The sequence below is a fragment of the Gossypium arboreum genome, chromosome 8 (assembly GCF_025698485.1).
Source record: "Gossypium arboreum isolate Shixiya-1 chromosome 8, ASM2569848v2, whole genome shotgun sequence".
NCBI classification, from domain to species: Eukaryota; Viridiplantae; Streptophyta; class Magnoliopsida; order Malvales; family Malvaceae; genus Gossypium; species Gossypium arboreum.
This window is the reverse complement of record NC_069077.1, coordinates 11,841,117-11,985,295: the sequence shown is the minus strand read 5'-3', so window position 1 is coordinate 11,985,295 and position 144,179 is coordinate 11,841,117. Positions and strand designations below refer to the sequence as shown.

Here is a 144,179-nt window from a genome sequence, read left to right as displayed (position 1 = left end):
CATCAATACGATCAATATGATTTATTTTGCAGTAAGTTAAAATGATGAACTAGAAAGATTACTACTGCATTCTATAGCTTCCCACTTAAGTTGGGACTTGGGAGTACATTTATCCCAAGGAAAAGGTGACAAAACCTATTGATATAATCAATGCCTTTGGTTTGCTAGTCAGTCTATACTAATGATTGTTGAACTGGTTAAACCATTAATTTTTTTAATTATTTTTAGCTAATTTATCTAGTTTGATTAAATAAATTATTAAAGCTCTATAAAAGTTAAGAAAAAACATTAAAAAAATTTGGTTTTTTAAAAACTGTTTAAGGGGCAACTGATCTGTTAGACTGAACATTCTGGTCCGCATGAAAACTCAAACTGTTGAAAAACTTGCAAATAATTAGGACTAAGAAAAACAAAACAACTAAGCAGCTAGTAACCAATAGCTAGCTAGTCAATGCATGTCTGTCAAACAAACGGGCAATTGTGAACATACAACCAGAGTCAAAATAAAAGGGAGTATTTTAAGGTCGCACAACTAAATTATATGTTGATATAAGATTTTTTTTTTTTTTGGTGCTTAGCTATTTTCTTTCTAACTAACGGCAGCAATTGCCTTAAATTTCAATTTTTCTGTCCAAACTTTTGGTTGAAATGTCGTCTTTTATTTTGCCTTCACTGTTCATTCCCAATAAATTATCTGGGTTTTTTTTTTAATGAAATAATAGGGAGAGTGACATTTAAGATTGTTAACTTGTGTTAATAAATTAATGAAAGCCAATTAAACCTAGCATCACATCCATTAATCTAATCACTATACTTAGAAAGCAACAATAATGACGTAAGGCCCACCGTTCTTATCAAAACCAAAGTGCCCATCACTATCAAATCCATGTCAAATATGAAAGCAGCCAAACAGCTCAAAACACCACAAATCATGATTAGATTATTAATTATGCTAAATATCAACCATCCATATTATTTTACAGGTATATACGGCAGATATTTTTTCTTATTTAAGCAAAAAAAAAATCTATCTGCCCCTTGGATTCCCTTATTTTCTTTATACAAGAATTTCCGCTTGTAAACATCAAATGCTTGAGTCAAAAAAATTCCAGACCATTTCTAACCCAAGTATTTAAAACCTGGATGCCTAAATAATCCTTACTAAAACAAGTACTTTGATGAAGCTAATAACTTAGAAATTAGGTTGGTATGATGGAGATCGATGAGTATGCTCACTTTCCATGATGAGTGAAAGAAATGTGAAATTTTACCTTAGGCACGCCAGCATAAACATCATCCCCTTGAGGATGGTTGATGATAACTCCTGGTCTGGGATTCAGCTCATTCATGGCTATGTCATCGTACATAAACACCACTATGTTCTCTTCCTTCAATCCTCCTTTCCTTAACAGCTGATAGGCATGGCATACATCTGCCTGCACTTATATAGGTGTTGTCCCATGTTAAACAAACTATATAACCACTGTTATAGTTTTTAGTAAAGGCTTAATTACCTGATGCCTGTAATTACCGTAGCCAGATGAACCAGCAACAAGAACGGCCCATCTTGTTCCAACTTGCTGCTCATCTAGTTCCTCCGGTTCATTATTTTTGTCTGTTGGCAGCCGGATTCCAGACTCCCACTGGTTCAACCGACCGGCTCCTTCAATATGATTTGCCTCAAAAAGCAGTAATATCAAGAAAAACAAAGATGGGTTCTTGATGAAAACAGAATCGTGTTTTGCCATAGGTTTTAATTAAACATAAAAAGTGAACCGGTTAAAGAAAAGCCAGCAACAGGGTAAGAAGGAGAAATGAAGAAAACAGAAAGAAAATACAAGGAAGGGTATAAGAAATGAGTACAGGTAGAAGGGGAAGTGGGAAAGAGGTTTTTAAAGTGGAGGTATGAGATGCCATGCAAAAGAAGAGGTTGACATCTGTGAAAATAGTTTCAGTTGTGGGTCCAAAATTCCTGTTTTTTAAGCAAATGGCTTTTCATTTATTCATTTATTTATTATGCTCCATGGTTTTGGAGAAACATATGTTTACTACTTTTTTTGGTGCAAGTAGTTCGATTTTTCAGAATTTTTGTTTACAACATGCTTCTACATCTTTCCATGGGACTACTAAAGTATAAAATTAAAAGTTGATTTTTCTTTAATGATGAAGATTTCGGTAAGAATTAAATAAAGGCGGAACTGACATCATTGACAGAAGATTTGTGCAGATTAAATTGTTGAATAGTTTTAATAGTTAAAATTTTATAATAATGAAAAACCTTTAAATCATAATTACAGTATGAATAAAAATAATAAATTCATTTTTTATAAAAATTAGTTAAAAAACCTTAATTTGAATGCAAATGTATTTATTTCATAGTGATAAGTGTTAATTTTCTATCGTTGAAATACTACTAAAATTATAACTTAAAAATTGAATAATTTGATCATGATTCTATATTTTATGGATTTGTTCTGATTTGGCAGTGTTTCTGTCTTTTTAATTTTAATAAAATAATTATATTATCAAGAAAAAATATATATAAAATTGTTGATACCACAAATAGTGTAGAGGTCAGAGATAGTACTAGTCTCGAGATTGATGGCGACTCATTCTATACGAGAGGAAAGTTGTGTGATTCAAAAGGGGTAAAAGGATGGGGTAACACTTTTCATCTGTTTCAATGTACGAAAGGAATAGTGTTATCGGAGCACTTTCTTACTTTGTACAAAAATTTTCTTTTATAAAGACATATGGGTGCATATCCAAGTCTAAATCAATTGTTTGTAGTTCATTGGTTTAAAATGAAGCCATCTGGGTTGAGAAAAATAGAAAATTTACCATAATTGAAATTTTAAACAATTTTAATAAAATCATAAAAATAATATAAAAACATTTGAGGGCTTTAAAATAATCTTAAAAGCATTTAGAAATATTTTCCAAATGATCGGAGGTGCCTAGGGTCAAGTACGAGCACTGAAGGACTCAAATATTAGTACACTATCTAATTTGTTCGTCTTTCGATTAATATTATTTTACGAAGCAATTAACTCAATAATAATTTTCACTATCATAATCCGCAATGGCGCCAACAATTTGTCCGCCTCCAAAAGTGCAAACGTTTAGAGTTAAAATTGTACAAATAAATAAATATAAATTAAGTGCGATATCTATAAGTGAACATGTAAAATTGTAAATACAGTTTTGTGTTATAACGGAACATCAAGAAGTATTCCGAGGATCGTACCCAAGAGATTGCAGATTGGAGAAATTTATTATTAAATTAATTACAGAAAATAATTACTAATCTAATTGATAACAAGTTAGTAGTATAAATCAAAAATTAAAATACTAATTAAACTAATTATCCTAAAATAACCTAATTAAATTGATTAATCTAAAATACCTTAATGGAATTTCCAATACCTTAATGGAATTTCCTATTCCTAGTGTCAACAATGCGAGCTTTAGCCTAATTTCGATTAACCAATAGAAGATTAATTTGATTCAATGGTTGTAATTAACAGAATAACTCAGGTTTTAATGATGAATTGATTATTATTTAGACAGTATTACCACTCGGCCTCTACTACTTAACTAATCGACTAGTACACATTTACCTCTAAGCCTCACTTTCTTGATCGAGTGAAATCTACGATTTACTCAATAACCTCGTCTCTTAATTTGTTTTCCTATATTACTTCCTAGGGTTTAAGCACACATGAATTTATACCACTTAATTCGTAAGAAAATCCCTCGTTAATTTTCTAATTACTCACACATCCACTTGTTAAACTACTTAATCAATTAACAATTCCATAACTGAAACATTCTAGATATGAAATAAACACAAAATTTATTCTAATATTCATACAAATGTTAATTGGCAAGAGAAACGAAATATAATAAAAGAATAAACACTACAGGAAAATAGGGCTTTAGCGGCGTTTTTAGTGGCGTTTGAACAAAAAACGCCGCAAATATTTTACATTAGCGGCGTTTTCATAAACCGCAAAAAACTGGGCAATAGCGGCGTTTTGCTAAAAACTGGGCAATAGCGGCATTTTTGTCCCAAACGCCGCTAAAAACTGAACAATAGCGACGCTTTTGGAAAAATGCCGCTATAGGTCGAGGTTTTAGCGGCACTTCTGGAAAAACGCTGCTATAGGTAGAGGTTTTAGCGGTGCTTTTGCAAAAACGCTGCTATAGGTCAAGGTTTTAGCGGCGCTTCTGGAAAAACGCCGCTATAGGTAGAGGTTTTTAGCGGCGCTTTTGTGAAAATGCTGCTATAGGCTGATGTTTTAGCGGCGCTTTTGGGAAAACGCCGCTATAGGTAGAGGTTTTTAGCGGCGCTTTTGTGAAAACGCCGCTATAGGCCGATGTTTTAGCGGCGTTTTTGGAAAAACACCGCAAAAAAGTAATTTAGTTTATGGGTTATGGTTTAGTGTTTAGGGCCTAGAGTTTAGGATTTGAGATTTGGAGTTTGGAATTTAGAGGTAAATATGGTAAACTACTTAACTTGTGTATTTTGAAATTTTTTTATAATATAAATCTAAATAAGATAAATATAAATTATTATTTTAAATAATAGGTACATATATATGTTTTAGGGGTTATGCTATTAGGGATTAGAGGTTATGATTAATGATAAAAAAATTAATTTATTTTAGAGTTTTGGTAAGCATTAAGATTCTATTTGAATTACTTTTGTCCCTTGTTATATATATATATTAAACTTCTAATATATATTAAGTTTATAATATATATTTAGGTGTAAGTTTAGGAACGTTAAGGGTTTAAGGAAATGATACTATTAGCTAGCTAGAAATTAACTCAAGAACATTTGGATTTTACTAAGATTCAAGCTATTTTGTATATACTCATATTATTTAATATAAGAATATAAACATATATACATGTGTGTTTTAATTTGTACTACACTAACATTGGCCACACGAATTCCAAAAAATATGTCTCTGAATATTATGGTTTAGGGTTACAGCTTTTTAAAGTACACTTTATAGTTTGGGCTTTATGGTCTAGGAGTTATGGTTGGTTTAGGGGTTACCGAATGGTTTTGGGGTTTAACGTTTGGGGTTAGGGTTTTGTGTTTGTGGTCCAAGGTTTAGGGTTTAGAGTCCAAGTTTAGGGTTTTAAATTTAGAGTATAATTTTGGATTTTAATGTATAAGATAAATGTATATAAGATAAATATATATAAATTATTATTTTAAAATATATAAATATATATATGAAAAGTGGTTTAGTGTGCAATTGTGTACATGAACGTAATTTGATCTAGCTCTTGTAAAATATTTAATTAATTTTGATATAATAAATAGCATCATGTTTTTATTTAATTAATTTATATGCATACATAATATGTATTTTAAAATGTGTATTAAATCAAAAATAAAATTTTAACTATAGTTAGGGTTTAATTAGAGTGTAAGTTTATATTTTGAGGTGTAAAGTTTAAGGTATATTATTATTGAAGACTGAACCAATATTTAGAATTTTATGATATTCTTGCGAATTTGTACTAAACCTAATATATTGAAGATTGAAATATATATTTTGTACATCACAAGTAACATTATTTAGATATAATTTAAAAGAAACTCTAAATATATATAGTTTTAAATTTTGATCAATTTTTATAAAATATTCACGTATTAGCGGCGTTTATACATAAAACGCCGCAATATATAGGAAATAGCGGCGTTTTTTTAGAAAACGCCATAAAACTTCAATATACATTAGAGTAAAACGGCATCGTTTCCTATGAATAGGCTTTAGCGGCGTTTGAAATATAAACGCCACAACTCGTATTAGAACGGCGTATTTTTGTAGTGTAGATAAAAGAGGCGTTAGTGGCGCCATTGAAAACGCATACAAAAGGGCTCATTAGCGGCGTTTCAAAACGCCACAAAATTTCCTTATTTGAAGCAGCGTCGTTTTTTCTCTCCTGTGGTTTAAGCCCTTTACCCGAAATCAGTTTCGATTTTTGCTAAGTAATTTTCCCCCATTTCATCTCTTCCTTCCCTAAATCCCTAAAACATAAAACCCCTCTTTCTTTTTCCCCAAATCATCCCCTAATTCCCCAAACCCAAAATCCCTAACATTTTTCCCAAGTCCCCTTTTTTTCCCTTAATCTGTTCCCCCATCCCCGAAATCCCTAATTATTTTCCACTTTGCGTGTTAGATAAATTCATGTAAATTCATGTAAATTCATGTTTGCTCAGAAATGGGAAAGTCGTAACTTAGCTTTTCCCCCATGGTCGTGGCTTCCTTGTCCTAAACACCCTTGGCTTGCTCCTCCTAAGGTAACCACTCTTCTCACCCTTTTTTGACCAATTCTTGTTGCAAAATCATTTACTGCTTTTAAAGGAATCGACTTGTTTTTAACTTTTGCAGGAGGAAGGCTACTTGTCCTTGGAAAAGATATGTATTTCAGGCCAAATGAGGTCCATCTCGAGTCATTTAATGGATCATATTTGATTATTTAACAAAAGATGATTTTCCCTTATTTTTCTTCTTTCTTTTGGGTGCGGAAGAAGATATTGATCAAATTAGTCAAATTGAAACCGGGAAGAAGAGACACATTGTTCAGAAACGAAGATGTTCTTGATGATGCCACATTGGTACATATTTTTTATTGGTTTTTCCAGTTAATTTGATTGCATTAAATGTAAAATTTCATGTGTAACTTGGGAGTAAAACATGAGATTTACTAGTTTTGTTGCTCTGGTTTATTGTTGGTGACTTTGATCATGCTCTTGTTGGGTGTCTAGGTTCAAAGCAATCATCATGAATTACATTCTGTGACTTTCAAATAGTTTACATGAGTACATTTAGGGTTAGGTGCTATATTTTCGTGCTACTTCAGCAAATAAGTTCTCTCGATCTTGTCACTTCCTACCTCAAGATAGCCATTATTTTCCATGTCAACTTGCGACGGAACATCTTGGTTGACATAGTTTAGCTTGTTTGTATGACTTAAATGCATGATATATCTTATATTTGAGAAACCTAACTTGGAATAAACTGATGATATGTGCTCTTTCAAACTAATGATTTCTATTTATTTTTATATTACCATTTTCATCAATAACTTTTTTTGTTGCTATGCACCTGAGCATTTGGGATTATAGTAGGTTCATGTATCCTCTTCTCAAATTACTATTTTTTATATTAATAATGTTTTATTTTAATATTTAATATTTTTAAATTTCTTTAAAAGTTATAACTACTTTTTATCAAAATTACAACAATAGCTGACCTTCTCTCCAACCTTATTTTAAATATTTTAAAGATTCAAAGTATATAGGCTGGAAACCTGACGGGTTGCCTTATATCGAGCTGCAAGATATAATGGATCCTCCCTAGGTGTAACAACGCCACGTATGATGAATCTTCAAAAATTCAAATGTTTCAATTTAATATGTCCCATATAATATACAAATATATTATTTTAACTGTGTGGACTATTTTAACTGTACATGTGATTTGTCAAATAAAAACGAACGACATGTATATTATTTAATTAAAATAATTTTTATAAATATTATTTAATTAAATATTATTTAATCCGCTTACTTACCTGTAGATACTTGATATTTGATATGTATTATCCATGTGATTTTCCACATCGTGAAATAAAAACTTACATAATACATAAATATATTTGATATCATAATTTACATAACTTATATAACATATATAACTTACATAACTTATATAACATACATAACTTATATAACTTATATAACTTAGATAAATATATAACTTACATAACTTACATAATACTTAAATATATTTTATATCATAATTTACATAACTTACATAACTTATATAACTTAGATAAATATATAATTTACATAAATATATATCATATCATAAATTACATAACTTACATAATACTTAAATATATATCATATCATACATAACTAGTTTATTGAAATTTACTTAACTTACATAATACATAAATCTATAGTCGAAAATCACGCAACTTGCCTAAACTAGTTTATACCCATTAGAGACTTGATATTTAGTATCATGATATGATTTAAATCAATTGAGAACATTTAAGTAACGTAATATGTTGTCAACATTAGATTTCAAGAACTACAAAATGGATAGGAGTTGGATGAAATTGTCAAGGGTAAGCAATGCCTATCAAAATGGAGTACAAAATTTTCTAAATTTTGCATTTCAAAATGCAAGCCAAGAGAATATGATTCTTTGCCCGTGTAAGAAGTGTGGCAACATCTATTGGCATTTTCGTGAAGTTGTCTCACTGAACATCTAATTGTTGATGGCTTTATTCGGGGTATAAAAATGGATTTTCCATGGAGAGTGTACATCTAGTGGAACTTCTTCAACGATTAATCGACTTATCCCGATCATCGATTACCATCAAGTATGTTAGACAAGATGACATGGAAGATATGTTGCGGGATGCATTTAATATGCGTAGTCATGGTGAGCAATCGTTTCCACCTGACTTTATTATATCTGAGGATTGTAATATTGGTGGAAATGTTTTTTGCGAAACGGGAACAAGTGCACCTAATGAGGAGCCAAATGAAGAAGCGGCTAAGTTCTACAATTTACTTAATGAAATGAATGAAGAACTTTACGAGGGATCAAAATATTCGAAATTGTCCTTCTGCATTCGTCTATTTCATTTAAAATGTTTGGGAGGGTGGACCGGAAACTCTTTTACAATCTTTGCTAGAGTTTTAAGAGATGTTTCGTTTGCAAAATTCCCGATCTTGTCAAGACATGAAGAGACTAATAAAAGATTTGGGCCTTGGGTACGATAAAATTCATAGTTGCCCAAATGATCGCATGTTGTCTTGGGGTGATAAAAAACCAACAATATTGTCATGTTTGCGGTAAGTCTCGTTGGATGAATAGTAATACAGAAGATGTGAATACGGATGAAGGTGGGGCACAGTTAAGAAAGAAGCCAGTCAAGGTCTTGCGATATTTTCCCCTGATACCAAGACTTCAAAGGCTTTTCATGTCCTCAAAGACAGCCGAATCTATGACGTGGCATAATGATCAACGGACCGATGATGGATTATTAAGACATCCTGCGGATTCTTTAGCTTGGAAATCATTTGACATTAAATTTCCAAGCTTTGCAAGCGATCCTCGAATGTGAGGCTTAGGCTAGCAGTGAAGGCTTTAATCCATTTAAAATCATGAGTACTTCAGACGATGCTTGGCTTTGTAGTGCTTGTTCCTTACAATTTGCCTCCATGGATTTGCATGAAGCAATCTTCATTTATTTTATCAATGATTATCCACGAGAGAAAGGTCCCGAAATGATATTGACATCTATTTGCAGCCACTTATTGAAGAGTTAAAACAATTATGGTCGGTGTTGAGACATATGATGTATTGAGAAAGGAGAACTTTAATTTACGTGCGACTTTATTGTGGACAATTAATGATTTCCGGCTTATGCTAATTTATCGGGTTAGAGTACTAAAGGACGTTATGCTGTCCTTGTTGTCTTCGCATAAACTTGTTCAAGTGGTTGTATAATGGGAAGAAGTTCTCTTACATGGGCCATCGTCGGTGGTTAGATGAAAATCATAAATTTAGATTTCAGAGGACTCTATTTGACGGTACTGAAGAGTACAGAGGAACTCCTGAGCAGACCGTTGGATCTGAAATCTTGTTTATGTTAAAAGATATCAACTTTAGTTACGGGAAGATAAATCAACCACCTATCACGCAAACAAGGAGAAGATCGAGAGATGAATCTGATGATGAATCTGACGAAGATGATGATCCTAATGAGGCAGAGTTGTGGAAGAAAATGAGTATTTTTTTTGAGTTGCCTTATTGGGAGCACAACATTTTACGCCACAATCTTGATGTCATGCATATTGAGAAGAATGTCTGCGAGAACATAATTGGGACAATTTTAAATGTCGATGGAAAATCAAAAGACAATCTTCAGAGCCGACTTGATTTAGTTGACATGAGAATCTGGCGTGATCTTCATCCTCAAGTACTTCCGAATGGGAAATATCGGTTGCCGCCTTCTATTTTTTCAATGTCAAAGAAAGAGAAAGAAGTTTTCTGCATGGTGTTGAAGGATATAAAGGTCCCGGATCGTATCGTCAAATATATCTCGATGTGTGAGTTTCAAAGATAGAAGATTATATTCATTAAAATCACATGATTACCACATCTTGATGCAAGATTTACTCCCAATTTCTTTACGGTGCTGTATGTCAAAAAATGTAACGTCCTGTATAATTGAACTATCCAATATAATGAAAGCTATCTGTGGCAAATTTTTGAATGTCGAAGAACTTGAGAAAGTACAGGATCGAGTGGCTTTGACTTTATGCAATTTAGAGAAGATCTTTCCACTTTCCTTCTTCACTATTATGGTGCACTTGGTAATCCATCTCCCTCACGAAGCAATCCTTGGTGGACCGGTTTTTTATCGATGGATGTATCCTATAGAAAGGTGCTAATTTATTTCTCAAGTATTCAACCCTAAACCTCTATACATTTAGTTACAGCTTTTGATAAATATTGTATATCGTGTTTAGGTTCCTAAGCAAATTGAAGTCATATTGTCGCAATAAGCGTTATCCGAAGGATCAATTCTTTGAAGGCTACTTGGCGAAGAGTGCATGACCTTCCGTTCTAGATATTTAGAAGATTTGAAACACGATTGAATAGACCAAGTAGAAATCTTTGGGCTCAATGATAATGACTTGGCCGAAACTTATTTATTTCAAAGTTATGGAGAACCAATCGGCAAAGTTGAAATTGTAGAATTAGATGATATATCATGGATATAGGCACATCGATATGTACTTTTTAACCACGATTCAATTGAACCGTTGCGCAAGTAAGTTATAAAATTGTCTTACATATTCGTCGTTTTGATTTGTTTATCTTCTAACCAATTAAACAAACTTGTTTTTAATATAGTGAGGACAAACAAATTTTGAGATCTCGTGCACGCTCTCGAAGATTACAACATCGAGAGATTAATAAGTTATTCACAGAATCTTTTCATGAATGGTTAAGTCAAACGGTATGTAACTAAAGTTAATAAGTTACATATAATCGCAAAATTTAGTTAATCAAATAAGAATGTTTTTACATAATACATTTTTAATTATTTAATTTACTTTCGATTCAATAGGTTTGGAGTGGGAAGGACGTCAATGACGAAGTTAAATGGCTTTCCCAAGGTCTGAACAGAGTAATAAAAAGATATAGTGCCTTCCTCATCAATGGATGCAGATTTCATACAAAGTATCACGAGAGAATGAGGAGAACTCAAAATTGTGGAGTTGTTGTTAATTCTTCAATTACAAGTTATGCTAGTGCTAGGGATAGTAATCCGGTTGAGGGTAATGTGGAGTATTACGGACTTTTTACCGACATTATTGAGTTGGATTACTATGGCAGATGGAAAGTTATCTTATTTCGGTGTGATTGAGCAGATGTTAATACTGGTCGAGGAATTAAAAAAGATCAATTTGGTTTTACAATGGTGAATTTCTCTCGCTTGATTCACATTGGACAACAATTGATGGACGAGCTATATGTATTTTCCTCTCAAGTGAAACAAGTTTTTTATTCGAAAGATCCAAGCGATGAGGGTTGGTATGTTGTACTCGGAACACCCCTAGAGACTTGTTTGACATGGGTAATGGAAGTAGAGATGACATAGTCGAAAGATCGAAACATTACCTTTTCCGAACAAAACTTAGATGAAAATATCCTAGTACTAATACACAACATCAATGGGTTCGACATGATGTGGATGAAGATATTACTGAATAATGATGTAGTAAGATTTTACAATTTTTAATTATATGTAATATTATAATTTTAATCTTTGTCATGTTATATAATTTAACTATTTTATATGTACTACTATTGTTGTAATTTGTTACTAAAATTTTAATTATTTTATGTGTATTGCAGGAAAATGCGTAGAAGAAGAGTACGAGATTTAAGTATTGTCCGAATACTCCAAATTCGGAAGAAAGAAATAGTGAACAATGATGCTTGTTGGATCTTGAATGTGCGGAGACACTTGATGAGCTGAAGAATTTCAAAGTAATATTATGTTCATTTTACATGTGTTGACTTTTATTATTGAATTATTTGTCAATTTTACTATAATAATAGTATATCATTTTTCATTGAAAGTGGTGGGACGCGCAGAGTTCGAGGACGACGCTACTTAGAGATTTATCGACTTAGATCCCGTCGAGCGTGTTAAAGTAAGTAGAAATACTCATGGTCACTGTTGGATCTGAAGCTCGACTTTTAGCAGGCTATTTGGGCATTTTAGCACGAAATGCAAATATGTTACCCATCAACTACGAATCATGGCATCACATGCCTGATAGCAACAAAAACCAGGCTCTCGCTAATATTAAGGTAACAAAATGTGAATGCAATTTATAATACTTTGGTTTAAGTTTCATTTATATTTACATTCTAAACTTATGTTTTTTTAGGAGAGACTTGCTTTAGAAGTCTTCGATGATTATATCAAGAAGACATTAGGTAAAAGATGGAGAGACAATAAAAGCACTTTAAAGAAACAATATTTTAAGAAAGACATAAGCCTCGAGGAAAAACTGAGAAATGTTCCGCCAGGAATGCTGAGGTATCAATAGGAAGATGCGGTTAGATTTTGGAATTCAAAGAAAGGAAAGGGATTGCGTATTTCCAAACTCTTATATATAGTGTTTACTATATACGTAATAATAATTTTATTATGTAGGACCGTAAGCGAGTTGGAACAAGCAGCAGGCAAAAACAAAAATTCACGCACACGGCAGGGTCGAGAAGTTTTGCTTCAGAATGAGGCCGAGGTATTATGAATTTATTAATTCTTTCAAATATTAATAACTTTCTATTATTAAATAATATTCTTACTATTATATTGTAGGAAGTCAAATCCGGACAAAAGTTGGACGTATACGCTTTTGAGATTACGATAGGAAGAAAGATGGATCTCCTATGACATCCAAGTGGAGAAATTATAGTATATTCACTTAATAATATTTGATTTATTCTAAATATTTATAATCTTTAATTATAATTGTTTAATTCAATTCATCATTAGTAGTTTTAAAAATGTTAAGTTATGTTGCATTTCTTTTTATTATATATTTCGTTTCTAACTCTTTAATTGATTTTTAGGAGAAACTAAAGGAGAAAAAGGCGAATATGAAGCGATTGCTTGAGTGATAGTTCTGTTAATCTTGAGAACATTGATAATGAATTATCACTTTGAAGTTTTGGGTCTGAAAGGTACGGTCGGGTTCGATTTCAAGGATCCGTGTTACCCGACCCAATATTTTGGATCCGGCTCCAAGAATACATGCCTTCCTAAGTCAAGCTCAAGTGAAGTTCAGAGGTTAAGAGACCAGATAGCTCGGATGCAAGCGAACACGGTTGAGCAAATTGCCGAGGTTCAACGAAAATATGAAGAACTCCAGCAACAACTTAGAGCAGAGGCAAGAGAGAGGGAGGCAGCGGCTGCGCGAGAGAGGCGAGGCACGAGCGATGGTAGCGAACGAGCAAAAAGTACGATGACCTCCACTCTGACTTCAAAGAGATGATGCATATGTTTCAACAATCGCAAAAGCCGCCGTCTTAGACATTAGTTTTCTTATTGTAAGAATGTTTTAAGTTTTGTCACGTTTAACATTATTGTAAAAATATTTTAAATTATACTTTATTATTAATTATATCATATATCTTTAGTTAAATTTGAAGTATCATTTAGAATTAATATTTTTGTTGTATTTTTATGTTAAATTTTTGTTTTTGGTGCATTTTATATTATATTTGTTGTATTTGGTTGGATTTTAATGCGGAAGGGCTGGATATTGGTGAAAAAATACTACAAATTTGCCAAATTTAGCGGCGTTTGTAAAAAAAGCCGCTAAAAGCCTTGACCTTTAGCGGGCTTCTCCCACAAACGCCGCTAAAAGCCTTGACCTTTAGCGGCATTTGTGGGAAAAGCGCCGCTAAAAGCCTTAACCTTTAGTGGCGCTTTTCCCACAAACGCCCCTAAAAGCCTTGACCTTTAGCGGCATTTTTTTCCAATAAACGCCACAAATTTTTGTGGCGTTACATATAGCAGCGTTTTTTGCGGCGTTTTAGAAAACGCCGCTAAAAGGTTTAGTGGCGCCTAAAAGCGCCGCTAAAGGCTAAAAAAAGCGCTGCTAAAAGTCTGTTTTCCTGTAGTGAAATTATAAATAAAGAAAATGCTCATTGATAATTAATTGAGGTGCAGTCCCAGAGCAATTACTGCTCGCAATCTCCTTCACATTGGAATAGGAAGAATCCTTACTAAGCGAACATAAATAAATTACAAAGAAAAATAAAACTATTTAATTGCCTAGCTATTAACAACCAACTAATGAGATTATAGGGATGTATATATAGACAAAACTTAAGGAATCATTAAGCTAATTTATTCTTAAAATATCCTTGATTTAATAAATAAATTGCAACTTTTAAAATTTTGTTCACACAATCGCTGGCGTTAGCAATTTGTCATGATGAAGTCACAACGTCGCAATGTTAACCCTGTTTTCAACCTTTGATGATTTAAAGTTCAGTGTTGCAACGTCGGATGTTGATGTCATGACACACCCATTGTTCTTTCTATACTTAATCCCAAATTGATGCCCTACATACTAAAAGAACCCATTAGTCATACTCGAGGCCCGAGTTGGCCTTACGGGTCGTCAAAACACTAAAAAATGAGTAAAATACTTATTTTACCAAAATTATACCTATGTAGATAAAAACAAAAAAATAAAATAAAAACATATAAAAACATTAGAAAACAAACTTGTTAAGTGCCGAAAAGACCTTAATTTACCATAACGAAATGTGGCAGATCAATCTCGAAGTCGTGACATCAACCAAATGTTTTGAAAACATTGCAATTTGGTCCTAATTCAACATTAGGTTAACAATAGAGCTTTCGTAAGTTCATATAAGACTTGAAAATGATTGTGCATCATATCATATGCTTATACTACTCGTAATTAATTGTTAATGGTATGTATTTGAATGTAATTGACCATAGTTACTTCGGAAACATATGTGACATCTTATAGCTCGGATTCGATGATCAGGTCAAGTATAGGGTGTTACAGACCCCCTATTTCAATTTAGTCCAAATTTTTTTTTACTATTAGTACATCAATTTAAATTTTTAATGCCTTTCCCTGTGACAGCCCTAATGTGACCCTAGTCGGGAAGTGGTTTCGGGACCACAAAACTGAGTCATAAAAATAATTAATCGTCATATTTGATGCTTATTATATGTATATATGCATGTGTGAAAATTTCATATTTGAATTTTGTTAATTGTAAGTGAATTTTAGTAAATAGGACTTATGTGAGAAAATTTAGAAATGTGCTAGAAAGTGGCCTATTCATGCATGTTATAAAAATGATGGGTTTGCATGTCAAATTACCCAAAATTTGAGCTAGTGGCCGGCCATGCTATGGGTCATAACATATTATAAACATGTTGTGTTAATGTTTTATGTTACAAATAATAAAATAAAAGGGTTAGTAATAAAATAAGGAGATGAAGGGTGATGAAAACAAAGAAAAGAAAAAAAAGTGTTCATCCTTTAACATCTTTGGCCGAAAATTCTAAGGAGAAAGGAAGAAGAAAGGAGTTCTCTTGCTTCATGTTCGGTTTGGATGAGGATTAGGAAGAGGTAAGTACCTTGAAATTCTTGGAAAATTATGTATAAAGAAGGTGGTTAGTTCAAGTTCTATTCATTCCATGGATTAAATTTTGATTGATTGGAGGTTTGATATTCGGCCAAGTAGTTTGAAGCTCTTAGTACATATATTTTTCTTCCTTCTTGAAGGTTGAAATTGGGTTGTTCCTAAGGGGTGCCGAATGTGGTCATTGAAGGGCCTTGAGGAACAATATGTGTGGCTTGGGTTATAACATTCGGCCATGGTAGTAAATATAAGAGATAAATGGTAGTTAGGTGAAGTAGAGTCTAGCAAATGAGCACATATGTGCATTAGTTCTAAATGGAGAAAAATCGGCTAACAAGTGTGTACTAAGGCCGAATATGATTTTGGGTATTATTGGGCAATGTATGTGTTTTAAATTAATGGAATGGAGAGGATGCTTTAATTGTGTTATGAACAATTATAGGTTAAATTAAGGTTTGCTAAGCTAGCTATTAAGGTGAAGTGCAAATGTTAGTATTTGATTGCTAGTGTATATATGTGTACTAGCCGAGTTTTAAATTTGAATAATGGTTTGAGCACCATGTGTTATATTGAGATTGTTTGAGTGAATTCATAGATATTTATATGATGAATTCGGTTGTAGATATACATGCTTAAATAAGATGCACACATGAATGAATAGATAGATTGGTGTTGCATGTATTCGGTTATAGGCAAGCATAATGATGATTCTATCTTGACTTAGATAATCGGCTTAAGGAGAATATTAGCCAATATGTTGAATTTGGATCATGATTTCATAAATATGACTCTAATGTCTAATATATATATATATGGACTAAGTACCTTGAATTTCTCTTTATGTTCAAGATGATTAAATCAATTTATTTGTTAAATTAAGCTCAAGAGCAAAGGGGAACTAAATCCGATAAGGGGAAGGAAAAAGTAATTGAATAGCCGTTGAAGACGTTTGACAACATCCGAGGTAAGTTTTCGAGTGATGGAACTTAGATTATGAATCGATTAGATCATGTTATAAGCAAATCAAAATCATGCTCTTTGTATGTAGCTATTGAGCCGAAAATGATAATGCTTGATAAGTGACTTGTGTTTGAATTCTAGTTATGAAAATGAAATATAGATGTGTCATGATTTATTGATATGTGCATGAATATTCAGATGATAACCGGGCTAAGTCCCGAAGGCATTTGTGCGAGTTACTATAACCGGGCTAAGTCCCGAAGGCATTTGTGCGAGTTACTATATCCGGGCTAAGTCCCGAAGGCATTTGTGCGAGTTACTATATCCGGGCTAAGTCCCGAAGGCATTTGTGCGAGTTACTATAACCGGGCTAAATTCCGAAGGCATTTGAGCGAGTAGCTATATCCGGTTAAATCCCGAAGGTACTTGGTTTGGGAATGAGCAATCTTGCTGTAATAATTTCAATTAATACGCTCGTAAAACCCCAACGATGAGGTATGTTTTGTATATGCACTGGAATAATTGATTCCTTTTAAATAGTATTCGCTCAATCGATTAACAAGCTTCCGGCCTTTAGTCAAGTTGATTCCTTATGTATGAATAGAAGGGTTGGAAATGTGAAGTAGGCATGATTGTGAGAATATGTGTATATGAAATTATTCGTTTAGTCATATGAATGCTATACTTCAGTTGTGCATGATTTCATTACTCAAAACTTACTAAGCATTAAATGCTTATTCCGTTTCTTTGATTCTTTGTTTTATAGATTTTGGTTTGTCAGCTATCGGATTCGGGAGTGTCAAAGTCGAAGTCATCCACACTATCAAAGCCCTTTTGGTACTCTTTTAGTTGAACTCTGAAAATGGCATGTATAGGACTACCCTTTGGTGTTGGTCATGTACCTTTCGGTAATGTATATATTTGGTTAGCCATGCGAAAATGGCTTATATATATTTTGAGCATAGCGTTATAATCATTTTGTATGTTGATCATGGAGTGTTATGGAAATGTTGGTAACTATTAGCCATTAGAATGGTTAATCACGATCATTTTGGTGGTATGTATGACAAAATTTTAGTTGATCCATGGAAAACCATGAAATAGGTAAAGTTTACCTTAAAAATAGATGCTGACAGCAGCAGTGATGTGGATTTGAAAAATCGCTAAAAATAGTAGGAATGGAATTAACTAGTGAATAAATTATGTAATCGAACCTTGATGAATCTATTTTCATATGAAAGTAACGAAACGATCATATGAGCCGTATTTTATGAGATGTTTAAGTTTTCGTGAAACAGGGCCAGAGCGATTTCTGGATCCCCTATTCCGACTTTGGAAATTCACTATAAATTAACCAGAGATAATTATAAGTCATGCACTATATGTACAGATTCCTTTTCGAGTCTAGTTTCTTTAGAAACAATCGGCATAAGTATTGAGGCCCTGTACAGGGAGATATCTAAGTCGTAATGCATGAAGGTCAGAGTAGTCGAACCCTGAAACAGGGGAGACTTTAACTAATAAACTGTACTAATTGGCTTGACAAAAACTTCTAGAAAAAAATTTTTAGATGGAAATATAAGTCTAGTTTCAGGAAAAATTTACGGAACTGGTTTTCGAGTTTTGGAACTTGAGATATGATTTTTAAGGTGACAGTGACGCAGTTAGCCAGCTTGTCTGGAAATTTTTAAAATGGACTGTGCAAATAAATGAATTAAGTCTGTTAGCACCTCGTGTTCGACTCCGGCAACGGTCTCGGGTACGGGGTGTTACATTCCCAATGTTATATTTAATTAATGAATAATTCCAATTTAACCAACACTTGTACTAGAAATTTTATTTACTCGTTCACCAATATGATATGAATTACGACACTAAAAATTTTGGGATGTTACACATAGTATAACAACCCCATTTTTGTATCTAAAGGCCTAGACCACTCACCTTTAAGTTCTCATTTGAGAACTTAGATTTTAAACACAACTTTTTTTACTCTCAAATGCATTCACAAAATATATCCTTCAAATAATATATTAGTGCTTTTAATACTTAGTAAAACCTAATAACCTATAAGTCTTTCAAATATATAGAATTTTATCTCCAAATCAACTTAAGGTTGGTGATAAAATCTTATTAGATGCCGTAGATCCCCACATTGTCACTACCACACCGAATAAGGAAATCACTCTAACGGTACTCAGTATTTTTCCATTCGGTACGGTAGAGGTGAGTCATCCCAAGTTCGGCACTTTTAAGGTAAACAACACCCGCTTAAAACCTTATGTTGATTAGATTGATAGCAGGAATGAGGAGAATAAACTCCTCAAACCACCATGACCATTCACTGAAGAGGTAAGTCGAGCTTAGACTATAAATAAGTGCTTTTCGGGAGGTAACTCGAGCACTAACAATATTAATTTCTTTAAATTTTGGTATTACTTACTAATAGAAATCTTGAACACAAGTGTTTCCATAGAGACACGGCCAAGCACACGGGCATGCGTAAGGCCGTGTGAAAACAGGGCAAAAGATTTCCCCAACATGGGCTACGATTAAACGCCACGACCGTGCGATATGGCCATGGTCAAACCTACCAAAACAACACGGGCGTGCGATATGCCTGTGTGGAATACTCGTGGCTGAAACAGAAAAACTAGCACGGGCGTGAGACACGCCCGTGTCTAACACCCGTGGTCGAACCTGTTAAATTAACACGGGCGTGGGGCTTGCACACACGGGCGTGGGAGAAACGAACGAAGCTAGACACGGTCGTGCGACACGGCCGTGTGAACCCACATGCCCAAGGAACACGGGCGTGTACTAAATGTCAGACGCACCCAAATTTGAAATTCGCAAATCACACAGGCTAAAATTGGGGGACACGGGCGTGTGACATGGCCGTGTGCCTCAAAATCTATAAACATCTTGCAATATTCACTTTTTTTTCCATTCAAAAACCCCCTACCCGCTACAACTCCACACGGCCCCCCTGCCATGCCCGTGCGCCGCCTTCAACTTTGTTTTTTACGCTCAATCTCTCTCCCTTAGCGTTTGTTTACTCCCTTCACTTCTATTTTAGTCATTACTAATGCTTATTATTACCATAATCTTCATTGCTTTTGAACTAGTTTTCATTTTGCTCATTATTTTATCCTTTAGTTTGCATTCTTATGTTAGTATTATACAATGCATGTTAAAATCAAGTGATTAGGGAAACTTCATACCCATGACTTTACCATGCCCATCCTCATGACATTTCCATGCCAATGTCTCTCATGTAATTTACATTTTTCAATTATTTATCATACATTTCATATTGTTAGGAAAGCTTCATTCTTTTGTCTTACACATGCCATTACTACATACAATGATAAAGTCACGAAATTATTATATTAGTTATGTTTGGTTGTGGCTAAAATTTGGCTTTTTAATTGAAAATTGTATTTCTTCTACTTTGACCACTCATCAAGATGACTTGATGATTCTAATGGCAGGTACCATGTCGTTTTTAAAAGGAAAGAAAACCGACGTACCAGCCTCGAAGAAAAGGAAGGGAGCGTCATCTTCCGTGGGTCCAACCGCGAAAATTCGTCACCCTCTCCTGTAGTTCCATCGAGGGCCTCAGGAAGAACTGTTCCAAATACTTTGGGCCCAACCCTTAATTACGGGCCGCTGTATCGACTGGGCTGCCATAGAACAAGTTCAGATGGCTGACGTGATTCGGGCTCTCCTAACCACAGACCCTTGGGAGCTATTCTTCGGGATTATCGAGCTGACATACCTCGAGCTCACAATGGAACTCTACTCATCTTCAGACCGTAATGACAAGGTACGATGATCCCGGCATGGTTCAATTTCGCCTAGGCAGATTAATTTGCCAGCTAAGCGTCCCAGAGTTTGGTGCGGCACTAGGCTTATATACGGAGGAGTTCAGGGAGGAGAATGAACTACATGCTCTTAGTCGCCACATACATTTCTCTCCCTCGAAGTGCTAGCACACTTTGGCCCTTAACACTGCCTCGTACAATCCTAGCCGCTCCCACCATCCCTGAGGTACTTAAACGCTATTTTAGCTCACATGATTACAAGGAGGTGAGAGAGCACTGGCGTCGTCAACACCCACGACGTCTTCATTGCCCTTGCGATTTAGCACCAGACAGAGCGGCATCGGAAAAGGGTCATCTCCATTGGCCCTTACGTGACTAGGTTGGCTCGACACTTCGAGCTCCTCGACACCGCAACCCAAGAATTATCCCTCACCCTCATCGGTCAGATGTCTCCACAAGGCATCTCGAGCATGCTTAGCATAAGGATGATCGAGAGTCACCGAGGAACCTACCCTTCCCAGTATCGTCTCACCCAATCTACCGAGGAGAAGGCCTACGAGGACATTCCTGATGATGTCCCACCACAGCACGAGGACCCACCAACTCAGCCACCACCACCCTCTCGTCCAGTTCATACGGCGGCTTCATATGCTGACATCACTGGGCGCCTCACCCGACTCGAGCAGCAGTGTTTTCAACGATTTGACAACATTGATGCTACTCTTCAACAGATTTGTCAACACCTCCACATCTCATCGCTAGTCCCACCTCGCGAACCATCCAGTGATGAAGATGTTTAAAAATATTTATTTATTTTATGTTTTTTATTTTTATTGAAACTACTTTTTATTTTATTAGATTTTAGAAATTTTTATTTTTAATTATTAAATTCGATTATTTTTTTCGAGTAATTATTCTTCCTAATATCCCCTAAAAAGTTCCTGATTTTATCACAGTTATATAGAGCTCTTAAAGCTCATCATCACATAGGAACCAAAACTCCACCGGGAAAGGTTCTCCACGACTGTCATGTCCTACTCGACCACGACCATAGCTACCACTAGGTATAATATTCTATTGGCACAGGACTTATGGACTAATTGTAACGACCCAATTTTCAGGAATTCTGTGAATGTTGGCATAGGTTTAATTATGTTAGTGGGCCTCTAGAAGGCCCAAGCTTAAGATAGAACCCGGCAATTTTAGTTAATTTTTGTTCCATAAGAAAAAAGGGGGTGAAATTATGAATAGGACCTATGTGAAAATGTTTGAAAATGCTATAGGCTAAATTGAACTAGCCAAATAAATAGGAGTGCAAAATAGGAGGATTTGCATGACAAACCTCCCATTTTACATGAAATGGCTAGCCATCATGTTGTTGTAGACAATATGAGCACTTGATATCCATAATTCATGGTACAAATTGATAATGGATTAGGTAAATATTCCATGATAATGGGTTAGGTAAATGTTCCATGATAATGGTTTAGGTAAATGTTCCATGATGGGCATTTCATGTCTTTTGTATTAAAGAATTAAATGGATGAAATATGAAATTTTATTAAAAGAAAAAGGGGTGAAAAGAACAAAGTTTTGTCCATCTTTGTTCATCATAGCCGAAAGTTAGAGAAGAGAAAGGAGAGGAGAAAGCTCTTGAATGTTCGGTCACTTGGGGAAGAAAATTGAAGGTAAGTTCATGGTAGTTTGCTTCTATCTTGATGTTCATGAGTTCTTCTTGATTCTACCTTAACTCTTAAAGCATATTTTGGTTTTAGTTGTGTTGTGAGCATTTAGTCATGAATTAAAATGAAGGAAATGGTTGTTGTTTCATGTTCTTTTGATGAAAAATGGAAGATAGGTGAAGTTGAGCCAAACAAATGAGCATGCATGTGCCTTAGATGCTAAAGGAAAAATCGGCTAACATGTTGTGCTTTAAAATGATGAAATGGAGATTATACTTAAGTAAAATCATAGATATGTGATGATTGATTGGTGATATACATGTTTAAATAACATACATGCAAGGTATGTGTGAAAGAGTGATTTGGTAATAAATCTGCTTGGGACAGCAGCAGTAACGTGACTTTGGAAAATCACCATAAATTGTGGGAGATGAATTAGAAGCTGAATAAATTATGTAATTAAATCTTATTGAGTCTAGTTTCAAATGAAATAAACAAGAACATATTTTGAATTCTGTACAATGAGAAATTTGATTCGTAATGAAGAGTGGTTAGATTAGTCAAATAGTGAAACATGGGAAACTTTGAGAAAAATCTGGTATTGATTGGCTAAACCAAAAATTCTAAAAATTTTATGGATAGAAGATATATGAGTCTATTTTCAGGGAAAATTAACGTCACTTGATTTGGAGTTTCGTAGCTCCAGTTATAAATGATTTAGTGATTGTTGCTTAGGAAGATAGCTTGCAGTGAAATTATGATTATGTGGTAAACATTGACAAATTTGTTAATGAGTTGCTTATTGATTTCTTATAAGCTTACTCTGATCTGTAGGTGTGATTGGCCGAATATTGTAAGGGGTTAATACATAGTTCGTATTTGAATAGTTAGATTAACGTGTTAGTAATCCAATTGTAGGCAGTTCGTGTGTGGATCTCGTCACCATATCGTCGCAAACAGGTGTGTAACTAACACCCTCTTATAGACTAGATCGGCACAAGCCGAAAAGTCGAAATGCCGAAATGCCGAAAAGCCGTTATTTTGAGATCTTACGAGTGTGTGAATGCTCATGAGATTAATAGTTTGATGTATATGATAAATTAAAGTGATAAGACTGCAGAGTGCGCGATTCTGTGCATTTCGATATTTTTGGGCTTAATGGGCCAAAAACGGGATAATGGGCCAACGGGCCCAAATTGGTAAGAAAACGCGGTAAGTGTTTCTGATCGTACATAAATGGCTATGTTATGTATGAAAACCTTAAGAATAGTTAAATTACTTGAATACCCCTATGTATGCAAAATTATCATTATACCCCTAGGGTTACTTTTGACTGAAAAGCATAACGATCTGATTCTGTATGATGTATGCCATGATTATATATTTGTTGCATGGGGACTTGGGTTATACTATGGAGGAAGCGTCTTGGTGGCTATGCCACAATTATCTGATCTGGTGGCTCTGCCACAATATCTGTATCTGGTGACTCCGTCACAATATCTGGCAGCCTCGCTGCGATTTCTGTGGTGTGTAGCGGTTGGGTGGATCGAGTTGTCTCCCTACACGGTGTAAGGTTGGTACGGGGGTGTATACGGTTGGATATGGTTGGGTTTCTACATAAACATGTAATACCTGTTCTGTTCTGTTATGGGCCTATGGGCTTTATTCTAAATTCTATTCTGGGCTAAGGCCAACTTATTCTATTTCTGTGGTTTGAGCTAATATAGGCTATGGTTAGGTTAATTTACACACTGAGTTTCCCCAAACTCACCCCTTTTATTTTCATCCACGCAGGTAATCCCCAACCATAGTGGGCTTGGAGCTGTGAGGGAATTCGAAGTGGCCACCCGTTCTGAAAGTTTGATTTTCTTCTGGTGAACTGGACATCCTTTTATTTACGTTTGAAGTTTTGGGTTTTTAAATTTAATAAGGCCGCTTAATTATTTTTTATGGTTTTAATATGTATTACTAAGATAGGTATTACTTATTTTAACTGTTGAAATTGGATAGCTTTAGGGTGTGTTTTCAAAAACAACAATTGATTTCAAAATAACACGACAACAAGCAAAGCTTCCGCAATGAAAGTATTTTCCGAAATTAATCAATTTTTCTAAAAATGACTTAATCAAATTGGTTTCCTAGAAATATCCATGACTTTAAGGTGTGGCAATGGTGGTATGCATGTCTAGGATTGGATCCGAAGGGAGCTTGGTACTTAAGCAGTCCGATGGACTCACCACCTCTTTTCCGGTTTCCTACCTGGTGCACAGCTTCCATTCACTTTAACCTATAATGAAATTATCTTTTAAAACACTAAGTAAGTTTTTCTGGATCAACAATATAAAACGTTTTAAACGCTTCGATATGGCATGTCGGATCCGGTCATAACGTCTGGGCCGGGTTTGGGGTGCTACACTAATGAACCTCTACGACCTCCAGAGTATCCTCCTCCACTCTCGAACCGATTACTGTCCAAAACTATAGTTCGAGGAATTCATCATACAGGAAGTTTCACTTCTCTCTCTATCTTATTTTTATTTTATAATACCTATCTTTGTACATTGAGGGTAATGTACATCTTAAGTGTGGGGGGAGGTATTTATTTCATTATCAGAAAAATCCCTGAATAATCACCTTGTTCTCTTGAAAAGCTCTCATATCATACTTAGGATAAATTTTAATTAATTTATGATTTTGATTGGTATATCTTGAATTAAAACATAGGGATTTATGCATTGATTATTTAAACTTTAAGACATTAGAGAATCAAGCATGATAAGTTGATTTTTAAGAATTTAAAATTATAGGTTGTTTCCCCAAGTCTAGGTATTACTTTGAGTTGGAATTCACGAGTCTAAACATCAAAAAGCCATAATTTTTTGTGAGATTGTTGAGCCTTTTGAGCATCTATTAATTCTTTCATTGTCACTTTTATTATTGCTTTGAGTGCGTCAGTATTGAACTGTTATTCTAGAACTTGCTTGATTATGCATGACGAGACCACACCATTTGATTTGATATATCAAAATGATTAAGGCACTTAGGATTAACCCACTCATGCCATGAAAAGCCTACCTCCATGATTAACCCCTAGTAAACCCCCTTGAGCCTAACAAGCCATTTCTTGTATTACCCTTAATATTAACCTTTAACGCATTATTGTTGAAATCCCCTAAATTAATTTAATCCCTATTTTTGTCGAGATTTGAGTTGAAGAAATTGCTTAGCTATGTCTTGTTTGTAATAAGTTAGTCTATGAATATTTAACTTGTTCTTAATTAAAAAAACTATGTATATATATATATATATATTAGTAATCACACCCGTTAGTAAAATAAACAATAATGTAAATATTTATTTAAATCACAAGATCGAATGAGAACAATATAAATATCCATATATATATAATCAGAAAATTTAAAAATAAAGATTGAATTAATATACTATACTCATTGATAGGTAGGAAAAACGGACTAGTAGTTGAGGACTGTTTTCATAGTTTCCTTAAGACAGATTCGGCTGCTCCTTTAGTTCTAGAGAAAACAGAAAACAATTTCTCCTCGGTGTCTTATTCGTCTCGAATTAGAAAGTATTAAAGAAAATCTATCTTAAGATTGTTGCACACACGTTTGTAAAATAAACAGTAATGTAAATATTTATTTAAATCACAAGATCGAATGAGAACAATTTAAATATACATATATACATATATATATAATCATAAAATTTAGAAATAAAGACTGAATTAAAATACTATACTTATAGGTAGGTAGGAAAAACGGACTGGTAGTTGAGGACTGTTTTCACAGTTTCCTTAAGATAGATTCACCCGTTCATTTCGTGCTGGAGGTACGTTGGTTGACTGTCTCCCAGGATACAACAATAAGATGAGCACAGCAGTAGCATAGCTGCAGTGATCAACGAATAGTAGCCTTGCCTTCATCTATCACCGAAAACAGTTTGAAAAGTATGTAGGGAAAATATCTCTCGAAATTTTAGAAAGTTCAATGTATATCTTTTCTTACAAATTATTTGGTTTTAAATAATATTCAAATGAAAAAATTTTAGAAATTTTTTTACAAATGGAGCCAATAATGTGTCCATGAATTAAGGAGCCATTAAACCCAAATTAACTTTTGAATTAAAAGAGCCATTTAATTTCAAACAGATAAGCTCTACTTAGGAAAAAAATAAGATTATGTATTGGGCTAAAATATCTGCAAGCCTAGAAGGTCCGATTGGTCCAAACATTTCATGTCGCCCACGTTGTGCGAGTGTGCCCCCAACCCTGGCTAGTTTGGATTTGCACCCCCTACGCGCGACGGAAAGCATTCCATCAAGTTGATTCACATATATAAACATATTTCACACTTGATATCTAACCAATGTGGGACTAAGCTTTCCATTTTCCTCAACATAATTCACAACTTACTTTGAGCATCAATTTCTTATTCATCACTAAACCATTTTGAGTATATGATATACCATTGTAAATTTTTCATGGGATAGAACATAAAATTACAATTTTATGATTCAACTATCCACCTTTACTAATCGAAAAAATGCCTCAAAGCTTCCAAGAATCTATTTTTTTCCAACACAAAGTTTGTCTCAAAATGATTTAAACATGCATAATACCATTTAATGACATCCCTAAACAATTCAAGGTATTTACTAACTTAAAACATAATTCATAATTCATTCATTGCCATAAGGAAATACACAGGCGTAACACTTATAAACACTAGTCACCACGTCCGAGTCCTAAATACATGCCAAATTATCATCAAATATACATACACAGTCATAATAACTCAAGATATGGATATAGACTAATATGAATGTGACTCGAGTCAATGCAAAGCTCCACTATGGTATTCTCGAATCTAATTTTCGACCTCTGAGTGGAAAATAGTTTAACATGCTAAGCATACCATTGTTCTTAGTGGTGCTCTATCTAAATCCCCATAAACTTACCTTTAACTAAACATTTAAGTAGATAATAATATAATGAAAATTAGACATATGCAAAGTGTATATATACATAAGACAATTACCAAATTTACCTAATAGTAACAAGTTTGTCCTATGCCAGCAGCTGCGTCTACCATTTGCCGAGTCAAAGGATTCAGACCATTGTGAAATATTTGTACTTGGAGCCAAAGCGGTAACCCATGGTGAGGGAACCTTCTCAGAAGGTCTTTCTATCTCTCCCATGCATCGTAGAGTGTTTCTAAATCCATCTACACAAAAGAAGTGATATCATTATGTAATTTAGTCGTTTTAGCCGGCGGAAAATATTTTAGTAAAAATTTTTCGGTCATTTATTCCCAAGTAGTAATTGATCCTCGTGGTAACGAGTTCAACCACTATTTAGCTTTGTTCCTCAATGAAAAGGGAAATAACCGAAGACGAATGGCATCATCAGAAATGCCATTGATTTTAAATGTATCACAAAATTCCAAAAAGTTTGCTAAATGAGCGTTGGGATCTTCATCTTGCAAACCATCAAATTGAACAAATTGCTGTATCATCTGAATAGTGTTAGGTTTTAATTCAAAAGTATTTTCAGCTACAGTAGGTCTAACTATGCTAGATTCAGTTCCTGATAAATAAGGTTTAGCATAATCATACATAGTGCGTGGAGTAGGATTTTGATTAACCGCAATTGCAGAAGGTAGCTGATCGCCTTGGTTTTCAGCCATCCCTTCGGTTGGGGGTTGAGTATCGTCTTCTTACTCGTTCTCTGTGTATCTTAAGCTTCACCTTATTTCTCTTTGGTTTCTACGAACTATGCGATCGGTTTTGTAACACGCCTCACCCTTATCCGGCGCTAGGATAGGGTTCGTGGTGCTACCTGACTTAAACTCAAACCAACTGTATAAAACTGGGCCGTGAAATTTCAAACAATTTAAAAACTTCTCCTTTCACAAGCAACTATCTCGTATATGGGCTTACGAGGCCCAATCATAAATCCAGGGTTGTTTGCAACCCAACCAAGACCTCATGAAAACTTAGAAAATTTTTATGCATCAAGACTCCACACGCCCGTGTGGGTATAGAACACACGACCATGTGCCAGGGACATGCCCGTGTTTGAAATCATAAGCATTCTACCAAAACCACATGGCCCTCGAACACACCCGTGCCCTATAATCGTGTCCTTCACACGGCCGATACACACGGCCGTGTCTCTTGTCTGTGTGCTACAAACATACATACTGACTTTATGACACAGCCTGAGTACACGCCCGCGTGGCCTACCCATGTGCTAAAATGACTTTAAAAATTTAAGTGCAAGGGACGCATGGCCATAACACACGCCCATGGGTGTGAGCCGTGTGTCACACACGGCTTAAACACATGCCCGTGTATCTTACTCGTGTGGACAAACTAGGCTATTTCCCAAGCCCTTTTGTCACCCATTTTGCACAACCTACACAGGATCATTTCAATATATAAATCTCATCACAATGGGCACTAATTCATTCATAGAAAGAACATTATATGCATTCATCAAAATGAATGATAGCCATTATTCTAGGCTTGATTACAAAATGAAGGGCCTTTGACTTAAGCCAAAATACATGAACCATTCTCTTAATACAACATCCTAGTCTAGCCCAATACATGCCACCATAAAAAATATAAATCCAACTATACTGGGTATTGCGGTCGATAGTGTGATTGATATCTCTGACTTTAAGGGATCCTTAAGTTAGTTTGATAACACTGAAAGAAGAGGGAAAGGAAAGAGGGTAAGCGTAGAGCTTAGTAAGTTGCATATAAATAAATATACAACAACAATCTCACCATTAGTATAGTTCAAAGGTAAACATAATTTAACTTACTCATTATCATCTACTCAAGTCACATTCTCTAAATTAAGCTCGTTACTCATGCTTACCATATAGGTACCTGTACCACTCACAACATGATTATTCTTTCTTTATCAAAATTGATCTATAACTTTCATCATTGAAACGTTTGGAATACTACTGGATATTCTATGAACCTTCAACATGGGATATATTGCCGATGCCATGTCCCAGACATGGTCTTACACTGGCTCTCATATACATGTGCTGATGCATGTCCCAGACATGTCTTACACTAGCACATCTCTTAGTCGATGCGTGTCCCAGACATGTTTTACACTGGCTATCTCTGTCGAGGCTGATGCATGTCCCAGACATATCTTACACTGTCACTCATCTCTGTGCCGATGCCATGTCCCAGACATGGTCTTACACTGGCTATCATAGTATGGCTGTTGCATGTCCCAAACATGTCTTACACTAGCCCTCGTCTGGATCCGATGCCATGTCCCAGACATGGTTTTACACTAGCTATCATAATGTGGCCGATGCTTGTCCCAGACATGTTTTACATTGGCGCACAAATCGCCCAAATGTCTTGGTATGAATATCCAGTTCATATCCTAATGTTTCAACGGGATATTTCTATTATCTCAAATATTACTAGGCATTCTCAATTCATAACTTGACAACTCATACAATATCAATTCAATGGTGATATGAATATAAGTATTAACAGTGTAGTTGTATCATTTACATACAACTTACCTCGGTTCACAAAAAGTACTTGACTATTCAGTTTAGTCAGTTTACTTGGCCTTCCCCCGATCTAGGTTCAAATTTGGTAATTCTTAATCTATAATGACAATATGCACTTGTTTAGTCACTAATTAGGATTAAGCAATCATAAATTTACATCTTTGGTAAAATGACCATTTTGCCCCTATGCCCGAAAATCGATTTTCATCAAATTTCATTGTATCTTAGGCCTAACTGAACTATTTTTACTATTATAGCAACTTCAAATTATCACTATTCTACATACTTATTAACTATTTTACAACTTATGTAAAATAGCCCCTTTAGGTGTTTTCATGCTAACACCTTTTACAAAAGTTGTTTATAACACAACTAGGACTCATATTCCTCCATAAAAAATCAATAGACATTACAAATCCTTTCATGGAAACACTCTAAACTCTTGTCCATTTTGCAAGATATCACCCTTATTTGAAAACTCATGCTTCGAGGGTCTCAAAAATGCAAAAATCATCAACAAAAGGTGTGGGAATCACTTACTTGTGAGGGCTTTTACTTGCTGAAAATTTTCAGCCTTAAGAACTCCATTTTTGCTGATATTTTCGGTGGAGAAGAGAGATGGAGAAGAAAGAAATGATATCTACGCTTTTAGGCATTATTTTATCACTAAATCATGACATCATCCACCTAACCCTTTGACTATTTGCTTAAAACCCATCACATGGCCAGCCAACACTAATAAAAAGGGTGTAATTTCCCTTTAAAAGCCCTCAATTTAAGTTTTTTAGCTATATAACTCATTTGGGTACTAAAATGTAACTGTAACACCCCCTAACCCGATTCTGCCGCTAGAGGGGTTATGAGGTATTACCTAACGATCACAACAACCTTTGAACATTCATATAGTAAATTATAACTGTATAATAATATGTTGCCAAGCCAAATTTAAATATAAACTTAACAACTCATTTGTTTATACTTACTAACAAGGTCAATTCACCATTTTACGAATTCAAAAAAAAAAAATAATAATAGGTTAAACCAAATGCCATCAATGCTTGATATTTACTCAACAAAATAAGGTATATATATAAGTACTTAACAAAAATTTATGCGCATGAAATAAGATTATAACAAGACCAAATGTGCATCATTTGTCATCAATGTTTAAGTAAAATAACCATGTCCATTTCAATCATTTTGAACATCTATATAAAACCATATATATATATATTCAATATACATAGCAAAATCATGTAGGTAATAATCCAAATATAAATACCAATCACTAAGCTTAAAACATATTCATGCTTGCCATTAACACCGAATATCAATATCCAACCCACAATTGACCAAATTATAAGTAAAATTTTCGATTATAAACCAATAACATATAAAACAACTCACTTACCACAACATATACATACCATATTGATCATTACTATAAACAAATGCACATAATTTATACATCACAAATAAAGGCAAACTCAAACCACAACCAAATATAACCAAACTTTAACATGTAAATTAAGTTATTTTCGCATGACTTAACCATTAAACATATATGAAATTTAAACATCTCCAAAAGAGTTATTAGCTTATACATGTCATAAGTACCGAACCAACTTTTAAAAGTACCAAAATATTGAAGATAGTGTGGATGACTTTACTAACGATCCTCGAGCACGGAACGATTTCCAAAATCTATAAAATAGAGACAAGAAAAACACATCCAAAGTAAGCTACCATAGCTTAGTAAGTTATAAGCTTCAACAACTCCAAATTAAATTTAATAGGCTAGTATTATCTAACTAAGTCATGCTACTAGATCAATTAATCAATATCTTACCACATTCAAAATAATTTATTAATCATATGCCCAATATGCATTTGCTCAACCATAATATACTACATTACTCACAAACACAAAAAAAAAATCAATGCATTTAACATTCATCATCGAATAACATTAATATATTCGATCACAAAGCCATTAAATCCAATCTATCTTTATGCATACTTTCAATTTATAATACTCATCACATAGAATCGATGCTCACTTACACAAACTTGAGCTATACATCATAGTTATTCATCAAGAAATTTGAAGCTTTAATTCATTCAACCATTTCTGAACTACTCAAATAAATCTCACACCTAGCGCCAATGTTTACTCGGAAAATATATATACAATTTGCACACTTAGTGCTTAATATTTAAACTCGCACACTTAGTGCTCAATAACCACATTTGCACACTTAGTGCAAGATTCACATCCGTAATCGTTTACACTCGCACACTTAGTGCCTAAATTCTATTACTCAATACACGCCAATTTAAGTTCATCAATTTCTTTTAAATTCGCAACATCAATCTTTCATGTAATTCAATTCAGCTCTTCTACTTAATTTGATTTAAATTTATATCAACAACACAAAAATTTGCTTAATAACTTACCTCGGATATCGACGGACAGTTGAGTTTGACTACTCAACGATTTTTGATTTTCCCGATCCACGTCCGATCTTTTGGTTCTTGATCTAAAAGTTCCAAATTAAGCTCATTCAAATAAAACTTTATTCATTTAAATCCAAATACACATAATTGAGCAATTTACCAAATCACCCTTAACATTATGCACTTTTACAATTTAATCCAATTTTACAAAATACAAAATATAAAGAATTTGCATGTACAATGCTAAGGCCGAATGTTCACTAGGCTTATATAAGTCCTCCCATTTCACTAATTTCACAATCTAATCCTTCAATTTAATATTTTCAAAATTTAACCCTAAATGCTCAAAATTACCAAAAAATATTCAATACCAAAATGTTAATCTAACACATTTATCTTATTTTTAACATCAAACATAAATTTCATCAAACTATTAACAATGACACTTCATGAATACATAATCAATTTCAAAATTTCAAGCATGGGCTTTATAATATTCATAGCAACGATCTCAAAAACGTAAAAATTAAAAAAAACCGAACTCAAATCACTTACCTAATTGAATTTGCAAGGACCGAAAATACCAAAGCTTAGACTTTCTTTTTTTTTCTCTTAGTTTCGGCCAAATGAGCATAAAAAGATGAACACTTTCATCTTTTATCAAATATAATATATTAATATATATTAAAATATATCATAATGTCATAATATATAATAAACAATTCAAGTTACTATTTCATGCATTTTGGCCGGCCACTAGTTCCTAATTATGGCTAAATTGCAACCTTAATATTCCATAGTATAAAAACATTCATAATTTGGCCCTTATACATTAACCCTTAAATTTTTATTTTACGCGATTAAACCCTTTTTCATCAATCGACCTCCAAACATCAAAAATTTTTAAACGATACTTTCACAAAAGCAACTTCACACATTTTAATCATAGAAAATAATATTTAAATATTATTTTGACTCAGATTCGGGGTCCCGAAACCACCGTTCCAAATAGGGTTAAAATTGGGCTGTTACAGTAACTTTTGCCTTTTATGCGATTTAGTCCATTTTCGAAATTGGGCTAGAAAACATTAAAATTAGCTCACCAAATTTTTCATGCACTAATAAAATCATACTATAACCACATAAAAATAATAAAATAAATTTTTTCTAACTTCAAATTTGTGGTCCCGAGACCCCTGTTCTGACTAGGCCCTAAATCGGGCTGTTATAGATCCTTCGTAAAAAAGTAGTGGCCCTAACGGGTTTCTTCTAGTCATAAACTATGTAAACCAGCCAAGAGAAAGAAAGAGTAGGTTAATAAATAATAATAATAATAAAATAAAATAAAATTGCAAGGAAAATAAATGGCTAAAGTAATAAAAAATTAAGCGTTCCTAATATCTTAGTCCGCCAGCAACGGCGCCAAAAACTTGATCGCGATATTTCGTGATGGGTTTTAAATATTTATAATTAATCGTTCTTAAAACTAACTATTATCGTGATATAGGCAAGTGTACCTATTGAACAGTAGTATAGTTTTAGCAAGACCAGATTGTCGAACCCAAAAGAACTAAAAGTACTAGTAATGACTGTCTTTTTATTATCTAGCCTAAGAATAATGAGGTTTTGTTTTTAACTGACTAATTATCTAAACTAAGAACTCACAGAGAATAGAATTGGGGAATTGCTTTTGGGAAAATCGATTGAATGAAGACAATACCTAAGGAAAAATCCACTTAGACTTTACTTGTTATTCTGGCTATGAATCGACGATTTATTCATTCAACTTGTTCCGTAGAGATCCCTAAGTTATGTTATTATCCTTATTCAAGACTAATAACGTCTAATCCCTAGATTGAATAACCGAGACTTTTCTTTAATTAACACACTAGGGTTGCATTAACTCGATCTATCGATCCCCTTATTAGGATTCACCCTAATCTGGAAAAATCTTGTCACCCTGAATTATGATAAATGTACTCTTAGACAGGGTCTATTCCACCTCTGAATAAGAGCTTATCTTGAACCAGTATCCTGGGATATCAAAACAAGAATTAAGAACACATAATTAAGAACAAGTTAAATATTTATCATACGATTCAGAAAATAATAACAAGATTCGTCTTAGGTTTCATTCCCCTTAGGTATTTAGGGGATTTATTTCATAACTAAATAATAGAACATCTCAGAAAAATAAAGAATACAAAACATAAAGAAAACCCAAAACTCCTGAAGGGGAATTGAGAAGAGATCTTCAGTCTTGATGATGAATCTGGCTTCTGAGATGAATCAATCAGCTTCCTTGGAGTAATTCCTTACTCCCTATTCACTGTGTCCTCTTTTCTCCTCTTCTAGCGTGTATTTATAGGCTTTGGAATGCCTATTAGCCCTCAAAAGTGGCTATTTCTGAATTGGACTTAACTTGGGCTCGGCAGGGACACGCTTGTGTGACACGCCCGTGTGACGCGCCCGTGTGCGTTTATTTTAGGCTGTGTTCAAGCCTGTTAGAATGGTACGGGTGTGTGCTATACCTGTGTGAGTCGTGCTTCGATTCTACCAGATTGACATGGCCGTGTGGTCTGCCCGTGTGAGGAAGTCCAGGCCGTGTTAAGTTCGTACTTTGGCCCATTTTCTCTGTTTTTGGCCCGTTTCTCATTCCTTTCGCTCTCCTATGCTCTCCTAAGTATAAAACATGAAATTAAAGCATTAGGAGCATCGAATTCACCAATTCTAATGGAAAATTATCCATAAAATGCGTTAAACATGGGGTAAAAATATGTATAAATTATGTTTTATCAATCAACTCCTCTTAATTATGAAAAATTTGCTCTTAAACAGAGACTTTTACTCCTCTGAATAACCGCATTAACTTGAATCAATATCCAGGAATATTAAGACAAGAATTAAGAACACATAATTAAGAACAACTCAAATATTTATCATATAATTCAGATAATAATAACAAGATCCGTCTTAGGTTTCATTCCCCTTAGGTATTTAGTGGGTTTAGGTCATAATTATAAAAGAAAACATCTCAGAAGAATAATAAATACAAAACATAAAGAAAACCCAAAACTCCTGAATGGAAATTGAAGCGGAGATCTTCAGTCTTGATGAATAATCCGACTTCTGAGATGGATCAATCGGCTTTCTTTGAGTAATTCCTTGCTTCCTACTCTGTGTATGTGTTCTAAGTGCCTCTTCAGGTGTTTAAATAGGCTTTAGAATGCCTAAGAGCCCTCAAAAGTGACCTTTTCTGAATAGGACTATACTTGGGCTCTACAGGGACACGCCCGTGTGTGATTGCTCTAGCCCGTGGTCAAGGCTGTTAAATAGGCACGGGCGTGTAGTCTACTCGTGTAATTCGTGCTTCAATCCTACCAAATGGACACGGCCGTGTGGCTTACCCGTGTGAGGAAGTTCAGGCCTTGTTGATTTCCCATGTGGGTCCATTTTCTCCTCTTTCGGCTCGTTTCTCGCTCTTTTTATTCTCCTATGCTCACCTAAGTATAAAACATGAAATTAAAGAATTAGGAGCATCGAATGCACCAAATCTAAGGAGAAACTAGCCATAAATGTGCTAAGCATGAGATAAAAATATGTATAAATTACGGTTTATCAAATACCCCCACACTTAAGCGTTTGCTTGTCCTTAACTCACAATCAAAATAAATTCTTCTCGATTTATAACACCTATCAATAATATCTCAAAATAATCCATAAGTATTCATACATTGAAAATTCAACTAAAAGTACATCAAAGTTTCAAACATTCCATGTTGAGCATTTTATCACGAAAACATAGGTGTCCCCCCTCATCTAAGTAATCACCTTTGATCAAAATATCACAGAGTTTAACATCCTCACTAAAGATTCACTCAAATCACTTGAGGTGTTTAAGGACATCAAATAAAGCACTCATTAGTCATTATGAAAAGTTTTTACCATAGGCTTGCATGAAAATCAAATCTCTACCACTATATATTGAGATGATACATCAATCAAAAAGGTCTTTAGAAGGTTGTAACGTGACTTTGGTTGGGGGGTGTGGTCACAAGCTGAAAGAAAAGGTTAGAATCGAGATTGAATTGATAAAATCACCTAACTAGAAAAATAACTAATTATCAGTTGAATACAAGTGAGCTTCTTTTCAAAATATGGAATTAACACTCAAGCTCAAAAACGACGAATTACTACTAATATGTATGTAAGTATTGTTTTTTTTAAGAACAAGTCAAAAAACATAGAACTTAATTATTGCAACGAAGAATAAAACATAGCTAAGCAATTAATTCAAATCAAATCTAGACAAAAATAGGGATCAAATTAAGGGATTTCAACAATAATGGGTTATGGGTTAATGATACGTGATATTCGTGATAGGTTTTTAATATTTATACTTAATTGTTCTTGAAACTAACTATTATCACGATGAAGGCAAGTGTACCTATCGAACAATAATATAGCTTTAGCAAGACCGGATTGTCGAACCCAAAGGAATCAAGAGTACTAGTAATTACTTTCTTTTTATTATGTAGCCTAAAAATTAACGAATTTATTTATCTAAACTAATTAACTAAACTAAGAGTGCACAGAGAGAAAATTGGAAAAAAACTTTTGGGAAAACTCGATTGATTAAGACAATACCCAAGGAAAAATCCACGTAGACTTCACTTGTTATTTGACTCTGAATCAGACGATTTATTCATTTGAATTGATCCGTAGAAATCCCTAAGTTATATTATTATCTCTCTCAAAACTAATAACGTCTAACGCTAGGTTGATTAATTGAAATCTCTTTCTAATTAACACCTAGTGTTGCATTAAATTAATCTATGGATCCCTTTATTAGGTTTCACCCAAATTCGGCAAAATCTTATCACCCTATCTCTACGTTTGCAATCAACTCCGCTTAATTATGACAAATTTACTCTTAGACAGGGTCTATTCCTCCTCTGAATAAGAGAATTAACTTGAATCAATATCCTGGAACATTAAAACAAGAATTAAGAACACATAATTAAGAACAAGTCAAATATTTATCATACAATTTAGATAATAATAACAAGATCCATCTTAGGTTTCATTCCCCTTAGGTATTTAGGGGCTTAGTTTATAATTATAGAAGAAATGGACCAATCGGCTTCCCTTGAGTAATTTCTTGCCTCCTCCTCTGTGTCTCCCTTCTTAAGTGCCTCCTCAGGTGTTTAAATAGGCTTTAGAATGCCTAAGAGCCTTCAAAATTGGCCTTTTCCAAATAGGGTTATACTTGGGCTCCGTAGGGACACGCCCGTGTAACACGCCCGTGTACGATTACTCCAGCTCGTGGTCAAGGCTGCTGAATAGGCATAGATGTGTAGTCTACCCATGTAAGTCATGCTTTGATCCTGTTAAAGGGACACACCCATGTGACATGCCCGTGTGAGGAAGTCCAGGCCGTGTTGATTTCCCATGTCTCCACCACTATAAATTGAGCTGATACATCAATCAAAAAGGTCTTTTAGAGGGTTGTAATGTGGCTTTGGTTAGGGGGTATGGTCACAAGCTGAAAGAAAAGGTTAGAATTGAGATTGAATTGAAAAATTATCTAGCTAGAAAAATAACCAGCCATCAGTTGAATACAAGTGAGCTTCTTCTCAGAATATGGAATTAACACTCAAGCTCAAAAATGACGAATTACTACTAATATGTATTGAAGTAATAATTTTTTTTAAGAACAAATCAAATACATAGAAGAACAAAACATAGCTAAGCAATTAGTTCAAATCAAATCTCGATAAAAATAGGGATCAAATTAGGGGATTTCAACAATAATGGGTTATGGGTTAATATTGAGGGTAAATCAATTAATGGCTTGTTAGGCTCAAAGGGGTTCACTAAGGGTCAATTATGAAGGTAGGCTTTTGTGGAGTGAGTGGGTTAAACCTAAGTGCCTTCATCATCTTGACATATCAAATCAAACGGTGTGGTCTTGACATGCATAATCAAGCAAGTTCTAGAATAACAAATCAATACTGACACACTCATAATAAAAGTGACCATGAAATAAATAAAATATGCTTTAAAGGCTCAAGATCTCATAAAAATTATGGCTTTTTGATGTTTAAACTTGTGAATTTCAACTCACGATAATACCTAAACTTAGGGAAACGACCTAAAAGTTTATAATTCTTCAAAAATCAACTTACCATGCTTGATTCCCTAATGTCTTAAAGTTTAAACAATCAATGCATAATTGCCTATGTTTTAATTCAAGACATATCAATAAAAATAATAAATTAACTAAAATTCATTCTAATAGTGATATGAGTGATTCACGTGAGAATAAGACAAAATTCAGGGATTTCTAATGATGATATGAAAGACCTCCCCACACTTAAGATGTACATTGCCCTCAATGTACAAAGATAGATACAAAGATAAATAATCATAAGATAGAGAGAGAAGTGAAACTTCCTGAATGATGAATGAACTCCTTGATTTGGAGTTATGAAGAATAATCGGCTAAGGCAATGATGAGAGTGGAGGAGGATACTCCGGTGGTGGTAGAGGTTCATTAGTCCATAAGTCCTTCTCCATTGGAGTTTTTAGTTCCTATTTGATGATGAGATTTGGAGCTTTTTATGACTGTGATAAAATCAGGAACTCTTTCAGAAATATAATGGAGCATAATTACTCGTAATGAAATAGCCGAAAATAAAAATTATAAAAACTCAAGATAAAATAGTATTCAAAGGAAATAAAAAGTAATTTCAAAATACAAAGATAAAAATAAAATAAATAATAGGTGTTTATAGAGAAATTGGGGCACATGGTCGTGGGGCACGCCCGTGTGCCCTCATTTTAGCTCGTGCGTTTCGTGGTTTTTGACATTGGGAGCATTGGTGTACACGGCCATATTGCACGGCCGTTTCAATTTTCATTCACTTCTCTCACGACTGTGTATGCAGGCGCATGCCCGTGTTATTTTGACAGGCTCGACCACGATCGGTGGGCACGATCATGTCGCTCACCCGTGTTAAATTGGCAGGATTACCCACGGCCATTTTGCACGGCCGTGGCAACTTTATCGGATCCCGTGTTGGGGAAACATTTTTGCTCTATTTTCACATGGCCGTATCACACGGCCGTGTTGCATCTCGTGGTATGTGCACGGCCTACGGCACACTCGTGTGCTTGGCCGTGTGGTTCTGAAAATCCTGTGTTCAGTGACTCAGTTAGTGAATTAAATGTTAAGGACTAAAATTTAAAGAAGTTAACACCGTTAGTGCTCGGGGTGCCTCTTGAGAAGTGCTTGTTTATAGTCTAAGCTCGACTCTACCTTGTGGGTATATTTAGGTAACTTCGTGGAGCCGTAGCTCTTCTTTTAACATCTTTGAAATTCTCACCGTTATACATTTTGAGACGATGTCCATTTACCTTAAAAGTGCCTTATGATGGATGACTTACATCTACTGTGCCATATGGAAACAAAGTTTGAACTACGAAAGGACCTGACCATCATGATTTAAGCTTTCCAGGAAACAATTTAAGCCTTGAGTTATATAACAGGACAAGATCTCCAACTTCAAATTGCCTTCGTTGCTTCAAACGGGTGTCGTGGCGACGCTTTGTCGCTTCCTTATATAGGCACGAATTTTCATATACATTGACTCACCATTCATCTAACTCGTTCAACTGCATCAACCTATTTTCACTTGCAAGTTTGGGGTCAAGGTTTAGAAATTTTATAGCCCAGAATGCCTTCTGTTCCAACTCAAATGGTAGGTGACAACTTTTCCCATAAACAAGTCTGTAAAGTGATGTTCTTATGGGAGTCTTAAAAGCAGTTCTATAAGCCCATAAAGCATCATCTACTTTCATCACCCAATCCTTCCTATTTAATTCTACTGTCTTTTCTAGGATACGTTTAAGCTCTCAGTTCGCTACTTCGACTTGGCCACTAGTTTGAGGGTGATAAGGGGTAGCTGTTCTGTGATGAACTTTGTATTTCTTAAGGGTCTTGTCAAATTAGGCATCACAAATATGATTACCCCTATCACTGATAATTGCTCTAGGTGTACGAAATCAAGAGAAAAGTTTCTTAAGGAATCGTACTACTACTCTACCATCATTAGTAGGTAAAGCTTGGGCTTTAACCCATTTGGACATATAATCAACAACAACTTAGATGTATTTATTCCCGAATGAACTAGGGAATGGACCCATGAAGTCGATACCCCAAACATCAAATATTTCACATGAGAGCATATATGTCTGAGGCATTTCATCACGTTTGGATATATTACCTGATCTTTAACATTTGTCACAAGACGTAACATACCTGTTGGCATCTTTGAATAGAGTGGGCCAATATAAACCTGATTCGAGGACTTTATGTGCGGTCTTATTTCCACCGTAATGTCCTCCAGTCGGTCCTGAGTGGAAATGTTCCAAGATTTTCAATGCTTCCATCCTTATAACACATCTCCTAATGATTTGATCTGCATATTTACGGAAAAGAAAAGGGTCTTCCCAGAAGTAGTTTTTCACATCAGCGAAGAATCACTTCTTTTGCTAATGTGTCAACCCTTTTGAGATAATGTTAGCTACCAAAAAATTTGCAATATCTACAAACCAAGGTACCTCAGAATAAAATATAGCAAACAATTGTTCTTCAGGGAATAAATCATTTATTTTAATGTCATCTATCTCTTTGGTACTTGAGTTTTAAGCTTGGAGAGATGGTTAGCCTCCAGATTTTTAGCTCCTTTCTTATCCTTAATTTCCAAGTCAAATTACTGCAATAATAAGATCCATCGAATAAGTCGAGGTTTTGCATCAGTTTTAGTCAAAAGGTGGCGAAGACCGGAATGGTCAGTATAAACGACAACTTTAGACAATATTAAATATGGCCTTATTGAATGCAAAAACCACAGCTAGCAGCTCTTTCTCTGTGGTGGTGTAGTTTTCTTATGCGGCTGTCAAAGTTCTGCTAGCATAATAGATAGGTTGAAAATTTTTATCTTTTCGCTGTCCCAAAACTGCACCTACTGCAAAATCACTCGCATCGCGCATTAGTTCAAAAGGTGAATTCCAATCAGGTGCAATTATAATTGGAGCTTTAGTCAGTTTATCCTTTAAAGTATTAAATGCTTCTAGACACTCCTGATCGAAATTAAAAGGTACATCTTTTTCTAGTAATTTAGTCAAAGGCTTAGCTATTTTAGAAAAGTCTTTAATAAATCTTCTATAAAACCCAACATTCTAATGGCCTTAACTGAATTAGGGGGAGGTAATTTTTCAATGGTTTCAATTTTAGATTTATCAACCTCAATCCCTCTACTAGAGATTTTATGTGCTAACACAATACCTTCTTGAACCATAAAGTGACATTTTCCCAGTTAAGCACAAGGTTTGTTTCCTCACATCTTATTAACACTCATTTTAAATTTTTGAGGCAGATATGGAAAGAGTTACCGAAAATTGAGAAATCATCCATAAACACCTCTATGACATCTTCTACGAGTTCGTCAAAAATGACCATCATGCAGCGCTAAAAAGTACCAGGAGCATTACATAATCCAAAAGGCATTCTACGATAAGCAAACGTACCGTATGGACATGTAAATGTCATCTTCTCTTGATCCTCAGGAGCTATTGGGATTTGGAAATAGCCAGAGAGTCTGTCTAAAAAGCAGTAGTACATGTGTCCTGACAATCTTTCCAACATTTGGTCAATGAATGGAAGGGGGAAGCGATCTTTTCTCGTGGTATCATTTAGCTTCCTATAATCAATGCACACTCTCCAACCTGTGACTATCCTTGTTGGAATTAATCCATTCTTCTCATTGGCTACAACAGTCATGCCTCCTTTCTTAGGAACAACCTGCACTGGACTCACCCAAGAACTGTCAGAAATAGGATAAATAGTTCCAACATTTAGGAGTTTAATTACCTCAGCTTTAACAACATCCTTCATGTTGGGTTTTAGTCATCTTTGGGCTTGCACGCATGGTTTATATTCATCTTCCATTAAAATTTTGTGGGTGCAAAAAGAAGGGTTGATCCTTTAACTGTCAGAAATTTTCCAAGCTATGGCCCTTTTATGCTGTCTTAATACTTGGAGTAATTCCTTTTTCTTCTTGGGTTGCAAGCTGGATGCAATAATTACCGGTAATGTAGAATTATTTCGAAGGAATTCATATTCCAAGTGATCCGGCAATTGTTTAAGTTCCAGTTTGGGAGGTTCTTCAATAGATGGGTTTTGCTTAAGTTCATCTTTTACCTTAATTCCCTCATATTCTGCTAGGTTTGGGGAGGCTTCATTGGAGTTTAGTTCGGTTCCTACCTTAGAATCATTATCCACCCCCTCTCCTTGGGCGAGACACAGTTCCATCGTGTCCTTGTGTACGATTTCCTGAAAAGAATCTTGGGTAGCATGACCAATAGAGTCAGTAAAATAACATGAGTTATCCTGTTCCCTACAAAATCTCATGGCATCATAAATTTTAAAAATAATCTCTTCGTCACCTACTCTAAGTACCAATTTACCATCACCCACATCAATTACAGCAATAGCATTGGCTAAAAATGGCTGACCTAAGGTTAAAGGTACCTCAACATCTTCATCTGTCAAGCACAACGAAATCGATATGGAATATAAATTTATCTACTTTTACAAGTATGTCCTCTATAATTCCCCTAGGATATTTAACAAATCTATCAACTAATTGAACACTCATCCTAGTGGGTTTAGGTTCCCCAAGACCAAGTTGTTTAAACATTTTATATGGCATCAAATCAATGTTGGTGCCTAAATCAACTAGTGCTTTATCAATATTCAAACTACCAATTAAGCAGGGAATAGTAAAACTTCCTGGATCTTTCAGTTTGGTTGGCAGTTTATTTTAGAGTATGGCGGAGCATTCCTCATTAAGTTCCACTGTAGATAAGTCTTCAAACTTCTTTTTGTTTGTTAGAAGCTCTTTTAAAAATTTTTCATATGTAGGCATCTGCTATATAACTTCAACAAAAGGTAAGTTAACATGCAGTAGTTTAAAAAGTTTAAGAAATTTACCGAATTGTGCATCCATGCGGTCTTTCTTCAACTTTGTTGGGTATGGGATTGGTGGTTTATATTCATTTGGCATTAGATTGTCATTGTTTTCGGGTTCGACCTCCTTTCTGTCAGCTTCTTGTAGTGGCTTCTTTTCAGATTCAGCTAACACTTTCCCACTCCTTAGTGTAACTACTTTCACGTGCTCTTTTGGGTTGGGTTCAGTGTTACTAGGTAGACTTCCTGGTGATCTTTCAGAAATTAGTTTGGCGAGCCATCCTATCTGAGTTTCGAGCCCTTGAATCGATGCTTGTTGATTTTTAAGTGCTGTCTTAGTATTCTGAAAATGAGTTTTTGACACCGAGATGAATTTTGTTAGCATCTCCTCAAGGTTTGGCTCTTTCTCTTGTTGGTAAGGTGGTTGTTGGAAGATTGGAGGTGGTGGTGGTCGCTGATTCCCTTGGCCTCCCATGAGAAATTTGGGTGGTTCCTCCAACCTGCATTGTAAGTATTACTATAAGGATTATTTTGAGATCGAGGATTATTACCCATGTAATTTAATTGTTCGTTCTCCATGTTGTGGCCATAGGGTAGGTAATCTGGATTGCTTGATCCACCTCCACTTGTTTCGCACTGCATTACTAGGTGAACCTGTGAAGAACCAAGAAAACCGTCAATTTTTCTATTCAAAAGTTCTACCTAATTAGAGAGCATGGTGACCGAATCAACGTTAAAAACGCCAACAGTTTTCGTTGGCTTTATCCTCATGACTTGCCACTGATAATTATTCAATAACATCTCTTCTATACCACTGATAATTATTTAGTGACATCTCTTCTATAAATTCATAAGCATCTTCAAGTGTCTTATTATTGATGGTTCCACCAGCGGCTGCGTTGATCAATTGTCGAGTTGAAGGATTGAGGCCATTATGAAACATTTGAACCTATAGCCAAAGTGGTAACCTATGATGTTAAAAGGTCCTTGTATCTCTCCCATGCATCGTAGAGTGTTTTTAAATCCATCTGCACAAAAGAAGAGATATCATTACATAATTTGGCTATTTTAGCCGGTGGAAAATATTTTTGTAAAAACTTTTCGGTCATTTGTTCCCAAGTAGTGATTGACCCTCGTGGTAACGAGTTCAACCATTGTTTAGCCTTATTCCTCAACGAAAAGGGAAACAACCAAAGGCGAATGGCATCATCAAAAACACCATTGATTTTAAAAGTGTCGCAAAATTCTAAGAAGTTTTCCAAGTGAGCGTTGGGATCCTCGTCCTACAAACCATCAAACTGAACAAACTGTTGGATCATTTGAATAGTGTTAGGTTTCAGTTCAAAATTATTGGCAGCAACAGCAGGCCTAACTATGCTCGATTCATTTCTTGTTAAAGAAGGTTTAGCATAATCATACATAATACGTGGAGCAGGATTCTGATAAGCAGCAATCACAGGAGGTAGCAGATTTTCTTGGTTTTCAGCCATCTCCTCGGTTGTGGTTGAAATATCGTCATCTTACTCTTCCTCTGTGTATCTTAAGCTTCGCCTTATTTCTCTTCAGTTTCTGCGAACTGTGTGATCGATCTCACTATCAAATAGTAACGGTCCTGATGGGTTTCTTCTACTCATAAACTAGAAAAACCTGTCAGAAGAAAATAAATCAAGAATTAGGAAAGAAAATAAAAATTTAAATTGCAATAAAAGTAAAATGGTAAAGTAATAAAAATCGAGTGTTCCTAATATCCTAGTTCCCCGGCAACGACACCAAAAACTTGATACGTGATATTCGCGACAGGTTTTAAATATTTAGACTTAATCGTTCTTGAAACTAACTATTATCACGATAAAGGCAAGTGCACCTATCGAACAGTAGTATAGCTTTAGCAAGACCGGATTGTCGAACCCAAAGGAACCAAGAGTACTAGTAATTAATTTCTTTTTATTATCTAGCCTAAAAATTAAGGGATTTGTTTATCTAAAATAATTAACTAAACTAAGAGTGCACAGAGAGAAAATTGGAAAAAAGCTTTTGGGAAAACTCGATTGATTAAGACAATACCCAAGGAAAAATCCACCTAGACTTTACTTTGTTATTTGACTCTGAATCAGACGGTTTATTCATTTGACTTGATCCGTAGAAATCCTAAGTTATATTATTATCTGTCTCAAGACTAATAACGTCTAACCCTAAGTTGATTAATTGAAATCTCTTTCTAATTAACACCTAGTGTTGCATTAACTCGATCCATGGATCCCTTTATTATGTTTCACCCTAATCCGGAAAAATCTTATCACCCTATCTCTAGGCGTGCAATCAACTCCGTTTAATTATGACAAATTTACTCTTAGACAGGGTCTATTTCTCCTCTGAATACATAATTAAGAACAAGTCAAATATTTATCGTACAATTCAGATAATAATAACAAGATCTGTCTTAGGTTTCATTCCCTTTAGGTATTTAGGGGGTTTAGTTAATAATTATAGAAGAAAACATCTTAGAAGAATAATGAATACAAAATATAAAGAAAACCCAAAACCCCTGAATGGAAATTGAAAGGAGATCTCCAGTCTTGATGATGAATCTGGTCTCTGAGATGGACCAATTGGCTTCCCTTGAGTAATTCCTTGCCTCCTCCTCTGCTTCTCCTTTCCTAAGTGCCTCATCAGGTGTTTAAATAGACTTTAGAATGCCTAAGAGCCCTCAAAATTGGTCTTTTCTGAATAGGGTTATACTTGGGCTCGGCAGGGACATGCCCGTGTGCGATTACTCCAGCCTATGGTCAAGGCTGCTGAATAGGCATGGGTGTGTAGTCTACCCGTGTAAGTCGTGCTTCGATCCTGCCAAAGGGACACGGCTGTGTGACACGCCCGTGTGAGGAAGTCCAGGCCGTGTTGATTTCCCATATGGGTCTATTTTGTTTGTTTTCAGCCCGTTTCTTGCTCTTTTTACTCTCCTATGCTCACCTAAGTATAAAACATGAAATTAAAGAATTAGGAGCATCAAATTCACCAAATCTAAGGAGAAACCATCCATAAATGTGCTAAGCATGGGATAAAAACATGTATAAATTACGGTCATCAGTTAATATTGAGGGTAAATCAATTAATGGATTGTTAGGCTCAAATGGGTTCACTAAGGGTTAATTATGAAGGTAGGCTTTTGTGGAGTGAGTAGGTTAAACCCGAGTGCCTTTATCATCTCGACATATCAAATCAAATGGTGTGGTCTTGACATGCATAATCAAGCAAGTTCTAGAGTAACAAATCAATACTGACGCACTCATAATAAAAGTGAGCATGGAAGAAATAACATATGCTCTGAAGGCTCAAGATCTTACAAAAATTATGGCTTTTTAATGTTTAAACTTTTGAATTTCAACTCAAGATAATATCTAAACTTGGGGAAACAACCTAAAAAATTTTAATTCTCAATAATCAACTTATCATGCTTGATTCCCTAATGTCTTAAAGTGTAAACGACTAATATATAAATGCCTATGTTTTAATTCATGACATATCAATAAAAATCATAACTTAATCAAAATTCATTCTAATAGTGGTATGAGAAGATCACATGAGAACAAGACAAAATTCAGGGATTTTTGATAATGATATAAAAGACCCCTCACACTGAAGATGTACATTGCCATCAATGTACAAAGATAGATATATTGAAAAATATAGATATATAATCATAAGATAAGTGAAACTTCTTGAATGATGAATGAACTCCTTATGGAGAATAATCAGCCAAGGCAATGATAAGAGTGGAGGAGGATACTCCGGTGGTGGTATAGGTTTATTAGTCCATAAGTCTTGCACCAAAAGAATATTATATCTAGTAGTAGCTATGGTCGTGGTCGAGTAGGACATGGAAGTCGCGGAGAACCTTTTCCAATGGAGTTTTTAGTTCCTAAGTGATGATGAGCTTTGGATCTCTTTATAATTGCGATAAAATCAAGAACTCTTTAGGAAATGTAAGGAAGCATAATTACTCGTAATGAAATAGCCAAAATTATAAATTATTCAATAAAAATTATAGAACCTAAAATTAAAATAATATTAAAGGAAAATAAAATAAAAAGTACTTAGAGAAGATAAATAAAGATAAAAGTGGAAATAAAAATAAAAAAATAAAAATGTCTTAAACATCGTCATCGCCGGATGGTTCGTGAGGTGGTGGTGGCGATGAGATGTGAAGGTGTTGACAAATCTGATGAAGAGTAACATCAATGTGATCAAAGCGCTGAAAACACTGCTGCTCAAATCGAGTAAGGCACTCAGAGATGTCAGAGTATGAGGCCGCCGCATAAACTGGATGATGGATGGGTGGTGGGTGAGACGGTGGGTCCTCATGACGTGGAGGGACATCATCAATAATGTCCTCTGGGTCCTCCTCATTGGTGGACTGGACGAGGCAGTACTGAGGAGGGTAGGTTCCACGTCGTTTCTCAATCATCCTCATATGTAGCATGCTCGAGATACCCTGTGGGGACATCTGGCAGATAAGAGTGAGAGAGAATGATTGTGCCGCTATGTTGAGGAGCCCAAAATGCTGAGCCAATCGAGTCACATAGGGCTCGATAGAGATGACTCCTCTCCTATGCCGCTCCGTCTGATGGCGGATGGCGAGGGTAATAAAATAGGCAAGGTCGAAGACGTGCCCATTCGCCATGTTCTACAAGAAATAGGCGTCGTGAGTGTTTACGATGACGGTGCTCTCTCACTGTCTTGTCAGAGTGTGGGCCAAGATGGCGTGTAGATATCACAAGGATGGGGTGAGGGCTAATACCTTAGAGCGGCTAGGATCATAGGTGGCTGAGGTAGGAACGAGGTCCTTCCAGCACTTTGAGGGAGAGTAGTGGATGTAGCGATGAAGGGTGTCGAGTTCATTGTCGTCCATGAACTCCTCCGTATACAGCCGTAGTTCAATTCTGAACTCCAGTACGCTCAACTGGCACACTAAACCACCAAGGCAGAACTGGATCGTTCCAGGATCGTCGAAGTTTGTCATTGTAACACCCCGTACCCGAGACCGTTTCCGGAGTCGAACACGAGGTGTTAACGGACTTAATTCATTAATTAAACAAACTCATACAATTCATTTTAAAATTTCCAGACAAGCTGGCTAACTGCATCACAGTCGCTTTAAAATCATATCTCGAGTTACGAAACTCGAAATCCAATTCTGTAAATTTTTCCTGAAACTAGACTCATATATATATCTACTAATTTTTTCTAGAATTTTGGTTGGGCCAATTAGTACAGTTTATTAGTTAAAGTCTCCCTATTTCAGGGTTCAACTACTCTGACCTCTGTGTATTACGAATCAGATATCTCCCTGTACAGAGCTTCAATGACTATGCCGTTTATCTCTAATAAAACTAGACTCAATAAGGAATCTGTACATATAAAGCGTGATTTCTAATTATCTTTGTAAAATTTATGGTGAATTTCCAAAGTCAGAACAGGGGATCCAGAAATCGCTCTGGCCCTGTTTCACAAAAATTTAAACATCTCATAAAATATAGCTCATATACCTGTATCGCTTATTCCATATGAAAATAGACTCATCAAGCTTCGAATACATAACTTATTCATTATTTAATTCCATTTCTACTATTTTAGTGATTTTTAAACTCACGTCACTGCTGCTGTCTGAATCTATTTTATGGTAAATTTTACCTATTTCATGGTTTCCATGGATTAGCTAGCAATTTGACATACATAATACCAAATATGATCATGATTAGCCATTCCAATGGCTAATCATTACCAAGCATTTCTATTTCCATACCACTCAATAACCATATCATAAGACCATATATACAAAATGATTATAATGCTATACATGCCATACTCAAAATATACAAGCCATTACGCCAAGATGGTATACGGATAGTGTGAGCGTGCCTCCGACCGCTTCCGATTTCCGAGCTGGCTTGTCAACACTACAAGGAATGAAAAGGAGGAGTAAGCATAAATGCTTAGTAAGCTCACATGCAAATAGCAAGTAACATAACCATATAAGCAAACATAAAACATCATTTGCATAATCATCACCAAGACATTCATATCACCTTTTCATTTATCATCTTACCATATTGTTGTTATATCGAGTTTTCAACCCGAGGGTTAAGTACATACCTATTCAAAGTATCCATTTCACAACACTTACCAATACGTCCCTTTCATCTTGAGTATTCCTCCATTTGAGTAGAACTTTACCCGTTGAACACATCGAATATAATTCGGATACATGGAAAGTTTGCACATAAGTGCCACATATGTAGCCAAGCTACCATGTAACCCGCCCATAAGTGAACTTGGACTCAACTCAACGAGCTCGGCGTTCAGATCCATAAGTGAACTCGGACTCAACTCAACGAGTTCGGATGCCTAGTTACATCTCACGAACTCGGACTCAACTCAACGAGTTCGGACGCTCGCATCCATAAGTGAACTCGGACTCAACTCAACGAGTTCGGATACCCAAATATCCCAGTGACATGTCACTTGTATCCTAATCCATTCCTAAGGTTCAACGGACCTTTTTCCCAATCATGTGTCTCAACCATCTTCTACGGAATGCCGATATCGATACTCGGTAGTATTTCACATTTTCCAAGTATATCATATAATTTGACATATTATCAAACAATTATCACAAGTATAATATTTCATAATAATTATCATATCATTTAAAAACATTAAAACATTTAAAATAATAACTATGTTACCAACATTTACATATGAACTTACCTCGTATGCTAAAATGGCTATTTTACCATTTCGTCCACAACTTGGTATTTTCCCCATTTTAGCCCAATTTCAAGTTTCCTTGCTCTATCATTTAAAATATAGTCTAATTAGGACTCACATTATTCAAATTGACCCAAAATCATATTTTGGAAAAATTACAATTTTGCCCTAAACTTTTGCATATTTACACTTTTGCCCCAAAGCTCGTAAATTAAAATTCAGCCTATTTTCTTATGTTTTATGACATGCTGATCATTTTTCCTTCTATGGCAACATCAAATTCTCACTCTAACATGTACTTATGACTATTAGGTATTTTTACCGATTAAGCCCTTTTGCTCGCTTTTCACTTAAAACCGAGTAGCACAAGTTGTCTAACATAATTTAAAACCTCATATTCTATCATAAAACACTAAAATACACAAATTTCACCTATGGGTATTTTTCCAAATATAAACCCTAGGTTAAATTATTGCTAGCATAAGCTAAATCGAGCTACGGACTCCAAAATGTAAAAATCATTGAAAACGAGGCTAGAACGGACTTACAATCGAGCTTGGAAGCTTGAAAACCCTAGCCATGGTTTCTCCTTACTATATTCGGCCATGGGGTTGAAGATGAGCAAAATTGGCTTTTAATTTTGTATTTTAATTCATTTTACCCCTAAATGACCAAAATGCCCTTACTACTAAACTTTCCAAAATTCCATCCATGTCCAATTTTGTCCATAGACTTAGAAATTGGTAAAATTACTCTTTAAGGACCTCTAATTAATAATCTAATTCAATTTTAAGCAAAATACTTCTAGAACACAAGTTTTGCAATTTATTCAATTTAGTCCCAAATTTCAAATTAAGCACTTTATGCATAAAATTTCTTCACGAAATTTTCACACAATCATGCAATCATATCATAGACCTTAAAATAATCATAAAATAATTATTTCTATATCGGATTTTGTGGTCACAAAACCACTATTTCGACTAGGCCCAAAATCAGGATATTACAATCATGACGACTTGAAGATGGAAAGTCGAGCAGAGTTCCATTGTGAGCTCGAGGAATGTCGGCTCGATGATCTCAAAGAAGAGCCCCCACGGTTCAGTCGTTAAGAGGGCTCAGACCGCGTCAGCCATTTGAATTTGTTCAAGTGCGGCCTAGTCAATGCAGCGGCCCATACCTAGGAGTCGGGCCCATAATATCTGAAATAGTTCCTTCTAGGGTCCCAAGGGAAACTGGAGGAAAGGGTGACGGATCTCAGTGGTAGGACCCGAGGATGACACTACTCCTTTTTTTTTTCTTCGAAGAGGGGATGGCGGTCTTCTTTCCATGTGAGGTTGACATAGTATACCTACAATGGCAAGACGAAATAAAAATAAAATTACTCTCCAACAATAGCATGGAAAAATATGCATGGTAAAACAAATAAAGATACTTCATAGAAGTCATGTACCAAAGAACAATTATGCTTAAAAAAAAACCCAATAAGATATATTAAGTCATTACTATGAATAGGACTATGAAAATATCTAGTGAGCGAATGCATGTGGGTTTGATAACTATGAAATATGGTGTGGGTAAACATGAAATCTATGGAAACAAGAAAAATTAATGAATGTAGCAAAATGTATTGACTAACATGGAAAATTTCTTAACAAAGAGAATAAGTATTCTATCATTATAACGATGATTAATTACTCAAAATAAAACAAAATATCATGAAATAAGTTAAAGAATAAAGAGAATAGAGGGAAAAAAAGTGAACAAACGCAAGAGGGAGGAGCTTTGGGTCGTCGAAGGTGGTGCTGTGGTCGGCGCACGGGCGTGGCAGGTAGGGCGTGTGAAGTTAAAGCAGCTAGGGTTAGGAATTTTGGGGAAGGGGGTGATAAATAGTGAGGGGTATATATAGATTTTGGGCATACGACTGTAGGGCACGCCCGTGTGCCCTAATTTTTACCCGTGTGTTTCTCGATTCTTTAAATTTGGGCGCGTTTGGCATTCGGCCCGTACCCGTGTTCCTTAAGCGTGTGGGTGCACATGGCCGTGTCACACGGCCGTGTTCTGCTTTGTTCACTTCTCCTACGCCCGTGCTAAATTCTCAATTTCAACCACGGTTTATAGACACGGGCGTGTCACACGCCCATGTTGGTTTGACAGATTCGCCCACGGCCACGTCGCACAGCCATGGCAACTTATCGCATCTCGTGATAAGGAAAAATTTTGCCCTGTTTTCACACGGCTGTATCGCACGATCATGTCTCCTCCCGTAGTGTGAGCACGACCTAAGGCACGCCCGTGTGGATTAGAAAACCTGTGTTTCAATGACTCAGTTAGTGATTAGATGTTAAAAACTAAAATTTTAAAGAAGTTAACATTGTCAGTGCTCGGGTTGCCTCTCGTGAAACATTTATTTATAGTCTAAGCTTGACTTACCTTTCTGTTGCATGGTCATGGTGATGCGAGGAGTTCACACTCCTTATCCCTGCTATCAATTTTATCAAAATAAGGTTTAAGATGAGTACTGTTTACCTTAAAAGTGTCGAATTTGGGATGAATTACCTTGACTGTACTGCCGAATCCAATTTTTTAAATTGAGTTTTAGAAAATGGGAATTGACTTTAAGAAAAATGAAAACAGGAGTCGCCACCAATCTTTTTAGGTGTGATTGGATCACCTTATAAAATGTTTTGTTTTAAAACATTAATTTTGGTCTACAAAAGTCGAGAAAACGGATTCGGGATTCGGTTACGTACGAGGAAGGGTTAGCACCCTCGTAACGCCCAAAAATTGGTACCTAATTGATTATCAAGTTCTTTAATGTCGGAAATTTGAAAGTTTTAAGATGCAAGCCTCTTTTAATTAGAATGTCTCAATTTTGAAAATTAAGGCTCACTTATTTTAAACGAGTCAATACATCACATCCAGTAAGTTAGGACGCAACATTTTAAAACCTTCGAAACTAAGCTCATCTTTCGAAAATTTCTATCTGAAAACAAAAAAACGCCATATCCAGTAAGTTAAGGCTCTATGTTTTGAAATCTCGAACTAATTGTTTAAGTTTTGAAAACTCAAAATCACTTAGAAGGGTGCTTGACTATTTGAATTGAACGAGAAAAGTCGCAACCAAGTAAGTTAGGGCACTACCTTTCTCGAAGTTTCCAAACATCAGGCATTGCCTTTTATTTATTTTTTTTAAAAAAAAAACCTTGGAATATTATTTTAAATGACGTTTTAGGATGACATATTAATGCATCATGAAGCATAGATGTACAAAATATTCTAACATTTCCATACAAACATAAATAATATCATTAAGACAAAATTAAATAACATGAACATACGTTTAATGAAAAAATCATACTAGGGTAAATATAAGATAATAAACAAATAAAAACATGAGTAAACTAAAAGAAAAACATAATACATGCAAAAATTATACAACAATATATATCATAAAATAGCACATAAAAGAAATAATTAAACATAGCATATAAAAAATGAAACTATGCACAAATAAGATAAATGACATACACTAAAAAAATGAATAAATAGAAAATTTACAAATTATAAAAATATAATGCAATAGTTCAAAATACATGAAATGATAATATAATATATATACATGCATAGAAAATATATATTTGAAGATAAACTATATAAAACGGTTAAATATTATAATATATAAAATACATAATCAAATGTATAAAAGATAGGAATAAATATACATATTTGAAAAATGAAGAAATTAAAATAGAAAAAAAGGGTTGAAAAACTAAGATAGACGAAGAATAAAATAAGAACAAACCACAGAGAGTAAGAACGCAAGAGGGAGAGAAATTTGAGTGAATGCTCTCAAGAATTCTTATTGCTTCCCAAAACTCAAGTGTGTTACAATGAAGGGAGAGGCCTCTATTTATAGTTGAGCCTCCCCAAATCCAACGGTACAGATCAATTACATCAACGGTTAAGATTAAAGGATATCTACAAATTAAATCTCCAAGATTACAAGATCATATCTTCAAGATTGCATATCATATCTAAGATTGTATCATATCTAAGATTGCATATCATATCTAAGATTGCATATCCTTAAAGATTATATTTCTATATGAGTCAAGCTTATAGATGGACCTTAAATCTTTTCAAGTAATGGGCCATTTCGATTGGGCCAAATTATATGTTTGTAATTTTGTACTGGACTTGGACTTTGTTTTATTTTTATTTTTATTTTTTTTTGAACTTATTTCTAGGCCCGGGAAAAATTGAGTGTCTACATGTACCATATGGGAAAATGTTGAGTACCATAAGAGGGATTACTCTGTTAGGTTCAGAAGTGGCAATACGAGGGTCTGCTGCATCTAATAGAACTTTGTCTCAAACCTTAAGTTGATTTGGTGAGATATTGAGCTCGTCATGGTGTGGTTTTGGTTTATCGTGTGTCCTCAGTTATGTGTCCGCCATTCATCTAATTCCTCGAGTTGTAGCCTTCGTTCTTCATAGATAGGTCCTTTGTCGTTACTCGAACATGGCTCATGTGTGTTCTTTGAATGTGTTTCCTACCAGGAAGGTTTCACCACATGATCCGGTTTAATAGTATGATTTATACAACCACCTTCAATTTTCTATGTGTTACTCGAATTACGAGCTTGAAGGGTGATTGTTTCGTCTCCCACACGATGTGTGAGTTCACCTGTGCCAACATCAATTATTTTTCTAGTAGTTGCTAAAAAAAGGCCTCCTTAAAATTAAAGGCATGATACTATCCTCCTCTATGTCTAGAACAACGAAATCAACTTGGAATATAAATTTGTCAATTTTAACAAGTACGTCTTCAATAATACCCCTAGGAAATCTCATAGTTTTATCGGCCAATTGAATGCTCATCCTAGTTTGTTTGGGTTTCCCAAGACCTAGTTGTTTAAACATTTTATAAGGCATGACATTGATACTAGCCCCTAAATTAGCCAAAGCATTATTAACATCTAAGCTACCAATTAAATAAGGAACCGTAAAACTCCGTGGATCCTTCAGTTTGTTTGCCAGCTTATTCTGTAGTATGGCTGAGCAAACTGCATTTAACGCCACATGCGATGCCTCATCTAACTTCCACTTATTTGCTAAAAGCTCTTTTAAAAATTTGACTGCGTTCGACATCTGCGAAAGAGCTTCAATAAACGGTAAGTTAATATGTAATTTATTTAAAAGTTTAAGGAATTTACCGAATTGTTCGTCTAAGTGGTCTTTCCTTGTCGCATTTGGGTATGGTACATGTGGTTTGTACACTTTACTTACCTGTATTTGGTCATTGTGGTCCAACTCACCTTTATCTTTACTTACCACAGTTTCTTGCCTCAGTTCTGGTTCAGGTGCAACTAACCTTTCCTCATCTTGAATGGTAATTGTATTGAGCTGCTCCCTTGGGTTAGATTCAGTGTTACTCGGTAGGCTACCTTGTGGTCGTTCAGATATCAATTTAGCGAGCTGGCCTATCTGAGTTTCGAGCCCTTGGATTGATGCTTGATGATTCTAAAGTGCTGTCTCGATATTCTGAAAATGAGTTTTTGACACCGAGATGAATTTTGTTAGCATCTCCTTAAGGTTTGGCTTCTTTTCCTACTGGTACTGTGGTTGTTGAAAGCCTGGAGGGGGTGGTGGTCTCTGATTACCTTGGCCTCCCCATGAGAAATTTGGGTGGTTCTTCAATCCTGCATTGTAAGTGTTACTATAAGGATTATTTTGAGATCGAGGATTATTACCCATGTAATTTAACTTCTCGTTCTCTATGTTGTGGCCATAGGGTGGGTATTCTGAATTGCTTGATCCACCTCCACTTGCTTCACACTGCATTACTGGGTGAACCTGTGAAGAACCAAGAAAACCGTCAATTTTTCTATTTAGAAGTTCTACCTGATTAGAGAGCATGGTGACCGAATCGACGTTAAAAATACTGGCTGCTTTCGTCGGATTTGTCCTCATGAATTGCCATTGATAATTATTCAGTGACATCTCTTCTATGAATTCATAAGCATCCTCAGGTGTCTTATTATTGATAGTTCCTCCAGCAACTGCGTCAATCATCTATCTAGTCGAAGGATTCAGGCCTGATAAACCGTAATTTATACATATTTTTACCCCATGCCTAACGCATTTATGGATGGTTTCTCCTTAGATTTGGTGAATTCGATGCTCCTAATCCTTTAATTTCATGTTTTATACTTAGGAGAGTATAAGAGAGTAAAAAGAGCGAGAAACGAGCCGAAAATGGAGAAAATGGACCTACATGGGAAAACAACACGGCCTGGACTTCCTCACACAGCCGTGTCACATGGGTGTGTTAGTTTGGTAGGATCGAAGCACGACTTACACAGGTGGATCATATGCCCGTGCCCATTTAACAGCATTGACCACGACCTTCAGTAATCGTACAGGGACGTGTCCTTGCAGAACCCAAGTTTAGTCCAATTCGGGAAAGACCAATTTTGAGGGCTCTTAGGCATTCCAAAGCCTATTTAAACACTTGAGGAGGCACTTAGGAAAGGGGGATGCAGAGGAGGAAGCAAGGAATTACTCAGGGAAAGCCGATTGATCCATCTCAAGAGCCGGATTCATAATCAAGACTTGCGATCTCCCTTCAAGTTCCTTAAGGAGTTTTGGGTTTTCTTATGTTTTGTTATCTTTATGCTTTTGAGATGTTTTCTTTCATAAGTATGAAATAAACCCCTAAATACCTAACGAGAATGAAACCTAAGACAGATCTTGTTATTATTATCTGAATTGTATGATAAATATTTGACTTGTTCTTAATTATGTGTTCTTAATTCTTGTTTTGATATTCCAGGATATTGATTCAAGTTAAGCTCATATTTAGAGGAGGAATAGACCCTTTCTAAGAGTAAATTTGTCATAATTAAGCGGAGTTGATTGCGCACCTAGAGATAGGGTGGCAAGACTTTTTCGGATTAGGGTGAAACCTAATAAAGGAATCCATAGATCGAGTTAATGCAATTTTAGGGTGTTAATTAGAAAGAGATTTTAATTATTCAACCTAGGGTTAGACGTTATTAGTCTCGAGAGAGATAATAATATAACTTAGGGATTTTTACGGATCAAGTCAAATGAATAAATCGTCTGATTCAGAGTCAAATAACAAGTGAAGTCTAGGTGGATTTGTCCTTAGGTATTGTCTCAATCAATCGAATTTTCCCCAAAGTATTTTCCCAAGTTTTTCTTTCTGTGCATTATTAGTTAGTAATTAGTTTAGACAACCAAACCTCTTAAATTTCAAGCTAGATAGTAAAAAGGAAGTAAATACTAGTACTCGTAGTTTCTTTGGGTTCGACAATCCGGTCTTGCTGAACTATACTACTTTTCGATAGGTACACTTGCCTTAATTGTGATAATAAGTTAGTCTTAAGAATGTTTCATTCATAAATCCTTAAAACCTGTTACGAATATTATGCATCAAGTTTTTGGCACCGTTTCCGGAGAACTAGGATATTAGGAAAACTCGATTTTTATTACTTTAGCCACTTTACTTTTATTACAATTTAAATTTTTATTTTATTTTCTAATTTTTCTCTTATTTCCTTCTGACAGGCTTTTCTAGTTTATGGCCAGAAGAAACCCGTCAGGACCACTACTTTTTGACGGTGAGATCGACCACACAGTTCGCAAAAATCGGAGAGGAATAAGGCGAAGCCTAAGATACACAAAGGATGAGCAAGAGGACGGTTCTTCAACCACAACCGAGGAGATGGCTGAAAACCAAGAAAATTCGCTACCTCCTACGATTGTCGTTAATCGAATCTCGCTCACAAGACTATGTATGATTATGCTAAACCTTCTTTAACAGGAACTGAATCGAGCATAGTTAGACCGGCTGTAGCCACAAAAACTTTTGAACTGAAACCTAACACAATGCAAATGATACAACAGTTTGTTCAGTTTGATGGCTTGCAGGACGAGGATCCCAACGCTCACTTCGCAAACTTTTTGGAACTATGTAAAACATTTAAAATTAATGGCGTTTCTGATGACACCATTCATCTTCAGTTATTCCCTTTTTCATTGAGAAACAAAGCTAAACAATGGTTGAACTCATTGCCACGGGGGTCAATCACTACTTGGGAACAAATGACCAAAAATTTTTTATTCAAATGTTTTTCGCCGGCTAAAACGGCTAAATTACGTAATGATATTTCTTCCTTTGTGCAGATGGATTTAGAAACACTCTACGATGCATGGGAGAGATACAAGGACCTCTTGAGAAGATGCCCTCACCATGGGTTACTACTTTGGCTATAGGTTCAAACCTTTCATAATGGCCTAAATCCTTCGACTCGACAAATGGTTGACGTAGCTACTGGCAGAACCATCAATAATAAGACACCTGAAGATGCCTATGAATTTATAGAGAGATGTCACTGAATAAATATCAGTGGCAAGTCATGAGGACAAAGCCAACGAAAACAGGTAGAACTCTTGAATAAGAAAATTGATGGTTTTCTTAGTTCTTCACAGGTTCACCCAGTAATGCAATGTGAAGCAAGTGGAGGCAGATCAACCAGTTCAGAATACCCACCTTATGGCCACAACATGAGAACGAACAGTTAAATTGCATAGGTAACAATCCTCGATCTCAAAACAATCCCTATAGCAATACTTACAATGCATGTTGGAGGAACCACCCAAAATTTTCACGGGGAGGCCAAGGGAATCAGAGACCACCACCTCCAGGCTTCCAACAACCACCCTACCAATAAGAGAAAAAATCGAACCTTGAGGAGATGCTAACAAAATTCATCTCAGTGTTAGAAACTCGTTTTTAGAATATTGAGACCGCACTCAAAAATCAAAAAGCATCAATCCAGGGGCTTGAAACTCAGCTTGGACAACTCGCCAAGTTGATTTCTGAATGACCACAAGGTAGCCTGGCAAGCAACACTGAATCTAACCCAAGGGAGCAACTCAACGTGATTGCCATTCAAGATGAGGAAGCGCTAGTTGCAGAACCAAGGCCAGAAACGGTGGTAAACAAAGGTAAGGATGAGGTAGGCCATAATGAGCCAAAGCCAGTGATTACAGAATATAAACCTCGCGTGCAATACCCCAATGCGACAAGGAAAGACCACTCAGACGAACAATTTGGTAAATTCCTTAAACTTCTAGAGAAACTACATATTAACTTACCGTTTATTGAAGCCCTTTCGCAGATGCCAAACGCAGTCAAGTTTTTAAAGGAGCTTTTAGTAATTAAACGGAAATTAGATGAAGCATCGCATGTGGAGCTGAACGTGGTCTGCTTAGCCATTCTACAGAATAAGCTGCCTAACAAACTAAAAGATCCAGGGAGTTTTACAATTCTTGTTTAATTGGTAGTTTAGATGTTAATGATGCGTTGGCTAATTTAGGGGCTAGTATCAATGTTGTACCTTACAAATTATTTAAACAACTAGGTCTAGGGAAACCCAAACAAACTAGGATGAGCATTCAATTAGCGGATAAAACTATCAGATTTCCTAGGGGTATTATTGAAGATGTACTCGTTAAAATCGACAAATTTATATTCCCAGTTGATTTCGTTATTCTAGACATAGAAGAGGATAACAACGTCCCCTTAATTTTAGGAAGGCCCTTGTTAGCAACTGTCAGAACAATTATTGACGTTGGAATAGGTGAACTCACACTTCGTGTGGGAGACAAAACAATCATGCTTCAAGCCCGTAATTTGCAAAACACATCAAAAATCGAAGGTGACTGTACAAATCATTTGGCTAAAACTAACCATATAGTGCAACCTTCTTTGCAGAAAATAGGTTCGAAGAACATACATAAGCCAAGCAACAACAAAGAACCTATCCATGAAGAATGAAGGTTACAAATCGATGAGCTAGATGAATGCCAGACACATAAACCGAGAAAACACGATAAACCAAAACCACGCCATGAGGAGCTTAATTCCTCCAAAAATCAACTTAAATTTGGAGTCAAAGTACTACTTGATGCAACAGATCCTCGAATCGCCACTTCTGAACCAAATGAATAAACCCCTCTTACGGTAATTAGTATTTTTCCATACGGTACAGTCGAGGTAAACCACTCTAAATTTGGCACGTTCAAGGTAAATGGTACTCGTTTTAAATCGTATGTTGATAAAATTGATAGTAAGGATGAGGAGTGTAAACTCCCCGATTTACCATGATCATGCACCAGAGAAGTAAGTCGAGCTTAGACTATACATAAGCGCTTTTCGGGAGGCAACCCGAGCACTAACAATATTAATTTCTTTAAATTTGAGTTTGTAAGATCTAACGTACTATCCGAATCATGGTACATAGACTCTCTAAATACCACACGGACAGGCACACGGGTGTGCCTTAGGTCGTGCGAAAATAGGGCAAAATTTTTCCAATACGGGAAACGATAAAGTCGCCACAGTCGTGTGACATGGCCGTGGGTGAAGCTTCCAAAACAACACGGGCGTTCGACACGCCCGTGCCTCGAAACCGTGTGAGAACCTATCAAACTAGCACGGGTGTGCGACACACCCGTGCTAATCATCTGTGGGCGAACCTTTGAAGTTAACACGAGCGTGGAAGAAACGAACAAAGAGAGACACGGCTATGTGCACTCACACGCCCGAGTAACACGGGCGTGGGCCGAATGTCAGACACGCCCAAATTCAAAATTCGCGTGTGCCCCAAAATCTATAAAAACCTCTCACTATTCATCATCTCCCTCCCCAAAAATCCCTAACCCTAGCCGCTGCAACTTCACACACCTTACCCCTCACGCCCGTGTGCCGCCTACAACACCAATTTTGATGCCCCAAGTTCCTTCTTTTTGATTTTTTTAGTCTTTTTTCTCTATCTCCTTTGAATATTTTGTTTAGTTCATGATTTCTCTGCTCCATTTCTTATTTTAAATGAATTCTCATAGTTAGAACAATAGAATACTTTTGCTTGTTTATAAGAATTTTGTCATTTTAGTTACTCTATTATGCTCTACTTTTTCATTTTTCCTAGTTTCATGAAATTTATGCTTCCCATATACATTCATTCATATTCCTGTTACATTATTCCAATAATACTATAACTTGATACATTTAGTAGTTTTGTTTACTTCATCCACTACGTAAGTCTCATGAAATCTTCATATTTAGTTTTGTGCTTCTATGCTATTTTTGGGACATATTGGTTAAGTTTCGATTTTTCAACGTAGGTACAATGTCATCGTCACGTGGTAAGAAGACTGTTGTTCCCGCCTCGAAGAAGCGAAAAGGAGCAGCGTCATCCTTAGGTCCCATCTCAGAAAATCGACACCCCTTCCTCCAGTTTCCACAAGGAAATCAGGAGGAACTTTTTCAGATATTTCTGGCACGACCTTTAGGTGTGGGCTGCTGCATTGACTAGACCTCGCTTGAACAAGTTCAACTTGCTGACGATGTCCGAGCCTTCCCGACAACCTATCTATGGGAACTTTTCTTTGCGATCATCGAGCCAACATACCTTGAGCTTACACTTGAACTTTGCTCGACCTTCCATGTTTAAGATGTCATGGCCAACTTCGATGACCCTGGAACGGTCCAGTTCTGTCTCGACAGTTTAGCCCGCTAGTTAAGTGTGCCCGAGTTCAATATCGCTTTTGGCCTTTATACAGAGGAGTTCATGGAAGAAAACGAGCTCAACACCCTCCATCGCCACATCCACTACTCCTCTTCGAAGTGTTGGGATGCTTTGGTCCCCAGCTCAGCTTCCGACGATACCAGCCGCTCCAAGGCATCGACTCTCTCTCCCTCCTTGAGGTACCTACACGCCATCTTGGCACACACTTTGACAGGCTAGCGAGAGAGCATCGGTGTCGACAACACTCATGATGCCTACTTTCTATGAAGTATGGAGAATGGGCGCATCTTTGACCTCCCCTACTTCATTGCCCTTGGTATTCGCCACCAGACGAAGCGGCATCGGAGGGGAGTCATCTCTATTGGCCCCTGCGTAACTTGGTTGGCTCGACACTTTGGGCTCCTCAACACAGGAGCACAAACATCCTCCCTCACTCTCATCAGCTAGATGTCACCACAGGGCATCTCGAGCATGTTACATATGAGGATGATCGAGAAGCGCTGAGGAACCACCCTCCTTAGTACTGCTGATAAACCGTAATTTATACATATTTTTACCCCATGCTTCATACATTTTATGGATGATTTTTCCTTAGAATTGGTGAATTCGATGCTCCTAATGCTTTAATTTCATGTTTTATTCTTAGGCGAGCATAAAAGAGTGAAAGGAACGAGAAACGGGCCAAAAATGGAGAAAATGGGCCAAAGTACAAAATCAACACGGCATGGACTTCCTCACATGGGCAGACCACACAGTCATGTCAATTTGGTAGAATCGAAGCACGACTCACACGGGTAGAACACACGCCATGCCATTCTACTAGGTTCGAGCACGACCTGAAGTGATCGCACACAGGCGTGTCCCTATCGAGCCCAAGTTGAGTCCAATTCAGAAAAGGCTAATTTTGAGGGCTTTTGGGCATTCCAAATCCTATAAATAGACTCAAGAGGAGAAAGAAGGGGGACACGGAGAAAAGGAGGCAAGAAACTGCTCAAGGGAAGCCGATTGATCCATCTCAGAAGCCGAATTCACCATCAAGACTGAAGATCTCCCCTCAATTTCCCTTTAGGAGTTTTGGGTTTTCTTTATGTTTTGTATTCATTATTCTTTTGAGATGTTTTCCTTTTTAGTTATGAACTAAATCCCCTAAATACCTAAGGGGAATGAAACCTAAGACGAATCATGTTATTATTTTACGAATTGTATGATAAATATTTAACTTGTTCTTAATTATGTGTTCTTAATTCTTGTTTTGATATCGAGAATCGATTCAAGATAAGCTCTTGGCGGAGGCGGAATAGACCACATCAGTACTTTTATCATAATTAAGCGGAGTTGATTGCACCTAGAGATAGGGTGACAAGATTTTCTTGGGATTAGGGTGAAACCTAATAAGGGATCCATAGATCGAGTTAATGCAACCTAGGGTGTTAATTAGAGAAAAGTCTCAATTATTCAATCTAGGGATTAGGCGTTATTAGTCTTGAATAGGGATAATAACATAACTTAGGGATCTCTACGGAACAAGTTAAATGAATAAATCGTCCGATTTGGAGTCAGAATAACAAGTGAAGTCTAGGTGGATTCTTCCTTAGATATTGTCTTAATTCAATCGTTTTTCCAAAAGTAATTCCCCAATTCTACTTTCTATGAATTCTTAGTTTAGATAATTAGTTAGTTAAACCAAAACCCCATTTTTCTTAGGCTAGATAATAAAAAGACAGTCATTACTAGTACTTTTAGTTCCTTTGGGTTCGACAATCCGGCCTTGCTAAAACTATACTACTGTTTGGTAGGTACACTTGCCTACATAGTGATAATAGTTAGTTTCAAGAACGATCTTTTATAAATTTTTAAAACCTATCATCACGAAAATCACGACCAACTGCCTCGTCCAGTCCACCGAGGAGGAAGATCCCGAGGACATTACTGATGATGTCCCTCCACGTCATGAGGAACCCATCGCCTTAGCTACCACTTGATCGTGTGATTTCGTGATAGGTTTTAAATATTTATAATTACTCATTCTTGAACTAACTATTATTGCGATGTAGGCAAGTGTACCTATCGAACAGTAGTATAGTTTTAGTAAGACTAGATTGTCGAACCCAAAAGAACTAAAAGTACTAGTAATTATTGTCTTTTTATTATCTAGCCTAAAAATAAATAGGTATTTTTTAATTAACTAGTTATCTAAACTAAGAACTCACAAAGAAAAGAATTGGGGAATTGCTTTTGGGGAAAATCGATTGACTTAAGACAATAACTAAGGAAAAATCCACCTAGACTTTACTTGTTATTCTGGCTCCGAGTTGGACGATTTATTCATTCAACATGTTCTGTAAAGATCCCTAAGTTATGTTATTATCCCTATTCAAGACTAATAACGTCTAATCCCTAGATTGAATAACCGAGACTTTTCTCTAATTAACACTTCTAGGGTTGCATTAACTCTATCTATGGATCCCCTTATTAGGTTTCACCCTAATCTGGCAAAATCTTGTCACCCTATGTCTAGGCGCGCAATCAACTCCGCTTAATTATGACAAATGTACTCTTAGACAGGTCTATTCCTCCTCTCGAATAAGAGCTTGTCTTGAATCAAGATCCGGATATCAAAACAAGAATTAAGAACACATAATTAAGAACAAGTTGAATATTTATCATACGATTCAAAAAATAATAACAAGATTCGTCTTAGGTTACATTCCCCTTAGGTATTTAGAGGTTTTAGTTCATAACGAAATAAGAAAACATCTCAGAAGAATAAAGAATACAAAAGATAAAGAAAACCCAAAACTTCTGAAGGGAAATTGAGGAGAGATCTTCAGTCTTGATGATGAATCCGGCTTCTAAGATGGATCAATCGGCTTCCTTGGAGTAATTCCTTACTCGCTATTCTTTGTGTCCTTTTCTTCCTTCTCTAGGGTGTATTTATAGGCTTTGGAATGCTTAAAAGCCCTCAAAATTAGCCTTTTCCAAATTGGGCTCAACTTGGGCTCGGCAGGGACACGCCCGTGGCACAAGCCCGTGTTCGATTACTTCAGGCCGTGTTGATTTTGTACTTTGGCCCATTTTCTTCATTTTTGGCCCGTTTCTCTTTCTTTTCGCTCTCTTATGCTCTCCTAAGTATAAAACATAAAATTAAAGCATTAGGAGCATCGAATTCTCAACTCATTTAAGTAATTACTTTTGAGTCAAAATATCACAGAGTTTCACATCCTTACTACAGATTCACTCAATTCACTCGAGGTGTTTAAGGAAAATAAATGAAGCACTCAATAGTCAATAATGAAAAGTCATTACCATAGGCTTGCAAGAAAATCAAATCTCCACCACTATAATTTAAGATGATACATCAATCAAAAAGATCTTTAGAGGGTTGTAATGAGGTTTGGTTAGGGGGTGTGGTCACAAGCTGAAAGAAAGGGTTAGAATCAAGGTTGAATTGAAAAATTTCCTAACTAGAAAAAGAGTTAATCTTCACTTGCGTACAACAGAGCTTCTTCTCAGAATATGGAATTACTAAAAAATATACATAGTGTTTTTTTTAAAGAACAAATTAAATAACAAAGACTAACTATTAAGGATAAAACATAGCTAAACGATCCATTCAACTCAAATCTCGACAAAAATAGGGATTAATTTAGGGGATTTCAACAATAATGGGTTAAGGGTTAATATTAAGGGTAATACAAAGAATGGTTTGTTAGGCTCAAGGGGGTTTACTAGGGGTTAATCGTGGAGGTGGGCTTTTCATGCCATGAGTGAGTTAATCCTAAGTGCCTTAATCATTTTGACATATCAAATCAAACGGTGTGGTCTCGACATGCATAATCAAGCAAGTTCTGGAATAACAGTTCAATACTGACGCACTCAAAGCAATAATAAAAGTGAGAATGAAAGAATTAATAGATGCTCAAAAGGCTAAAAAATCTCAAAAAAATTATGGCTTTTTGATGTTAAAAACTTGTGAATTCCAATTCAAAGTAATACCTAAACTTTGGGGAAACAGCCTAAGATTTTGAATTCTTAAAAATCAACTCATCATGCTTGATTCTCTAATGTGATAAAGTTTAAACAATCAATGCATAATTACCTATGTTTTAATTCAAGATATATCAATCAAAATCATAAATTAATTAAAATTTATCCTAAATATGATATGAAAGCTTTTCAAGAGAACAAGGCAATCATTCAGGGATTTTTCTGATAATGAAATAAATACCCCCCACACTTAAGATGTACATTGCCCTTAATGTACAGAGATAGACACTAAAGTAAAAAAAAGATAGGGGGAGAAGTGAAACTTCCTGTATGATTTCCTCGAACTGGAGTTTTTGAAGAGTAATTGGTTCTAGAGTGGAGGAAGATACTCCGGCGGTTGTAGAGGTTCATTAATCCATAATTCTTGCCCCACAAGAATATTATATCTAATGGTAGTTATGGTCGTGGTCGAGCAGGACATGGCAGTCGTGGAGAACCTTTCCCGATGGAGTTTTTGTTCCTATGTGATGATGAGCTTAAGAGCTCGATATAACTATGATAAAATTAGGAACTTTTTAGGGGATATTAGGAAGAATAATTACTCATAAAGAAATAACCAAAATCAATAATTAAAAATAAAATTCTAAAATCTAAAAAAAAATAAAAAGTAGTTTTTATAAAAATTAACGCCAAAACATAAAATTATAAATAAATGTTTTAAACATCTTCATCATTTGGATGGTTCGTGAGGTGGGGTGGCGATGAGATGTGGAGGTGTTGACAAATCATTGAGAGCAAACATCAATCTTGTCAAATCGTTGAAAACACTTGTTGCTCGAATCGAGTGAGGCGCTCAGAGATGTCAGCGTTTGAAGCTACCGCAAGAACTGGACGAGAGGGTGGTGGTGGCTGTGTCAGTGGGTCTTCATGTTGTGGGGGGACATCATAAAAAATGTTCGTAGGCCTCCTCCTCAGTAGATTGGGTGAGACAATACTGGGGAGGGTAGGTTCCTCGGCGCTTCTCGATCATCTTCATGTTAAGCATGCTCGAGATGCCTTGTGGAGACATCTGGCTGATAAGGGTGAGGGATGATTCTTGGGCCATGGTGTTGAGGAGCCCGTAGTGTCTCGCCAGCCGAGTTATGTAGGGACCGATGGAGATGACGTCCTTCCTATGCCACTCCGTCTGGTGCTGAATCGCGAGGGCGATAAAATAGGCAAGGTCGATGACGTGCCCATGCGACATGCACCATAAGAAGTAGGAGTCGTGGGTGTTGACGACGCCAGTGCTCTCTCACCTACCCGTAATTGTGTGAGCTAAAATAGCGTGTAAGTGCCTTAGGGATGGTAGGAGAACTGATACCTTGGAGCGGCTAGGATTGTAGGAGGCTGCGCCAATGGCCAAAGTGTGCCAGCACTTCGAGGGGGAGAAGTGTATGTGGCGACTGAGAGTGTCTAAGTCATTCTCCTCCTTGAATTCCTCCGTATATAAACCCAGTGTAGCACCAAACTCTGGGACACTTAGCTGGTGGATTAATCCACCTAGGCAAAATTGAACCGTGCCAGGATCATCGTAGTTTGCCATTACGATATGAAGATGGAACGTTTAGCATAGTTCCATCGTGAGCTCAAGGTATGTTGGCTCGATAATCCCAAAGAATAGCTCCAAGGGTCGGTGGTTAGGAGGGCTCGAATCAAATCAGCCAACTGAACTTGTTCTACAGCAGCTCAGTTGATGCAGTGGCTCACAATTAAAGGTCGATCCTGAAGTATTTGGAACAGTTCTTCCTGGGGCCTTTGGGGGAACTATAGGAGAGAGAAAAATTTTCGCGGTTGTACCCGTGGAAGAGGATGCTTCCTTCTTTTTCTTTGAGCAAGTACGACTGTTTTCTTTCCTCTTGAAGACGGCATTGTGTACCTGCAGGTGGAAACATCAATTCGTCTTTTTGATGAGTGGACAATTTATAATATATAAAAGGAATGCGACTAAATTCAAAAAGGAAAATGCATAAATATATTCAACCACAATTACTAAATTAAAACAATAAGTTCAATGACCCATTTCTTTGTGGCATGAGCATGGTGATTTAAGTAAAAATGACAAAGAATGGAATGCCAAATACTATATGAATGAAAAGAGATGTCAACACAATATGCAAGATTATTTCAACTATCCTAGCCATGAATATTCACTTCTAACTAATTAAATGAAGTGTAGGAATCATGTAATGAGTAAGATTTTAAACATGAGAAAGATGATAACTTGTTTGATAAATGAAATTTATGTGATTATCAATATGGAAATAGCATGAAAAATATAGATTAATATGATAAATAGCATTATAAATCAGTGAAATAAAAGAAAAAGGAGTAAACAAACATTAAGGGAAGAGATTGGGCGTCGAGAATGGAGTTGTAGGTAGTGCACGGGCATGGCAGGGAGGCCGTGTGAACTTGCAGCGGCTAGGGTTAGGGTTTTTGAGTGGGGAAGAAAGTGAATAGTGTAGGGTATTTATAGATTTTGGGCCACACAGCCATGGCACACGCCCGTGTTCCCCAATTTTTACCCGTATGTTTTGCGTTTTTCCTATTTGGGCGCATCTAAAATTCGTCCCACGCCCGTGTACCTCGAGCGTGTGGGTTCATACAGCCGTGTCGCACGACCGTGTCTAGCTTCGTTCACTTTTCCTACGCCCGTGTGTGCAAGCCCCACGCCCGTGTTAATTTGAAAGCTTTAACCACGCATGTTACACATAGGCGTGTCGCACGCCCGTGCTAGTTTCTCAATTTCAACCATGGGTCTTCCACATGGGTATGTCGCACGCCCGTGTTATTTTGGCAGGCTTGACCACGGCCATTTCGCAAGGCCGTGGTGTTGTATCGTAGTCCGTGTTGGGCAAATCCTTGCCCTATTTTCACACGGCCATAAGCACGCCCGTGTGCTCGGCTGTGTCTCTGTGGAAAACCTGTATTAAAGAGCTCCGTTAGTAAGTTAGATGTTGAAGACTAAATTTTGGAAGAAGTTAATACAGTTTGTGCTCGGGTTGCCTCCTGAGAAGCACTTATTTATAGTCTAAGCTCGACTTACCTCTCCGTTGAATGATCATGGTGGTTCGAGGAGTTTATACTCCTCATTCCTACTATCAATCTGAAAATAAAGTTTTAAATGTGTATTGTTTACCTTAAAAGTGCCGAACTTGGGATGACTCACCTCCACCGTACCGAATGGAAAAATACTGAGTACCATAAGAGGGATTTCCTCATTCGGTGCGGTAGTGACAATGTGGGGATCTGCGGCATCTAATAAGACTTTATCACCAACCTTAAGTTGATTTTGAGAGGTATCGGGCTAGTTCTGGCGTAGTTTTAGTTTATTGTGTGTTCTCGGTTTATGTGTTCGCATTTCATCTAGTTCCTCTATTTGCAGCCTTTGTTCTTCAAGAATAGAACATCTACTGTTGTTTGAGAGTGGCTCATGTACTTCCTTCAGACTTATCTCCTGCAAAGTGGGTTATATCATGTGGTCAGTTTTAATAGAATGGTTTAGACGATCACCTTCAATTTTCTATGTGTTGTCAGAATTGCGAGCTTGAAGGGTGAGTGTTTCGTCTCCTACATGAAGCGTGAGCTTACCTGTGCCAACATAAATAATTATTTTAGCAGTTGCTAAAAAGGGCGTTCCTAGGATTAAAGGAGTATTATCCTCCTCTATGTCTAAAACAATAAAGTCAAAGGGAAATATAAATTTATCGATTTTGACTAGCACATCTTCAATAATACCCCTAGGAAATCTTATAGTTTTATCTGCTAATTGAATGCTCATCCTAGTCTATTTGGGTTTCCCGAGACCTAGTTGCTTGAATATTTTAAAAGGCATGACGTTGATACTAGCCCTCAAATCAGCTAATGCATTATTAACATCTAAACTACAAATTAAGTAAGAAATCATAAAACTCCTTGGATCTTTTAGTTTGTTCGGTAGCTTGTTTTTCAGAATAGCTGAGCACACTGCGTTTAGCTCCACATGTGACACCTCATCCAACTTCCACTTATTTGCTAAAAGCTCTTTTAAAAATTTCATTGTTTTTGGCATTTGCAATAGAGCTTCAATAAACGGTAAGTTCATATGTAATTTTTTTAAGAGTTTAAGGAATTTACCAAATTGTTTATCTGAGCGGTCTTTCCTTGTTACGTTAGGGTATGGTACACGAGGTTTATATTCGACATTCATAGATTTGTTTGTATTTTGATCTACCTCACCTTGACCTTTGCTTACCACAGTTTCTTGTCGCGGTTCTGGTTCAGGCTCTATAAATCCTTCTTCATCTTGAGCATTAATCGCGTTGAGCTGTTCCCTTGGGTTGGGTTCAGTATTACTTGGCAAACTACCTTGTGGTCATTCAGAGATTAGTTTGGAAAGCTGGCCTATCTGAGTTTCAAGCCCTTGGATGGACGCTTGTTGATTCTTAAGTGCTGTCTCGGTGTTCTAGAAATAAGTTTCTGACACCAATATAAACTTTGAGAGCATCTTTTCAAGGTTCGGCTTCTTTTCTTGTTGGTAGGGTGGTTGCTGAAAACCTGGAGGATGTTCGGGTCTTTGATTTCCTTGGCCTCCCCACAAAAAATTGGGATAGTTCCTCCAACCTGGATTGCAAGTGTTACTAAATGGATTGTTTTGAGGTCGAGGATTATTACCCATGTAGTTTAGTTGCTCGTTATCTATGTTATGGCCATAAGGTTGGTATTTCGAATGGCTTTTTCCACTGCTACCTACTTCGTACTGCATTACTGGGTGAACCTGTGAAGAACTAAGAAAACCATCAATCTTTTTATTCAAGAGTTCTACCTGATTTGACAGCATGGTGACCGAATCGACGTTATAAACACCGGCTGTTTTCGTTGGCTTTGTCCTCATGACTTGCCACTGATAGTTATTCAGTGACACCTCCTCAATAAACTCATAGGCATCTTTAGGTGTTTTAGTATTGATGGTTCCACCAGCAGCTGCGTCAACCATTTACCGAGTCAAAGGATTCAGACCATTGTGGAATGTTTGAACTTGGAGCCAAAGCGATAACCCATGGTGAGGGCACCTTTTTAGTAAGTCCTTGTATCTCTCCCATGCATCGTAGAGGGTTTCTAAATCCATCTGCACAAAAGAAGAGATATCATTACGTAATTTAGCCATTTTAGTCGATAGAAAATATTTTAGTAAGAATTTTTCGGTCATTTGTTCCCAAGTAGTAATTGACCCTCGTGGTAACGAGTTCAACCACTGTTTAGCTTTGTTCCTTAATGAAAAAGGGAATAACCGAAGATGAATGGCATCATCAGAAATGCTATTGATTTGAAATATATCATAAAATTCCAAAAAGTTTGCTAAGTGAGCTTTGGGATCTTCATCCTGCAAACCATCAAACTGAACAAATTGCTGTATCATCTGAATAGTGTTAGATTTTAATTCAAAAGTATTTGCAGCTACAGCAGGTCTAACTATGCTAGATTCAGTTCCTGTTAAAGAAGGTTTAGCATAATCATACATAGTGCGTGGAGCAGGATTTTGATTAGCCGCAATTGCAAGAGGTAGCTGGTTGTCTTGGTTTTCAGCCATCTCTTTAATTAGGGGTTGGGTATCGTCTTCTTGCTCGTTCTCTGTGTGTCGTAAGCTTCGCCTGTTTTTCTCTTTGATTTCTGTGAACTGTATGATCGATTTCTTCGTCAAAACGTAATGGTCCTGATGGGTTTCTTCTAGTCATAAACTATAAAAACCTGCCAAGAAAAGGAAAAGTAAGTTAATAAATAATAATAAAAAAATTAAATTAAATTACAAGAAAAATAAATGGCTAAAGTAATAAAAATTGAGCGTTCCTAATATCTTAGTTCCCCGGCAACAGTGCCAAAAACTTGATCGTGTTATTTCATGATGATAGGTTTTAAATATTTATAAAGGATCATTCTTCAAACTAACTATTATCACGATGTAGGCAAGTGTACCTATCGAACAGTAGTATAGTTTTAGCAAGACCGGATTGTCGAACCCAAAGGAGCTAAAAGTACTAGTAATGATTGTCTTTTTATTATCTAGCCTAAGAATAAAGAGGTTTTCTTTTAATTATCTAAACTAAGAACTCACAAAGAAAAGAATTGGCGAATTGCTTTCAGGGAAAATCGATTGACTTAAGACAATACCTAGGGAAAAATCCACCTAGACTTTACTTGTTATTCTAGCTCCGAATCGGACGATTTATTCATTCAACTTGTTCTGTAGAGGTCCCTAAGTTATGTTATTATCCCTATTCAAGAATAATAATGTCTAACCCTAGATTGAATAACCGAGACTTTTCTCTAATTAACACTTCTAGGGTTACATTAACTCGATCTATGGATCCCCTTATTAGGTTTCACCCTAATCTGGCAAAATCTTGTCACCTTATGTCTAGGCGCGCCATCAAATTCGCTTAATTATGACAAATGTACTCTTAGACAGGGTCTATTCCTCCTCTGAATAAGAGCTTGTCTTGAATCAGTATCCTGGGATATCAAAACGAGAATTAAGAACACATAATTAAGAATAAGTTAAATATTTATCATACGATTCAGAAAATAATAACAAGATTCGTCTTAGGTTTCATTTCCCTTAGGTATTTAGGGGTTTTAGTTCATAACTAAATAAGAAAACATCTCGGAAGAATAAAGAATACAAAACATAAAGAAAACCCAAAACTCCTGAAGGGAAATTGAGGAGAGATCTTCAGTCTTGATGATGAATCCAGCTTCTGAGATGGATCAATCGGCTTCCTTGGAGTAATTCCTTACTGCCTATTCTTTGTGTCATTTTCTTTCTTATCTAAGGTGTATTTATAGGCTTTGGAATGCCTAAAAGCCCTCAAAATTAGCCTTTTTTGAATTGGACTCAACTTGGGCTCGGCAGGGACACGCCAGTGGTACACGTCCGTGTTCGATTACTTTAAGCCATGTTCGAGCCTGCCAAATTGACACGGCCTTGTGGTCTACCCGTGTGAGAAGGTCCAGGCCGTTTTGATTTCGTACTTTGGTCCATTTTCTCTGTTTTTGGCCCGTTTCTCGTTCCTTTCGCTCTCCTATACTCTCCTAAGTATAAAACATGAAATTAAAGCATTAGGAGCATCGAATTCACCAATTCTAATGGGAAATCATCCATAAAATGCATTAAACATGGGGTAAAAATATGTATAATTTACGGTTTATCACCACCTCCTCATCGTCCAGTTCATGCAGCGGCTTCATACACTGACATCTCTGAGTGCCTTACTCAATTCGAGTACAGTGTTTTCGGCGCTTCGATAACAGTGATACTCTCTACAGCAGATTTGTTAGCATTTCCACATCTCATCGCCACCCCCACCTTGCGAACCATCTGGCGATGAAGATGGTTAAAAACTTTTATTTATTATTTTATGTTGTTCCTTTTATTTTCATTTAAGACTACTTTTTATTTTTTTTCAACTTATTTTTATTAGGTTTTATAATTATTATTTTACAATTTTTAATTTTGACTAATTCATTACGAGTACTTATTCTTCCTTATATATTTTCTAAAAGAGTTCCTAATTCTATCACAATTATAAAGAGCTCCAAAGCTCACTATTACTCAGAAACTTGAAACTCCACTGAGAAAGGTTTTCCACGACTGCCATGCCATGCTTGACCATGACCATAGCCAACTTGAGATATAATATTCTTTTGGCGCAACATTTGTGGAACCCAACCTCCACCACCACCGGAGTATCCTTCTTCACCCTCCTCATTGCTTTGGTCGATTATTCTCCATAACCCCAATTCAAGGAGTTCATTCATCATTCAGGAAGTTTCACTTCTCTCCCTATCTTATGATTATCAATCTATCTTTTTCAATATATCTATCTTTGTACATTGAGGGCAATGTTCATCTTAAGTGTGGAGGGGTCTTTCATATCGTCATTAGAAATCCCTAAATTGTGTCTTATTCTCATGTGATCTTCTCATGCCATGATTAGAATGAATTTTGATTAATTTATGATTTTTATTGATATGTATTCAATTAAAACTTAAGCATTCATGCATTGATTGTTTAAGCTTTAAGATATTAAAGAATCAAGCATGATAAGTTGACTTTTGAATTTAAAATTTTATAGGTTGGTTCTCCCAAGTTTAGCTATTATCTTGAGTTGAAATTCACAGGTTTAAAAATCAAAAAGCCATAATTTTTGTGAGATTTTGAGCCTTTAGAGCACCTACTATTTCTTTCATGCTTACTTTTATTGTTGTTTTGAGTGTGTCAGTATTGGATTGTTATTCTAGAACTTGTTTGACTATGCATGTCAAGACCACATCATTTGATTTGATATGTCAAAATAATAAAGGCACTTAGGTTTAACCCACTCACTCCACAAAAGCGTACCTTCATAATTAACCCTTAGTAAACCCCTTTGAGCCTAACAAGCCAGTAATTGATTTGCCCTCAATATTAACCCATAAACCATTATTGTTGAAATCCCCTAATTTGATCCTTATTTTTATCAAGATTTGATTTGAACTAATTGCTTAGCTATGCTTTGCTTCTATGTATTTGACTTGCTCTTAAAAAAAACATTCATACTTACATATTAGTAGTAATTCGGTATTGTTGAGCCGTAGTATCTAAATTCCATCTTCTGAGAAGAAGCTCACTTGTACTCAATTGATGTTTAATTACTTTTTCTAGTTAGGCAATTTTCCAATTCAATCTCGATTCTAACCTTTTCTTTCAGCTTATGACCACACCCCCTAACCAAAGCCACGTTACAACCCTTTAAAGACCTTTTGATTGATGTTCATTTCAATATATAGTGGTAGAGATTTGATTTTTATGCAAACCTATAGTAATGACTTTTCATTATTGACTATTGAGTGCTTCATGCATTGTCCTTAAACACCTCGAGTGATTTGAGTGAAACTTTAGTGAGCATGTGAAACTCTATGATATTTTGATTCGAATGTAATTACTTAGATGAGGGGAGACACCTATGCTTTCATGATAAAATACTCAACTTGGAATGTTTTGGAACTTTGATGTTCTTTCAGTCAAATTCTCAATGTATGATTACTTATGGATTATTTTGAGATATTATTAATAGGAATTATAAGTTAAAGATAATTTATTTTTATTGTGAGTTGAGGGTTTTGCTTGAGGACAAGCAAATGCTTAAGTGTGGGGGTATTTGATAAACCGTAATTTATACATATTTTTACCCCATGCCTAACGCATTTATGGATGGTTTCTCCTTAGATTTGGTGAATTCGATGCTTCTAATCCTTTAATTTCATGTTTTATACTTAGGAGAGCATAGGAGAGTAAAGAGCAAGAAACGGGCCAAAAACGGAGAAAATAGACCGACATGGGAAAACAACACAGCCTGGACTTCCTCACACTGCCGTGTCAATTTGGCAGGATCGAAGCACTACTTACACAGGTGGATCACAAGTCTATGCCCATTTAACGGCCTTGACCACAACCTTCAGTAATCGCACACGGCCATGTCACACGGGTGTGTCCCTACCGAACCCAAGTTTAGTCCAATTCAAAAAAAGACCAATTTTGAGGGCTTTTAGGCATTCCAAAGCCTATTTAAACACTTGAGGAGGCACTTAGGAAAGGGGGATACAGACGAGGAAGCAAGGAATTACTTAAGGAAAGACAATTGATCCATCTCAAGAGCCGGATTCATCATCAAGACCGAAGATCTCCTTCAAGTTCCTTCAGGAGTTTTGAGTTTTCTTATGTTTTGTTATCTTTACGCTTTTAAGATGTTTTCTTTCATAAGTATAAACTAAACCCCTAAATACCTAAGGGGAATGAAACCTAAGAGAGATCTTGTTATTATTATCTGAATTGTATGATAAATATTTGACTTGTTCTTAATTATGTGTTCTTAATTCTTGTTTTGATATTCCAGGATATTGATTCAAGTTAAGCTCTTATTCAGAGGAGGAATAGACCCTGTCTAAGAGAAAATTTGTCATAATTAAGCGGAGTTGATTGCGCGCCTAGAGATAGGGTAACAAGATTTTACCGGATTAGGGTGAAACCTAATAAGGGAGTCCATAGATCGAGTTAATGCAATTCTAGGGTGTTAATTAGAAAGATATTTCAATTATTCAACCTAGAGTTAAACGTTATTAGTCTCGAGAGAGATAATAATATAGCTTAGGGATTTTTACGGATCAAGTTAAATGAATAAATCATCTGATTCAAAGTCAAATAACAAGTGAAGTGTAGGTGGATTTGTCCTTAGGTATTGTCTCAATCAAATCGAATTTTCCCAAAAGTATTTTCCCAAGTTTTTCTTTTTGTGCATTCTTAGTTAGTAATTAGTTTTGACAACCAAACCTCTTAAATTTTAGGCTAGATAATAAGAAGGAAGTAAATACTAGTACTCGTAGTTCCTTTGGGTTCGACAATCTGGTCTTGCTGAACTATACTACTGTTCGATAGGTACACTTGCCTTAATTGTGATAATAAGTTAGTCTCAAGAACGTTTCATTTATAAATCTTTAAAACCTGTTACGAATATTACGCATCAAGGCCATTGTGAAATGTTTGAACTTGTAGCTAGAGTGGTAACCCATGGTGGGGGCATCTTCTTAAAAGGTCATTGTATCTATCCCATGCATCATAGAGTGTTTCTAAATCCATCTGCACAAAAGAAGAGATATCATTACGTAATTTGGTTGTTTTAGCTGGCGAAAAATATTTTAATAAAAAATTTTCGGTCTTTTGTTCCCAAGTAGTGATTGACCCTCATGGTAACGAGTTCAACCACTATTTAGATTTGTTCTTCAATGAAAAAGGGAATAACCAAAGACGAATGGCATCATCAGAAACGCCATTGATTTTAAATGTATCACAAAGTTCCAAAAAGTTCGCCAAGTGAGCGTTGGGATCCTCGTCCTGCAAACCATTAAGCTGAGAAAATTGCTGTATCATTTGAATTGTGTTAGGTTTTAGTTCAAAATTATTTGCAGCAATAGCAGGCCTAACTGTGCTCGACTCAGTTCCTGTTAAAGAAGGTTTAGCATAATCATACATAGTACGCGGAGCAGGATGCTGATTAGCAGCAATTGCAGGACATAGCTGATTTTCCTGGTTGTCGGCCATCTCCTCGTTTGTGGTGTTAATATCATCCTCTTGCTCTTCCTCTGTGTATCTTAGGCTTTGCCTTATTTCTTTTCGATTTCTGCGAACTGTGTGATCGATCTCACAGTCAAAAAGTAACGGTCCTGACGGGTTTCTTCTGGTCATAAACTAGAAAAACCTGTTAGAAGAAAATAATAGAAAAGTTAGAAAAGTGAAATTAAACTAAAAATAAATTGTAATAAGAGTAAAATGGCTAAAGTAATAAAAATCGAGTGTTCCAAATATCTTAGTTCCCCGGCAACGGCGCCAAAAACTTGATTTGTAATATCCGCGACAAGTTTTAAAAATTTATAATTAATCGTTCTTGAAACTAACTATTATCATGATGAAGGCAAGTGTACTTATCGAATAGTAGTATAGCTTTAGCAAGACCAAATTGTTAAACCCAAAGGAACCAAGAGTACTAGTAATTTTTTCTTTTTATTATCTAGCCTAAACATTAAGGGATTTGTTTATCTAAATTAATTAACTAAACTAAGAGTGCAAAGAGAGAAAATTGGGGAAAAGCTTTTGGGAAAACTCGATTGATTAAGACAATACCCAAAGAAAAATCCACCTAGACTTCACTTGTTATTTGATCTGAATTAGACGATTTATTCATTTGACTTGATCTGTAGAAATCCCTAAGTTATATTATTATCTCTCTCGAGACTGATAACGTCTAACCCTAGGTTGATTAATTGAACTCTCTTTCTAATTAACACCCTAATGTTGCATTAACTCAATCTATGAATCCCCTTATTAGGTTCCTCCCTAATATGGCAAAATCTTGTCACCCTATCTCTAGGCGTGCAATCAACTCCGCTTAATTATGAAAAATTTACTCTTAGACAGGGACTTTTACTCCTTTGAATAAGCGTATTAACTTGAATCAATATCCTGGAATATCAAGACAAGAATTAAGAACACATAATTAAGAACAAGTCAAATATTTATCATATAATTCAAATAATAATAACAAGATCTGTCTTAGGTTTCATTACCCTTAGGTATTTAGGGGGTTTAGTTCATAATTATAAAAGAAAACATCTCAGAAGAATAATGAATACAAAACATAAAGAAAACCCAAAAATCCTGAATGGAAATTGAAGTGGAGATCTTCAGTCTTGATGAATAATCCGGCTTCTGAGATGGATCAATCGGCTTTTTTCGAGTAATTCCTTGCTTCCTACTCCATGTGTGTGTTCTAAGTGCCTCTTTAGGTGTTTAAATAGGCTTTAGAATGCCTAACAGCCCTAAAAAGTGGCCTCTTTCGAATAGGACTATACTTGGGCTAGACAAGGACACGCCTGTGTAACACGCCCGTGTGCGATTACTCCAGCCCGTGGTCAAGGCTGTTAAATAGGCACGGGTGTGTAGTCTACTGATCGCGTGATTCGTAACAAGTAATAAATATTTATAATGAAGATCAAACCTAGACTAACTATTATCACGATGAAAAGGCAAGCGCACCTATCAAACAATAGTATAGTAATGGCAAGACTGGGATATCGTACCTAAGGGAACCAAAAGTACTAGTAATGACTGTCTTTTTATTATCTAGCCTAAGAATCATTGGGTTTTGTTTTAATTTAACTAATTATCTAAACTAAGAACGCACAGAGAAAAGAATTGAGGAATTGCTTTTGGGAAAATTGATTGACTTGAGACAATACCTAAGGAAAAATCCACCTAGACTTTACTTGTTATTCTGGATCCAAATCGAACGATTTATTCATTAAACTTTTTCCATAGAGATCCCTAAGTTGTGTTATTATCCCTATTCAAGACTAATAACATCTAATCACTAGATTGAATAACCGAGACTTTTCTCTAATAAACACTCTAGGATTGCATTAACTCGATCTATGGATCCCCTTATTAGGTTTCACCCTAATCCGGTAAAATCTTGTCACCCTTTTTCTAGGTGCGCAATCAACTCCTCTTAATTATGACAAAAGTAATCTTAGATAGGGACTATTCCTCCTCTGAATAAGAGCATGTCTTGAATCAGTATCCTAGGATATCAAAACAAGAATTAAGAACACATAATTAAGAACAAGTTAAATATTTATAATACGATTTAGAAAATAATAACAAGATTCATCTTAGGTTTCATTCCCCTTAGGTATTTAGGGGATTTAGTTCATAACTAAATAAGAAAACATCTCAGAAAAATAAAGACTACAAAACATAAAGAAAACCCAAAACTCCTGAAGGGAAATTGAGGAGACATCTTCAGTCTTGATAATGAATCCGGCTTCTGAGATGGATCAATCGGCTTCCTTGGGGTAATTCCTTACCCCTATTCTCTGTCTCCTTTTTCTCCTCTTCTAGGGTGTATTTATAAGCTTTGGAATGCCTAGAAGCCCTCAAAAGTAGCCTTTTCTGAATTGGACTTAACTTGGGCTTAGCAGGGACACGCCCATGTGACATGCCTGTGTGAGTCGTGCTCCAATTCTGCCAGATTGACACGGCCGTGTGGTCTACCCGTGTGAAGAGATCCAGGTCGTGTTGATTTCGTACTATGGTCCATTTTCACCTTTTTTGGCTCGTTTCTCGTTCTTTTCGCTCTCCTATGCTCTCCCAAGTATAAAACATGAAATTAAATCATTAGAAGCATCGAATTCCCCAATTCTAATGAGAAATCATCCATAAAATGCATTAAACATGGGGTAAAAATGTGTATAATTTACGGTTTATCAAATACCCCTACACTTAAGCATTTGCTTGTCTTCAAGAAAAATTCTCAACTTGTAATCAAAATAAATCCTTCTCAACTTATAATTTCTATCAATAATATCTCAAATTAATCCATAGGTAATCATACATTGAGAATTTAACTAAAAGAACATAAAAGTTTCAATCATTCCAAGTTAAGCATTTTATCCCGAAAACATAGGTGTCTTCCCTCATCTAAGTAATTACCTTTCATTCAGAATATCACAGAGTTTTACATCCTCACTAAAGATTCACTCAAATCACTCGAGGTGTTTTAAGGACAATAAAGGGAGCACTCAATAGTCAATAATGGAAAGTCATTACCATAGGCTTGCATGAAAATCAAATCTCCACCACTTTAATTTAAGATGATACATCAATCAAAACGTCTTTAAAGGGTTGTAATAAGGTTTGGTTAGGGGGTGTGGTCACAAGCTGAAAGAAAAGGTTAGAATCGAGATTGAATAGAAAAGTTGCCTAACTAGAAAAATAGTTAATCTTCACTTGCGTACAACAGAGCTTCTCTCAGAATATGAAATTACAGATATGCATACATAATTGTTTTTTTTTAAGAACAAGTTAAATAATATAGACTAAATATCAAGAACAAAACATAGCTAGGCAATCCATTCAACTCAAATCTCGAAAAAAATAGGGATTAATTTAGGGGATTTCAACAATAATGGGTTCAAGGTTAATATTAAGGGTAATACAAGAAATGGTTTGTTAGGCTCAAGAGGGTTTACTAGGGGTTAATCGTGGAGGTAGGCGTTTCATGGCATGAGTGGGTTAATCCTAAGTGCCTTAATCATTTTGATATTTCAAATCAAATGGTGTAGTCTCGACATGCATAATCAAGCAAGTTCTAGAATAACATTCAATACTGACGCACTCAAAGAAATAATAAAAGTGAGCATGAAAGGATGAATAGATGCTCAAAAGGCTCAAAAATCTCACAAAAATTATGGCTTTTTGATGTTTAGACTCGTGAATTCCAATTCAAAGTAATACCTAGACTTGGGGAAACAACCTAAGATTTTGATTTCTTAAAAACCAACTCATCATGCTTGATTCTCTATTGTCTTAAAGTTTAAATAATCAATGCATAAATGCATATGTTTTAATTCAAGATATATCAATCAAATCATAAATTAATTAAAATTTATCCTAAATGTGATATGAGAGTTTTTGCAAGAGAACAAGATGATTATTCAGGGATTTTTCTAATAATGAAATAAATACCCCCCACACGTAAGATGTACATTGCCCTCAATGTACAAAGATAGATATTAGAGTACAAAAATAAGATAGGGAGAGAAGTGAAACTTCCTGTATGATGAATTCCTCGAACTAGAGTTTTGAAGAGTGATCGGTTCGAGAGTGGGGGAGGATACTCCGGCAGTCGTAGAGGTTCATTAGGCCATAAGTCTTACACCAAAAGAATATTATATCTAGTGGTAGCTATGGTCGTGGTCGAGCAGGACATGGCAGTCGTGAAGAACCTTTCCCGATGGAGTCTTAGTTCCTATGTGAGGATGAGCTTAAGAGCTCTATATAATTGTGATAAAATCAGGAAGTTTTTAGGGGATAGTAGGAAGAATAAGTACTCGAAAAGAAATAACCAAAATTTATAGTAAAATTTTAAATCTGCTAAAAAAATAAAAAAAAATAAAAAGTAGTTTGAATAAAAATTAAAAACATAAAATAATAAAATAAAAATTTCTAAACATCTTCATCACTGGATGGCTCGCGATGAGATGTGGACCCACGGAAAATGACACTCCCTTTCTCTTCTTCGAGGCTGGTACGACGATTTTCTTTCCTTTTGAAGATGACATTGAAGGCGCTAAGGGAGAGAGATTGAGCTTTAAAAATGAAATTGGAGGCTGCGAACAAGCGTGGCAGGGGGTACAGCCGTGTGGAAAGAAAATGGAGGGAAAAGAGATGGGAAAGTGAGGATTAATGCAGGGGAAGTGGATTTTAGGATGGTTTGGGGGTTGGGGAAATGAGAATCTGAGAAATGGTGGTCAGAATAGGGATTAGAGAGTGGAGAATGAGAGATTTCGGCTAGGGTTTTGAAAGGAAGAAGAAAATGAACAGTGATTTGCTTATATAAGGGAGGTGCACACGGCTTAGGGCCACGCTCGTGTACGCTGAAGGTGAGCCCGTGTTTTTCGAATTTTGCAATTTAGGTCATGCCCGGCTATTATCCCACCCCCGTGTGGCTTGGGCGTGTATGGTACACTGCCATGTCGCACAGTTATGCCTAGCTTTGTTCTCTTCTTCCATGCTCGTGTGTTAGGGTAGCACACCTGTGCATTGTTGTCCACGGCTTAACGGCACGGAGTGTCTCACGCTCATGTCGAAGAAACAAAATTGAGCCTTGCCCCTGGCATGCTCGTTTTTTTCCATTCTCATGCCTGTGTTCACGTTTCAAGTTCGTCCACGGCTATGTCGCACGGCCGTGGGGATTTATCGCATCCCGTGTTTTAGGGAAACGATGCCCTGCTCGTACTCCTTATTCCTACTATCAATCTCATTAAAATAATGTTTTAAACGGGTGTTGTTTACCTTAAAAGTGCTGAACTTGGGGTGACTCACCTCCACCGCATCAATGGAAAAATATCGAAAACAAGTAAGAGGGATTTCCTCATTCAGTGTGGTAGTGACAATGTGGGGATCTGCAGCATCTAGTAAGACTTTTTCACCAACTTTAAGTTGATTAGGAAAGGCATCGGGGTTCTCAGTTTGTGTGCTCGCCATTTGTCTAGCTCCTCTATCTGTAGCCTTCGTTCTTCATGATTGTGTTCTCTATCATTTCTGGAACATGGCTCCTGAACTTCTTTGAAGCTTAATTTTTGGAAAGTCATATTGTCAGTTTTAGTAGATTGGTGTGGACTATTACCTTTAATGTTCAATGTGATGCCAGAATTATGAGCTTGAAGGGTGATCGTTTCATCTCCCACACGAAGTGTAAGCTCACCTGTGCCAACATCAATAATTGTTTTAGCAATTGCTAAAAAGGGCCTCCCTAAAATCAAAGGGGTGTTATTATCCTCCTCTATGTCTAGAACAACGAAATCAACAGGGAATATGAACTTATCTACTTTCACGAGTACATCTTCAATAATACCCCTAGAAAATCTTATAGTTTTATCTGCCAATTGAATGCTCATCCTAGTTTGTTTAGGTTTCCCAAGACCTAGTTGCTTAAACATTTTGTAAGGCATTACGTTAATACTAGCCCCTAAATCAGCTAATGCATGACTTATATCTAAAATTAAGCAAGGAATTGTAAAACTCCCTGGATCTTTCAATTTGTGGGGTAGCTTATTCTGTAGAATAGCTAAGTAGACTGCGTTTAGCTCCACATGTGATGCTTCGTCCAACTTCTGCTTATTTACTAAAATCTTTTTTAAAAATTTCATTGCATTTGACATCTATAACAAAGCTTCAATAAACGTTAAGTTAATATGTAATTTTTTTAAAAAGTTTAAGGAATTTACTGAATTTTTTGTCTGAGTGGTCTTTCCTTGTCGCGTTAGGGTAAGGCACACGAGGTTTATATTCGACAGTCATTGGTTTGTTGGTATTTTGATCTACCTCATCTCTCCCTTTGCTTACCACTGTTTCTTGCTTTGGTTTTGGTTCAGGCTCAACGACTCCTTCGTCATCTTGAATATTAATTGCGTTGAGTTGTTCCCTTGGGCTAGGTTTGGTATTACTTGGCAAACTACCTTGTGGCCATCCGGAGATCAGTTTGAAAAGTTGGCCTATCTGAGTTTCGAGTCCTTGATCGATGCTTGTTGATTTTTAAGTGTTGTCTCGGTATTTTGGAAACAGGTTTCTGACACTGATATGAACTTTGAGAGTATCTCTTCAAGATTTGGCTTCTTCTCCTGTTGGTAGGATGGTTGTTGGTAACCCAGAGGATGTTGTGGTCTTTGATTTCCTGGACTGGCCCATGAAAAATTTGGGTGGTTCCTCCAGCCTGCATTATAAGTATTAGTGTATGGGTTATTTCGAGATCTAAAGTTATTGTTACCCATATAGTTGACTTGTTCCTCTTCGGTTGTGGGATTGAAGGATTGATATTCTGTATGCACACCTCTTCCGCTTGAGTCACACCTCATTATTGGTTGTACCTCCGTAGAACCAAGAAATCCATCAATCTTTTTATTGAGAAGTTCTACCTGATTTGATAGCATAGTAACTGAGTCGACGTTATAAACGCCGACTGTTTTTGTTGGCTTAGTCCTCATGACTTGCCACTGATAGTTATTCAGTGACATTTCTTTAATGAATTCATAAGCCTCTTCAGGTGTTTTGTTGTTGATGGTTCTGCCAGCAGCTGCGTCAACCATTTGTCGAGTCGAGGGATTCAGACCATTGTGGAATGTTTGTACTTGCAGCCAAAGCGGTAACCCATGGTGAGGGCACCTTCTCAAAAAGTCCTTGTATCTCTTCCATGCATCGTAAAGTGTTTCTAAATCCATCTGCACAAAAGAAAAGATACCATTACGTAATTTAGCCGTTTTAGCCGGCTAAAAATATTTTAGTACAAATTTCTCGGTCATTTGTTCCCAAGTAGTAATTGACCCTCGTGGTAACGAGTTCAACCACTGTTTAGTTTTGTTCTTCAATGAAAAAGGAAATAACCGAAGGCGAATGGCATCATCAGAAACGCCATTGATTTTAAATGTATCGCAAGTGAGCGTTGGGATCTTCATCCTGCAAACCATCAAACTAAACAAACTGCTGTATCATCTGAATAGTGCTAGGTTTTAATTCAAAAGTATTTGCAGCTACAGCAGGTCTAACTATACTAGATTTAGTTCCTGTTAAAGAGGGTTTAGCATAGTCATACATAATACGTAGAGAAGGATTTTCATTAGTCGCAATTGCAGGAGGTAGCTGATTGCCTTGGTTTTCAGCCATCTTGTCAGTTGGAGGTTGAGTATCATCTTTTTTCTCGTTCTCCGTGTATCGTAAACTGCGCCTTATCTCTCTTTGATTTCTACAAACTGTACGATCAATTTCTTCGTCAAAAAGTAATGGTCCCGATGGGTTTCTTCTAGTCATACACTATAAAAACCTGCCAAGAGAAGGAAAAAATAAATTAATAAATAATAATAATGAAAAAATTATATTAAATTGCAAGAAAAATAAATGGCTAAAGTAATAAAAATTGAGCTCTCCTAATATTTTAGTTCCCCGGCAACGGCGCCAAAAACTTGATCGCGTGATTTGTAACAAGTAATAAATATTTATAATGAAGATCAAACCTAGACTAACTATTATCAAGATGAAAAGGCAGCGCACCTATCGAACAATAGTATAGTAATAGCAAGACCGGGATATCTTACCCAAGGGAACCAAAAGTACTAGTAATGACTGTCTTTTTATTATCTAGCCTAAGAATAATGCGGTTTTGTTTTAATTTAACTAATTATCTAAACTAAGAACGCACAGAGAAAAGAGTTAGGAAATTGCTTTTGGGAAAATCGATTGACTTGAGACAATACCTAAGGAAAAATCCACCTAGACTTTACTTGTTATTCTGGCTCCGAATTGGTTGATTTATTCATTCAACTTGTTCTGTAGAGATCCCTAAGTTATGTTATTATCCCTACTCAAGACTAATAACGTCTAATCCCTAGATTGAATAACCGAGACTTTTCTCTAATTAACACTCTAAGGTTGCATTAACTCGATCTATGGATCCCTTTATTAGGTTTCACCCTAATCCGGTAAAATATTGTCACCCTATTTCTAGGCGCGCAATCAACTCCTCTTAATTATGACAAAAGTACTCTTAGACAGGGGTCTATTCCTCCTCTGAATAAGAGCATATCTTGAATTAGTATCCTGGGATATCAAAACAAGACTTAAGAACACATAATTAAGAACAAGTTAAATATTTATCATATGATTCAGAAAATAATAACAAGATTCATCTTAGGTTTCATTCCCCTTAGGTATTTAGGGGATTTAGTTCATAACTAAATAAGAAAACATCTCAGAAAAATAAAGAGTACAAAACATAAAGAAAACTCAAAACTCCTGAAGGGAAATTGAGGAGAGATCTTCAGTCTTGATAATGAATCCGGCTTCTGAGATGGATCAATCGGTTTCTTTGGGGTAATTCCTTACCCTCTATTCTCCGTCTCCTTTTTCTCCTCTTCTAGGGTGTATTTATAGGCTTTGGAATGCCTAGAAGCCTTCAAAAGTGGCCTTTTCCGAATTGGACTTAACTTGGGCTTGGCAAGGACATGCCCGTGTGAGTCGTGCTCCAATTCTGCTAGATTGACATGGCCGTGTGGTCTACCCGTGTGAAGAGATCCAGGCCGTGTTGATTTCATACTTTGGTCTATTTTCTCCGTTTTTAGCCTGTTTCTCGTTCCTTTCGCTATCCTATGCTCTCCTAAGTATAAAACATGAAATTAAAGCATTAGAAGCATTGAATTCACCAATTCTAATGAGAAATCATTCATAAAATGCATTAAACATTGGGTAAAAATGTGTATAATTTACGGTTTATCATCTACCTGTGTAAGTCATGCTTCGATCCTACCAAATGGACACAGCCATGTGGCTTACCCGTGTGAGGAAGTCCAAGCCATGTTGATTTCCCATGTGGGTCCATTTTCTCTGTTTTCAGCCCATTTCTCGCTCTTTTTACTCTCGTATGCTCACCTAAGTATAAAACATAAAATTAAAGAATTAGGAGCATTGAATTCACCAAATCTAAGGAGAAACCATCCATAAATGTGCTAAGCATGGGATAAAAATATGTATAAATTAAGGTTTATCAAATACCCCCACACTTAAGCGTTTGCTTGTCCTCAAGCAAAATCCTCAACTCACAATCAAAATAAATTCTTCTCAATATATAATCCCTATCAATAATATCTCAAAATAATCTATAGGTATTCATACATTGAAAATTCAACTAAAAGTATATCAAAGTTTCAAACATTCTGAGTTGAGCATTTTATCACGAAAACATAGGTGTCCCCACTCATCTAAGTAATCACCTTTGATCAAATATCACAGAGTTTAACATCCTCACTAAAGATTCACTCGAGGTGTTTAAGGACATCAAATAAAGCACTCATTAGTCAATATGAAAAGTTATTACCATAGGCTTGCTTGAAAATCAAATCTCCACCACTATATATTGAGATGATACATCAATCAAAAAGGTCTTTAGAGGGTTGTAACGTGGCTTTGGTTAAGGGGTGTGGTCACAAGATGAAAGAAAAGGTTAGAATCAAGATTGAATTGAAAAAATCACCTAACTAGAAAAATAACTAATTATCAATTGAATACAAGTGAGCTTCTTCTCAAAATATGGAATTAACACTCAAGCTCAAAAATGACGAATTACTACTAATATGTATGTAAGTATTGTTTTTTTTAAAGAACAAGTTAAATAACATAGAACTTATTTATTGCAACGAAGAATAAAACATAACTAAGCAATTAATTCAAATCAAATCTCAACAAAAATAGGGCTCAAATTAGGGGATTTCAACAATAATGGGTTATGGGTTAATATTGAAGGTAAATCAATTAATGGCTTGTTAGGCTCAAAGGGTTTCACTCAGGGTTAATTATGAAGGTAGGCTTTTGTGGAGTGAGTGGGTTAAACCTAAGTGCCTTTATCATCTCGACATATCAAATCAAATGGTGTGGTCTTGACATGCATAATCAAGCAAGTTCTAGATTAACAAATCAATACTGATGCGCTCATAATAAAAGTGAGCATGAAAGAAATAACATATGCTCTAAAGGCTTAAGATCTCACAAAAATTATGGCTTTTTGATGTTTAAACTTGTGAATTTCAACTCAAGATAATATCTAAACTTGGGAAACAACCTAAAAATTTTAATTCTCAAAATCAACTTATCATGCTTGATTCCTAGCGTCTTAAAGTTTAAATGATCAATGCATAAATGCCTATGTTTTAATTCAAGACATATCAATAAAAATCATAACCTAATCAAAATTCATTTTAATAATGGTATGAGAAGATCTCATGAGAACAAGACAAAATTCAGGGATTTCTAATAATGATATAAAAGACCCCCCACACTTAAGATGTACATTACCCTCAATGTACAAAGATAGATATATTGAAAAATATAGATATATAATCATAAGATAGAAGAGAAGTGAAACTTCCTGAATGATGAATGAACTCCTTGAATGTAACACCCCTATCCCGTAACCGTCGCTGGAATAGGTAAGGGGTGTTACCGGAAAGACAGAGCATTTTCGAACAACACGAATATATGACATTAATACATTTGCATTCATCAACAATTCATCCACTAAGATGGTCTACGAGACCTGAAAATTACATTTAGGGAAGGTCGGGACTAAACTGAACCCATTCAAAATTTTCAGAAATTAATCAAACTTTTTAAAACTGACAAAGTCACACGCCCGTGTGACTATGCCGTGTGACTCACACGGGCACAAGACACGCCCATGTGGTCGAACTGTGCCAAAAAGAGGTCCAATACTGACTTTTTAACACGGCCAACAGACACGGCTGTGTGCCATGACCATATAAAATTTAGCTAGCTACTAACTTTTTCACACGGCCACAAGGCACGCCGTGTGGCACAATGGAGGCTTGGTTTAAGCCAATTTGCCACCCCATATGGTTTCAATCCTACAAGCATTAATATGCAACAATTATAGCAACATTTCCAACCAATTCCATACTAAATTATGACCAAAACACATTAGAACATGACATATTACCACATACACCAAAACAATACACAAACATATAATTTGCTTGCAAATTGACATGGCATAACATGTATACAATTCAAAACATAATACATAGACATTCTAGCCTAGACATGCCATACTTAGCAATATTTACACTTCAATGGTACCAAAAATGAGTTCGATAGTGTGGTGACGATCATCGACTATTTTGAGCCTTCAGTAGCTACGATAACTGAAAAAACAGACAAAATTCACAAATAGTAAGCTACGAAGAGCTTAGTAAGCCAAACACAAATGGTCTAATTACTAAAGCATATATATGTAGTTCAAAAACAACCATAAGAATTCATAGCCATTTCTCAGAGTTTTTCATAAACTTAACCATGCTCATTTGCTTGTATGCATATCATATTCATTTCCATGATTCCACACCTACTTCACAGAAACAGAGTCTTTCATATTCAAAAATTAAGTACGATACAAACATACCTATATAGACTACATATTTCACATGTTCATTTTCATATCTCATACTTTGTCATCAGACGGTTCAGAAACGATACAAATATTCATAAACGAGTATAATGCCAACGCCCCAGATGTGGTCTTACATGTAATTCAGTATCGATGCCTCTGTCCCAGACAGGGTCTTATACGAAATCAGATACGATGTCGATGTCCCAAACATGGTCTTACACGTAAATTTCAAATCGATGCTTGTGTCCCAAACACGATCTTACACGATAATTCAGATTAATACCAACGTTCTTCTATCAGGATTTCAAGGCCGTCCAATGTGGATAACAATTTATAAACATAGAATTTAATCAACTTAACACATAAGTGTAGTTTGACTTACCTCATACGGATTTCAGATGAAAATGAGTCGACTATTCGACTACTTTGGACTTCCCTCGATCTAAGTTCGATTTTCTTTGTTCTTGATCTAATACAATACAAATTCAGCCATTCAATCATTCATTTCATTCAATTTCATCCATATACACATATTTTGGGCACTTTTCACTTTAGCCCTTACATTTTCACACTTTGACAATTTAGTCTATTTTTCACAAAATCATCAATATGCAAAATTTCTTTGCAAAAAATGCTAGCTGAATTTTCATGGCTTCTATATAAGCCCATACAAAATGTTTAATTCACAATTTAGTCCTTCAAAACCTCATTTTCAAAATTTAACCCAAATAGCTCAATTTCATAAAAATTTAAAGACAAAACTTATAAATCATCTACCAAGCCTTCATAATTCATCCAAGAACATCACAAAGCTCATGATATCAACAATGGCATTTCATGAAATCTTAAAAAGAAACAGAAATTCAGACATGGGCTTTGAAGAACACGAAGCAACAATTACAGAAACGTAGAAATTATCAAAAACGGACGAAAACGCATACCTTAATTGAGCTTTAATCTAGCCGAACCCTAAATGCTTATATTTCTTTTCTTTCTCTTTGAATTTTAGCAAGAGCAAAGTGAAAATAGCCATTTACATTAATACAATGGCATATATCATTGAATTTTTACCAATTAATGTTCATAATTGTCCATGCATTAATACAATGGTCCAATTGCATCATAAATACCTCTCATTTATAAAGCCAAGTCAAATTAGCACTTTAACAATTAACATGCAACTTTTGCATTTAACACAACTAAGTCCTTTTTCGTTATTAAACATAGAAACAGATAATTTAAATCACAGAAATTTCACAGATATAAATTCACATATTGCAGACACAAAAAATAATATTAAAATATTTTTCAACTCGAATTTGTGGTCCCGAAACCACTATTCTGTCTAGGGTCAAAACTGGACTGTTACATTGAATTACAGTTATGGAGAATAATAGGTCAAGGCAATTATGAGAGTGGAGGAGGATACTCCGGTGGTGGCAGAGGTTTATTAGTCCATAAGTCCTACGCCAAAAGAATATTATATCTGGTAGTAGCTATGGTCGTGGTCGAGTAGGACATGGCAGTCGTGGAGAACCTTTTCCAGTGGAGTTTTTAGTTCCTAAGTGGTATGAGCTTTAGAGCTCTTTATAACTGTGATAAAATCAAGAACTCTTTAGGAAATATAAGGAAGCATAATTACTCGTAATGAAATAGCCGAAACTATAAATTATTCAATAAAAATTATAGAACCTAAAATTAAAATAATATTAAAGGAAAATAAAATAAAAAGTACTTAAAGAAGATAAATAAAGATAAAAGTGGAAATAAAAATAAAAAATAAAAAAGTCTTTAAACATCGTCATCACCGGATGGTTCGCGAGGTGGTGGTGGCGATGAAATGTGAAGGTGATGACAAATCTGATGAAGAGTAGCATCAATGTGATCAAAGCGCTGAAAACACTACTGCTCAAATTGAGTAAGGCGCTTAGAGATGTCAGAGTATGAAGCTGCCACATGAACTGGACGATGGATGGGTGGTGGCTAAGACGGTGGGTCGTCATGACGTGGAGGGACATCATCAATAATCTCTTCTAGGTCCTCCTCCTCAGTGGACTAGACGAGGCAGTATTGAGGAGGGTAGGTTTCACGTCGTTTCTTAATCATCCTCATATGTAGCATGCTCGCAATGCCCTGTGCGGACATAGGGCCCGATAGAAATGAATCATCTCCTATGTCGCTCCGCCGGATAGCGGATGGTGAGGGCAATGAAATAGGCAAGGTCGAAGACTTGCCCATTCGCCATGCTCCACAAGAAATAGGTGTTATGAGTGTTGACGATGCCGGTGCTCTTTCGTCGTCCTGTCAGAGTGTGGGCCAAAATGGCATGTAGGTATTGCAGGAATGGGGCGAGGGCTAATGCCTTAGAGCGGCTAGGATCATAGGTGGCTGAAGTAGGGGCGAGGTTCTTCCAGCACTTTGAGAAAGAGTAGTGGATGTGGCAATGGAGGGTGTCGAGTTCGTTGTCGTCCATGAACTCCTCCGTATACAGCCTTAGTGCAATTCTGAACTCAGATACGCTCAACTGGCACACTAAACCACTAAGGCAGAACTGGACCATTCTAGGATCGTCAAAGTTTATCATGACGACTTGAAGATGGACGGTCAAGTAGAGTTCTATTATGAGCTCGAGGTACTTTGACTCGATGATCTCAAAGAAGAGCCCCCATGGTTCAGTCGTCAGGAGGGCTCAGATCGCGTCAGCCATTTGAATTTGTTCAAGTGCAGCCCAATCAATACAACGGCCCACACATCAGGGTCGGGCCCGTAATATCTGAAATAGCTCCTCTTGGGGTCCCAAGGGAAACTGGAGGAAAGGGTAACGGATCTCAATGGTAGGACCCGTGGATGACGTTACTCATTTCTTAAGAATGAAGTAAAAATAAAATTAAGGAAAAATAAAAAAAAAGAGTAGTTTTAAAAAGATAAAACATAAAAATAATAAATAGAAGTCTTTAAACATCTTCATCGCTAGATGGTTTGCGAGGTAGGGGCGGCAATAAGATGTGAAGGTGCTGAAAAATCTGATGTAGAGTTGCATCAATGTGATCAAAGCACTGAAAACATTGCTCCTTGAATCGAGTGAGGCACTCAGAGATGTCAGAAAGTGAAGTCGCCGCATGAATTGGACAATGAATAGGTGGTGGCTAAGAGGCTGGATCCTCGTGAGGTGGAGGGACATCATTGGCAATGTCCTCTGGGTCCTCCTGCTCAGCTGACTGGATGAGGCGATACTGGGGAGGATCAAATCCACGTTGTCGCTCGATCATCCTCATATGCAACATACTCGGGATACCCTGTGGGGACATCTACCCGATGAGAGTGAGGGAGGAAACTTGCGCCGCCATGTTGAGGAAACTGAAGTATCGTGCCAGGCGAGTTACATAAGGGCCAATGGAAATGACTCCCTTCCTATGCCGCTCCGTCTGATGGCGAATAGCGAGGGCATTGAAATAGGCGAGGTTGAATACGTGCCCATGTGCCATGCTCTATAAAAAAATAGACGTTGTTAGTGTTGACGACACCGGTGCTCTCTCACCGTCCTGTCAGGGTGTGGGCTAGGATAGCTTGTAGGTATCACAGAGATAGGGCGAAGGCCAATGCCTTAGAGTGACTCAGGTTTTAGGTGGTCGAAGCAGGGACGAGGGCCCACAGTAGTTTGATGGAGAGTAGTGGATGTGGCGATGGAGGCTGGCGAAGTCGTCGTAGTCCATGAGCTCCTTTGTATATAGTCCCAGTACGACTCCGAACTCAGGCACACTCAGCTGGTGAACTAAACTACCGAGACAAAATTGTACCGTTCCAGGATCATCGAACTCTGTCAGAACAACTTGAAGGTGGAAGGTCAAGCAGAGTTCGAGTGTGAGCTCGAGGTACGTCAGCCCGATGATCTCAAAGAAGAGCCCTCACAGGTCAGTCGTCAGGAGAGCCCAGACTGCTTCATCTAGTTGGATCTACTCTAAAGTGGTCCAGTCGATGCAATGGCTCACACCTAGGGGTCGGGCCCGTAATATTTGGAAAAGTTCCTCCTGTGGTCCCAGTGAAAATTAGAGGAATGGGTGCCTAATCTCGGTAGTGGGACCCGAGAAGGATGCTGCTCATTTTCGTTTCTTTGAGGTGGGGACGGCAGTCTTCTTTCCTTTTGGGTTCGTCATGGTATTTGCAATGAAAAGACGAAGTTATAAGAATAATCCCTAAGAATATCATGTAAATATATGCAGGCATGTTAAAACTAAACAAGAATACTTCACAGGGGTTACTGACTAAAGGGAAAATCTACTGAAAATAACTAAGTCTTAATAGATATATCAATTCATTATTAGCATTAAGAATACAATAATAGTTCTAACGAAATACCTAGTGCATATGGTAATGATAATATAGAATATGGCATGAAATCTATAGAAACACAAAGATGAATGTATCATAATGCATCAACTAAAATGGCAAGTTTCAAAATAAGAACAAAGAGTATAAGAATGATTATCATCAGAAACATTCAAATAAACAAGAAATAACAATAAATAACAAGAGAATAGAGAGAAAATAATGGACAAACACAATAGTGCTTGGTGGAGGAGTAATGTGGTCGGCCACGGGCGTGGGCAATGAGGCTGTATGGTGTGCAAGGGTGAGAAGAGCGGATAAAGGAGAGAAAGAGAGGAGAAAATGGAAGGAGAAAAAGAAAGGAGTGGCCGGTCAGTGGTGGGAGAGGGGATTTCGGCGGCTACAGTTAAGGTTTTTAAGGAAGCGGATGATGAATAGTGAGGGGTTCATATAGATATTGGGGAACAAGGCCGTGGGGCATACCCGTGTGCCCTTATTGCAGCCCATGTGTTTTATGATTTTCAAATTTAGGCGTGTCTGAAATTCGGCCCAAGCCCGTGTTCTTTGGGCATGTTGATGCACACAGCCGTGTTGCATGGCCGTGTTTTGCTTTGTTCGCTTCTCCCACGCCAGTGTATGTATGCGCACACCCGTGTTGTTTTGACAATAGCGACCACGGCTGGTAGGCACGAGCGTGTCACACTTCCATGTTAATTTGGTAGTTTTGACCATGGTTTATAGACACGAGCGTACGATTTGACAGAATTGCCCACGGCCACGTCGTACTGCCGTGGCAATGTATTGAATCCCATGTTGGGGAAAAATTTTGCTCTGTTCTCCCATGGCCATATCGCACGGTCATGTCACTGCTCGTGGTATGAGCATGACCTAAGGCACGCCTATGTGCCTGGCCGTGTGGTTTCTGGAAAACTTGTGTTCAAGTACTCAGTTAGTGATTTAAATGTTAAAAACTAAAATTTTAAAGAAGTTAACACCGTTAGTGCTCAGGTTGCCTCCCGATGAGCGCTTATTTATAGCCTAAGCTCTACTTACCTCAATTTCGTATGATTTGGGGGATTAAGGAGTTGAAACTCCTCACCTCTGCTATCAATTTTATCAAAAGAAGGTCTAAGTCGAGTATTATTTACCTTAAAAAGTTTTGAATACAGTATGTGTTACCTCGACTGTACCATGTGGAAAGATGTTAATTACTGTGAGGGGAGTGGCTTTGTCTGTATTGTGCTCTAGAGTAGTAATTCGGGATACTTTGTCCCCAACTTTAATTTGCTTCGTTCCATCCCTATGTTCATTGTGGTGTCGCTTCGATTTTTCATGCGCTTTTGGTTTTTCCTTAACAGGTTTTTGCCATTCATCTAGTTCTTCAATCTGTTGCCTTCGTTCTTCATAGATGGGTCCCTTGCTGTTACTTGAACAAGGCTCATTTATGCTCGTCGAACATGTTTCCTGCAAAGAAGGTTGCACCACATGATCAGTATTAGTAACACGATTTATACAACCACCCTCAATATTTAATTTGTTACTTGAATTACGAGCTTGAAGAGTGATTGTTTCATCACCCACATGAAGTGTGAGTTCACTTGTACCAATATCGATAACAGTTCTAGTAGTTGTTAAAAAAGGCCTTCCTAAAATTAAAGGCACGTCACTATCTTCTTCTATGTCTAGAACAACAAAGTCTACTGGGTATATAAATTTATCGATTTTAACAAGAACATCTTCAATGATACCCCTAGGAAATCTAATGGTTTTATCAGCCAATTGAATGCTCATCCTAGTTTGTTTGGGTTTCCCAAGATCTAACTGTTTAAACATTTTATAAGGCATAACATTAATGCTCGCCCCTAAATCAGCCAATGCATTATTCACGTTCAAACTACCAATCAAACAAGGAATCATAAAACTCCCTGGATCTTTCAACTTGTTGGGTAACTCATTCTATAGAACGCCTGAGCAAACTGCTTTTAACTTTACATACGACGCCTCATCCAACTTCCGTTTATTTGCTAAAAGCTCCTTTAAAAATTTAATTGCGTTTGGCATCTGCGAAAGAGCTTCAATAAATGGTAAGTTAATGTGTAATTTCTTTAATAGTTTAAGGAAATTACCAAATTGTTCGTCCGTGTAGACTTTCCTTGTCGCACTGGGGTATGGCACATGAGGTTTGTACTTTTTACTTACCAGTTTTTGCTCATTGTGGTCCACCTCACTTTTACCTTTACTTGTCACAATTCCTTGCCTTGGTTCTGATTCAGGTTTGACTAACCCTTCCTTATCTCAAACGGTAATTGCATTGAGTTTTTCCCTTGGGTTAGATTTAGTATTACTCAGTAAGCTACCTTGTGATCGTTCAAAAATTAGTTTGGCAAGTTGTCCTATCTGAGTTTCGAGCCGTTGGATCGACGCTTATTGTTCTTAAGTGCTATTTCGGTATTTTGAAAACGAGTTTCTGACACAGAGATAAACTTTGTGAGCATCTCCTCAAGGTTTGATTTCTTTTCCTGCTGGTAAGGTGGTTGTTGAAAGCCTGGGGGATTTTGTGGCCTTTGATTTCCTTGGCCACCCCACGAGAAGTTGGGATGGTTCCTCCAACCTGTAATATAAGTGTTGCTATATGGGTTATATTGAGGTCTAGATTATTATTACCCATATATTGAACTTGTTCCTCCTTGGTGCTAGGATTGAAAGATTGATATTCTATGTGCGCTCCTCCTCCATTTGAATCACACCTCATCACTGGATGTACCTGAGTAGAACCATATAAACCGTCAATCTTTTTATTTAAAAGTTCTACCTGGTTAGATAGCATAGTAACCGCGTCGATGTTGAAAACACCAGCTACTTTTTTCAGCTTTGTTCTCATGACCTGCCACTAATAGTTATTCAGTGACATCTCTTCAATAAATTTGTAAGCCACTTTAGGTGTTTTGTTATTGATAGTCTCACCAGCAACTGCGTCGATAAGTTGCCTCACACTGTTGTAAAACGTTTGAACCTGCAACCATAAAGGTAACCCATGGTGAGGGCACCTTCTCAATAGATCCTTGTATCTCTCCCATGCATCATAGAGTGTTTCTAGATCCATCTGCACAAAAGAAGAGATATCATTCCTCAACTTAGTCGTTTTAGCCAACAGAAAATATCTAAGTAAAAATTTTTCGATCATTTGTTCCCAAGTAGTGATTGACCCTCGTGGTAACGAGTTCAACCACTGTTTAGCTTTGTTCCTCAATGAAAAGGGAAATAATCGAAGGTGAATGGCATCATCAGAAATGCCATTGATTTTAAAAGTGTCATAGAATTCCAGAAAATTTGTCAAATGAGTGTTTGGGTCCTCGTTCTACAAACCATCAAACTGAACAAACTATTGTATCATTTGAATCGTGTTAGGTTTCAATTCAAAATTATTTTCAGCAACAGCAGGTCTAGCTATACTTGACTCAGTTCCTGTTAAAGTAGGTTTAGCGTAATCATACGTAGTACGTGGCACAGGATTCTGATTTATTGGATCAGCAGCAATTGCAGGAGGTAGCGGGATTTCCTGATTTTCAGCCATCTCCTCGGTTGTGGTGGAAATATCATCCTCTTGCTCTTGCTCTGTGTATCTTAGGCTTCGCCTTATATCTCTTCAGTTTCTGTGAGCTGTGTGATCGATCTCACTTTCAAAAAGTAATGGTCCCGACGGGTTTCTTCTAGTCATAAACTATAAAAACCTGCTAGAAGGAAAAAGAAAATTTAGTAACAAAAATCAAAATAAAATTTAAATTGCACTAAAATAATTGACTAAAGTAATAAAAATTAAATGTTCCTAATATCTTAGTTCCCCGGCAACGGCGCCAAAAACTTGATGTGAACAAATCGTGGTAAGTTTTAAATTTATAATTGACCGTACTTGAAAACTAACTATTATCACGATGAAGGAAAGTGCACCTATCGAACAGTAGTATGGTTTATAGCAAGACCGAAATGTCGAACCCACAGGAACTCAAAGCACTAGTATTAACTCCCTTTTTATTATCTAGCCTAAAAATAAAGGGGTTTGTTTTATCTAAATTAATTAACTAAACTAAGAATGCACAGGAAGAAAATTAGGGAAATACTTTTGGGAAAAACTGATTGATTTGGACAATACCCAAGGGAAAAATCCACCTAGACTTTACTTGTTATTGACTCTGAATTAGACGATTAATTCATTTGACTGAATCTGTAGAAATCCCTAATTTATATTATTATCTCTCTCGAGACTAACAATGTCTAACCCTAGGTTGATTACTTGAAATCTCTTTCTAATTAAAATCCCTAGTGTTGCATTAACTCGATCTATGGATTCCTTTATTAGGTTTCACCCTAATCCGGAAAAATTATGTCACCCTATGTCTAGGCGTGCAATCAACTCTGTTCAATTATGCTAGATCTACTCTTAGACAGGGACTTTTTCTCCTCTGAATAAGCACATCAATACTTGAATCAATATCTGGAATATTAAAACAAGAATTAAGAACACATAATTAAGAACAAATCAAATATTTATCATATAATTCAGAAAATAATAACAAGATTCGTCTTAGGTTTCATTCCTTTCAGGTATTTAGAGGATTTAGTTCATAAGTGTAAAAGAAAACATCTCAAAAGAATAATGATAACAAAACATAAAGAAAACCCAAAAATCCCGAAGGAAATTGAAGGGAGATCTTCAGTCTTGAAGAATAATCCAGCTTCTGAGATGGATCAATCGGCTTTCTTCGAGTAATTCCTTGCCTCCTACTCTTTATGTCCCCTTTAGGTACCCCCTGGGCTTAGGGTTTAGGGTTTAGGGGATTTAGGTAACCCTTTTTTGAATAGGACTAGACTTGGGCTCGACAGGGACACGCCCGTGTGACACGCATGTGTGAGGTGGCTTAGCCCGTGTTGCAATCTGTTAAATAGACACGAGCGTGTGAACTACCCGTGTGAGGAAGTCCAGGCCGTGTTAATTTCCTACGTTGACCCATTTTCTTCATTTTAAGCCCGTTTCTCGCTCTTTTTACTCTCCTATACTCACCTAAGTATAAAACGTGAAATTAAAGGATTAGAAGCATCGAATTCACCAAATCTAAGGATAATTCTTCCAAAAATATGTTAAGCATAGGATAAAAATATGTATAAATTACGATTTATCATAATACTAGTACTTTTAGTTCTTCTGGGTTCGACATTCCGGTCTTGCTATAAACTATACTACTGTTTGATAGGTGCGCTTGCCTTCATCGTGATAATAGTTAGTTTTCAAGTACGGTCAATTATAAATTTAAAACTTATCACAATTTGTTCACATCAACATGACTCCTCATCAAGCAAGGGACTTGATATTCACAATGGCTGCAAATACTCAGCAATTCAGAGTCAATCCTGAGCCCTCTAGGAGGGTTCACTAGCTAAGTATTTCTGCTTTAGAAGATAAAGTTGATAGAAAAAACAAAACTAGCCCGGTTATGCAGAATATATGCTACACTTGAACATACAACTGATGCATGTCCCAGTTTGTATAATGATACTATGGCTCATTTAGATACTGTGGGAAATTTCCCTGGGCCACCACAAAGGCGAACATAGTTGTTGATACTTTGAGTTGAAAGTCGTTATTTTCTTTATGTGCTTTGAACACACAATTAGCTTTGTCTGATAACGGTTCGATAGTATCCGAGTTGAAAGCGAGACCATTATTTCTATAGCAGATTTGTGAGGCTCAAAAATTCGATAATGAATTGCAAGCAAAATGAGCTCAGTTTGAGTCGACTTCGAATTCAGAGTTTCGATTTGGCCCTGATGACTGTTTGATTTTTTGTGATAGAATATGTGTACCAAGAAATTCTGAGCTCATTCGGAAGATTCTAAGCGGAGCACACAGTAGTTATTTATCAGTATATCCAGGAAGCATGAAAATGTATAACGATTTGAAATAGCTTTATTGGTGGCATGACATGAAACGAGATATCTCAAAATTTGTTTCGAAATGTTTGATTTGTCAACAAGTCAAAGCTGAGCATCAAGTGCCATCAGGTTTATTACAACCTATTATGATTCCTAAGTGGAAATAAAATAGAGTAACAATAGATTTCGTATCGGGTTTGCCCTTATCTCTAAGAAAGAAAGATGCGATCTGAGTTGTTGTTGACAGATTGACGAAATTAGCTCATTTCATTCCGATATGTATAGATTTTTCGCTTGATAAATTGGTTGAGTTGTATATATCAAAGATTGTTAGATTGCACAGAGTAGCACTATCTATTGTTTCGAATAGAGATCCAAGATTTACTTTGCGATTTTGGAAGAAATTGCAAGAAGCTTTGTGTTCAAAGCTACATTTTAGCACTGCATTTCACCTGCAAATGGATGGTTAATCCAAACGAGTTATTCAGATACTTGAGGGCATGTTGTGTTGTTGCATTCTTGAGTTTGAAAGTAGCTGGGAGAAATATCTACCACTGATTGAATTTGCTTACAATAATAGCTTCCAATCCAGTATAAAGATGGCACCGTATGAAGCTCTATAAGTCATAAAGGTCGAACACCATTGTATTAGAGTGAGCTCAGCGAAAATAAGATTCACGGGGTTGATCTGATCAAAGAGACTAAAGAAAAAGTGAAAGTAATTCGAGATAGTTTGAAACCAGCTTCGGATCGACAGAAATCATATGCAGACTTGAAATGGAAAGATATTGAGTTTCATATCGAGGATAAAGTGTTTTTGAAATTGTCACCGTGGAAAAAGATATTGCGGTTTGGTCGGAAAAGGGAAATTAAGTCACGATTCATTGGACCATATGAGATTATTGAGCGAATTGGGCCAATGGCATATCAACTATCTTTACCATTTGAGTTAGAGAAGATACATAATGTGTTTCATGTGTCGATGCTTGGACGATACAGATCTGACCCTTCACATGTCATTTCCTCGACTGAGGTTGAAATTCAGTCTAATATGTCATATGCTGAAAAACTGATTTAAATTTTAGCTTATGAGATCAAAGAACTGAGAAATAGGAGAATCAAATTAGTGAAAGTATTAGGGCATCGATATGGGGTTGAAGAAGCTACATGGGAACCCGAGGATGCTATGAGAAAACACTACCCGAACCTATTCACTAATAAGATTTTCAGGGACGAAAATCCTTAAGAGAGGAGAGTTGTAACAGCCCGTTTTTAGCCAACAACAAATTTGATGTCGGAAATTTATTTTAATATTATTATTGGCATTTACAGCATGTTATTTTATATGTGTGAAATTTCGTGAGCTAATTTTACTATTTGAATGGTTAATTTGGTAAAAGGACTAAATCGCCTATATTGCAAAAGTGCTGTTGTATTAGCTAATAATGTAAAATAGCTATAGAACTTTGAAGTTTAGGTCCTTAAGTGGTAAATATACCATTAGTTGGTTAGTGGATGTCAATGGTTTGGCATAAATGAAATTTTACATTAATTTTAAGGTTAAAATGGTAAAATAGTTAATAATGTTAATATTAATATAAGAAAGCCAAATTTCTTTCTCCATTCATTCTTTTGGCCGAATATTGAAGAAAAAGATATCATCTTGTTGTGTTTTAGGGTTCGGCACACTCCTAGCTTGATTACGGTACGGTTTTAGCTCGATGTTTTATGATTTATATGTTTTTGTAATCGTTGCAGCTCAATCTAGCTATGTAAAGTTATTTTTGATGAAAATGCATAATAGGGATTAAATTGTGAAATGTGCAAATTGTGTAACACCCCTAACCCGTATCCATCGTCGGACTAGGGTTAAGAGGCATTACCAGACATATCGGAATATTTCACAATTATTTCACAATCAAAAGTCATACATCGTCATATCATAGTCAAATATCAACATAAAGTTCCTTTCTTAGGTCAACGAGACCTTTGGAGAAGGTTCTGGACTAAACCGATCACATATAAAGTTTCCAGACACTTAAAAAAATTATGGAATCACAGGTCACATACCTATATCAGCAGACTGTGTGCCTCACACGGCATTAGACACGCCTGTGTGTCTAGGTCGTGGTGAAGCAGGGCATACATACTGACTTGTCCACACAGCAGGAGACATGGCCCTGTATCTTGGCCGTGATTGAAACTGACTTGGGTCACACGGCCGACCACACGCCCATGTGTCTAGCCCGTGTACCCTTCGAAATGGCCACACATGCCCATGTGCCATGGCTGTGTGCCTCACACGGCCACCAGACACGCCCGTGTGTTTAGGCTATGCTCGAGACTGACTTTAAATTGTAGGACTACCTTAGAGGACACATGGCCGTGTAACTTAACCGTGTGTCACGCACGCCCGTGTGGAATAAAATAGGCTACTTGAAAAGCCATTTTGCCACCCTATATACATAAGCTTTTAAGACCACATTTCATAACCCAAAATGCAGCTAAAACATTTCCAAAACAAGCATCACTCATACTTCAATATCATTAATCATTTCCATACATAATTCCAACTCAAACATACTAATTCCATGTAACTAATTCATACCTTGAACATATGATTCATATCACATTCATAACCATTTCAACCACAAAACTAACCTACCAAAAAGACCACAAAACTAGGCCATATATATACACCAAATTTACCATTTTTATATCACATATCATATACAAAAATTAAACCATAAGTTCAACCATAATCAAGCCATATCTCATGGCACGATATACCCATCTCAAAACATATCATATTAATTCTAGCCTATACATGCCATACGATGATATATAAATTTTCAAAAGGTACCAAAAAGTGTGGTGATGATCCTCGACGGTCCCTGAGCTTCCAGTAGCTTGATATCTAAAACACAATGCAAACACACACAAAGTAAGCTTTCAAAAGCTTAGTAAGCCATATGCAAATAAATTTATCATTTTAAGCATAAAAGTATCATAAAATACATATACATAAAAGTATCATAAAATACATATACTCCATAACCAAATACTATCACAAACCACATAGTTCATATACATTTCACATACTGCCAATTCATTTGCACATATAGCATATTTTGTCATACTTATATCACATATCATCACTTGCACATATACTTACTTCTCATTAACAAATGTTAAACAAATCCCCATGTACCTAAATCGGTTATTCATTTATTTAATGACATATTTCTCAGAATTCTTGCTGAACCGTATAGAATTAAATAGGATACATGGATAGCTCGGAAAGATCGTACAATGCCAACATCCCAGACGTGGTCTTACATGTAATCAAATATCGATGCCATTGTCCCAAACAGGGTCTTACATGAAATCAAAGATGATGCTTATGTCCTAGACATGGTCTTACATGTAAATCTCATATTGATGCCAACGTCCCAGACGTGGTCTTACATGAAATCAAATATCAGAAAACCTATTTCATGACATATGTATCCTAACTATTCCTATGGTTCGTACGGGGCTTTCGAACGTCGTCACATTATCGAAACTTTCTCAATTACACATATTCGACTTCTATAACCATTCATCAGAATTCAATATCATATAAACATGAATAAATCAATCCAAATACACATATTTAGGGCATTTTACAATTTAGCCATCACATTTTTACATTTTAACACTTTAGTCCCTAATTCATAAAATAAAAAAAACACATAATTTCTTTTCACACATGGCTAACCAAATTTTCCTTTAGCTCATATAAGCCCAAATATTTCATTTATTTCACATTTTAGTCCTTCAAAATCTCATTTTCATAATTTAGCCCAAATTACTCAAATTCATCAAAAATTCAAATACAAAACATATTTATCTATCATCAAACTTCCATATTTCATCAATTAAAATTTCAAAACTCACAAAATCAACAATGGAATAAATCAAAATCATCGTCAAATTCTAAAATTGAGGCATGGGCTTAATAGAACACAAAGCAACGATCACAAAAACATAGAAATTATAAAAAAAAAAGAACAAAAATGGACCTTTAATCAAGCTTGGAAGTAGTCGAATATCAAAACATATGAGCCCTAGCTTTTCTTTCTTCAATTTCGGCAAAGATGATGATAAATAGGCTAATTTCTAACTTTGTTTTATTTAAGCTACATTATTACATAATTTACCATTTTAACATTTGTTTAAAACATTAAAATTCATCCATTTTAAGGTCATTTATGACCAATAACACTAACCATGGTCAAATTAAAACATAAGGAAATTTTCTCTAAAAAGCCATAATAAATAGACAGGCTTAACAAATAGAGCACATCTTTTGCATTTTCTACGATTTAGTCCTTTTATCAAATTGAGCACACAAACAATAAAATTTTCACACGAAACTTTCAAACATATTAATTCAATATTATAAGAATGAAAAATTATATTAAAAATATTTTTCTGACTCAGATTTGTGGTCCCGAAACCACTATTTCGACTAGGGTCTAAATAAGGATGTTACAAATTGTGTGGTCAAAATGTTAAATAAATGAAAGTTTTGGGCTGCTAGGGACCTATATATAATTCAACCAAGCATGGGTTTTTTTGAATTGTGTGAATTTTGTGTTTTGTGAAATAAGGACTAAATTGTTAAAAGTGTGAAAGTTTAAGGGCTAATGTGTAAATAGGCCTAAATGTATGTTTTGGACTAAATTGAAAGAATGGTTGATTAAATAAGTTAATTCTGAATTCATATAGATCAAGAAAGAAAGAATTCAGATTTAGATCGGAGGAAAAGTAAGGTTATCGAGTAGTCGACCTAATCTGTCAATTTCGAATACGAGGTAAGTTCGTATGCAATGAGCTTTATTTATAATTGTGTTTAAATTCTTTGATATTTTATGAATTGAAAAAACGAGTCTATGGACATGTTCAACAATGATTCGAGAATGACTCGACAATGAATTGAAAGTGACTTAACTACTATTTGGTATTGAAATCCCGGTTTAATCTTAGGAATAGTTTAGGATACTAGTGACATGTCATTAGGGTATTGTGTTGGCCTCAAGCCATGATATCAACACTTCGGGTGCGAGTTATTCCTTGATTTGGCTTCGGGACATGGTATAGGTATTTCAGAGATAAGTTACCTTGATTTGGCTTCGGACCATGGTATAGGTACTCCAGGGATAAGTTACCTTGATTTGGCTTCGGGCCATGGTATAGGTACTTATCGTGTAAGGCCTTTGAGTATCCAATTTCTATTTCGAATGGTTCAACGAGTGAATGAAAGATTAGTACGAGGTGGTACAGGTATGAATGGAAAACTATTCAAGTATTGAAATTATGAAGTTGATGAGTTCTTTGGTAAGTTATGTGAATGATATATATTGATAGCCTTGAGGCTTAATTGAATTTTTGTTCATTGATTTCAATTATTTGATTGGTAAACAATTATTGAGATTTGCTTATCATTTTTTATACGAACTTACTAAGCTATGAAGCTTACTTCGTGTTATTTTTCTATGTTTTATAGTGAATCAAGATTAGCTCAGATCCGGGAGTCATTGGGAACATCATCGCACTATCAAATATCTAAGTTGGTACTTTTGAATTATACAATTATGGTATATGACATGTATAGGCTTTGGTTGTGAATATAGCCATGAGATTTGGCTTGTAAATGACGTTAATATTGATGTGTGTTTGGCTATTTGAAACGGCTTGTAAATATATATGTTTTGGTTTGTATATATATAGCCATGAGTGATGGCTTATTTTGATATTTTTTTGGCATGTATTTGGTTAAGTAAATGGTAGTGATTTGAGATTTGGAGTAGATGAAATTATAATGGTATGAATTGTGCATGAATTAGGATTGATTTGGCTGCCCTTTGTGTATGAAAATGGTATATTTTGCCTTGTATAGGTACATTGAAGTTGGGGTGGCAAATTGGCCTATTTTTGTCCATACGGACAGAGACACGGGCGTGTGTCTCAGCCGTGTGTGACACATAGTCATGTTACACGGCTATATGTCCCTTGGTGTTGAAATTAAATTGAAGTCAGTATGCTCCACATGGTCTCACACACGGGCATGTGACTGGCCGTGTGGTACAATTTAGTATACCCCTGTAATTGGTACACGGCCTAGCACACGAGCGTGTGACTTGGCCATGTTGAATAAGTCAATATACCCTCCAGTTTTCACATAGCCTGGCACACAGACGTGTCTTCGGCCGTGTGATACAAGTCAGTATGTATGCCCTATTTCCACATAGTCTGAGACACAAGCGTGTCTAGAGCTGTGTGAAGCAGATGGCCTGTTCAGACGGGCGTGTGACCCTTGTATGGTTGAAATTTTTCTAATTTTCAAAAATTTTCATATGCTATCAGTTTAGTCTCGAACCACTTCTGAAGCATGTTTAAGGCCTCGTAGGCCCTTTTAAGGGATTGTGTTGAATGATTTATGAGTATGAATGCATAAATGTATGAGTTATGTATGTTAAATGATATGTATTGATCGGTAATACCTCGTAACCCTACTCCGGTGATAGATACGAGTTAGGGGTGTTACAGGCCGTGTAACAAGATCGTGTGTCACACACGGCTGAGACACACATCCGTGTCTCTGCCTGTGTGGACAAAAATAGGCTATTTACAAAGCCAATTTGTGACCCAATTTTTTTGCGCATACTTACATAATTCAAATGGTACTCACTCATAGCATAAATGGTCATCCAATTCAACCAAAATCAAGACTAAAACATACCATTTCAACTCCAACAACTAGCATGCTTACTATCTCAAGTTTTACTCATTCAAATCATACCGACTTTACATATTCAATTCATCTAATAAAACATTTTCCAAACATGCATCATTATACGTCAATTCATTAGCACATAGCTTCTCAATTATCAACCATTTGACATCTGTAATACCAACTATCAATAACATTTCAAACTAACTTCAATCACTCAATATAAACCATATGCACACTTATATATACATAACTAAAATAGCCAAATTAAGCCAAGTTTCATGGATACAAACCAAAACACAACTATTCATAAGCCACTTCCAAATGGCAAAACTCACTACCAAGATACATATCAAAATGACCATAATCCTATACGTGCCATATGACCAAACCATAAGCTCAAAAGTACCAAAGTGATAGTTGGATAGTGTGACGTAGTCTCCGACGATCCCTGAATCTGAGCTAGCTTTGAAATCACTATAAAACATGAGAAAAATAAACAAAGTATGCTTTGTAGCTTAGTAAGCTCGTATAAAATAGACTTAACTAATCATAAATACATAATTCATCAATTTGAACTTGTTAATTCGTAATTCATAAATACTAACAAACCTTCCACATGCTTAATCATATACTTATATGCAACTTCATAACTTCTTCAATTTAAAGCTCGTATGATTCATATACATACCTGAACCAATCCATAAGAAACTTACCCATACAGGCAAATTTTGAATACTCGAATTCTTGCACACTGATAGCGAGGTTTCATGATAGGTTTTAAATATTTATAATTACTCGTTCTTGAACTAACTATTATTGTGATGTAGGCAAGTGTACCATCGAATAGTAGTATAGTTTTAGCAAGACTGGATTGTCGAACCCAAAGGAACTAAAAGTACTAGTAATAACTGTCTTTTTATTATCTAGCCTAAGAATAAAGAGGTTTTTGTTTTAACTAACTAATTATCTAAACTAAGCACGCATAGAGAATGGAATTGGGGAATTGCTTTTGGAAAAATCGATTGAATGAAGACAATACCTAACAAAAAATCCACCTAAACTGTACTTGTTATTCTGGCTCCGAATCGAACGATTTGTTCATTTAACTAGTTCCGTAGAGATCCATAAGTTATGTTATTATCCCTGTTCAAGACTAATAACGTCTAATCCCTAGATTGAATAACCGAGACTTTTCTCTAATTAACACTCTAGGGTTGCATTAACTCAATCTATGGATCCCCTTATTAGGTTTTGATCACGTGATTCGTAACAAGAAATAAATATTTATAATAAAGATCAAACCTAGACTAACTATTATCACGACGAAAAGGCAAGCGCACCTATCGCACAATAGTGTAGTAATGGCAAGACCGGGATATCGTACCCAAGGGAACCAAAAGTGGTAGTAATAACTATCTTTTTATTATTTAACCTAGAATTTATTAAACTAATTAACTAAACTAATTAAATAATTAAACTAAAGCAAAGAGAAAATTTGGAAAAAAACTTGAAGAAAAGTAATTGATAAAGACGACACCCAAGGAGGTATTCACCTAGATTTCACTTGTTATCTGACTCTGAACCAGATGATTTATTCACTTGACTTGATCCGTGAGACTCCCTAAGCTATATTATTATCTCTTTCAAGACTAATAACGTCTAACCCTCAGTTAAATTAGTCAAAATCTCTTTCTTAATTAAAACCCCTGGGGGAGCAGTAAATCAATCTATAGACTTCTATATTAGGTTTAACCTTAATCTGGCAAAACCTCCTAACCCTATTTCTAGGCGTTTGATCAACTCCGCTTAATTATGCCAAATCTACTCTTAGACACGGACTTTTTCTCCTCTATATTAGCACATCAAATCATGAATTAATACCCGGAATATTAACTCAAGCATTAAGAACACATAATTAAGAACAAATCAAGTATTTATCATACAGTTCAGATAATAATAACAAGATCCACCATAGGTTTCAACCCCCTTACGTATCTAAGGGGTTTAGTTCATAATAAAATAAGAGTACATCTCAAAAGTATGAAAATAACAAAACATAAAGAAAACTCTAAAACCCCTGAAGGAATTCTGAGAGAGATCTTCAGTCTTGGAGTAGCTCTAGCTTTTGGGATGGATCTTCTGACTTCCTTCAAGTAATTCCCAGCATGTGGTTCTATACTCTAGAAAAGTTCTGGAGGGGAGCCACCCTTTCTAAGTCATACTTAGGGTGTTTATATATGCTTTAGATTGACTTTCTTCTTCCCTAAGTATCCTTTTCCATGTAAAATACAACTCTTTGAAAAAAAGGGACACTCTCATGTGCCACGGCCGTGTGACGTATTTGCCAGGCCATGTGGGTCAATGGCCAGGCCGTGTGAATCGTGAAAGCCTTGGTTGACACCCTCGAAAGATATGGGCATGTGAGTAGCCCGTGTGGCAAGGCTTAGGCTGTGTCATCTTCTCGATTTCGTCAATTTTATCCCTTTTTGGCTCATTTTTGGCTTCTTTTGGCTCTTGGTGCTCTCCTGAGTACAAAACATGAAATAATCTGATTAAGAGCACCAAAATCCACAAATCTAGTGATAAACATCCATAAATATGCTAAGTATTTGGGGTAAAAATATGTATAATTTGGTGTTTATCAAATAGCCCCACACTTAAGCATTTGCTTGTCCTCAAGCAAAACTCTCATTTACTGCTAGAATTTATTCCTTTTAATCACGTAATCATTACTGATAATGTTACAAATTATTACACGAAAAATCATACTGTGAGAATTCAACTATAGGAGCATTAAAAGCCTCAAACAATCTAAATCGAATATTTTGATAATAAAATCATAGGTAATCTCCTTCCTCTAAGTAATTAACTTTAGTCTTAAATATACAAGAGATGACATCCTCACTAAAGATACACTTAAATCACTCAAAGTGTTTAAGGTTCAAGATTAAGCATTCGATTGTCTAACATGAGAAGTTATTACTATAGGCTTACATGAAAATCAAATCTCCACCACTTGTAAATGATATGATACACAAATCAAAAGGTCTTTGCATGGTTGTAACAGGGTTTAGGTTACGGGTATGGATACAAGCTGAAGAGACAAAGGTTAGAATTGAGATAATCTCAATATATTACCCCACTATCAAAAACTTAATTTCTGAATTACAAACAAATATCTAGAACTATATTACATGAGCTCTTTTTTTTTAAGAACAAATCAAGTCAATAAAATATGGAAATCATACTTCATCATTCAGTAACAAAAAATGGTGAACATAGTGAGGTAACAATATTAAATTTAATCTAGATAAAAAGGGTAAATTAAGTAAAAGGATTTCAACAATAATGGGTTAATGGGTTAATGATGAAGGTTAATCAATAAAAAAAGTTAGTAGGCTCAAAAGGGGTTCACTAAGGGTTTAATTATGTGGGAAGGATTTTTATGGAGTAAATGGGTTAAATCTTAAATGCCTTTATCATCTCAGTATATCAAATCATACATGTGATCTCGACATGTATAATCGAAGCAAGTTCTAGAATAACAGTTCAATGTTGACACACTCAAACCACAAAAGAAGCGAGCAAGAAAGAAAGCTATATGCTCAAAAGGCTCAAAAATATCACCAAAAATTTAGGTTTTTGATGTCATTCCTGTATACTTAAGATTTCAAGATAATACCTCAATTTAGGAAAATAGTCTAAAAATTTTAGTTCTCAAAATATCAACTTATCATGCTCGATTTTCTAATGTCCTATAATCAAATAATCATGCATAATTCCCATGGTGTAATTCATGACATATCAACAATAATTATAGATCAATCAGAATTCATTCGAACAAGATTATGAGAAAATCACTTAAGCATAAGACCAAATTCAGGGATTTGAGAATAATGCAAAAAGTTAGGTTTCATGTTCATGTTCACCCCCCACACTTAAGAGTACATTTCCCTCAATGTACAAAGAGAGACTATTCAAAATAAAGAAAATCATAAGAGGGAAGGAGGTGAAACTCCCTATTGTATGGATGCGGAGCTTGATTCTGAGGCTGGAGTGTTTGGGAAAAGTGGTAGCTACCATTGTTCTTGGCTAGATGAAGAAATTGGGTCGTTGAACATGGCACTCGTTGGGTATTGTTCCCTATTTGTTTCCTCATTCTGTAAATTCCTAGAAGTTTTGCTTGGAAGTCTGTAGAATTATGAAGAGCGTATTAAGAGTTGGTGTGGAAGTGAGCGTAGTGGGATTACTTGTTAGAAATACCAGGAAAAATGAAGAAAGTAAAATTTACTAATATAGATATGTCTTTCAAAATAAAATAATAAAATTGAAATGAAAATAAAAATAAAAATAAAAAGATAGGAGGATTCAATGATCCTCGTCAATGGGGCCCTCAGGTGGTGGTGCTGGAGTGGCGATGTGAAAGTGCTGGCACAGCTACTGCATCATGGCCTGCATTTTGTCCATCTGTCTGTCATGTCGCCGATCTCACTCATGAATCATCTCGAACTGTGTAGTGCAATACTGCTCAAAGTGAGCGAGTCGACCGGAGAGGTGTGCCAATGAAGTAGCCGCATGAATTGGTCGCTCCCTAGGTGGCGTGATAGAAGGCTCCTCGTGCTGTGGGGGGACATCATCAGGAATGTCCTCAAGATCCTCCTCGTCAATGGCATGAGTGAGACGGTGCTGAGGAGGATCGGTCCCACATCGGTGCTCGATCATCCTCATGTGTAACATAGTCGTGATGTCCTGTGGGGACATTTGACCTATCAGTGTAAGCGCTGATGACTGGGCCACAGTGTTGAGGAGGCCGAAGTGTCTAGCGAGGCGCGTCACGTAGGGGCTGATAGAGATTACTCCCTTCCGATACGGCTCGGTCTAGTGGCGAATGGCGAAAGCAATGAAATATACCAAGTCAGTCACGTGTGCATTCGCCATGTACCATAAATAGTTGGCGTCGTAGGTGTTGACGACGCCGGTGCTCTCTCTCCTTTCAGTTAAGGTGTGTGCTAATATGACATGGAGATATCGTAGGAAAGGGGCAAGAGCTGAGGCCTTCAAGCGGCTGGGGTGGTAAGTGGAAGAGAGTGGTGCCAAAGCCTTCCAGCACAAGGAGGGAGAAATGTGGATATTGCGTGGTAGTGCATTCATGTCCTCCTCCTCCATAAACTCATCGGTGTAAAGTCCCAGAGTGACTCCAAAATCTGAGACACTCATCGCGCAAACTAGACTGCCTAATCGGAAGTGAATGGTGCCAGGCTCGTCATTGTTCGTCATCACCACCTATAAATGAAAAGTAGAGCATAATTCTAAAGTTAGCTCTAAATAAGTGGGTTCGGTAATAGCAAAGAACCGTTCCCATGGGTCTATGGTCAGGAGGGCGCGGATGGCATTAGCTAGCTGGACTTGTTCTGTGGCAGCCTAGTCAATGCAGCGACCTGTAGTGAGGGGTTGCGCGTGTAGTATCTAAAATAGCTCCTCCTACGAAGCTTGCTGAAACTCAAAGAATGGGTGCCGAACTTCAACTATAGCACGTACCGATGAAGAACTCGGTCCCCTACGTCTCTTTGAGGATGGGACTGCGGCCTTCTTGCCTCTCGATGATGACATAAGGTACCTAAAAATGTAGGAGCATTGATATAGTAGTTCCAAGATGTGTTAACATTTAACGATATTAAGCGAGAGGTGAAAAATTTATATTATTATTCAGAAACATTTACTGGAATCAAAGATGCATCATCAGTTTGGCAAAAATCCTAAAACTAGTATATAGAAAATCCTAAAACAATATTCAAATATAGAAAATACTAAAGCAAATTCCTAACTTATTCAGATTAAAGTGGTAACAGTAACAATATCTTTGTAAGGCATATAGAATACCAATGTAGTAATGCAAGTTGGAAAAACAAGGTTAAGAAAGTGAACCAAAAGCTGCTGTAGGGTGGTGCACGGGCGTGTTGGTGGCGAGCATGGGCGTGGGGCGTGAGTGTACAGCCGTGTGGAGAAAAAAATGGAGGGAAAAGAGAGGGGAAAGTGAGGATTGATGTAGGGGGAGTGGATTTTAGGGTGGTTTGGGAAGTAGGGATCTAGGGAATGGTGGCCGGAATAGGGATTAGGGAGTGGAAAAGGGGAGATTTCGGCTAGGGTTTTGAAAGGAAGAAGAAAATGAACAGAAATTTGCTTATATAAGGTAGGTGCACACGGCCTAGGGCCACACCCGTGTAGTCTGAAGGTGAGCCTGTGTTTTTCGAATTTTGTAATTTAGGTCATGCCAGGCTACTATCCCACGCCCGTGTGTCTGGGGCGTGTGTGGTACACGGCCATGTCGCACAGTCGTGCCTAGATTTGTTCACTTCTCCCACGCCCGTGTGTTACGGTACCACGACCGTGTATTGTTGTCCACGGTTTAACGGCACGGGCATGTGTCACACCCGTGTCGGAGAAACAGAATCGAGCCTTGCCCCTGGCACGCCCGTGTTTTTCCATTCCCACGCCCGTGTTCACCTATCAAGTTCACCCACGACCATGTCGTACGGCCATGGGGATTTATTGCATCCTCGTGTTTTGGGTAAATCATGTCCTGCTTCCACACGGCCATATCGTACGGTCGTGTTTCTTCCCCTACTTGGCCACGGCCTTAGGCACGCCCGTGTGCCTGGCCGTGTGTGTTGAAAAACTTTGTAATTCAAAGATAAAGTTAATAATTCAAAGTGTTAGAAATAAAGAAATCAAAATATGTTAGTGCTCGGGTTGCCTTCCGAGAAACGCTTATTTATAATCTAAGCTCGACTTACCTCTCCAGTGAATGGTCAGGGTGGTTTGAAGAGTTTATACTCTTCATTCCTGCTATCAATCTCATCAAAATAAGGTTTTAATCGGGTGTTGTTTACTTTAAAAGTGCTGAACTTGGGGTGACTTACCTCCACCATACCGAATGGAAAAATACTGAGTACCGTAAGTGGGATTTCCTCATTCGGTGTGGTAGTGGCAATATGGGGATCTGCAGCATCTAGTAAGACTTTATCGCCAACCTTAAGTTGATTAGGAGAGGCATCGGGCTTGTCTTGGCATAGTTTCGGTTTATCATGTGTTCTCGGTTTGTGTGCTCGCCATTCATCTAGCTCATCTATCCGTAGCCTTCGTTCTTCATGAATGTGTTCTTTATCATTTCTGGAACATGGCTCGTGAACTTCTTTGAAGCTTAATTTCTGCAAAGTCATATTGTCAGTTTTAGTAGATTGGTGTGGACTATTACCTTGAATGTTTGATGTGATGCTAGAATTACGAGCTTGAAGGGTGATCGTTTCGTCTCCCACATGAAGTGTAAGCTCACCTATGCTAACATGTTTAAATGTTTTAGCAGTTGCTAAAAAGGGCCTTCCTAAAATCAAAGGGGTGTTATTATCCTCCTCTATGTCTAGAACAACGAAATCAACAGGAAATATGAACTTATCTACTTTCACGAGTACATCTTCAATAATACCCCTAGGGAATCTTATAGTTTTATCTGCTAATTGAATGCTCATCTTAGTTTGTTTAGGTTTCCCAAGACCTAGTTGCTTAAACATTTTGTAAGGCATTACGTTAATACTAGCCCCTAAATCAGCTAATGCATGACTTATATCTAAACTACCAATTAAACAAGGAATTGTATAACTCCCTGGATCTTTCAATTTGTGGGGTAGCTTAATCTGTAGAATAGCTGAGCAGACTGCGTTTAGCTCCACATGCGATGCTTCATCCAACTTCCGCTTATTTACTAAAAGCTCTTTTTCAAAATTTCATTGCATTTGGCATCTGCGACAAAGCTTCATTAAACGGTAAGTTAATATGTAATTTTTTCAAAAGTTTAAGAAATTTACCAAATTGTTCGTCTGAGCGGTCTTTCCTTGTCGCGTTAGGGTATGGCATACGAGGTTTATATTCGACAGTCATTGGTTTGTTTGTATTTTGACCTACCTCATCTCTCCCTTTGCTTACCACAGTTTCTTGCCTCGGTTCTGGTTCAAGCTCAACGACTCCTTTGTCATCTTGAGTATTAATTGCGTTGAATTGTTCCCATGGGTTAGGTTCGGTATTACTTGGCAAACTACCTTGTGGTCGTTCAGAGATCAGTTTGGAAAGCTAGCCTATCTGAGTTTCGAGTCCCTAGATCGATGCTTGTTGATTTTTAAATGCTGTCTCGGTATTTTGGAAACGGGTTTCTGATATTGATATGAATTTTGAGAGCATCTTCTCAAGGTTCGGTTTCTTTTCTTGTTGATAAGGTGGCTATTGAAAACCCTGAGGATTTTTTTGCTTTTGATTTCCTTGACCACCCCAGGAGAAATTTGGGTGGTTCCTCCAACCTGCATTATAAGTATTACTGTATGGGTTATTTTGAGATCTAAAGTTATTATTACCCATATAGTTGACTTGTTCCTCTTCGGCTGTTGGATTGAAGGACTGATATTCTGTATGCACACCTCCTCCGCTTGAGTCACACCTCATTACCGGATGTACCTGCGTAGAGCTAAGTAAACCATCAATCTTTTTATTGAGAAGTTCTACTTGATTTGACAGCATAGTAACTGAGTCGACGTTATAAACGCCAGCTGTTTTTGTTGGCTTAGTCCTCATGACATGCCACTGATAGTATTCAGTGACATTTCTTCAATGAATTCATAAGCCTCTTCAGGTGTTTTGTTGTTGATGGTTCCGCCAGCAGCTGCGTCAACCATTTTCCGAGTCGAGGGATTCAGACCATTGTGGAATGTTTGTACTTGCAGCCAAAGCGGTAACCCATGGTAAGGGCACTTTCTCTGTAAGTCCTTGTATCTCTCCCATGCATCGTAAAGTGTTTCTAAATCCATCTGTACAAAAGAAGAGATATCATTACGTAATTTAGCCGGCGAAAAATATTTTAGTAAAAATTTCTCGGTCATTTGTTCCCAAGTAGTGATAGACCCTCGTGGTAATGATAGACCCTTGTGGTAATGAGTTCAACCACTGTTTAGCTTTGTTTCTCAGTGAAAAGGGAAATAATCAAAGATGAATGACATCATCAGAAATGCCATTGATTTTAAATGTATCGCAAAATTTCAGAAAATTTGCTAAGTGAGCGTTGGGATCTTCATCCTGCAAACCATCAAACTGAACAAACTGCTGTAGCATCTGAATAGTGTTAGGTTTTAATTCAAAAGTATTTGGAGCTACAGCAAGACTAACTATACTAGATTCAGTTCCTGTTAAAGAGGGTTTAGCATAATCATACATCGTGCGTGGAGCAGGATTTTGCTTAGCTGCAATTGCAGGAGGTAGCTGATTGCCTTAGTTTTCACCCATCTCTTTGGTTGGGGGTTGAGTATCGTCTTCTTGCTCTTCTCCGTGTATCGTAAGCTGCGCCTTAACTCTCTTTGATTTCTACGAACTGTACGATCGATTTCTTCGTCAAAAAGTAATGGTCCCGATGGGTTTCTTCTAGTCATAAACTATAAAAACCTGCCAAAAGAAGGAAAAAATAAAATAATAAATAATAAAAATTAAATTAAATTAAATTGCAAGAAAAATAAATGGCTAAAGTAATAAAAAATTAAGCGTTCCTAATATTTTAGTTCCCCGGCAACGGTGCCAAAAACTTGATCGCGTGATTCGTAACAAGAAATAAATATTTATAATGAAGATCAAACCTAGACTAACTATTATCATGGCGAAAAGGCAAGCGCACCTATCGCACAATAGTATAGTAATGGCAAGACGGAGATATCGTACCCAAGGGAACCAAAAGTACTAGTAATAACTATCTTTTTATTATTTAACCTAGAAATAAAGAAGGGTTGTTTATTAAACTAATTAACTAATTAAACTAAAGAAAAGAGAAAATTTGTAAAAAGACTTGAAGAAAAGTAATTGATAAAGACGACACCCAAGGAGGAATCCACCTAGATTTCACTTGTTATCTGACTCTGAACCAGACGATTTATTCACTTGACTTGATCCGTGAGACTCCCTAACCTATATTATTATCTCTTTCGAGACTAATACCGTCTAACACTCAGTTGAATTAATCGAAATCTCTTTCTTAATTAAAACCCCTAGGGAAGCAGTAAATCAATCTATGGACTCCCATATTAGGTTTAACCTTAATCTGGCAAAACCTCGTAACCCTATTTCTAGGCGTTTGATCAACTCCGCTTAATTATGCCAAATCTACTCTTAGACATGGACTTTTTCTCCTCTATATTAGCACATCAAATCATGAATTAATACCCGGAATATTAACTCAAGCATTAAGAACAAATCAAGTATTTATCATACAGTTCAGATAATAATAACAAGATCCACCATAGGTTTCAACCCCCTTACGTATCTAAGGGGTTTAGTTCATAATAAAATAAGAGTACATCTCAAAAGTATGAAAATAACAAAACATAAAGAAAACTCTAAAACCCCTGAAGGAATTCTAAGAGAGATCTTCAGTCTTGGAGTAGCTCTAGCTTTTGGGATGGATCGTCTGGCTTCCTTCAAGTAATTCCCAGCATGTGGTTCTATACTCTAGAAAAGTTCTGGAGGGGAGCCACCCTTTCTAAGTCATACTTAGGGTGTTTATATATGCTTTGGATTGACTTTCTTCTTCCCTAAGTATCCTTTTCCATGTAAAATACAACTCTTTGAAAAAAAAGGGACACTCTCGTGTGCCACGGCCGTGTGACGTATTTGCCAGGCCGTGTTTGATCCGTTAAATTACACACAACTATGTGGGTCAATGGCCAGGCCGTGTGAATCGTGAAAGCCTTGGTTGACACCCTCGAAAGACACGGGCTTGTGAGCAGCGCCTGTGGCAAGGCTTAAGCTGTGTCATCTTCTCGAATTGGTCCGTTTTGTCCCTTTTTGGCTCGTTTTTGGCTCCTTTTGACTCTTGGTGTCTCCTGAGTACAAAACATAAAATAACCGGATTAAGAGCACCAAAATCCACAAATCTAGTGATAAACATCCATAAATATACTAAGTATTTGGGGTAAAAATATGTATAATTTGGTGTTTATCAGGTTTCACCCTAATCTGGCAAAATCTTGTCACCTTATTTCTAGGCGCACAATCAACTCCGCTTAATTATGACAAATGTACTCTTAGACAGGGTCTATTCCTCCTCTGAAGAAGAGCTTATCTTGAATCAGTATCCTGGGATATCAAAACAAGAATTAAGAACACATAATTAAGAACAAGTCAAATATTTATCATACAATTCAGAAGATAATAACAAGATTCGTCTTAGGTTTCATTCCCCTTAGGTATTTAGGGGATTTAGTCCATAACTGAATAAGAAAACATCTTAGAATAATAAAGAATACAAAACATAAAGAAAACCTAAAACTCCTGAAGGGGAATTGAGGAGAGATCTTTAGTCTTGATGATGAATCTAACTTCTGAGAGGAATCAATCGGCTTTCTTGGAGTAATTCCTTACCCCCTACTCTGTCCTCCTTTTTTTCCTTCTCTAGGGTGTATTTATAGGCTTTGGAATGCCTAAAAGCCCTCAAAATTAGCCTTTTCTGAATTAGACTCAACTTGGGCTCGGCAAGGACACGCCCATGTAACACGCTCTTGTGCGATTACTTCAGGCCGTGCTCGAGCCTGCCAAATTGACACGGCCGTGTGGTCTACCCGTGTGAGGAGGTCCAGGCCGTGTTGATTTTGTACTTTGGCCCATTTTCTCTGTTTTTGGCCCATTTCTCGTTCCTTTCGCTCTCCTATGCTCTCCTAAGTGTAAAACATGAGATTAAAGCATTAGGAGCATCGAATTCACCAATTCTAATGGAAAATCATCCATAAAATGCGTTAAACATAGGGTAAAAATATGTATAAATTACGGTTTATCAAATACCCCCATACTTAAGCATTTGCTTGTCCTCAAGCAAAATTCTCAACTCATAATCAAAATAAATTCTTCTCAACTTATAATTTCTATCGATAATATCTCATAATAATCCATAGGTAATCATACATTTAGAATTCAACTAAAAGAACATAAAAGTTTCAAACATTCCAAGTTGAGTATTTAATCATGCAAACATAGGTGTCTCTCCTCATTTAAGTAATTACCTTTGAGTCAGAATATCACAGAGTTTCACATCCTCACTACAGATTCACTTAAATCACTCGAGGTGTTTAAGGACAATAAATGAAGCACTCAATAGTCAATAATGAAAAGTCATTACCATAGGCTTGCATGAAAATCAAATCTCCACCACTATAATTTAAGATGATACATCAATCAAAAAGATCTTTAGAGGGTTGTAATGAGGTTTGGTTAGGGGGTGTGGTCACAAGCTAAAAGAAAGGGTTAGAATCGAGATTGAATTGAAAAAATACTTAACTAGAAAAAGAGTTAATCATCACTTGCATACAACAGAGCTTCTTCTCAGACTAAGGAATTTAACTTCTAAAGCTTACAAACAGAAGATCACTACTAATATATATACATTTTTTTTAAGAACACATTAAATTACAGAGTAGAATAAAACATATCTAAGCAACTATTTCAATTCAAATCTCGACAAAAATAGGGTTTAAATTAATTTAGGGGATTTCAATAATAATGGTTTAAAGGTTAATATAAAGGGTAATACAAGAAATGGCTTGTTAGGCTCAAGGGGGTTAACAAGGGGTTAATCGTGGAGGTAGGCTTTTCATGGCATGAGTGGGTTAATCCTAAGTGCCTTAATCATTTTGACATATCAAATCAAATGGTTTGGTTTCGACATGCATAATCAAGCAAGTTCTAGAATAACAGTTCAATACTGACGCACTCAAAGCAATAATAAAAGTGAGCATGAAAGAATTAATAGATGCTCAAAAGGCTCAAAAATATCACAAAAATTCAGGCTTGTTGTTGTTTAAAACTTGTGAATTCCAACTCAAAGTAATACCTAAACTTTGGGGAAACAACCTAAGATTTTAAACAATCAATGCATAAATGCATTGATTCTCTAACTTTTTGAGGTTTAAATAATCAATGCATAAATGCATATGTTTTAATTCAAGATATATCAACAAAAATCATAAATCAATCAAAATTTATCCTAAATATGATATGAGAGCTTTTCAAGAGAACAAGGCAGTCATTCAGGAATTTTTCTGATCATGAAATAAATACCCCATACACTTAAGATGTACATTGCCCTCAATGTACAAAGATAGATATTAAAGTATAAAAATAAGATAGGGAGAGAAGTGAAACTTCCTGTATGATGAATTCCTCGAACTGGAATTCTGGAGAGTAATCGGTTCAAGAGTGGAGGAGGATACTCCGGTGGTCGTAGAGGTTCATTAGGCCATAAGTCCTGCACTAAAAGGATATTATCTCTAGTGGTAGCTATGGTCGTGGGTGAGTAGGACATGGCAGTCATGGAAAACCTTTCCTAGTGGAGTTTTAGTTCCTATGTGATGATGAGCTTAAGAGCTTTATATAACTGTGATAAACTCAGGAACTTTTTAGGGTATATTAGGAGGAATAATTACTCAAAAAGAAATAACCGAAATTAATAAAACTTAAAAACATAAAATAATAAATAAATGTTTTTAAACATCTTCATGCTAGATGGTTCGCGAGGTAGGACTGGCGATGAGATGTTGAGGTGCTGACAAATCTGCTGTAGAGTAGCATTAATGTTGTCAAATCGTTGAAAACACTACTGCTCGAATCGAGTGAGGAGCTCAGAGATGTCAGCATATGAAGCCGCCGGATGAACTGGATGAGAGGGTGGTGGTGGCTGAGTCAGTGGGTCCTCGTACTGTGGGGGGACATCATCAGGAATGTCCTCGTAGGCCTCCTCCTCGGTAGATTGGGCGAAACAATATTGGGGAGGGTAGGTTCTTCGACGCCTCTCGATTATCCTCATGCTAAGCATGCTCGAGATGCCCTATAGAGACATCTGACCGATGAGGGTGAGGAATGATTCTTGGGCTGCGATGTTGAGGAACCCGAAGTGTTGCGTCAGTCGAGTCACGTAGGGGCCAGTAGAGATGACCCCCTTCCGATGCTGCTTCGTCTGGTGCTGAATCTCGAGGGCGATAAAATAGGCAAGGTCGATGATGTGCCCGTGCGACATGCACCATAAAAAGTAGGCATCGTGAGTGTTGAAGACGCTAGTGCTCTCTCACCTCCCTGTAATCGTGTGAGCCAAAATGAAGTGTAGGTACCTCAGGGATGGTGGGAGAACTGATGCCTTGGAGCGGCTAGGATTGTAGGAGGCTGCGCCAGGGGCCAAAGTGTGCCAGCACTTCGAGGGAGAGAAATGTATGTGGCGAGTGAGAGCATCTAAGTCATTCTCTTCCTTGAACTCCTCCGTATATAAACCCAATACCGTACCGAATTCTGGGACGCTGAGCTGGCGGACAAATCCACCTAGGCGAAATTGCACCGTCCTGGATCATCGTAGTTTCTCATTACGGTCTTGAGATGGAACGTTGAGCATAGTTCAATCGTGATCCCGAGGTATGTTGGTTCGATGATCCCAAAGAACAGCTCCCAAAGGTCAGTGGTTAAAAGGGTCTGAATCGCATCAGCCAATTGAACTTGTTCTATGGTGGCCCAGTCGATGCAGTGGCCTACAATTAAAGGTCGGGCCCAAAGTATCTAGAAAAGTTCTTCTTCGGACCCACGGGGAAACTGTAGGAGGGGTGACGAATTTTCGTGGTTGGACTCGCAAAAGATGACGCTACCTTCCGTTTCTTGGAAGCAAGGATAGTGGCCTTCTTTCCTCGTGAAGATGACATTAAAAGCCTGTAATATAAAGAATAATAATAGGTAAATGAATTCGAAGAAGTAAAAAGTCATGAATTTGAACTAACTATTTTAGCCGAGACTACTAATATGAAGCAAACTCAACCAAAATAACAATGAGAATGAGAATACAAATGTAATGGGTATGAGGTTTTCCTAATCTCAATTTAACACGGAATGTATGATAACTAACCTAGGAATGCAAATTAAATGATAGAAATTGGCATGGTAATAGCATGAGAAGAAGCATAGTAATGTCATGACTAACCTAAGAATGTAAATTAAATGATAGAATAATGACCAAAATGAAAGGAGTGAAAGGAGTAAACAAATGCTAGAGAAGAGAGATTGAACGTCAAAAATAGAGTGGGAAGCGGCGCACGGGCGTGGTAGGGAGGCCGTGTGGAGTTGTACTAGCTAGGGTTAGGGTTTTTGAATGGGGAAGAAAGTGAATAGTGCAGGGGATTTATAGATTTTGGGCCACATGGCCAGGGCACACTCTCGTGTTCCCCAATTCCAACCCGTGTGTTTCACATTTTTCCTATTTGGACGTGTCTAAAATTCGTCCCACGTCTGTGTACCTCGGGCGTGTGGGTTCACACGGCCGTGTCGCACGACCGTGTCTAGCTACATTTTCTTCTCCCACGCCCGTGTGGGAAATCCCCATGCCCGTGTCAATCTAACAGGTTCGAGTAGGGGTGTGAGACACGAGCGTGTCGCACGCCTGTGCTAGTTTCTCAGTTTCAACCACCGGTGGCAGGCTTGACCACGGCCATGTCGCACGGCTGTGGCGTTTTATCGTAGCCCGTGTTCAGGGAAATCCTTGTCCTATTTTCACACGGCCATAAGCACGCCAGTGTGCTTGGCAGTGTCTCTGTGGAAAACCTGTGTTCGAGAGCTCCGTTAGTAAGTTAGATGTTGAAGACTAAATTTTTAAAGAAGTTAATACAGTTAGTGCTCGAGTTGCCTCCCGAGAAGTGCTTATTTAGAGTCTAAGCTTGACTTACCTCTCTGTTGAATGATTATGGTGGTTCAAGGAGTTTATACTCCTCATTCCTGCTATCAATCTAAAAATAAGGTTTTAAACGGGTGTTGTTTACCTTAAAAGTACCGAATGGAAAAATGCTGAGTACCGTAAGAGGGATTTCTTCATTCGGTGTGGTAGTGACAATGTGGGGATCTGCGACATCTAATAAGACTTTATCTCCAAACTTTAAGTTGATTTGGAGAGGTATCAAGCTCTTCTTGGCGTAATTTCGGTTTATCATGTGTTTTAGGTTTATGTGTTCGCCATTCATCTAGCTCCTCTATTTGCAGCCTTCGTTCTTCATGAATAGATCCTTTACTATTGTTTGAGAGTGGCTCGTGTACTTCCTTCAGACTTATCTCCTGCAAAGTGGGTTGTATCATGTGGTCAATTTTAATAGAATGGTTTAGACGATCACCTTCAATTTCCGATGTGTTGTCAGAATTGCGAGCTTGAAGGGTGATTGTTTTGTCTTCTACACGAAGCGTGAGCTCACCTATGCCAACATCAATAATTGTTTTAACAGTTTCTAGAAAGGGCCTTCCCAGAATTAAAGGAGTGTTGCTATCCTCCTTTATGTTTAAAACAATGAAGTCAATGGGAAATATAAATTTATCGATTTTTACTAGCACATCTTCAATAATACCCCTAGGAAATCTTATAGTCTTATCTTCCAGTTGAATGCTCATCCTAGTGTATTTGGGTTTCCCGAGACCTAGTTGCTTAAACATTTTATAAGGCATGACATTGATACTAGCCCCTAAATCAGCTAATGCATTATTAACATCTAAACTACCAATTAAGCAAGGAATTGTAAAACTCCCTAGATCTTTTAGTTTGTCCGGTAGCTTATTTTTCAGAATAGTTGAGCACACTACATTTAGCTCCATATGCGATGCCTCGTCCAACTTCCGCTTATTTTCTAAAAGCTCTTTTAAGAATTTCATTGCGTTTGGCATCTGCGATAGGGCTTCAATAAACGGTAAGTTAATATGTAATTTTTTAAGAGTTTAAGGAATTTACCAAATTGTTCATCTAAGCGATCTTTCCTTGTCGCATTGGGGTATGGTACACAAGGTTTATATTTGACATTCACCGTTTTACTTTTATTGTTATCTACCTCACCTTGACCTTTGCTTACCACAGTTTCTTGCCTCAGTTCTGGTTCAGGCTCAACAACTCCTTCTTCATCTTGAATATTAATTTCGTTTAGTTGTTCCCTTGGGTTGGGCTCAGTATTACTTGGCAAGCTACCTTGTGGTCGTTCAAAAATTAGTTTGGAAAGCTGGCCTATCTGAGTTTCGAGCCCTTGGATCGACAGTTATTGATTTTTAATTGCTGTCTCGGTGTTCTGGAAACTAGTTTCTGACACCGAAATAAACTTTGAGAGAATCTCTTTAAGGTTCAGCTTCTTTTCCTGTTGGTAAGGTGGTTGTTGGTAGCCTAAGGGTGGTTGTGGTCTTTGATTTCCTTGACGGCTCCACGAGAAATTGGGGTGGTTCCTCCAACATGCATTGTAAGTGTTACTATATGCATTGTTTTGAGGTCGAGGATTATTACCCGTGTAGTTTAATTGCTCGTTATCCATGTTGTGGCCATAAGGCTGGTATTCCGAGTAGCTTGCTCCACCTCCACTTGCTTCGCACTGCATTACTGGGTGAACCTGCGAATAACTAAGAAAACCATCAATCTTTTTATTTAAAAGTTAGACCTAATTAAAGAGCATGGGGACCGAATCATCGTTATAAATGCCAGCTGTTTTCGTTGGCTTTGTCCTCACGACTTTCCACTGATAGTTATTCAGTGACATCTCCTCTATAAACTCATAGGCATCTTCAGGTGTTTTATTATTGATGGTTCAGCCAGCAGCTCCGTCAACCATTTGTCGAGTCGAAGGATTCAGGCCATTATGGAACGTTTGAACCTATAGCCAAAGCAGTAACCCATGGTGAAGGCACCTTCTCAAAAGGTCCTTGTATCTCTCCCATGCATCGTAGAGTGTTTCTAAATCCATCTGCACAAAAGAAGAGATATCATTACATAATCCATCTGTCATTTGTTCCCATGTAGTAATTAACCTTTGTGGCAATGAGTTCAACCACTGTTTAGCTTTGTTCCTCAATGAAAAAGGGAATAACTAAAAACGAATGGCATCATCAGAGACACCATTAATTTTAAATGTATCGCATAGTTCTAAGAAGTTGGCTAAATGAGCGTTGGGATCTTCATCCTGCAAACCATCAAACTGAACAAATGGTTGTATCATTTGAATAGTGTTAGGTTTTAATTCAAAAGTATTTACAGCTACAACAGGTCTAACTATACTCGATTCAGTTCCTGTTAAAGAAGGTTTAGCATAATCATACATAGTGCGTGGAGCAGGATTTTGATTAACCGCAATTGCAAGAGGTAGCTGATTGCCTTGGTTTTCAGCCATCTCTTCGGTTGGGGGTTGAGTATCGTCTTCTTACTCGTTCTCTGTGTATGTTAAGCTTCGCCTTATTTCTCTTTGATTTCTGCGAACTGTATGATCAATTTCTTCGTTAAAAAGTAATGGTCCTGACGGGTTTCTTCTAGTCATAAACTATAAAAACCTGCCAAGAGAAGGAAAAGTAAATTAATATATAATAATAATAAAATTAAATTAAATTGCAAGAAAAATAAATGGCTAAATTAATAAAAATTGAGCATTCCTAATATCTTAGTTCCCTGACAACGGGGCCAAAAACTTGATTGCAAGGTTTTGTGATAGGTTTTAAATATTTATAATTACTCGTTCTTGAACTAACTATTATCGCGATGTAGGCAAGTGTACCTATCAAACAGTAGTATAGTTTTAGCAAAATCGGATTGTCAAACCCAAAGGAACTAAAAATACTAGTAATGACTGTCTTTTTATTATCTAGCCTAAGAATAAAGAGGTTTTTATTTTAACTAACTAATTATCTAAACTAAGAACGCACAGAGAATGGAATTGGGGAATTGCTTTTGGAAAAATTGATTGAATGAAGACAATACCTAAAGAAAAATCCACCTAGACTGTACTTGTTATTCTGGCTCCGAATCGGACGATTTATTCATTTAACTTGTTCCATAGAGATCCCTAAGTTATGTTATTATCCCTATTCAAGACTAATAACGTCTAATCCCTAGATTGAATAACCGAGACTTTTCTCTAATTAACACTCTAGGGTTGCATTAACTCGATCTATGGATCCCCTTATTAGGTTTCACCCTAATCCGGCAAAATCTTGTCACCTATATGCAGGCGTGCAATCAACTCCACTTAATTATGACAAATGTACTCTTAGACAGGGTCTATTCCTCCTCTGAATAAGAGCTTATCTTGAATCAGTATCCTGGGATATCAAAACAAGAATTAAGAACACATAATTAAGGACAAGTCAAATATTTATCATACAATTTAGAAAATAATAACAAGATTCGTCTTAGGTTTCATTTCCTTTAGGTATTTAGGGGATTTAGTTCATAACTAAATAAGAAAACATCTCAGAATAATAAAGAATACAAAACATAAAGAAAACCTAAAACTCCTGAAGGGGAATTGAGGAGAGATCTTCAGTCTTGATGATGAATCCGACTTCTGAGATGAATCAATCGGCTTTCTTGGAGTAATTCCTTACCCCCTACTCTGTCCTCCTTTTCTTCCTTCTTTAGGGTGTATTTATAGGCTTTGGAATGCCTAAAAGCCCTCAAAATTAGCCTTTTCTGAATTAGACTCAACTTGGGCTCGACAGGGACACGCCCGTGTGTGATTACTTCAGGCCGTGCTCGAGCCTGCCAAATTGACACGGCCGTGTGGTCTGTCCATGTGAGGAGGTCCAGGCCGTGTTGATTTCGTACTTTGGCTCATTTTCTCCATTTTTGGCCCGTTTCTCATTCCTTTCGCTCTCCTATGCTCTTTTAAGTGTAAAACATGAAATTAAAGCATTAGGAGCATCAAATTCACCAATTCTAATGGAAAATCATCCATAAAATGCGTTAAACATAGGGTAAAAATATGTATAAATTACAGTTTAATCTCGCACACTATGTGCCAAACATAGCCGAAGCTATCTCAAATCGCACACTAAGTGCCACACATAGCCGATTTTCGTCAAATATGACTGTAGTCTCGTATACATAATTTATGCAATATAAAATCATTTAAAGCATAATTATAACAGTGCTAATTCCATACGAACTTACCTCAGATATTAAAACGGTGAATCGAGTCAATTAGTCGATAACTTTATCTTTCCTCCAATCCAAGTCTGTATTTCTCCTTTCTTGATCTAAATATATTCAAAATTAACTTATTTTATCAACTATTTATTCAATTCAATTCAAAACACACTTCAAAACACATTTACACTTTCGCTCCACAAATTTCATATTTTCACAATTTAGTCATTATTTCATAAAATCACAAATTAATGAAATTCACAATAAACCCATGCTAGCTGAATTACCATAATGCCCCTAGCAGCCCCAAAATTTTCATTTATTTCACATTTTAACCACTAACTTTATACATTTATCAATTTAATCCCTATTTTGCATTTTCACTAAAAATCACTTAACAAAACTTGTTTAACTATCAACAACTATTAAAAATCTATCATCAAACATAAAAAATCACACATATTAATCAATGGCATCATTCAAAATCTTTAACAGTTTTGCAAAATAGCTCTTTGCTAGTTAAATGCAAATCTTACCAAACATGCTATAATAAATCATTAAACAAGTATTTCACTAATATTCCTTGCCATTCACAATTTCAAATGATGAATTCACTAGATTGAACTCAAAATCAATGACTACTTAAATTCTATTACTTTAATCCATATAACAATTACCAATCTTTGTCAAATTAGAGAACGTCTTACACAAATGCTATGGCCCTGCTATGGTCTTACACTCGTAATGCCATAACCCAGTTATGGTATTATCTTTAGGATGCCTGTAACAACCTAATTTTCAGTGGTGTCAAAAACAGTGATTCGAGATCACTAAATGCAACGAGTGAGTTTGAAAATTTAATAAATTAATAGTTATTAGTGAAGTGAGATTTTAGACGTTATTAGTCTTGAATAGGGATAATAACATAACTTAGAGATCTCTCGGAACAAGTTAAATGAATAAATCGTCCAATTCGGAGCCAGAATAACAAGTACAGTCTAGGTGGATTTTTCCTTAGGTATTGTCTTAATTCAATCGATTTTCCCAAAAGAAATTCCCCAATTCCATTCTCTGTGAATTCTTAGTTTAGATGATTAGTTAGTTAAAACAAAAACCTCTTTATTCTTAGGCTAGATAATAAAAAGACAATCATTACTAGTACTTTTAGTTCCCTTGGTTCGACAATCCAGTCTTGCTAAAACTATACTACTGTTCGATAGGTACACTTGCCTACATCGCGATAATAGTTAGTTTCAAGAACGATTAATCATAAATATTTAAAACCTATCAAGAAATAATGCGATCAAGTTTTTGGCGCCGTTGCTGGGGAACAAAATCACGAAATCATTGACCTTGCCTATTTCATCGCCCTCGCGATTCAGCACCAGATGGAGCGGCATAGGAAGGGGGTCATCCCCATTGGCCCCTATGTTACTCTGTTGGCTCGACACTTCGGGCTCCTTAGCATTGCGGCCTAAGAATCATCCCTTACCCTTATCAGCTAGATGTCTCCACAAGGCATCTCGAGCATGCTTAGCATGAGGATGATCGAGAGGCGTCGAGGAACCTACCCTCCCAATATCATCTCGCCCAATCTACTGAGGAAGAGGCCTACGAGGACATTCCTGATGATGTCCCCCCACAACACGAGGACCCACCGACTCAGCCACCACCACCCTCTCGTCCAGTTCATGCGGCGGCTTCATATGCTGACATCTCTGAGCGCTTCACTAGATTCGAGTAGTAGTGTTTTCAACGATTTGACAATATTGATGCTACCCTACAGCAGATTTGTCAGCACCTCCACATCTCATCGCTAGACCCACCTTGCGAACCATTCAGCGATGAAGATGTTTAAAAACATTTATTTCTTATTTTATATTTTAATTTTTATTAAAACTACTTTTTATTTTTATTAGATTTTAGAATTTTATTTTTAATTATCAATTTCGGTTATTTCTTTATGAGTAATTATTCTTCCTAATATCCCCTAAAAAGTTCCTGATTTTATCACAGTTATACAGAGCTCTTAAGCTCATCATCGCATAGGAACTAACAACTCTATAGTAAAAGGTTCTTTACGACTGCCATGTCCTGATCGACCATGACCATAGCTAACACTAGATATAATAGTCTTTTGGCACAAGACTTATGGACTAATGAACCTCTACGACTGCCGGAGTATTCTCCTCCACTCTCGAACCGATTACTCTCCAAAACTCCAGTTCGAGGAATTCATCATACAGGAAGCTTCACTTCTCTCTCTATCTTATTTTTATACTCTAATATCTATCTTTGTACATTGAGTGCAATGTATATCTTAAGTGTGGGGGGTATTTATTTCATTATCAGAAAAATCCCTAAATGACTATCTTGTTCTCTTGAAAAGCTCTCATATCATATTTAGGATAAATTTTATTGATTTATGATTTTTGTTGATATATCTTGAATTAAAACATAGGCATTTATGCATTGATTGTTTAAACCTCAAGACATTAGAGAATCAAGCATGATAAGTTGATTTTTAAGAATTTAAAATCTTAGGTTGTTTCCCCAAAGTTTAGGTATTACTTTGAGTTGGAATTCAAAAGTTTTAAACATCAAAAAGCCTTAATTTTTGTGAGATTTTTGGCCTTTTGGGCATCTATTCTTTCATGCTTGATTATGCATGTCGAGACCACACCGTTTGATTTGATATGTCAAAATGATTAAGGCACTTAGGATTAACCCACTCATGCCATGAAAAGCCTACCTCCACGATTAACCCCTAGTAAACCCCCTTGAGCCTAACAAGCCATTTCTTGTATTACCCTTAATATTAACCCTTAACCCATTATTGTTGAAATCCCCTAAATTAGTCCCTATTTTTGTCGAGATTTGAGTTGAATAAATGGCTTAGCTATGTCTTGTTCTATGTTATTTAACTTGTTCCTAAAAAAAAACTATGTATACACATTAGTAATTCCATATTCTGAGAAGAAGCTCTGTTGTACGCAAGTGATGATTAACTCTTTTTCTAGCTAGGCAATTTTTTAATTCAATATCGATTCTACCCCTTTTTTTAGCTGGTGACCACACCCCCTAACCAAGCCTCATTACAACCCTCTAAAGACCTTTTGATTGATGTTTCATCTCAATTTATCAGTGGTGGAGATTTGATTTTCATGCAAGCCTATGGTAATGACTTTTCATTAATGACTATTGAGTGCTTCATTTATTGTCCTTAAAACACCTCAAGTGATTTAAGTGAATCTTTAGTGAGGATGTGAAACTCTATGATGTTCCGAATCAAAGGTAATTACTTAAATGAGAAGAGACACCTATGTTTTCAGGAGAAAATGTTCAACTTGGAATGTTTGAAACTTTTATGTTCTTTTAGTTGAATTCTCAATGTATGAGTACCTATGAATTATTTTGAGATATTATCGATAGAAATTATAAGTTGAGAAGAATTTATTTTGATTATGACTTGAGAATTTTGCTTGAGGACAAGCAAATGCTTAAGTGTGGGGGTATTTGATAAACAGTAATTTATACATATTTTTACCCCATGTTTAACGCATTCTATAGATGATGTAATGCCCCATACCCGAGACCGTCACTGGAGTAAAAAATGAGGTGTTAACAGACATAATTCAATACTTAAACAACTCAAACAATTTATTTTTAAAATTTTCAGTCAAGCTAGCAATTTGCGTCACAGTTGCTTAAAAATTCAAATCTCGAGTTCCGAAACTCGAAATCCAATTCTCTAAATATTTCCTGAAACTAGACTCATATATATATTTACTACTTTTTTTCTAGAATTTTTAGTATAGTTTATTAGTTAAAGTCTCACCTGTTTCAGGGTTCGACTACTCTGACCTCTGTGTATTACGAATCATATATCTCCCTGTACAAAGTTTTAATGACTATACCGTTTGTTTCTAATAAAACTAGACTCAATAAGGAATCTGTACATATAAAGCATGACTTCTAATTATTTTTTTAAAATTTATGATGAATTTTTAAAGTCAGAACAGGGGATCCAGAAATCATTCTAGCGCTGTTTCACAAAAATTTAAACATCTCATAAAATATAACTCATATACCTGTTTTGTTCCATCCATATGAAAATAGACTCATAATTCTTCAATTCCATATTTTATTCATCATCTAATTATATCTATACTATTTTTAATGATTTTTCAAACTCACGTCACTGCTGCTGTCTAAATCTATTTTATGGTAAATTTTACCTATTTCATGGTTTCCATGGATTAGCTAGCAATTTAGCATACATAACACCAAATATGATCATGATTAGCCATTCCAATGGCTAATCATTACCAAGCATTTCCATACCACTCAATAACCATATCATAAGACCATATACACAAAATGATTATAATGCTATACATGCCATGCTCAAAATTTACAAGCCATTATGCCAAGATGATACACGGATAGTGTGAGCGAGCCTCCGACCGTTCCCGATTTTCGAGCTGGCTTGTTAAAACTACAAGGAATGAAAAGGAGGGAGTAAGCATAAATGCTTAGTAAGTTCACATGCAAATGGCAAGTAACATAACCATATAAGCAAACATAAAACATCATTTGCATGATCATCACCAAGACATTCATATCATATTTTCATTTATCATCTTACCATATTGTTGTTATATCGAGTTTTCAACCCGAGGGTTAAGTACATACCTGTTCAAAGTATCCATTTCACAACACTTACCAATACGTCCCTTTCATCTCGAGTATTCCTCCATTTGAGTAGAATTTTACCCGTTGAACACATCGGAATATAGTTCGGATACATGGAAAGTTTGCACATAAGTGCCACATATGTAGCCAAGCTACCATGTAACCCGCCCATAAGTGAACTCAGACTCAACTCAACGAGCTTGGGCGTTCGCATCCATAAGTGAATTCGGACTCAACTCAACGAGCTCGGATGCCTAGTTACATCTCTCGAACTCGGACTCAACTCAACGAGTTTGGACATTCGCATCCATAAGTGAACTCGGACTCAACTCAACGAGTTCGGATGCCCAAATATCCTAGTGACATGTCACTTGTATCCTAATCCATTCCTAAGGTTCAACGGGACCTTTTTCCCAATCATGTGTCTCAACCATCTTCTACGAAATGCCGATACCGATACTCGGTAGTATTTCATATTTTCCAAGTATATCACATAATTTGACATATTATCAAACAATTATCACAAGTATAATATTTCATAATAATTATAATATCATTTAAATAACATTAAAACATTTAAAATAATAACTATGTTACCAACATTTACATATGAACTTACCTCGTATGCGAAAATGGCTACTTTTACCATTTCGTCCACAACTTGGTATTTTTCCCATTTTAGCCCGAATTTCAGTTTTCCTTGCTCTATTATTTAAAATATAGTCTAATTAGGACTCACATTATTCAAATTGACCCAAAATCATATTTTAGAAAAATTACATTTTTGCCCATAAACTTTTGCATATTTACACTTTTACCCCAAAGCTCGTAAATTAAACTTCAGCCTATTTTCTTATGTTTTATGACATGCTGATCATTTTTCCCTTCTATGGAAACATCAAATTCTCACTCTAACATGTACTTATGACTATTAGGTATTTTTACCGATTAAGCCCTTTTGCTCGTTTTCACTTAAAACCGAGTAGCACAAGTTGTCTAACATAATTTAAAACCTCATATTCTATCATAAAACACCAAAATACACAAATTTCACCTATGGGTATTTTTCCAAATATAAACCCTAGGTTAAATTATTGCTAGCATAAGCTAAATTAAGTTATCGGGACTCCAAAAACGTAAAAAACATTAAAAACGAGGCTAGAATGGACTTACAATCGAGCTTGGAAGCTTGAAAAACCCTAGCCATGGTTTATCCTTGCTATATTCGGCCATGGGGTTGAACATGGACACATTTGGGTTTTAAAATTTGTCTTTTAATTCATTTTACTCCTAAATGACCAAAATGCCCTTTTTACTATTCTTTAAATTTTTACCCTTCCAAGCCCATTTTTGTCCAAAGTGTTTTTAGAAATTGCTCAAATTACTCTTTAAGGACCTCTAATTAATAATCTAATTCAATTTTATGCAAAATACTTCTAGAACACAAGTTTTGCAATTTATTCAATTTAGTCCCTAATTTCAAATTAAGCACTTTATGCATAGAATTTCTTCACGAACTTTTCACACAATCATGCAATCATATCATAGACCTCAAAATAATTATAAAATAATTATTTCTATCTCAGATTTGTGGTCTCGAAACCACCATTCTGACTAGGCCCAAAATCAGGATATTACAGATGATTTCCTATTAGAATTGGTGAATTAGATGCTCCTAGTGCTTTAATTTCATGTTTTATACTTAGGAGAGAATAGGAGAGCGAAAGGAATGAGAAACAAGCCAAAACTGGAGAAAATGGGCCAAAGTACGAAATCAACACGGCTTGGACCTTCTCACACGCAAGGCACCACACTGTCAGTGTCAATTTAGCGAGCTCGAGCACGGCACAAGTAATCGCTTGACAGGTGTGTCCCTACCGAGCCCAAGTTGAGTCCAATTCAAAAAAGGCTAATTTTAAGGGCTCTTAGGCATTTCAAAGCCTATAAATACACACTAGAGAAGGAAGAAAAGGGAGGCACAGAATAGGGAGTAAGGAATTACTCCAATGAAGCCGATTGATCCATCTCAGAAGTCGGATTCACCATCAAGACTGAAGATCTCTCCACAATTTCCCTTTCAGGAGTTTTGAGTTTTCTTTATGTTTTGTATTCTTTATTATTCTGAGATGTTTTCTTATTTAGTTATGAGCTAAAACCCATAAATACCTAAGGGGAATGAAACCTAAGACGAATCTTGTTATTATTTTCTGAATTGTATGATAAATATTTAACTTGTTCTTAATTATGTGGTCTTAATTCTTGTTTTTATATCCCAGGATACTGATTCAAGATAAGCTCTTATCCAGAGGAGGAATAGACCTTGCCTAAGAGTACATTTGTCATAATTAAGCGGAGTTGATTGCGCGCCTAGACATAGGGTGACAAGATTTTGCCGGATTAGGGTGAAACCTAATAAGGGGATCCATAGATTGAGTTATTGCAACCCTAGGGTGTTAATTAGAGAAAGGTCTCAATTATTCAATCTAGGGATTAGACATTATTAGTCTTGAATAGGGATAATAACATAACTTAGAGATCTATACGGAACAAGTTAAATGAATAAATCATCCGATTCGAAGCCAGAATAACAAGTACAGTCTAGGTGGATTTTTCCTTAGGTATTGTCTTAATTCAATCGATTTTCCCAAAAGAAATTCCCCAATTCCATTCTCTGTAAATTCTTAGATTAGATAATTAGTTAGTTAAAACAAAAACCTCTTTAATCTTAGGCTAGATAATAAAAAGACAGTCATTACTAGTACTTTTAGTTCCCTTGGGTTCGACAATCCGGTCTTGCTAAAACTATACTACTATTCGATAGGTAGACTTGTCTACATTGCAATAATAGTTAGTTTCAAGAACAATTAATTATAAATATTTAAAACCTATCACGAAATCACGCAATCATACTCAAATCCATAAGTTGTTTTTTGATTTACAAGAAGTGGTAAGTGCTATATGGAATTAATGTGGAAAATTTAAGTTATTTATTTCAAGTTCAAATAAGTGAATTCATCGATTGAAGTTGTGTTTGGCAGGAATAATATATTGAATGATTTACTTAAATGAATTGTTTTAGTATGTTCGGTAAGATTTTTGTTTAAAGCCAACGAACTTACTAAGCTTTATTAAGCATATTTTAGTTGTTCAATGTTCTTTGTAGATTTTCAAGAAGTTTGGAGGATCAGATCAACACATCGGTTCACACTATCCAGATAACTTCGATAGATTTTGTTATACAACTTAAGGTTTATATGGCATGTATAGGTTTAAATTGAAAAGAGGTAAACTTGTGATATGGTTGAGAGTGGTGCAACTACATATATTTATGTTTGTATGCATGTACTTAGTAATAGCCTATAGAAATCAATGAATGGTGTTAAAGTGGTATGTTTATGCAAATGAGTTGAGTAATGATATATATTAGGTTTAAAACTTGATTTTTGGTTAGTATTGGTTGCTTGATTGAGTTATATTGGTATATGAAAGTATTGTATGCAGGTTGATTGTGAAAAGGGTGAGAAAAGTGACATTTAAATGGCCTATTTTCATCCACACGGGCAGAGATACGGGCATGTGTCTCAGCCGTGTGTGGCACACGGCAATGCACATGGGCGTGTAGTCTGGCCATGTGTCCCCTGCATATTAAAATTTAGAAACAAAATGCTCAGAATTGAGCACACGGTCAGAGAAAAGGGCATGTGTCATAGCCGTGTGAGGCACACGGCCTAGTACATGGGTGTGTGGCTTGGCCGTGTGAAAATTGTACCTAATTTTAGGAAAATAAATTGGCCGCACGGCCTAGCACACGAGCATGTGGTTGGTCGTGTGACCCAAGTCAGGGAGTTACATGAGGTAAAACACGGCCTGAAGCACGGGCATGTCATGAGACCATACGGGCATGTCCCTTGGCCACGCCTGCGTGTGACCCCTGCACCTAGGAAAAATTTTGAAATTTTACGGAAAATTTTCTAAGTTCTTGATTTAGCCCCGATTCGATTCTAATATTTGTATTGGGCCTTGAGGGTCCATTTAAGGGATGTTATGAAAAATCTTGGAAAATTTATAGTATTTGACAAGAATTATCTATAAATGATCTGAAAACTCCAGTAATGCTTTGTAACATTGTTCTGGCGACGGATATAGGTTAGGGGGTATTACAATGCCATAACCCAGCTATGGTCTTACACGTGTATTTACTGCCATGGTCCAAACATGGTTTTACGTTCATGGTGCCATAACCCAATTATGGTCTTTTCACTAAAATGCCATAGCCCAGCTATGGTCTTACATTTAACACTTTGCCATGGTCCAACCATGGTCTTATCTGTCAAGTCATCTTGTGTCACAGAACGATCGTACTCAATCTTGCATTCCACCTAATTTGAACTTTCAATCCAATTGCATTCCACCTAATTTGAACTTTCAATCCAATCTCATATTGTTAGAATAATCATAATTTAATAACAAACATATGAAATAATACATTGTATCATTCCTAATTTAAAAAATAATCACAAAAATTCAACCATATGAACTTACCTGGGGTAGTATGCTGAAGTTGTAAAAAATTCAGGGACTAATCGGCTATTTTCTCTTTTCCACGACTTTCTTTGAGCTCTTGGTCTATATAATATAAAATTTCCATTCATCATCATCAAATTCAATTCAAATTCATTTTACAGTTTATTCCCTTAAAGTTTAAAAATTTCATATGTACTTTAAATTTTTACAATTTTTACACTTTAGTCCCTATTCAATAAACCTAACAATTGAGCTTATTCTTCTCAATTAACACTTTATTCCATCATTTTGAACTACTACACAACATTTGATAATAAGAATTTCAACACTAAACCCTAATTCTTAACTTTTTCACAATTAGGTCCTAAAATCAATTTCTATTGAAATCACTTAATAAAATCATCACACAAACAAAATTAGAACTTCAAATCCATGTTAATTCATCATAAACTTTCAGAACTCAACTATGCTAACTTTTAAAATCACTCATAAAATCAAAAACTAATGAATTCAATAGTTGGACTAGTTGTAAAAGTATCAAAATCACAAAAATTATAAGAAATAAACAAGAATTGAACTTCCTTGGAGAAAAAATATGAAAATCAGATTAAGAAACCCTCCTATGGTGTTTTGCTGAAGTTTTAGAAGAAAATTCTCTAGAATTCTCATGAAATTTCAATTTTAAAATTTAATTTTACAAAGTTTATAATTTTACCCCTTGTTCATATTGTTTCCTTACTATTTTCTTTGTCCAACCGTCCAGCCTATATAATTTTAGGTCCAATTACTCTTTAAATCCTTCTTATTTACTATTTGAGCTATTTAGTCACAATTTCTTTAATTAATAAGTTTTACACCTTTTTCAATTTAGTCCTTTTTATTTAATTGACTATCAAAATGTTAAAATTTTCTAACGAAACTTTAATACTAATTCACTAACACTCCATAAATATTTATAAAAAAATTTACGGCTCAGTTTATGAAATCGAGGTCTTCGTACCTCGTTTTCAACCTAATTTACATAATAAATTCTTTTAATTCACAAAATTCACTAATTCAAAAATATTTCTAAAATTACATTTGACTCATGAACATTTATTTATTAAATTTTCAAACTTAATTGTCAGATTTAGTGATCTCGAATCACTGTTTCTGATACCGCTAAAAATTAAACTATTACAATTACAATAATCTTTTGGATTTTTGTCTTTCTGTAAGACTTGTCAGGATACCAATAAAGGCGGCTCATTCTTTAGCTAAATTCGTATTTTTACATGCAAACCACATTGAATGGGATGTTATTCCTATTAAGGTTCAATCTATTATTTCTTATAGTTCTTCTCTTATGCATCATGGGACTGAGGGACCTAGACAAAGTGTATGGGGTAAGCATATTGGCTTGAGTTAGTTTGTCCCCTTGCTTTGGCTTTCGTTCTTTTTGCAATATTCAATGTGTTATTATTTTACCTTAAAAAACAACAAAATAAATAATTTGTATACTTAATATTTATTTTTATCAAGCAACATTTTTATATTCAGTACTTAACTATTATTAATTTAAGAAACAATTTTTAAATATTAAATTCAATATTAAAAATTCTACCTTTAAGTTTTTTTAGGGGTATATTAAGCTAAAGTATGGAAATTTTGAAAAAGCATTCAGTTTGCACTTGTGGTAGAACAAATGGCAAAGTAAGGAGAGAAATAATACACATATTTTGTAACATGGTTTAGTTCAACAATTTTACTTTTGTGGAGCCTCGGTTAATGAATGGCTTTATTCAATAATTGTTCGGGCCACCTACACAATGAATAAATTGCAACTCAAAACACAATTGTCATAATCATTTACAGAAAATAACCTCATATACAAATCATAAAACTCTCTAAATAATTCCTACAAGAGTCTCAAACAAAAGAAGCTAGAAAACTCAACAAAATAGTCAGACAAAGACATTAAATTTAAAGACATCTTCAAGTGATCATCCAATAGCATTTTAAAAAGCTTTAAAACTCTCATTTAAAAGTCAATTTTATCTTTTAAATCATCTCCGATACACCTAAAAAATAACTTAAACGAGAGGTAATCAAGGCCATGCAATTTTCAAATATGCTAATAAAAGAACTTTGATTGCACTAGAATTGTTATTCTATCTGCTGTTCAAACATGGAGTGAAACAAGTAATCAAAGTTTCTAACAAGAACATTTATGATTAGGCAATGCACATCTAACGTTCAGATGCTTGCCATGCCAGCTGTACAACAAGTGTGGAAAGCGAATGAGCATCTCACTCGTAGCAAATTTGAATACCAAGACCCAAATATTGTATGTCTGAAAGAACTAGTTTCAACTTCTAGTATACATTATTTGTCATCTAAGCGATTTGAACCATTTCCAGGATGTATTCTTATAAACACAACAGTCGATGTAAGCCATGATAATCTTTGGAGAACCAGATAGATAAAGATCAAATTGCTATGTAATTTGGAATCACCATTTAATGTATGACCCGGAGCAATTTGATTTCCTAACATATCAAACAACTTGCTCCCCTACATGTGCTGACCCTTATCCCATGCAAATCCCAAACCAAGTTACCATTGTCATTGTTGAACTATTATACTAAAAATTGGAAAAAGGGAATTAGATTTCAACTGTCTAGATACCATATGTGCATCATTCACACTCATTGAAGTCTAATATGGACACGTAAATGCGATTGTTGTTTTTATAATATACTTAATAATCTTTTTCACCATATTTACTAATCTGGAGATGTCCCATTATAAAGAGAAGACGAATTTGTTGCCAAATATTAATTATATGGAAGTGCTCAACAATAACACTAATATTTGCTCTAAACCAAAATGTTTTCACCAAGGAGCAAGTTTGGAATAAGTGATCAACCATCCCTTCTGTAATAGGCCCAATTTGCCTGGGCCCAAACCAATAACCCAAAAACAAAACACAAAGAAAATAAATAAGAACAAAATATAAAATAAATCCAAATTAGTAAGGTCTATTTACAACACCAAGCCCAATTTACAAACCCTAAAATTAAAACCCAAACTAAAAAACCTAGCCCAGAAAAATAGCCCAAAACCGAAAACAACAAAAAAACCCTAATGCCCTAAGGCGCCGCAGCCTTTATGTGCGCCCTCGGTGCACACATCGCCCGTGGGTCGGTTCCTCTGTCGACCTTACACCAAAACAGCAAAATTTGCCCTCGTTGACCTCCTCCACAACCTACAAACACGCAAAAAGGAGAAGGAAAGCAGGAACAAAGCAAAAAAAGAAGCAGCAGAAATAAAAAGTTGCAAATTGAAGCATAAAATATAGTATTTTCGGCTATAAAAGCCCAAGATCAAACAATGTATTTTTTACGCATACAATATTAATCAAAGAGACCGATTTCGAATACAAAAAAAGAGAGTGAATCGAAAATAAAAAAACAGCAAATCAAAAGTTCTTTTACTCTCTCTAAGGTATTGTTCAATATTGCATCATGTACTTTCAACATAGCAAAATATATCAATATATTTTTGAAATAAATTTTCTTACCTTTGTTACGAATCAGAAAATGGAAAGTTTCTTCTATTTTATTTGCTTTTTGGAGTTTTCATCTCAAAAATGTGCCAAGGGAGGAGAAATAGCCAAAATGGTATTTTTCTGGTGAACTCTGGCCACCGCAGACAGTGGTCGCCGTTGCCGGCAGTTGGTGGCCACGGCCGAGCCACGGTGACGCTTGGCCTGACTTGAGAGAAGGGGGAGAGTGTTTTGAGAGGTTTTTGAAAGTTTTTTTTTTAAAAAGAGGGGTAGAATGAATTTTTGGTAAAAAAAATTGATTTATAAAGCTTATCAAAACGGTGTTGTTTTGATTTAAAACACCAGGCGCAAAATGGCGTCATTTCACCCCTAGGATCTGCGTGTTGACCCGACCCACTAGCAGAATCCGCGTGTTTTCAACAAATGGGTTATGTGCACATTTAGCCCTTTCTGCTTTCTTATGGTTTTGCAATTAAGTTTCTTTTATTTCTAATTTTACCCAGAAATTTTGCTTCGATTTCATTTTAGCCCCGTGTAAAGTGCTGCATTTTGGAGGGCGGGGATATTTTTCGCTTTAGTCCCTCTTTGTTATTTGCGCATTCAATTCGGTCCTTTTCTCTTTTATTTATTTTTAGATTTGCCCCAAACTTTTGTTTTAAGTTTAATTCAATCCTTTTTATTGTTATTTTGGCTATTTTATTAAATTAATTAGTTTTAACATTATTTTTATTTATTATTATTACTATTATTTTTATTACTATTATTACTACTATTTTCGTTATTATTACTATTACTATTTTTTATTACTATTTTATTACTATTTTTGTTATTATTATTATTACTATTGAATAATTACTATTATTATTATATTTTCTTTCTTTATGTATTTACCTATACGTTATTATTATATTAAATAATTTAATATTATTATTTTTAGCACATATTTTTTTAAAAAAATTAAAAATAGTTTCGACAGCTTGGCGACTCCGCTGGGGACTGAGAGAGTCAAGCCGTAAATTGATTAATTTATGTCTTTTCGTTGAAAATTGAAAATTCGATTTAAAATACGATTCTTTCATTGCATTTCATATGTTATCTTCGTGATCTTGGTCATAATACCTGATTTGTTGGTTCATGTCTTTAAATATTTTTGCATATTGCATTGCATGACCGCTCAGTCTTACCCTTTAAGTGGGAGTGAGAAACTAGTCCTTCGTGAGGTTTTCACCTCCGTATAGGATAGTGGATCGTTTCCAGGATACATTTGTACCAATGTCTTCGTGATATTTTCATCTCCGTATAGCCATAGGGAAATGTATTCCCTTGAACTGAACTTGACTATATGAGCCTATAATGGGTGAGGATCGAGAAATCTGCTGGTTTAAGTACCCTGTCTTTAGAACCAAACCACATGTAGGACCCATAGGAGCCCACCCTAGGTAGAGCCACACCAAACTATTAGCGGTCATCCAAATAGGTGTTCTGCTTTTTATTTATTGCTTGCTTTAATTTCATCTGAATAGTACTGACTTGTGTTGTTTTGCTTATGATTGCATGGCATTTCATCATAAAAAGGGTGTTTGTTCAAGTTCGATTACTAAATAGAGAGCTTGTCATGGAGAACGAGTTTCTTGATTAAGTGGAGGATAATGCGGCTGTCCGTATATGGTGGGAGAAAATGCAATTGGAAAAGGGAGATAGTTTGACAGCGGGGTATATGTCAGAGTTATGGGACTTCACTCGTATCAGTGTGACACAAAATGATCTTCGAGAATTGAAGGAAATATGGGCCCAATGGGGTGATGAAGTCAAACAACTATTTTACGACAATTACGGTGATCTACCCTACTTACTCAACATCAAGATAGATAAGCATCTATTTCGGGCTTTTGCCCAATTCTGGAATCCGGCCTATAATTGTTTCACCTTCGGGAACGTAGATTTGGTGCCCACAATGGAAGAATATACCGCCCTACTTTGTTGTCCAACGGTTCAGGTTGATAAGGCCTATTTTAGAGCCGCTAATGTTCCAACCTTCGTGAAGAAATTGATAAATATCAGCAGAATAAGTGAGAAATGGGTTACGGCTAGGATCAAACAAAAATGAAAAAGCAAATGTATTTCCTGGAAAAGTTTGTGAGATCTGATTTTGGCATACCCAGACATGAAGAAGAGAGTGGATGTTTTTGCTTTAAGTACCTACGGGTTACTGGTTTTCCCTAAGGCATTGGGGCATGTAGATGAGGCAGTTTTTGATCTGTTTGACCGACTGGATAAAAGAGTTACGTCGATTCTCGCAATTTTAGCCGAAACATTCAGGTCCTTAAATGCGTGCTGAAGAGCTGGTGAGGGTCGATTCATAGGATGTGCGCAACTGCTACTAACTTGGTTCCATAGCCATTTCTGGAAGGTACACAAGGTGTCATATCGGGTGTTCTCTGAGAATTACTTACCATTAAAAGAAATAGTGGTTACACTAAGACGGGATGACATATCAGAGGAAAGATGGATGGCGATCCTCTAAAATCTCCAAGAAGAGGATGTTGAGTGGAGATCCCCTTGGTTGGTTCCCGACGAGATCTTATACCGATGTGGGGATTTTGACTGGGTCCCCCTACTTAGGATTTGGGGAGTCGTACGATATGCTCCTTTGCTCGTATTAAGGTAGTACAGATCGAGACAGTTCATACTAGCGACCCGTGGGCTAGCACAACGCAAGTTTCTATATAAGGGGGATAATTACAAGAAGAAGGTGCGAGAGATGTCTAACACTTGAAATCAGACTCGCGGGATGAAGAGATTGGCTGTGGGTCTGATGACGACTCCCGAGTATAGTGGGTGGTGGAGTAAAAGGATCAATGAAAACATTCCCAGGTCGAATCAAGAAGGCGCGCGGTCAATGGATGAATATCTACAAGTGGTCCCATTTGAGTTAGAGATTATAAAGTAGGACTTTGAAAGAAGGAATTCAGAGCTCGGAAAGAAGATAGAGTGATTGGAAGAGGATAAGATGCATATGAGATTAGACATTGATGTTCAAAAACTAGAAATCAAGAAACTAAGAAAAGGGAAGAATAAAGTCGAAGAAGATTTGGATAGCTTGAAGAAGGATTACAAAAAGTTGCACCTATCAATGAGAACCCTTGAGTTGGGAAAAACATCGGAACATTGGCGACATGAGATCCAAGAAGAAAAATCTAGAGCCATTCGATTAGAGAGAAAATACCAAGATGCTCAAGTTCAAAAAGAGGCCCTAGAAAAGAGTCATTCAGAAAGTCGAAGTGAAAGGACCGAATTAAGGGCTAGAATAACTGAGCTAGAAAAGTTGCTTCACCAACACCGTAGTCGCAACTCTACAATCGATTTGAGGGCAAGTTTGATCAAGATTGAAGAATTGAAAAAGAAGGTAGAAGAACTCGAGACTGCATTAAAAAACTGCGAACTTCGGGTTGAACTTTTTGAAGCAAATGAGGAGCGTTGGAAAGAACAACTCCACCGTTCTCAGGATCAAGTTAGGAGCAGAGATTACATTATGGGTGAAGTTGTGGCCCAGATTTGAGGGGTGGCCGATCATCTACAGACTCTAGCAGTTCAGGCCGATGTACTAAGTGTGAAATATGAGTTAGAATCGGACCGAGGTCGAGAGCTAGATTGGTTGCTTAGGAAAGTTAAAACTTTGAGCATTAGGGCTAAGTTGTATCTATAATCTATTTTATGTAAAGGATTTTGTTTTCTAGTAAAGTTATTCTAAATGGAATTGAATTAGAGTCGATGCCTTTTTTTCCCGTATTCATCCCATGCATTTCCATTTCATCGAATCATATGCATTAAATTTCACCATAAGACCCTGATTAATTAAAATTATTTCAGTTAATTTGGAAACCGAAAAAAGTCAACCAATTGAGCATTGTTACGGTACACACAAGAAAACAAAGGCAATGGACAAAAGATTAGAAACATTAGAACAGATGCAGAAGGAAATGCAAGAACAAATGCAAGCACAAATGCAAGAACAATTGGCAAAGATTCAACAGGATATAAGGGACCAGATGCTGGAGTCCTAAAGGACCATGAACGAATGCCCAAGTGCAACCAAACGTATGTCCACCGAGGATGGCTGTCAACATCAAACCCCAACAATTTTAGGCCAGTGCCTCGATGCCAATTAACTATCAAACAGGCTCAGGCTCTAATCCATGGGATAACCCAACTAATCCCATAGTCCCCGATCTAGATGACATGGTGAAAGCCGAAAGAGCTAGAGTGGAGCTTCCGAAACAATTGGAAGACCGATGCAAGTGGTTAGAGGAGAAGTTCAAAGCAATAGAAAGTGCTGACTATCACTGTGATATCGATGCTAAAGATTTGAGCTTGGTTTTGGACCTGATACTTCCCCCCAAGTTCAAAACTCCTGAGTTCGAGAAGTGTAACGGGACTAGCTGCCCCGAGGCTCATATTACCATGTTTTGTAGACGAATGACTGAGTACGTCAACAATGATCAATTATTGATTCACTGTTTCTAGGACAGTCTGGTTAGGGCAGCATCCAAATGGTACAACCAATTGAGCCGTCCTAAAATTAACTCATGGAAGGACCTAGTTCAAGCTTTCATGAAATAGTATAGTCAGGTGACGAATATGACCCCGGATAGGATCACCTTGTAGAACATGAAAAAGAAACCGAATGAGAGCTTTTGATAATATGCCAAAAGGTGGAGGGAGGTTGCTATACAAGTTCAACTACCTTTTCTAGAAAAAGAGACCACCATGATATTCATCAATACCTTAAAGGCTCCATTTATCACTCATATGTTGAGGAATGCCACTAAGAGCTTCTCAGACATAGTGATGACTAGTGAAATGATTGAGAATGCTGTGAAGAGCGACAAAATAGATGCAAGGGAAAGCACCAAGAGATCAGCCCCAAGGAAAAGAGAGAACGAGGTGAACAACATGAGCACATATAACAAGGGTCATTCAAGATCAATCACGGTGAGCCAGCCAAAGACATCGACCAGTAATCATCAGGGTTCTTCGAGACAAGAATCCAACATGAGGACGAATATCGAGAGGCTATAGTTCACACCTATACCTATAACATATAGGGAGCTGTATCAGAGCCTATTTGATGCACACGTGGTGTCTCCTTTCTACTTAAAGCTGATGCAACCCCCGTTTCCCAAGTGGTATGACACAAACGTTCAATGCGAATATCACGTGGAATCACTGGGCATTTAATCGAAAATTGCACCGCGTTCAAGAAATTAGTTGAAAGGTTTATAAAAATGGGAATCGTAAAGTTTGACAACCCATCCACACCAAATGTAGTAGGAAATCCCTTACCTAATCATACTGATCAAGAGGTAAACGGGATAAAGGAAGGTGAGAACAAGAAGGCCAAATGTGAGGTTACAGAAGTTAAAACCCCATTGAGACGGGTTTGGAAGGAGATGGCGAAAAGAGGATTGATCGTACTAGATTCAAAAGAAAGATCTGAAGAGAAGTGGAATCACTTTGAATTCCATAATGAAGTGGGTCATGAAATCCAAGAGTGCAGGGAGTTTAGGGCCCTAGTGCAGGATATGATGGA

The 144,179-nt window shown here is 36.4% G+C and overlaps 1 protein-coding gene, 1 long non-coding RNA gene and 7 other non-coding genes across 9 annotated transcripts in view; 7 read left to right on the top strand and 2 right to left on the bottom strand.

The window, feature by feature from the left end:
* The window catches only part of LOC108470311 (vacuolar-processing enzyme-like), a 3,887-nt gene extending 1,975 nt beyond the window's left edge, over positions 1 to 1,912 (bottom strand). Inside the window, exons 1-2 of the mRNA XM_017771615.2 lie at positions 1,515 to 1,912; positions 1,272 to 1,436 (exon numbers count right to left, since the gene is read on the bottom strand). Coding sequence (XP_017627104.1) covers positions 1,272 to 1,436; positions 1,515 to 1,748 — 399 coding nt within the window. The 5' untranslated portion in view covers positions 1,749 to 1,912. The remainder of the gene's footprint in view (positions 1 to 1,271; positions 1,437 to 1,514) is intronic.
* A 21,243-nt stretch (positions 1,913 to 23,155) lies between these two features.
* LOC128296448 (uncharacterized) lies at positions 23,156 to 24,283 on the top strand. Its single transcript, XR_008287065.1, has 2 exons — positions 23,156 to 23,205; positions 24,040 to 24,283. It is a non-coding gene; the product is annotated as an uncharacterized LOC128296448 (long non-coding RNA).
* Positions 24,284 to 58,263: 33,980 nt separating this feature from the next.
* On the bottom strand, positions 58,264 to 58,370 carry LOC128280139 (small nucleolar RNA R71). The gene has a single exon (XR_008270321.1). It is a non-coding gene; the product is annotated as a small nucleolar RNA R71 (small nucleolar RNA).
* A 12,398-nt stretch (positions 58,371 to 70,768) lies between these two features.
* Positions 70,769 to 70,875, top strand: LOC128279924 (small nucleolar RNA R71). The gene has a single exon (XR_008270109.1). It is a non-coding gene; the product is annotated as a small nucleolar RNA R71 (small nucleolar RNA).
* A 5,437-nt stretch (positions 70,876 to 76,312) lies between these two features.
* On the top strand, positions 76,313 to 76,419 carry LOC128280363 (small nucleolar RNA R71). Its single transcript, XR_008270543.1, has one exon. It is a non-coding gene; the product is annotated as a small nucleolar RNA R71 (small nucleolar RNA).
* A 7,590-nt stretch (positions 76,420 to 84,009) lies between these two features.
* On the top strand, positions 84,010 to 84,116 carry LOC128279720 (small nucleolar RNA R71). Its single transcript, XR_008269917.1, has one exon. It is a non-coding gene; the product is annotated as a small nucleolar RNA R71 (small nucleolar RNA).
* A 12,052-nt stretch (positions 84,117 to 96,168) lies between these two features.
* On the top strand, positions 96,169 to 96,275 carry LOC128279906 (small nucleolar RNA R71). The gene has a single exon (XR_008270094.1). It is a non-coding gene; the product is annotated as a small nucleolar RNA R71 (small nucleolar RNA).
* An 18,351-nt stretch (positions 96,276 to 114,626) lies between these two features.
* Positions 114,627 to 114,733, top strand: LOC128280239 (small nucleolar RNA R71). The gene has a single exon (XR_008270419.1). It is a non-coding gene; the product is annotated as a small nucleolar RNA R71 (small nucleolar RNA).
* Positions 114,734 to 123,578: 8,845 nt separating this feature from the next.
* LOC128279677 (small nucleolar RNA R71) lies at positions 123,579 to 123,683 on the top strand. Its single transcript, XR_008269876.1, has one exon. It is a non-coding gene; the product is annotated as a small nucleolar RNA R71 (small nucleolar RNA).
* Positions 123,684 to 144,179: the final 20,496 nt, after the last annotated feature.